This window comes from Leucopleurus acutus, assembly GCF_964270905.1.
Source record: "Leucopleurus acutus genome assembly, chromosome: 2".
Classification (NCBI taxonomy): Eukaryota; Metazoa; Chordata; class Mammalia; order Artiodactyla; family Delphinidae; genus Leucopleurus; species Leucopleurus acutus.
Genome location: NC_139143.1, coordinates 167808823 through 167953001, shown reverse-complemented (window position 1 = coordinate 167953001; position 144179 = coordinate 167808823). Strand labels below are relative to the sequence as shown.

Below are 144179 nucleotides of genomic sequence, written 5' to 3'. Positions count from 1 at the left end.
CCATTTCCACAATTTGAACTTGGTTTCCCTGGCTTAACCTTGGGTTTCCTCCAAGGATTTGGTTCGGAAGTTATCTTTGACTCTCTGCAGCTCCCTTGGCTGGAATGAGCTATCACAGCTCTGGGTCCTGGAGCCCAACCACAGGCATCACCATTCCCGGCTGGTGGTCTGGCTAGCCCTCCACTGAGATTTCCATACAACTTGTTATACTGGGTAACGTGGTCATATAAGATGCCTGCCATGTCAGTGATGACATTGTAGCAATAGGACCTGGTGAAGAGAACAAGTATCTAGATGCATTGGTTGGACACATACAGGCCAGAGATGCAAGGGAAGCGCCATGATAATTCAAGGGGCTCCCACCTCGGTGAACTTTCTAGGTTCCAGTGGCCTAAGGCATGTAAGGATAGTTCCTTTAAGTAAAAAGCAAGTTGCTGCGCTTTCCAATACCTACCATTATGAAGCACACTTGTCATATTGTATGTCATGTCTACTTCAATGAAGAAGAAGGAGAAGAAGTAAAAGAAGGAGAAGGTGAAGGAGAAGGAGAAGCGGCGCACTTGTATGAATATGAATTTTGGAGGCCACATATAGCACATCTGGGTGTTGCTCTGATCCATTTGCCAAGTAACCCAAAGGACTACCAATTTTGAGTGGGGCCCAGAGAAATAACGATATTTTCAACAGGTTCAGGTTGCAGTGCAAAGAGCAAAACCCCAGGCTACCAGTACGGACAGACTAATATCGACTCAGTGCCAAGTCCTGCTGGGGGATTAGAGATGGGAGTGGGCTGACTACAGCATGTGGGCATTCTCTCTGCCAGCCTCTCTTCCAAATACACAAAGCTAAGGAATTATACGCTAAGAGACCACCTCATCCCAATGCTACTTCTCTGGAAGAGCTTCAAGGTAAGAGTTCAGAAGGGCTGCGTGTCCACAGTGAGAGCAAATGGGAATGATCCAGAATAGTTCTGTGGTGCCTGGCACTCCCTTCTCTGGGGCTACTCCCCTAACTCTCCTTAAACTCATCTTGACTATATTAGTCATTTTTGCTGAAGTACCAACCAACCTCATAATCTCTGTAGCTTACAACAGAGGCTGGCAACCTTCTGTGAAGGGCTGGATAGTAAATATTTTGGGCTTTGTGGGATATAGGGTCCCTGCTGCTGCCCTTCAGCTCTGCCCTTGTTGTATGAAAGCAGCCAGAGACATACATAAAGGAATGAGTATGACTGTGTTCTGACAAAATTTTATGAACACTAAAGTTTGAACTTCATGTAGCTTTCACAAAATATTCTTCCTCTTTTGATTACCTTTTTTTGAGATATAATTGACATATAACATTATATTAGTTGCAGGTGTACATCATAATGATTCAGTATTTGTATATATTGTGAAATGATCACCACAAAAAGTCTAGTTAATAGCCGGCACCACACATAGTTACAAATTTTTTTCCTGCTGATGAGAATGTTTGAGATCTACTCTCTTAGCAACTTTCAAATGTACAATATTGTTAACTATAGTCACCATGCTGTACATTACGTCCTCATGACTTATTTATTTTACAACTGGAAGTTTGTACCTTTGGGGGTCACCTATTTTGCCCATCCCCCACCTCCCTGCCTCTGGCAACCACCAATCTCTTCTCTGTATCTATGAGCTCATTTGTTTTGTTTTGTTTAGATTTCACATATAAGTGAGATCATATGGTATTCATCTTTCCCTGACTTATTTCACTTAGCATGATGCCCTCAGGGTCACCCATATTGTCACAAATGGCAAGATTTCATTCTTTTTTTGAGCCAAATAATATTCCATTGTATATATACGTTACATTTTCTTTATACATTCATCCATTGATGGACATTTAGGCTGCTTCCATGTCTTGACTATTGTAAATAATGCAGCAAATGAACATGGGGGGTGCATGTGTCTTTTTGAGTTAGTGTTTTTGTTTCCTTCAGGTAAATACCCAGAGGTAGAATTACTGGATCATATGGTAGTTCTATTTTTAATTTTTTGAGGAACTGCCATACTGTTTTCCATAGTGGCTGCACCAATTTACATTCCCACCAACAGTGCACTATGGCTCCCTTTTCTCTACATCCTCACCAATACTTATAGCTTGCCTTTTTGATAACGGCTATTCTAACAGGTGTGAGGCTTTTTTTTTTTTAATAAATGTATTTAGTTATTTTTGGCCTCATTGGGTCTTCTTTGCTGTGCGTGGGCTTTCTCTAGTGGTGAGCAGGGGCTACTCTTTGTTGTGGTGCGCGGGCTTCTCATCGTGGTGGCTTCTCTTGCTGCAGAGCATGGCTCTAGGCACGCAGGCTTCAGTAGTTGTGGTGTGTGGGCTCAGTAGTTGTGGCTTGCAGGCTCTAGAACGCAGGCTCAGTAGTTGTGGCGCATGGGCTTAGCTGCTCCATGGCATGTGGGATCTTCCCGGACAAGGGCTTGAACCTGTGTCCCCTGCATTGGCAGGCGGATTCTTAACCACTATACCACCAGGGAAGTCCCCAGGTGTGAGTTCTGATTTGCATTTCCCTGATGATAGTGATGCTGAGCCCCTTTTCATGTACCTGTTGGCCATTTGTATGTCTTCTTTTTAAAAATGTATATTCAGATCCTCTGCTCATTTTAAAATCAGATTGTTTGGTTTTTTGCTGTTGAGTTGTATGAGTTCTTTATGTATTTTGGATATTAACCTCTTAGCAGATAAATAATATGCAAATATTTTCTCCCATTCAATATGTTGCCTTTTTATTTTGTTGATTGTTTCCTTTGCTATGCAAAAACTTTTTAGTTTGATGTAGTCCCACTTCTTTTTTGTTATATTTATTTATTTATTTTTGGCTGAGTTGGGTCTTTGTCGCTGTGCGTGGGCTTTCTCTAGCTGTGGTGAGCGGGGGCTACTCTTTGTTGTGGTGCATGGGCTTCTCATTGTGGTGGCTTCTCTTGTTGTAGAGTATAGGCTCTAGGTGTGTGGGCTTCAGTAGTTGAGCCTCACAGGTTCTAGAGCGCAGGCTCAGTAGTTGTGGCGCACGGGCTTAGTTGCTCCATGGCATGTGAGATCTTCCTGGACCAGGGCTCAAACTCGTGTCCCCTGCATTGGCAGGTGGAGTCTTAACCACTGCGCCACCAGGGAAGCCCGTCCCACTTGTTTATTTTTGCTTTTGTTCCCTTTGCTTTTGATGTCAAATTCAAAAAGTCATCACCAAGATCTATGTCAAGGAGCTTACTGCCTGTGAGTTTTCTTCTAGGAATTTTAAGATTTTGGGCCTTACATTCAAGGCTTTAATCCATTTTGAGTTGATTTTTGTGTATGGTATAAGATAGTGGTCCAGTTTCATTCTTTTGCATGTGGCTGTCCAATTTCCCAACACCATTTACTAAAGAGACAGTCCTTTCCCCAGTACATATTCTTGGCTCCTTTGTCATAAATTAATTTACATATATGCATGTTTTGATTACTTTTCAACCTTTCAAAAATGAAAAAAAAATCTTAGCCTTACAAAGATAATAGATTGGATTTGGCCCATGGACTGTAGTTTGCCAACCCTTGGTTTACAACAACCAACAAATATTTCTTGCTTATTACATGTTGGCGATTGCAGGTCAGCTTCTGTGGCTCCATGTGCTTCACTCTAGGGCATAGGCTGGGCTGTAAGAGCAGCCCCTATTTGGGTCACACTATTCTTGCAGCAGAACGGAAGAACAAGAAAGCTGGTGGAAACACAGGATGCCTCTTAAAGCTCCTGCTTAGACCAGGCATGCTGTCACTGCTCATATTCCACTGGTCCAAGCCAGTCACAAAACCAAACCAGATGATGAAGCAGGGAAAAACACTCTGTCTCCAGAGAGGCATTGAAAGTCACATAGCAATGGGTGATGATATATAATCCTCTCAGAGTAAAAGAAGGGAATAGTTGGAAAGTTTAATACAATATACTACCCTGAACCAATACCATTTCCCAATATGCATTACGACAATACTAGTCAAAGTATAGTTCAAGGACTGATGTCCCTGGCTTATAATAAGTACAGAAAATGAAAGTAGGCATGTAAAAAGTTTTATATAATAAATAGGCCTGCAACAGATTGGGAAAAAAGCAATCTGGTTCTTCACCACAGTTTGAGAAGCACAGTGTGAGAAGCATTAGCAGACAGACTAGCTAATACTCCCAGGGTAACATGAGTTCACAGGCCAAAATACAACCATCATAAAAAAACAACAAAGTAAATCACACACACACACACACACAATTACATACATATAATCTAAGAAATATTGGAATAAAAGGATCAAAGTTTTAAGATAGGAATGATAAATATACTTAGATAACAGATTACATTAACAATATGAGGCAATAATGAGAAATCATAAAAAAGAGCCACAAAGAAATATCAGCATTTTAATGTAATACTTGAGGGCTTCCCTGGTGGTGCAGTGGTTGAGAGTCCGCCTGCTGATGCAGGGGACACGGGTTCGTGCCCCGGTCTGGGAAGATCCCACATGCCGCGGAGCAGCTGGGCCCGTGAGCCATGGCCGCTGAGCCTGCGCGTCCGGAGCCTGTGCTCCGCAATGGGAGAGGCCACAACAGTGAGAGGCCCGCATACCGCAAAAAAAAAAAAAAAAAAGTAATACTTGAAAGAAAGAACACAAGAGGTAGAATAAATGGAAGGATAGATATGGGTGAAGAAAAAATAGTAAATTTCAAGACCATACTGAAGAAATTTCTCATAAAATAGCAAGAAAGGACAAAGAGAATATAAAAAGAAAAGTCAAGAGACATGGAGGATAGGAGTAGAAATGTCAACATCTAGAAAATTAGGGGTCCCAGCAGGAAGGGGGAAAATGGAGAGGAGTAAATAAAATTTTAAATAATGAAGGTAAACTTCACAGAATTAAAGAAGGATCAAAGGTGTTAGACTAACAGAGCCCATGGAGTGCCAAACAGGAGCATTAAGGGAAAATCTAGACACATTATAACAAAATCTAAGAATATCAAATGTAAAATGTAAGAACATCAAAGACAAAGAGAAAATTGTAAAGGTCCCCATAGAAAGAGCAAATTGATATCATACTACTCAGCAGCAACACTGGATGCAAGATAAGAATAGAGCAGTATGCTTTAAAGTATCAAAGGAAGAGAACTCTGATTCTAGAATTTTATATCCAGTCAAATTGTCATTCAAATATTAGAGCATAATAAACATATTCTCCATCACACGGAGCTTTAGATGCTTTGCTGCACAAAGACAAACATCTAAAAACAATCTTGGGACTTTCCTGGTGGTCCAGTGGCTAAGACTCTGTGCTCCCAATGCAGGGGCCCTGTGTTCAATCCCTGGTCAGGGAACTACATCCCACATGCCACAATAAAGATCCTGTGCAGCCAAATAAATAAATAAGTAAATAAATATCTTTTAAAAAAAGGATCTTGAAGAAAGAAGGATGAGAAACAAATCTGGGGGATGCTCCAAGAGATGGAAGAAATAAGAGTGTTCAAATACTTTGGTAAAGTTTATCTTTGTCTTTTAAGAGAAAAGGTTTATGTCAAATAAGATAAAAAGAGAAAAAAAATCCATTATATCAAAAAAATCCAAAATATCAATATTGGAGGAGGGTGGAGAAAAAGAGACATGAGGGTGTGCTTAAATATTTGCTTGTTAAGGGGAAGAAATATATATTTATACATTTAATTATCCAAAAGGGTAAAACAAACAAACAAACATGAATATAGGTAATAAATTAAGGGCAACCACAATTCAAACAAAATATAAATATATAACTTTTAAATCAGCAGAAGAAAACTCAATATAGCCAATGGACTATATGGAAGAACAACAACAATAGCATAAAATAAATAAAACATGAAGCAAATGTAAAATATAAAATAATATGACAGTAAACAAGGTCCTATTTTATAGCACAGGGAACAATATTCAATATCATGTAATGAACTCTAATGGAAAAGAATAAAAAAAATGACGGAAGTAAATCCGAATTTAACTGTAAATACAATAAATGTAATTGCATTAAATTCAAAACTAAAAGGCCAAGACTCTCAGACCAGCTTTAAAAATCCAACAATATGATTTACCAAAGCATATATTTCTTTTGAAAAAGGAAAGGTTAAAAATAGGATAGAAAAAGCTATGACAGGCATGTATGAATTAAAAGAATCCAGAAGAGAGTAATCCACAATCTAATAAAATAGATTTGAGGTAAAAAAGACCATAGAAGACAAAAGATATTACAGAATATGGAACATAGACTAGGGAGTAGAGGAAGGAAATTATAAATGCCAACTATTGTCTTGTGACCAGTTTCAGAAATAGGACTGTAGTAGCTACACCCATTTTCTTTCTTGATTACAGAGTATCATATTGTAGGACTTCCCTGGTGGCACAGTGGTTAAGAACCCACCTGCCAATGCAGGGGACATGGGTTCAATCCTTGGCCCAGGAAGATCCCACATGCCACAGAGCAACTGAGCCTCTGCACCACAACTACTGAGCCTGTGCTCTAGAGCCCGTGAGCCACAACTACTGAGCCCATATGCCACAAATACTGAAGCCCATGTGCCTAGAGCCCATGCTCTGCAACAAGAGAAGCCACCACAATGAGAGGCCCGTGCACCTCAACAAAGAGTAGCCCCTGCTCGCCACAGCTAGAGAAAACCTGCGCGCGGCAACGAAGACCCAATGCAGACAAAGAAAAAGAAAAAAAGGAATATTATATTATGACTGAACAGATAAGATATGAACATTTCCCAGAAATTGATTCAGTTCCTGATGAGACGTTGGGTATTCCCTTTCACAGACAGGGCGAGAATTTTTTTTTCTAAAATGACGGTTGAATTATATTAAGTGGGACTATTTTATTGCTACTGCTGTTTTTTGAAATTTAATTATGAGAAGGTTGTATGAATAACTAGTATACAAAATGATGGACTGTTGCATATACTGTGTATTGGCTCACTAAACATACTTTCCAATCCCCTTATAGTGTGCCTTTTTTTTTAAATTGAAGTATAGTTGCTTTACAATGTTGTGTTAGTTTCTGCTGTACAATGAAGTGAATCAGCTATATGTATACATATATCCCCTCACTCTTGGACCTCCCTCCCACCCTCCACCCCCAATCCCACTCATCTAGGTCATCACAGAGCACCGAGCTGAGCTCTCTGTGCTATACAGCAGGTTGCCAGTAGTTACCTATTTTACACATGGTAGTGTATATATGTCAATCCTAATCTCCCAATTCGTCCCACCCTCCCCTTCTCACCGTGAGACCATGTTCTCTACATCTGCGTCTCTATTCCTGCCCTACAAATAGGTTCATCTGTACCATTTTTTCTAGATTCCACATATATGCATTAATATACAATATTTTTCTCTTTCTGACTTACTTCACTCTGTATGACAGATTCTAGATCCATCCACATCTCTACAAATGACCCAATTTCTAGTGTACATTCTTATACTGCATAGGCTGGAAAGCTAGAAACTGTATTTCTTAGACTCCCCTGAAGCTATATAGTTCATCACTAAATAGATAAATCAACTTGAGACTGGAAAGGACGAAATGAGAAATGTGAGGCAGAAGCCACACTCACGGGTAGATCAGCTCTTCTTGCAAGCAGAGTCTGAAGGCACTTGGTTCTTCTGGGGTAGCTCTGGCAGGGACTGCCCTGTCTATTCCTAATGTCATAGTATCAAGAAGAGGCAGCATTGGGAGTTCTATAACTATAGCCATGTGGTACAGTTGGCAGTTTCTCTTGGTTGCTAATGTCCTGAACTTTCGGCAATTAAACATGATTCCCTGGACCACCTAGAGATTCATAAGCCATCTAATATTGCCTAATAAATCCCCTTTTGTTTAAACTACCTAGAGTGGATTCTATTATCTACAATTAACAATATTGACTATAGAAGGCTATTAGCTGTCCCTCGGTATCTTTTCTCTCTTTCTTCTTTGGTAATAGAACATGTAGCTATACACATTACTACCTTGTTTAAAGGTTATATTTCCTAGATTCTCTTGCAGCTAGATGTGACCATGAGACTAAGTTTTAGCCAATGGGATGTAAATAAAAGTGTGATATGGCAGTTCCATAATCTTCCTTAAGAGACAACAAGTACATGCCCTTTATTCCTCTTCTCCCCTTCCTCTATCCTTCTGCTTGGAATGTGGAGTTGGAGGTCCATTTTAGAATAGGAGCATGAGGGCCACACTTTAGAAATGGTAGAACAGAGAGTTGGTAACAGCCTGGTTCCCTTAGGGCTTCACAGAATGGAGCTTCTATACTAGCCTTGCATAATCTACCTCCAGATTCTTTTGTGAGAGAAAAATAAACTTCCATCTTGTTTAAGCCATTGTTACTTTGGGTTTTCTGTCATCCTCAGCCAAACAGAATTCAAATGAAGCAGTGATCAATAAACCATTGCCCCAATTCAGAAAATATACTCCCTTCCTTTCTGTCCATTAATTTCCAGTTCGTATTTCAGGGACTGGTTAAAAATTCCATTTCATTGAGTCTCTGACCACTCTAATCCACATCTGCCTAAGGGTGTAATTCCTTAGGTACAGCTCCTCAAGTACAGCTTCTTTTGATCTGAAGACCCGTGAACTAAAAAGACAAGTTATCTACCTCATACACACCAAACAGGCAATGGGGGTACATATAAGATAACCACTATAGACATTCCTATTCAAAACAGGCAGAAATGCAGGAACAAATGAATCATTGGTCCATAGCAATTCTGAAATCCAGCTGAGCAAATGTTGGAAATTCCTTGATTAGGACTCAAGGCCTAGTGATAATCCTCCATGGCATTTGGTTCTACCTTCTGGGCTCTTGGTTCTTCCCTCTGAGTCACTCTTCCTTTTGTATGAAAGACAGCCCATGTTTGCAACTGCATAGTCTGCACAGATTGCATCCTACTAGTTGAATTTTGGGGGTCAGAAGATATTTTTTCATTTTGTATTGCCTTTGATTCTTTCAGTCTAAGCAGTGTTCCTTGGAACAGTCTTTTAAAAACGTGTATCTCCTGTGAATCTTCTTAGGGTTCACTCTGTTAAACAAAAGCCACCCTCACAAAGCTCTTCAAGATAAGTTCTTCTCTATCCTGGCCCTCTGCTGAGGAACAATGCCCTTAAACTTCTTAGAATTCTATTGTTTGATTGAGAGGATCCATGAGTCACATTCTTAAATCTTTAGAGGACTTTTAAAATCAACTGAAGAGTGCTCTGAGGTACCACCTTAGATCTTTCTTCATCTTAACAAAGGCTTTTACAGCTACTCCCTTGACTTCATCTTTAGACTGTGTTTTCTGGCATTTAATCTGTTCTCAGAAGCCATTTCTTAATTTTAGCATCATTTACCACTTGGAGAGGCTAGGACTTTTCAAAACCAGCAAGCTCTGGGTTCCTTTTGTTTAACAGTCCTTACTTTGGTTTATCTCTCTCTTTCATATTTTACAAGTGGCAAGAAGATACCAGGTGACCTCTTCAACACTCTGCTTGGAAATCTCCTTAGCTAGAGTACCCAATTCACTAGGTACATTTTCTACTTTTTGCCTTACAGTAGGCAACAGTGTTGCTAAATTTCTGCCAGTACCTAACAAGGACACCATCTCCTTCAATGTCCAGTAAGATTTTTATGATTTTCCTTTAAGTCCTCATTTACAGCTTCCTCAAAGGCAATCAGGATTCTACTATTTTTTTAATTAATTAATTTATTTATTTATTTTTGGCTGTGTTGGGTCTTCGTTTCTATACAAGGGCTTTCTCCAGTTGCGGCAAGAGGGGGCCACTCTTCAGCACGGTGCACAGGCCTCTCACTATCGCGGCCTCTCTTGTTGTGGAGCACAGGCTCCAGACGTGCAGGCTCAGTAATTGTGGCTCACGGGCCCAGTTGCTCCGTGGCATGTGGTATCTTCCCAGACCAGGGCTCGAGCCCATGTCCCCCGCATTGGCAGGCAGATTCTCAACCACTGTGCCAACAGGGAAGCCCAGGACTCTACTATTTTTTGAAAGGCTCAAGATTTCACTAACACTTACATGCAAGTCTTTCCAGCTTCGACCCACTGTTCAGTTCCAAAGTCACATTTTTAGGTTTTTGTTATGGTAGCACTTTAAAAAAAAAATTTATTTTTGGCTGCGCTAAGTCTTTCCTGCTGCGCAGGGGCTTTCTCTAGCTGTGGTAAGTAGGGGGCTACTCTTCGTTGTGGTGCGCAGGCTTCTCATTGCGGTGGCTTCTCTTGTTGCAGAGCATGGGCTCTAGGTACACGGGCTTCAGTAGTCGTGGCTCACAGGCACGGGCTCAGTAGTTGTGGCGTAGGGGCTTAGTTGCTCTGTGACATGCAGGGTCTTCCTGGACCAGGGCTCAAACCCGTGTCCCCTGCATTGGCAGGCAGATTCTTAACCACTGCACCACCAGGGAAGCCCAATGGTAGTACTTTTAAAAAATATATTTATTTTATTTACTTTTATTTTTGGCTGTGTCAGGTCTTCATTGTGGCATGCAGGATCTTCATTGTGGCATGCGGGATCTTTTTGTTGCGGCACGCGGGCTCTTCATTGCAGCATGTGGGCTTCTCTCTAGTTGTGGTGTGTGGGTTTTCTCTCTCTAGTTGAGGTGTGCTGGCTCAGTAGGTGTGGCGCGCGGGCTTAGTTGCCCCGTGGCATGTGGGATCTTAGTTCCCGACCAGGGATCAAACCTGTGTCCCTTGCATTGGAAGGTGGATTCTTTACCACTGGACCACCACGGAAGTCCCTGTTATGGTAGCACTTTTAATCACCACAATCTGTATAAGTTGTCTGTTGTTTCATAAAAAATTACCCCCACAACTAAATGGCTTAAAACAACAAACATTGAGTACTTTACAAGGTTTATCAGGGTCAGGAATTCAGGAGCAGCTTAGCTGGTTGGTTCTGGCTCAGGGTCTCTCCTGAGGGAGAGTCAAGCTGTTAGCTGGGGCTGCAGTCAGCTGAAGGCTTGTCTAGGGTGGGAGGATGCACTCCAAGATGGATCACTCACATGGCTGTTGGCAGGAAGCCTCTGTTCATCTCCACATGGCTGCCTGAGAATCCTCAGGCAGTTGGCTTCTCCCAGAGCAACTGATCCGAGACAGAAAGAAAAAGCAGGACGCTGCTTTCACCTGTATCACCAAGACTCTGAAACCCAACACTATCACTTCTGCTTTATTGTATTATTTAGAAGCTAGTCACTAAGTCCAGCTCACACTCATGCAGAGGGGAATTAGGATCTACCTCTTGAAGGGAGCAGTGTCGAAGAATATGTGGGCATTTTTAAACCAACACACCTATCCATACTCTTCTCTTTGCCCCACCAATTTCAATGGGGATAGCAGTGTTATCACTTTTCTGATCGAGGGGCTCTTCCTCTATTTAAGATTTTGATCTTCTTCTCCCTGAATTTGTAGAGATTCAGCCACTATTAATTGTTCCTCCTGAATATTCAGTATCTCCCTCTCATCTTCATGCTTTCCATCATCATTAAACATTTTAAGGTCATTTATGTATATCCCCTTCTAGCTAATATCCTGTCTCTTTGCCTGGAATAGTTTTAAAACATAGCCCCAAATTTTCTGACATTCTTCCCCTTAAGAGATCGCAGCTATATCCCCTTCTTCTTGAATCTTGGTAGGCTTGTGACTACTTTAACCAATGGAATATGGCAAGTGAGGCAATGCAACTTCTGTAGCTGGGTATAAAAGATTGTGCAGTTCCTTCCTAGTTTTCTTGAAATACCCCCTCTTGGTATGCTCTCTCTTGGAGACACTCCATTTCGGAACCCAGCCAGCATGCTGCAAGCTCAAGTCACATGAAGAGGCCATGTTTAGGACTCCAGATGACAGTCACAGCTGCGCCTAGTTTTCAAGTAGTCCCAGTGAAACAGAGCAGACCCTGTGGGGCTCTTGGACACAAAAGTCTTTCTGTGTCCCCCATTTCTTGATTACAGGAAATAGGCTTCATTCAGCCTCCATGATCTTCCCTGAGTTCCAATGGGCAGGTTCAAACAGTTGCTAATCAGGAAAGGGAGGGGATGTGGAGACAAGGGAGGAGCATCAAGAAACAATAGTACAGCCTTGGGGCAGGGTCCTGGTTCCTCCTCAAGGGCTATTCATAACAATGTCTTTTGAGTTGTTTTGAAGATACTAAAACCCCAGGAGGTGAAAAAAGTTAACTGTATGCTGTCCATAAGCACACAGACCCCTTCTGGTTGGAACCAGAAGGTTGATGGTGCTGACTCCCAGTTGCCTCACCACCAACCAATCAGAAGAATGTCCACAAGCTGATCATACCCTCCTCTTTGAACCATTACTGTGAAACTCCTCACTATCCCCTCCAGTTCGGGACACACAGTTTTGAGGGCATTATCCCTCTGAGGCCCCCTTTGCTTGGCAAAGCAATAAACCTATTCTTTTCTACTTCACCCAAAATTCTGTCTCCAAGATTCAATTTGGTACCAGGGTACAGAGGCTGAATTTTGGCTACACCAGCCTTGGTACTAGATCTGTCAGTGAAGAAACCTCCAGGTGATTCCAGTTCCCAGCAGTTCAAGTCACCCTCAGCCATTTGAGTCTTCCCAGCTGAGACTCCAGACATTGTGGAACAGAGACAAGCCATCTCTGCTGTGACTTGCCAAATTCTTGACCCATGTGTTAGGGGAACCACTGACTGAAACCGCCCTCTGGCCAGACAAGGTAGTAACCACTTGCTTGAGTTATCTTACAACAGGAGGTCCTGGTAAGGAATGTGGAACTAACAAGCTACCACCAACCAGAAGAATTCGGGAAAGGTCAAAAGGAGAGAGGAGATGCCAGTCCATATCTCCTATCAACCTCCCAGAATCCTTCTCGTTGGAATCCATCTTGGCTGAGTGATGCGTGCCACCAGGAAGGACCCTGAGTCAGAATGACTGGCCAGACACAACCCGGAAACTAACCCCATTACCATAAAACCTGAGACCGGGAGCCACGTGGTAGGGCTGTTCTCCTGGGTTCCCTTACCCTGCTGCTCTCCACCTGGACGCCCCTTCCCAGTAAAGTCTCTTGCTTTGTCAGCACTTGTGTCTCCTCAGACAATTGATTTCCAAGTGTTAGACAAGAGCCCACTCTTGGGCCCTAAAAGGGGTCCACCTTCCTGCAACACATGGAATCCATGAGCATAATAAAATAATCTTTGATTTATGCCACTATGTTTGGGTTGGCTTTTTACACAGCAATAGTAATTGGAATATCACCTTTATAACCAAATCTCTCAAGAGTTGTCTATTCTCACCATCTCTATTTCTCCATCCCCACGTAGTCCGATAATCTGGATTTTGCTCCCTTCTTTCAAGCTTAATAATGTTCTCTGACGTCAATGATTTCCAAGTTGTTAGATCTAATAGACTTTTTCTCTTAGACTGCTAAGAGAAGTATTTAACACTATTGTCCAATTCTCCCTTCTTGAATTACTCTCTTCTAGTTTCTGTAACACCACACTATCCCACATCTCTTCCTTCTACTCTAGTCACTTTTTAGACTCATTTGCAATTTCACCTTCCTCTAGCCAGCCACTAGATGATGAAGCTGGTGATGCTTGGTTCTTAGTTTCTTCTCTTACTTCATATTCTCTTTTCTATCTATATTCATGGTTTTAATTCCCATCTATACAACATTGATGATAACATTTTACCTCCAACAATTTTATCTATTAAGCTTCAGGCCATATGTCCAAATGCCTTTTAACATTTTGTACTAGTTAGAGTTCTTAGTTGCACAGAGACTGGCCTTGGCTGATCTAAACAGAAATGAATGTATTAAAAGTTCACAGAATCACAGGAAGAGCAAAGCACAGGGATTGGAGCCTATGCTAACCAGGCAGAAACAATAGCCAAGTCATACCACAGAACTGGTCTGGTGAGGATACCAACACTGCTCTCAGCAGAGCCATGGTAGCTGGTACCACTGATAGCACTGGAACTGGACAGTGGATACTGCCACTAGCGGCACTGCCACTGTGGCACCTGGAGATACTATCTTGCTGCAACTATCACCACTGTCAGAAAAGATTCTTTGAGTTTCCTGTTTCTTACAGCTCCCTCTTCAAAGTCCCTGGTGGGTGCATCCGATTATCAAAGTATAGATCCTGGCCATTGTCTTAGCCACAAGGGATTCTGGGAAAGCAAGTCACTGGCATTTCCAGATTCTGTTGCAGAAGGCAGATTCCACCTCCTACCAATTACTCATAACGTAAGGAATTCTCCAAATATATAAATGAGTTTCAGAAGCTAGAGGGGGAAGTTGAGGGGAAAAAATTCCCATTACTTCTTCCTTGAAACAAAGAGTTTATCACCCATCTGATGTGCTCTCTTGAGGAACAAGTTTGTAGAATTCTTTTGCATGTTTTAATTAATTAAGGCTAAAAAAACAAAACAAAACAAAAAAACCCTTTGGCTATAACAATGCCCAGGTCTTTCTGGGAGAATTCTCAATGCGGATGCTAGCAAAAGAGTTTGAGTACATCCAACACTCCTGATACCAAGTGGCTTTCAAACACGTTTTCAATTACCTGTTCAGAATGTGAGGACATGAAACTAAATAGGAAAACAATTCAAGAGTAATACAGAAGTGACATTAAGAGATAGTTGTGAATATTTTGTATCCTTCTAGTAGAGAGTATGATCCTCAAAACGCATAGCTAATTATGATCAAACCAAAGTAATAAACTTTGTCCAGTATAACTGAGTATGACGTAAGAGAGAAATCCATCAAAAACTAAATGTTTTGAAAATCTGAGTCTTTTTTTCAGTTTTACTATATCACAGTACGTTTCAGTACCTGACCCCAACATAAGGAACTAGAAAACTAATTTAGTTTATAGAATTGTTTCCATAGTAACAATGAAAATTCAGTGACTTAAGATTTTAGCAAATATATAACCTGACGTCAGAACTCTAAATATTAGGGACATAAATATATCAGAAGAAAGGCTTGATATACAATGAACTTTTGTATTTGAAAACACAAAACCTGCTATTCTTACTAGTTTTATATTTTCTCTGAACTTAACCAAGAGTTATTTTCTCTTATCTCAGCTCCTTGGGTTATCCTCGTCAAAGAAAATGCTTGTGACCTGTAGAGATTTAGAAAAGGTTATCCCCGACTAAAACGAGTGCTTCAATAAAGAGAAAAATTCTGTGCAGATCTCTTCCATTTGACGTTGCTAAACTTAAGTACAATAATGTCACATGTACTTACACAGTAATTGTGGGCACGCCTAAGTCCCTCCCTCTTTCCTAAACCAAATTCCCCAGATCCTAGAAATCCAGCCCTTCTGCCCTCCGGAGGCGCCTTTCCCAACGTAAAGTACAATTTAAAATTTAAGCTCCTGACTAAATAATGACTCTGTAGTCAACTGCTAGGGGATCCGGGCACCCCAGTGCCTCTGGAGGGTGCAGCGGGGTGTAGGCAAGGGCAGGGGAGTGGGCGAAGCTGCTGGTTGGTGCCTGAAATCTGTGCGTTGCCCCTTTAATTGTGTCCCCAGCCCTCGGGCGTTTCTGTCCAACGCCCACGTCAGCAAATACCTTTTGTTTCTCTCACGTTGGGGCTACTTGTTTTAGGGCGCAAAGGAACGGCTTCGAAAGGGGGTATTTCCCCTGCCGAGAACCGGGAATCTTACCCCGGCCCGCGCACGCGACCCGCCGGTGCGCCTCGGCCCGCGGTAAGTGGCTGCGCGCGGCGCGAGCGGAGGGCGGGCGGGGCGTCGGGGCAGCCCGGGACGGGCCCGCGAGCTTCGCTGCGGGCGGGGGCGCGGGCTAAGGCGCCGCGGGCTCTGGCACCGGGCGGCGGCAGCGGCGGGATGCGGCCCGGGTGCGGCGCCCCCCAGACGTCCCCGGGCCGGGAGAGCGGCGGGAGGCGCAGAGGCGAGCGGGCGCCATTTGCAGCCCCGGGCGCAGTGGCGGCGGTGCGCCGGCTCCGAGGGTCTGGAGACGGTCACAAAGGAGGCGCGGCCGGCCGGCGCAAAGGACCCGGCCTCGGGACGGCGGCCGGCGAGGAAAGGCGGCCGGCGGCGGGGCGCACCGGTTCCCGGACTGCGCGGTCGCCCCGCCTGCCCAGCCGCCCGGCCCTGCCCGCCTGCGCTCCCGGGAGGGGCAGCGGGACAATGGCCGCGCCGTCGCCGCCCGCGCCCGCCCGGCCGCCCCCGCCGAGCGCCGCGCCCGCCTGGCCGCCCGGCTCGGCTCGGCCGCGGCGCGGGGAAAGGCGGGAAGGCGCGCGGAGCCTCCTGGCGGCAGCGGCTGGAAGGCGGCGCGGGGCCGGTGCCGGGCGTGTCTGGAGCCGTCGGGCGCCGCGGACTCCCAGAGGGTCGGCGGCCGGCCGGGCTCGGGCTGCGCGGCGAGTGATGGATGGCCCGCGGGATGGGGCGGTCGAGTCTGGGGCTTCACCCCTTCGGTCCCGGGCGCTTCCTCGGGAAGGTGGCTGCCTGGGCAGTGGTCCGAGTTTCTCCGTACATCCTTCATCCTTTGGTTTTATATCGTGATGCGACAGATCCGAGCTTAGAATCCAAGGCAGACTTACTATACCTAACAAATATTGTGCTATAATTATTGTTTTATGACGGACCCACACAGACGCACCTCCTACCTATGCAGACGGCATCTTTTTTAAGTTAATAGCGGTTTGGCCCCTTCCCCTTCAGATGCGCTTATTTATTATTGATTGTGTCAGTAGCCAGGCTCTGTATCGTTCAAAGGCGTGTTTTTTTTCCCCTCCCCTTTTTCTTTTTTCCCTTTTAAATTGAGATATCGTAGACATATAACATCGTGTTAGGTTTAGTCCAAGACGTGTTTGGAAGCGGTAGATTCTCACCTATTGGGCTTTTGAACTACACACGTCAGTATTATTTGTGTTCTTAATAAACGTTTATATTTGCAGAACTTTAGTCAATGGAGTGCTTTCGCCTATATGAATTATTTCACATAAAACAACCACCCAGTCAGGCTGATGCTTTTTCCACTTTCTAGGTGAGGAAACGCATTAAGCATTTAAGCCTTAAGCCAGGTGACCGGTGGCAGCCTTCCAGCGCCCTTGCCTCCTGTTCTTGCTCTTTATTTCCTCCTAAAGTCACCTCCAGAGTCTTCCAGTAAGCAAGTCATGTCGCTACCGTGCTCTAAAGACCTTAACTGATCTTTATCAGAAACGAGTCTAAAATCCTCAGCAGAAGAACCAAGGCTCAAACTTCTGTAATCTTCCCCAAGCCTCAGGTATGGTTGGGTTTGTGACACCCCTGGAACAAGAAGAGCCCTTCACTGATAACCGGGGATCAGATATCTTTATTCCTGGGAGGCCCTCTGGCCACACAAGCAGTAAATGGGAAGTGAGAATCTAACCTGCCACCCTTGGCCAAATGGGCATGTTTGGGTTTGGCTGTAAAAGGTCAGAAGGAGGCATCATGAGGACCTAGGCTTCTTCCAAGTCATGTAAATTTCCAACCCCATGAAAGACGGCCCTCTGCCAGACTTTATCTCATGGCCTTGAAATCACCAGCTCTGCTGTTAATGGTTTGAGCCCAAAGTTTGTAAGATAGGGTAATACTTGATTCATCCTATATCATTTAAATCTTATTTTCTAGATAAAATGGAATTTACATCTAAGAGGCTCAACCTCTTCAGTGACTAAACTATATGTTTATAATATTTAAAGGATTTGGTGCAAGCTTTTTGATCCCCTTGAGGGAAGTTTTTGTCACTTCTTTGCTCAGAATTGGCCAGTGGCTCCCCATATTCAGTGGCTCCCCATTTTACTCAGACCAAAAGCCAAAGACCCCTAGGTAGTCTACAAAGTCCTACAGGAACTGGTCCCATAATGTCCTACCTGCCTCACAATCTGTCCTTCCTTTCTGACTCCATCTCTCATTGCTCTCCCCAGCCCTCCTTGATGTTCCTACAATCCTCCTTGCCTGCTTCACCTCAGAGCCTTTGCTCTTGCCGTCCCATCTGCCTGGAACACCTTTCCTCCAGGTGCCCAAATGACTCTCTCACCTCCTTTGGTCTTTACTTTAAGTACCATCTTCTCATTGAGACTTTCCCAAATATGGTTTTGATTTTCTTAAATACTTTTATACTTAATTCTGAATCTCTCCAGTGTTAAAAGATATTTATCCATATAGTTACCATGCCAGTTTGCTGAAGTTCCTTATGGCCCAGAGATTTATGCTAAGAAGGCTACTGAGATTTGTGTTGGTGACCCTGATGGGACACACTAAATTCTTAGTTAAAAACTATGTGCCTTGGGCTTCCCTGGTGGCGCAGTGGTTGAGAATCTGCTTGCCAATGCAGGGGACATGGGTTCAAACCCTGGTCTGGGAAGATCCCACATGCCGTGGAGCAACTAGCCCCGTGAGCCACAATTACTGAGCCTGCGCGGCGTCTGGAGCCTGTGCTCTGCAGCAAGAGAGGCTGCAATAGTGAGAGGCCCGCGCACCACGATGAGGAGTGGCCCCCACTTGCCACAACTAGAGAAAGCCCTCGCACAGAAACGAAGACCCAACACAGCCATAAATAAATAAATAAATATATATATTTTTTAAAGGCAAAATTCCTTTAAAAAAAAAACAAAAAAACTATGTGCCTTTATAAAGATGGTCTTCTATCCCACAACCTTAATTGGAGTTACACGCATTACTTAAATCTTTCGTCTGCTTGTGGAAATTCATGTCTTTTCTTTCTGTTCCAAGGACCTTTGCACTTAATGGTTTCTAAAATATGTATTGTCTTTTTCACCCACCTTTAAAGATCTTTGAACTTGATGGGAATCATTAATTCTTTAATATTCTTAGAACTATTATAGATATAAACTCTTATAGATATTTTAAATGTTTCAAATTGAATTTGGACTGTCTACATGAACTAGTACAACTAGCTGTTTCAACTTATAAGGTCAATCTACTGAAAAGAAAATTTGAAACATATTACCCATTTCCATGACTTAATCACTTTTTTTGTGTGTGTGTGGTACGTGGGCCTGTCACTGTTGTGGCCTCTCCCGTTGCGGAGCACAGGCTCCGGACGCGCAGGCTCAGCGGCCATGGCTCACGGGCCTAGCCGCTCCGCGGCATGTGGGATCTTCCCAGACCGGGGCACGAACCTGCGTACCCTGCATCGGCAGGTGGACTCTCAACCACTGCGCCATTAGGGAAGCCCCTTAACCACATATTTTGAGAATAACTTAAACCTTTCCTGGTGACTCAAGAGTACAATTACGAATGCAGGTTATGTTAATGCTTTGTAGTATTATGAAGTTGTAACTGATCCCAATTTATAGGACAATTCCTATTTTCTTGCAAAGGTTCCTGTTATCACTTCTGTTATTCACTGTCCTCTGCCTTAATTTAGTTCCTCTCCATTTCTTGCTTTGACAACTGCATCAAGCCTTTAAAATGATCTCGCTGGCCCTGCCTCTCCCACTGTTTCTCTTTCTCCATGCTGTCTCAGGTTTTCTTCTGGGTATACAAATTGGATCATCATAACAATAATACCTTATATTTACTGAGCCCTAACTGCATGCTAGGTATTGTGCTAGGCATTTTGCATGCATTATGGTCAGAAGAAAAGTGCGAGACTTATGAGTGCTTTGGTTTGGGGTCAGTCAGCCTGAATTCCAATCTCTGTTCAGCTGCTCATTGCGCAGTCTTGGAGAAGATTTTCTTTTCATTTCTCTGTGCCTCCAATTCTTGACCTATGCAATGTGAATCACAGCAGCAGTTACCTCATGAAGCTATTGTGAGGACTGAAATAAGATAATGAGTGTAAAATGCTTAGTACTGTGCCTAGTAAACATTCAAATATTAGCTATTTAGTTTTATTAAGATATAACATATACCATAAAATTCATCCTTTGAAAGTGTACAATTCAGTGCTTTTTAGTGTATTCACAAAGTTGTGCAACCATCACTACCCTCTAATTATAGAACACTTTCACCACTGCATAAAGAAACTCCATATCCATTAATAGTCATTCCCCATTCCTGCATCTCCCTAACCCCCGGCAACCACTAACCTACTGTCTGTCTGTTTCATCTCCCGATTCTGGATATTTCATATAAATGAAATCATAAAATATATGGTCTTTAGTGACTTGCTTCTTTCACTTAGCTTGAGGTTTTTAAGGTTCATCCATGTTGTAGCAGGTAATCAGTTCTTCTTTCCTTTTTATGGCTGAATAACATTCCATTGTATAGATCTACCACATTTTGTTTATCCATTTTCCCAAATGTTGATGGACATTTGGGTTGTTTCCACTCTTTCACTATTATGAATAATGCTGCTATAAACATTTGTATACAAGTTTCTATGGAGACCTATTTTCATTTCTCTTGGACATATACCTAGGAGTGGAATTGCAGAGTCCTTTGGTAACTCTGTGTTTAATCATTTAGGAACCGCCAGACTGTTTTCCAAAATGGGTGTACCATTTTACATTCCACCCAGCAGTACATGAAGGTTCTGATTTCTCGACATCGTGGCCAACACTTGTTATTTTCGTGTGTGTGTGTGTGTGTGTGTGTGTGTGTGTGTGTGTGTGTGTGTTGTAGTCATCCTAGCGGGTGTGAAGTCGTATCTCATTATGATTTTTACTTGCATTTCCCTAATGACTACTGAGGCTAAACATATTTTCATGTGCTTATTGCTGTTTGTCTTAATTTATTTCTTATTGCTGTTAATCTTATTTATCTTAGCTATTATCTTATGTAATCCTCTTAACAGACTTCCTTAGAGCCTCTTAACAGTCAATATCCCCACTTTACAAAAAGGAAACTGATGCTTAGAATTAAGCAACTTGACTAAGTCACATAGCTAGTCATTGGTGGACCTATAACCATGTCACTCTTCTTAAAATCCTTCAAAAGTGCCCCAAACCTACAAAAGTGGAGGGGCTTCAGGATCTGGCACCTACATACTGTTCTCCGTTCATCTTCCACTGCCCCTCCACAGACCCTGAGTCTCTAGTCATAGCACACTTTTTTTGAAGAGGTCATGCTGTTTAATACCCGTCTGTGCCTTTGCCCTTGGTGTTTCTGTTGAGAATGCCCTTTGTCCTCTTTTTCATGTATGAACTTTTACTCATCCTTCAAGACTCGACGGTTCTGCCTTTTGGGAACTTTTGTGGACACTCCCAGGCAAAGTCATTTGCTTCCTTGGTTTTATAGTTTACTTCTACTAGGAGTATTTTCTTTCTCTCTCTTTCTCTGACTCTCTCTCTCTGCTGATAGACATTGAGTTGTTCTAGAGCACTGATCTTTGACATGTCATCATCTTTGTGTTCCCAGGGCCAGGGATAGCCTGGCATAGAGCAGATGCTCAATAAATAGGTATTGAATGAATACATTTCACATTTCAGTTTGAATATCTGACCTCATGAAAATAGAATTAAAAGATTTTTTCTTAAAAAAAAGGAAGAGAGGGGCTTCCCTGGTGGCGCAGTGGTTGGGAGTCCGCCTGCCGATGCAGGGGACACGGGTTCGTGCCCTGGTCTGGGAAGATCCCACATGCCGCGGAGCGGCTGGGCCCGTGAGCCATGGCCGCTGAGCCTGCGCGTCCGGAGCCTGTGCTCCTTAATGGGAGAGACCACAGCAGTGAGAGGCCCTCGTACCGCAAAAAAAACAAAACAAAACAAAAACGGAAGAGAAAATATGTATAGCTCTATGAAGTTCAGAACAGTGTAAACCTAACTACCGAATCAAGGATGAAGTTGCTTTCTTTCAGTTGTTTTTCTATCCCTTCAGGAAATCTGCACTGCTTTGAGTCCTGGACTCTCAGCAGCATCTGAACCGTCAAGGGTATAACAAACACCTTTGTTTAGGCTTCAGGTCCCTCTATCTCACTGGCATTGTTGGATAAGGCGCAACACAAGGTTCTTACAATTTCAGAATATTTGGGGGAAGCTTTATTCCAAAATCTACAATATATTTTTTATCATCAGAGGACACTTCTGCAAACCAAACCAGGCCATCATTTTATCTAAGACCTTCTTAATATGTAAATTAGAATAGTATTCTAAGCCTAAACATTAAATTTTAAACTTTGAGATTGCAAATCTTATACACATCTCATTCTTATGAAACCTCCTCTGTGATAACATTTTAAAAACAACCTAAGTTTTGAATAACACAACAACCTAATTGTCTGTTAATGGATGAATGGATGAATAAGATGTGATATATATATTATTATATATATAAAATATGATTGTATATATACTGGAATAATATTCAGCCATGACAGAAAAGAAATCCTGTCATTTGTGACAACATGGATGGACCTGGAGGGTTTATTATGCTAAGTGAATTAAGCCAGACAGGGAAACACAGATATTGCATGTTATCACTTATATGTGAAATCTGAAAAATGAAAGTCCAATTCATAGAAGCAGAGAGTAGGAAAGTAGTTGTCAGGGACTGGAGGGTACGGGGGGTAGGGTGAGGTTGGTAAAAAGGCACAAACTTTCAGCTATAAGATGAACAAGGTCTGAGAATCTAATGTATAACATGGTGACTATAGTTGATAACACTGTATTGTATAACTGAAATTTGCTGAGGGAGTAGAACTTAAATGTTCTCACCAAACAACAACAACAAAAAAAGATAAATATCTAAGGTGGTGGATGTATTAATTAACTAGATGGGAGGAATCCTTTCACAATATATATGTATACCACAATGTACACTTTAAATATCTTACAATTTTATTTGTCAGTTATATCTAAATGAAGCTGAAAAAAACCCTAAGTAACAAACACCCTGGTTCATAGAGCATAATTAATGAGGTAACATTTGAAATGGGAAAATGACAAAAATTGTTTCTAAAGAGTAACTCTTCCACACTGTTGGTGAGAATGTAAATTGGTACAACTACTATGAAGAATAGTATGGAGGTTCCTTAAAAAACTAAAAATAGAACTACCATATGATCCAGCAGTCCCACTCCCAGAGAAAAACATGATCCGAAAGGATACATGCACCCCAATGTTCATTGCAGCACTAATTACAGTAGCCAAGACATGGAAGCAACCTAAATGTCCATCGACAGAGGAATGGATAAAGAAGATGTGGTACATATATACAATGGAATATTACTGAGCCATAAAAAAGAATGAAATAATGCCATTTGCAGCTACATGGATGGACATAGAGATTATCATAGTAAGTGAAGTAAGTCAGACAGACAGAGAAAGACAAATATCATATGATATCACTCATATGTGGAATCTAATTTTTTTAAAAAAGAAACAAATGAATTTATTTACAAAACAGAAACAGACTTAAAGATATCCAAAACAAACTTATGGTTACCAAAGGGGCAATGTGGAGGGGGGGAGGGATAAATCAGAAGCTTGGGATAAACACACACACACTACTATATATAAGAGATAACCAACAAGGACCTAGTGTATAGCACAGGGAACTCTACTCAATATTCTGTGATAGCCTATATGAGAAAAGAATCTAAAAAAGAATGAATATATGTGTATGTATAACTGAATCACTTTGCTGTACAGCAGAAACTAACACAACATTGTAAATCAACTATACTTCAGTTGAAAAAAAAAATAACCCTTAGGGTGAGGTCTCCAATAACTAGTTAGAGTAACTAATTAATTGACTAGTTAGAGTAGAGGTTTGCTATCCTCAGGTACACTGTGGTTTTGAAATGATCACTCTCTCTGAGTATACAAATATGGGAACCAGTCAAATTTTTTCTGTGTCCACTTTTGTATAAGTAAGCATTCTTTATGCTACAAGAAAATGTGTGGTAATAAAATTCTAAAATGTTTACATTTCCTGCTCAGTTAAAGTAGTGTTTTAAAGTGGCCTGCATAATTAATAATAGTGATTACTATTATTACTCTAATAATAGCTAACATCTCTCAGGGGCTTGTTATAAGACAGCCACTTGTTGTAAGCACTTTACTTAGATTATCTTTTCATTTACTGTGTCGCATAACTCTAGAAGGTATAGGTATTATTACTAGTCCCATTTTACAGATGAAGAAACTAAGGCACAGGGAGGTTAACTTCCCAGGGAGGTTAATGTGTGGCAGAGCCAGAATTTGCACCTAGGCAGTCTGATTCCAGAGCCTGTACCGGTAAGCACACTGCCCAGTACTGCTGCCCACAGACTAATCACCCTTCTGCTTACATTTTGAGGCAACTGATGTGCTAATATGTCATCTGGGCCTAGTTGCAGGAAAGAGCAACCGCTCTAGCATTTTAATTCGTTTGCAGAATCATTGGAAAGGCTGAGAGGAGTGGGCTCTGGGCTGGGCCTTCAGAAATTATTCCCAGGACCAGACTGCCAAACAGGGCCTCCAAGGGAGGGAATCGGGAGGCCACCACTGGCACTTCTGAGTTCCAGATGACACTGCTCACTGCAATTCAAGGATCAAGAAATTGCTATTCTGAAACTGCCCCTTAACACCCACCAGCTAGTCACGGCTGTCTCCACCAAACTTGTCTCTTGACAACCATGAGGCTCTGGACACTGGAATGCTGCAGAAAAACCCAATGTTTCCATAAATGTGCTTGCCAGCATTAACAGCCAGAGCAGCAGAAAGGTGGCTCCCACCTCATTTCTGCCTCCAAATCTCACGGAAGAACATTGATAGATGGGCCCCATTTCACGTGGGGAAACGTAACTATAAAGGAATCTGGGAAATGGGCTTTTTAATTTTCCACAAGGAAGTTAGAAAGGATGCTGGGGGTTAATACACAAATCTACTCTTAACTAATTTCTGCCAGGGTAGGACTTGGTTATTGCTAAAACTGACATTTCATCAAGTATGTATAAACTGTTTTGGGTACAGACAATGTTCAGAAGTCAGTTCTCTTAAAAAGCCTCAGAATTAATTTTGCTTGCCACTGTACAGACCCAGTACACTGCACAGTGCTAGTTAGTGCTCTTAAGTAGCATTGTTGAAATAGTGACATTAAAGCTATCAAAGTGAATACCCTTTACTAAGTGCCCTCCTCGCTCACTGGGGTAGATGAGCTTTTAGGGTCGGGAGGAGTTGTTCTCAAAAGTTATTTGTTTTTTATAAAGCAGAAACTAACACACCATTGTAAAGCAATTATACTCCAATAAAGTTGTTAAAAAAAAAAGTTAATGGTTTTGTTCCTCCGAGTACAGAATCCTAGTTTACCCCTAAATTAGATCCTGCTGTTTTAATTATGGGTATTTCTTAAAATCCTTTTCATAGCCAATTCTGTTCTTTGCTGTATTTTAAATGTAAACACATAAAAAGTGTTGATACACCACTGTAAGAGGTTTGCTGCTTCCCAACTCCATCACCTTTTGCTCTTAGTTTGTTTTTTGTCCCTTTGTTTAAAAAACAAAATTTAGGGGCTTCCCTGGTGGCGCAGTGGTTGAGAATCTGCCTGCTAATGCAGGGGACACGGGTTCAAGCCCCGGTCTGGGGAGGATCCCACATGCCGCGGAGCGGCTGGGCCCATGAGCCACAACTATGAGCCTGCGCGTCTGGAGCCTGTGCTCCGCAACAAGAGAGGCCGCCATAGTGAGAGGCCCGCGCACTGCGATGAAGACTGGCCCCCGCTTGCCACAACTAGAGAAAGCCCTCTCATAGAAACGAAGACCCAACACAGCAAAAATTAATTAATAAACTCCTACCTCCAACATCAAAAAAAAAAAAAATTAAAAGCAAAAATTTTTTAAAATCTCCCATTCTTCCCACATATAAAGACTGTGGGACCTGTTTCTTCTTAAATAAACTTTGCCAATCATAAGAGGAAATCACATGACACTTTATGGAATACTCAGATCATCTTGGCTATTTTCTCTTTTGGTTGCTGTTCAAAAAAATTTTTTTGTAAACTTCTAGGTCAGTGTTTTAAATAGCAGTGTTTTGAATGGTTTAAGTTGCCAGAATTTCGACCTCCTCATGGGTGGATAGCTGATGCATTTGTTTTACTAACTAAAGTATATTTGAGCAGTTCTCTTTTCTCTGGTGGTGTTTTCAGGATGCTCATTTAAAAGTTATTTCATTTTGTTTTCTTCTTTATATCTCCCTGTATTTTTAAAATTTTCTGTAAGTATATAATACTTTTATAATCAGAAAAAACATATTATTTTAAAAAGTGATTTCATTAATTTAGTCAGAATTATTTTGGTGGGAATTCTTAGCTTAATTCATTGATTTAAAAAGCATTAAATTCATTTTTCCACTACCTATGGACATAAAGCTTTAACAGTCACTACATTAACAAAACTTCATGGTCAATGAACAAAATAGTTGAACAGACTTTTTTTTTTTGGTAATGAAAAAGGTTTGGAATATAGTAGAAACTGAAACATTTTTAATACACGTTGTTGCAGCTCCTCTCGCAAATTGTGGTACACTGTAGTACAATCTGGCAAATTGAATGATAGATCTGGGTGACTGCAGTGCGGCTTTCTGAACATATGTAGTAGGACTTTTTTCCCCCACTTCCGTCTTAACCATAGAGTTTTAAAGAAATGTTTAACTTTTCAAGTTGAATCTTTAAAGCTATTCTGTTTGGTTTTCTTGCAAATCATATTGATGCCACTTGCAGGAAAAGAGTAATAGAACATATGTTGCTGTCTTGGTATTTCATCTATTGGCCTGCCTTTGAATAGCTGTTGTCTTAAGAAGTTTATTTTATTCTCAAAGTTAAAAAGTATGTTTGCTTTCAGTTTGCCATAATTTAATTTTGGAAATCTTTTCTTGCAGATTTTAATTTTAAGTTTTGGGTTATAAATAGGTAGATAGATAGGTGGATAAGATTCCCGTCAGTTAATATTCTGTGCCAGATGATCTATTTTTGTATGCTAAAAAATGATACCTGATAAATGCTCCCTTATAATTTATTTGAATAAATATTTATCATGTACCTTAGCAGATGTTTCTGTCTCTTATTACAAAAGTTCATTGTAAATAGCTCTTTTCTGTCTCTACAGGACAAACCTTCATACACAGACTTGGAATCTTCCCTTTTTTTACTCCATTCAATCAACTTAGCAGGGTTTCAAGAGCAGCATTTATAAATTTCCAGGTATGAAAAATTTTAATTCTTGATGTTATACCTGACTTAAATATATAGATAAAAAGTAGAGTTTTGCAATTATAGATTTTATGTATCAGAGTATGGGTTTATTGCTTGAAAAGTCACTGTATAAAACATTCAACATTCTGATTTTCTTGGCCAGGTCTCCCTGTTCAATTATGGCTAAGTTTTTAATTCATTGCTTATCTTGTGTATGTATTTCTTCCATTCTGCTTGAATCAAAGACTCAAATTTACATAAGAGCTGGAGTTTATCTAGACCAATACCCTCAATTTGCAGAGAAGGAAATGAAACTTAGAAAGGGAAAGTTACTTGTCCATGGACATATAGCTAATTTAGTGGTAGAACTAGTGTTAGAACTCTGATCTCCCAGCTCTCCCCGAGACATTGTTCAAGGAGTATAGCTCATCAGTTACATCCTGCAGCTTTGGAGTCACTGTCTGGGTTAATATCTGCCCACCCCCCCCTTTTTTTTTTGGCCTTGCTGCGGCTTATGGGATTTTAGTTCCCCAGCCAGGGATTGAACCTTGGCTCTCAGCAGTGAGAGCACAGAGTCCTAGGAAGTCCTAACCATTGGACCACCAGGGGATTTCGCGGGTTAATACCCTTTTCTGTATGATGCGGCTAGCAATACCATCTACCTGATAGGTTGTTGTGTGTCAGGATTCAGGAGACAGTGCACATTGCTACTATTATTATTGCTGTGGCCCTTTCATTTCTCACCGTGTTGACCCCTTCACTGCTTCTTAAAGCTCCCCACCCTCCGTGTACATGTCACATGCTCTCCTGATTCTCCCTGTAATTCTCTGACTGTAACTCTGGCTTCTCTTCCCCATTCTGCTCCACGGTCGGCACAGTCCTCCTGGTTCTTTCCTCAGCCCGGATTTCCTCTGAGCCCCTTCATCTCTATTTGCAAATATCTCCCACGTCTCCACCTTCAAGTCTGACTTCCCCTCTTAAACTTCAGACTAGCATTTCCAGTGGCCCTCTGGCCACGGCTACCTGATTTCCCACTCACATCAAACACCGTGTACTTAAAACTTAAGTCATTGCTTTTTCTCTAACCTGGCTTTCTTCCTCCTGGCTTCCTAATTTCTGTTAGTGATACTACTAAACACCTATGTTTTTAAAATCGCTGTGTTCTCTTTATGTCTCTCTAGCCTTCCACAGCCAATTACAAATCGTGGTACACTTTGGTACAATTAGGCAAATCGAATAAGAATTGTAAGAGCTCTGGGGACTACTGTGGGGCTTTCTGAAAATATGTAGTAAGATTTTTCAATCAGCCATCAAGACCCATGGATTTATTTCCCATTCAAGACATTTGTATCTTTTCCTTCCTTCCCATTCCTGTCATCATCACTGTGTTCAGACCAGTAAGCAGATTGACAATTGCAATAGTGTAGCTGTTTGTTCATCTGGCAGTAGCTTGGTTGTTCTCTCTGTCTCTCTCTCTTTTTCTCCCAAGAAATACAACCTCTTAACATTTCATAATGGAATGTCATCTTGTCACTTGTTCATGTAGCACATGAATCTTGACTTAAGTAGACACAGAATATCATTACTCTGAGAGCTCCCAAGATATCTTAATCTTGAATTACAACCTAGATCTGGCTAAATATGAGACTGATAGTTAATATTTCACCCACTTGTTTGACATACTTTAAAATTTTTATTTTTGAGTATATATTCATATGATTCAAACTCAAAATATTGGGACTTCCCTGGTGGCACAGTGGTTAAGAATCTGCCTGCCAATGCAGGGGACACGGGTTCGAGCCCTGGTCCGGGAAGATTCCCACATGCCGCAGAGCAGCTAAGCCCATGTGCCACAACTACTGAGCCTGCACTCTAGAGCCTGTGAGCCACAACTACTGAGCCCACGTGCCACAACTACTGAGCCCGCGTGCCACAACTACTGAAGCCCACGCGCCTAGAGTCTGTGCTCTGAAACAAGAGAAGCCACCACAATGAGAAGCCTGTTCACCGAAACAAAGAGTAGCCCCCACTTGCTGCAACTAAAGAAAGCCTACGTGCGGCAACAAAGATCCAACGTAGCCAAAAATAAATAAATAAATAATTTTTAAAAATTACAAAAAAACTCAAAATATTAAAAAAGTATACCATATAAAATCTCCCTTCCATCTTTGCCTCTGTCTCCCACGTCCCACCTTGCCTCCAACTGGCAACCATCATCCTGGTTTCTTGTTAATCCTTCCAGAGTTTCTGCTTTTTTCCCTTGTATTTTGTGTGTGTATACACACACACACACATATACTCTGTTCCTTGCTTTTTAAAAATTTTTTATTATTTTTAAAATTTATTTTTTTGGCTGCGTTGGGTCTTAGTTGTGGCACGTGGGGTCTTCGTTGAGGTGTGCGGGATCTTTCGTTACGGTGTGGGCTCTTCGATGTGGCATGCGGGTTTTCTCTCTCTAGTTGTGGCGCATGGGCTCCGGGGTGCGTGGGCTCTGTAGTTTGCAGCAGGCCGGCTCTCCCGTTGAGGTGTGCGAGCTCAGTTGTTGCAGCACACGGGCTTAGTTGCCCCTCGGCATGTGGGATTTTAGTTCCCCGACCAGGGATCGAACCCGCATCCCCTGCATTGGAAGGCGGATTCTTTACCACTGGACCACCAGGGAAGTCCCTGTTCCTTCCCTTTTTTAAAAAAACTTAACTATGTGTATCATGTATCATATGTGTCATGCATGTATCATAGCCATCTTTCCATCTGACTGTCCTCCCCTACTGACGGACATTTTTCTAGTCTTTTGCTATTCCAAACAGTGCTGCAGTGAATAACTATGTACATGTGTCACTTTGATCATGTACCAGTATACCTGTAGGATAAATTCCCAGAAGTGAACTTGCTTGGTCAGAGAATATATGCATTCATAATTTTGAGAACTGTGGCCAAATCGCCTGCCATGGGGTCATACCAATTTATATTCTTGCCAGTAAAGATTGAAAGTGCCTGCTTTCCCACAGTCTTCTCAATATTATCAAATGTTTGGATTTTTTTGCTCATTTGAGAGAGGAAAAATGAAACATCAGTGTAGTTTTATTTTTTTTTCCACATCTTTACTGGAGTATAATTGCTTTACAATGTTGTGTTAGAGTACAGTTTTAATTTGCATTTATATTTTTATGGCTGAGGTTGAACATCCTTTCATATGATAAGGGACATTTGTATTTCTCTTTCTGTGAACTATCCTTTGTCTTATTTTATCTTAGGTTACTGTGCCAATTTCTTAGAAGCTTGGTGTATATTATGGAGATTGCCCTTTCTCTAATAGACATTTTTGCCATGTTGTTATTTGTCTTTTGCCTTTTTGTGATTTTTTTCTGCCATACAGAATTTTGTTTTATCTTTATGTAATTAAATGTATCAATCTTTTCTTTTATGGCTTTTGTATTTTGAGTCATGGTTATAAAGGCCTTTCCCACTTTGAGTTTATAAATCTTCCAGATGTTCTCTTAGCACTTTTATGGCCTTATTTTCACACTTAAGTCTTTGATCCATATGTAATTTATCCTGATATGCGATGGGAGGTGAAAATCCAGCTTAATTTCTTTTTCCAGAAGGCTAAAAATTGTCCCAGTGCCACATAGTAAGTTGCTCATCTTTTTATTGTTCATCATATATTAAATTCCCGCATATACTGGGGTACATTTCTGGATTTCCTAGTATACTCCACTGGTCTGTCCTTCTCTCTCTTTCTTTTTAAATAAATTTATTTATTTATTTATTTTTGGCTGTGTTGGGTCTTCATTGTGGTGCGCAGGCTTCTCATTGTTGTGGCTTCTCTTGTTGTGGAGCACGGGCTCTAGGCATGCAGCCTTCAGTAGTTGTGGCATGTGGGCTCAGTAGTTGTGGCTTGCAGGCTCTAGAGCTCAGGCTCAGTAGTTGCGGCACACGGACGGACCTAGTTGCTCCACGGCATGTGGGATCTTCCCGGACCAGGGCTCGAACCCATGTCCCCTGCATTGGCAGGCGGATTCTCAACCACCGCGCCACCAGGGAAGCCCTGAATGAATACTCTTTTTGTTTGTGGTAATTTTACGGTTGATTCTGTTGCATTTTCCAGGTATACAATCATCTTATCTGAAAACAATGGTAATTTTACCTCCTACACTCCAGTGTTCCTTTCTGTAGTTTCTTTCTCTAGTCTAATTGCATTGGCTAATGTCTCCAGAACAGTGTTAAATAATATGTAGTGGTAATAGAGGGCATCCTTGTTCTGTTGCTGACTTTACTGGGATGCTTCTATTAAGATGCTGGGTTTGGGGCTAAAATAGATATATTTTATCACCAACAAACTTTTAATAGATTGTAGACCAGACTCTGTGCCATAAAATGGGGATTAAAAAAAGATGAGTATGACTCCACCTGCCTTCAAAGAGTTTACAGGAAAAGACAGACACAAAAATTAGTGTGATATGTGTCACAGTAAAGTTATGTATAGTACACAGTGGGGACACAAAAAAAGGTGATAGCTAATCAGCTTGAACCCCATGTCAAGATAAAATTCCAAAGGACAGTGTACTCAAAGCATATTAGCTTAGCTTGCCTTTGAAATGTTTTTGTTGAATTAATTATAGTATGTCCTTGACTTTATTTTATTTTTAGTTTTTAAATATTTATTTATTTATTTAAGCCGCACTGGGTCTTAGTTGCAGCACACGGGATCTTCACTGGGGCATGCAGAATCTTCAGTTGCGGCACATGAGCTCTTAGTTGCGGCATGCAGACTTCTTAGTTGTGGCATACATGCGGGATCTAGCTCCCGACCAGGGCTCGAACCCAGGCCCCCTGCATCGGGAACGCGAGTCTTACTCACTGGACCACCAGGGAAGTCCCAGGACGTCCTTGACTTTAGAGGCAACAAAGAACCTTTGTTAGTTCAGGACTTTCCTGGTGGCGCAGTGGTTAAGAACCCGCATGCCACTGCAGGGGACACGGCTTCGAGCCCTGGTACGGGAAGATCCCACATGCTGCGGAGCAGCTAAGCCCGTGTGCCACAACTACTGAGCCTGCGCTCTAGAGCCTGCGAGCCACAGCTACTAAGCCCTCCTGCCACAACTACTGAAGCCCATGTGCCTAGAGCCTGTGCCCCACAACAAGAGAAGCCACCGCAATGAGAAGCCCACGCACTGCAACGAAGAGTTGCCCCCGCTCATCGCAGGTAGAGGAAGCCCACACACAGCAACGAAGACCCAATGCAACCAAAAATAAATAAATAAATTTATTTTTTTTAAAAAAAAGAACCTTTGTTAGTTCAGTAAGGACACTGGTGAAGATATTTATTGAATGTCTACCACATCCCAAACATTAAACTAAGGTTGGGCATACACATAGACATGGTCTCTCCTCATACGGATATTATTCAGTACAATGTAGCAGGGAAACATACATCAGAATAGGCAAATAAAATGCATTCTAGCACTTGCCATGGCATACATGTATACAGTACAATGGGGCATGGAGGGAATAGCAATTAACATGAGCCCAGAGGGGACTTCCCTGGTGGTCCAATGGTTAAGACTCCACGGTTCCAATGCAGGAGTCACGGGTTTGATCCCTGGTCAGGGAACTAAGATCCCATATGCCACGTGGCATGGCCAGAAAACAAACAAACAAAAACATGAGCCCAGGGAAGTCAAGGAAAGCTTCCCAAAGGATCCTCTGTTTGAGCTGACTCTGAACGAAGAGTGAGAGTTTCTCAGACTGAGAAGAGTGGTTTTATTGTAGCACAGGAACAATATGTACAAAAGCTTGGCGGCATGAAAGGTATAGCGTGCCTGGGAATGGCATATAGCTTAAGAGTGGGAGGTGAGGTAGCTGGTAGGAGATGAGAGTGCAGAGATTGGCAGAAGCTGGGTCGTAAAGGGTACTAAATCCATTCATAGAAATATGGACTTTATCTAGTAGGCAGGAAGGGGCCACTAAAGAATTCTAAACAGGAGAATCTGGAAAGAAAACATACTTCAGGGTGGATTGAAGAGAGAAAGATAAAAGGCAAGGAGACCAATTAGGAAGTTTATTGTATTAGTCCAAATATTCTCTATAATGAAATTTTATGTCCTCATAATAATTCACATACAAATTCCTCCTAAAAGTTAGTGCCAGAACAATGCTCATTTCTACTGGGCAAATGATGTGAGCACTATATAAATTGTTTGTGTTTCTCTGTTTTTTGCTTTTGCCTTGGATTCCAGGACAAATGGTGCTAAATGTCAACCTACAGAAACCATCTCATCTCCATTTAAAATGTCTAATTTCTATTGTAAAATGTGTTTCATATATATGTATTTAAAACTACTTTAAATCACTTTAAAAAGGATGTATGATCCTTTTGGAAAATATAGACAAATATAAAGAAAAAATATAAATTCCTGAAGTCATCTAGCCCCACCTCTCCCCAAGTGTATTCACCCTAAGTCAATGACATTCTGCCTCTACCTCAACTGCAAATAAAACTCGTTACTTTGCAAGGGGGCAAATTCTGTTGTTGAACAGCTTAACCCAGTATTTCTCAAAAAAAAATTTTTTTTACCAAAACCCGCAGTAAGAAATACTACATTTTACATCTTGACCCAATACACACATACCTGGGATTCTGCTTATTAATCTCTCTCTCTATCTGAAACAAAAAATTCATATAAGAATTCTTACTATTTGCAATAAGCTCTGCTATTTTAAATTCTATTTTGTGTTCTTTAAAATCCTAACTAAATTGATTTCAAAACCCACTAATGGACTGAGACAAGCAGTATAATAACCATCGACTTAAAACTTTCCAAACCTTAGTTTGCTTGCATGTAAATATGAAGGCACTAGATCAAGACACCTGAGTTCAAAAAAATCCCATCAAGTTCTCATTTTTAAGAAACTGTCCTTTATACTGAGTTAACATCTGTCCCCCTTTAGTCCTATCCATCCGTCCTTCTTGCTTTTCAGAACTACACTGAACATTTATTCAACAAATATGACTGAGCATCTGTGTGCCAGACACGCTCTGTGCGAGGGATGCTGAGGTGAACAAAACAGTCAGCTCTTTTGGAACTTACGTTCTAGTGATCAGTCCAGAGGACTAGTCTACTGCTGAAGAATAATTCTACTTCCTCTTCCACATAATTGTCCTTCAATATTGGAAGACAGCTATCATGTTTCCTTTTAATCCTTTCCCTGGTTTCTAAACTGTGCCACATATGACATAGTTTCTATGACAACAGCTATTGAGCCCTAGTGATCAACTGAAACTTCCCACACTAAAGATGGATTTGTCAAGATAACCTCTGATAGTGATACTGAAGCAAAGATTTGTATAAAGTTGGGGAACAAGTTATGTGAAGATCTGGGTGAGTGTTCCCGACACAAGGTCCATCAGGAGTGCATTGGCACATTGGGAAATATCAAAACCAATGAGGTTAGAGCTAGGGGCAGGTAGAGGGAGGAAGGGAAATCTTGCACCCCTTTTAGACTAGGGTAAAGATTTTGGCATTCTTTCTGAGAGGGAAACCATTGGAAGTTTTGAGTAGAGGAATGATATGACCTGACTTACATTTTAGCAGATCCCTGTGGTAAAAGCAGAGAACAGAAAGGAAGCTAAGGCAGGAGTCTGTTTATTCAAGTGTTCTTTTATGATCCTCATTACAGAGCTTTATCATATTCTTCATAAAGTTTCTGCATATTTCTTGTTAAAATATTTAATTTTCACTATTTTGCAAGAAGAACCTTCCATTGCATCTGATAACTAGCTACTCATTTTTTGTGTATTCACTTTGTGTATTTTATAACTGGGATATCTTCCCAAATTCTCTTGTTTCTAAGGAGTTTTTAAAAATTGACTTTATTAAGGGTATAATTTACATACAATAAGATGTACCGGTTTTAAGTGTACAAGTTCAGTGGGTTTTGATATGTATTCATGTATAACAATCAGCATAAATAAGATATAGAATGTTTCTATCACCCAGAACTTCCGTCCTATCTTTTTTTTCCTCATGCCTTTTTTTTTTTTAATAGTTTTTAATTAATTAATTAATTTATTTTTGGCTGTGTTGGGTCTTCGTTTCTGTGTGAGGGCTTTCTCTAGTTGTGGCAAGCGGGGGCCACTCTTCATCGCGGTGCGCGGGCCTCTCACTGTTGCGGCCTCTCTTGTTGCAGAGCACAGGCTCCAGACGCGCAGGCTCAGTAGTTGTGGCTCACGGGCCTAGTTGCTCCGTGGCATGTGGGATCTTCCCAGACCAGGGCTCGAACCCGTGTCCCCTGCATTAGCAGGCAGATTCTCAACCACTGCACCACCAGGGAAGCCCTCCTCATGCCTTTTTGAAGTAAACGCCCCTATCTCACTCTCAGCCCCTGGCAATTGTCAACCTCCTTTCTGTCACTCTAGATTAATTTTGCCTGTTTCTAGAATTTCATGTGACTGGAATCACACAGTTTGTACTGTTTTGTGTCTGGCTTCTTTTGTTGAGGCTAATGCTTTTGAGATTCATTCACGTCATTGTGTGTATCAGAGGTTTGTTCCTTCCTGTTGGTCACTACTATTCCATGGTATGGATGTACCACAATTTATCTATTCACCAGTTGATGGACATTTCTTTCTAGATTAGGGCTAGTATGAATGAAGCTGCTATGAAGATTCTTGTATTGATACAAGTCTCTTTGTGGACATGTTTTCATTTCTCTTGGGTAAATACTTAGGAATGGAATTCTTGGGTCCTAGAGTAGGTTTAACTTTATTGGAACTGCTAAACAGTTTTCCAAAGTGATTGATTGTACCATTTTACATCCCCACCAGCAGTGTATGAGATCCACTTTCTCCACATCCTTGTCAGCAGTTGGTACTGTCAGTCTTTTTAGTTTTAGCCATTACATTTCAGTGTTCATTGTGTAAAACCACAATTTGTATTTCCCTAATGATTAATGATGTTGAAATTTTTTCATGTGCTAATTTGTATATCTTTAGTTAAATATCTGTTCAAATCATTTGCCAATGAGTTGTTTGTCCTATTTTTGAGTTTTTTGACGTCTTTATATATTCTAGATACAAGTCTTTTGTCAGATATATGTATTGCAAATATTTTATCCTAGTTCATGGCTGGGCTTTTCATTTCCTTAATGGTATCTTTCAAAGAGCAGGGTTTGTCAAATTTTTCTTTACGGTCCGTGCTTTTTGTGTCCTAAGAAATCTTTGCCTACCCCAAGGTCCTAAAGATTTTTCTCCTATGTTTTCTTCTAGAAATTTAACTTTCACATTGAGTTCTATGATCCATTTTGAGTGAAAATTTGTATCAATATGTGGTGTAAAGTAAGGGTCAAGGTTTATTTTTTTCCTGTAATGGATATACAGTTGTTCTGGCACCATTTGTTTGAAAATATTACTCCCCCCATTGAATTACTGTGTCACCTTTGTAAAAAACAATTGATGAAATGAGCCTTACTTAAAAAAATTGATTGATAAAATATTTGCATGTCTTTTTCTGACTCTTTTCTATTCCATTAATCTGTTGTATAGAGTGTTCTATAAATGTCAGTTTGGCCAAGTTGGTTGATAGTGTTGATCAGGTGTTTTATATCCATATTGATTTTTCTATCTATTCCTTCTACCAATTACTGAGGAGTGTTGAAATATACAATAATAATTATGAATTTCAGTATTTCTTTTTTCACTTCTGCCAGTTTTTGCTTTATGTATTTTTTAAGCTGTGTTATTAAGTATGTACACATTTATCGTTGTTATATTTTCTTAATGAATTAATCCTTTTATCATTATAAAATATCTTTTTAGCTCTGGTATTGTCTTGAACCTGATTTGTCTGATATTAATATAACCATTCCAGCTCTCTTACAATTAATCATATGCTTTTTTACCTTTATTTACTTTAACATTTGTATCTTTAGGTTTAAAGTGTGTTTCTTGTAGACAGCATATATTTGAGTCATCAATTTTATCCAGTCTGACAATCTCCTTTTTAAATGCAGTTCAGAATATTTTCATTGATATAATTATCAATATAGTTGGATTTAAGTGTACCGTCTTGCTATTTGTTTTCTATTTATGCCATCTCTGTTGTTCCTCTTCCCCTTTTTTCCTGCCTCAATAAAAGAATATTAAGTAATTTTCAGTATTCTATTTTATCCCCACTGTTGGCTTATTAGCTTAATTTCTTTGTTTTATATTTAACAGTTGCTCCAAGAGTTTTAATATGCATTTTCCCTTATAATTATCACATATTGTACCACTTCATATATAGCACAGGTTAGCAGACTACAGACTTCAGGCCAAATGGGGATTACTCCCTGCTTTTGTAAGTAAAGTTTTATTGGAACACAATCACAGCCATTCACTTACGTATTGTTTATGGCATATTTTTATGCTACAGTGGCAGAGTTGAGTAGTTGCAACAAAGACTACTAGCCTGCAAAGCCTAAAATATTTACTATCTGACCTTTTACAGAAAAGGTTTGTCAACTTCTGATGTATAGTGTAAGGACCTTATAACTGTATATTTATGTTTCTCCTCTTTGCTTCAAATATTTTTTCTGCCCCCACCTTTTCTGGAACGTCAATTACAAATATATTAGACCAATTTGATATTGTTTAACATGTCGCTAAGGCTCTGTTTATTTTTTGTCAGTTTTTTTTTTTTTTTTTGCGGTATGCGGGCCTCTCACTGTTGCGGCCTCTCCGTTGCAGAGCACAGGCTCCGGACGCGCAGGCTCAGCGGCCATGGCTCACGGGCCGAGCCGCTCCGCGGCATGTGGGATCTTTCTGGACTGGGGCACGAACCCGTGTCGCCTGCATCGGCAGGGGGACTCGCAACCACTGCGCCACCAGGGAAGCCCGAGTTCTTTTAAAAAACTTTAGTCTGGATAATTTCCATTGCTATGTCTTCACATTCATGGATTATTCTTGTGCAGTTTATAATATCTGCCACTAAGCCCATCTACCGAATTTTTAATTTCAGATATTGTATTTGTTTCTAGATTTTTTTGATTATTTTTATATCTTGTCTTTCTCTCAATATATTCATGTTTTTCTTCAAATTTTAAATTAAACTTAAATATAAAATTTTTAAATATAAAATTTTATTAAGTATATTAACTCTTTTTTACATCCTTGTTTACTAAGTCTAACATCTCTTTCATTCCTGGATCTGTTTCCATTGACCAGTTTTTCTTCTGATTTTAAGGTGACTTTTTTTGCTTTTTCACATGTCTAGTGATTTTTGATGGAATGGTGAACATTGTAGTTATATGTTTTTGAGTATCTGAATTTTGTTGTTTTCCTTCAAAGACTTTTGAATTTTGGTTTATGTGTTAGTTAAGTTGCAGATGAATCAGCTTGATGATTTTGAAGCTTGTTTTTGAACTTTGGGGCAGTTCTAGAGTCATCTTTACTGTTGAGTTAGGTTAGTCCTTCTACTAAGGTGTTTCTCTTCTGGGGTCTCTAGTAAATGCCCTAGGTGTTACTTTATCCTGACTGGTCAAAACTTAATTGTCTCTTAACCCTGTGTGAGCTCTGGGAATTTTTCTGCTCACAGTTCCCCAATTGTTTTTCAGCTGAACTCTTGTAGTTTAACCTTACACATTTGTAGATTAGTGTTCAGCACAGACTCTAGAATACTCCTGTGCAGATTTATTGAACTCTTTGCCTGTGTAGTTGCCTCTCTCTGGTACTTTGTCCCACAACTGCCAGGCGCCTCAGCCTTCTTGAACACCACCTCTGTCTGTTCAATCCAGTTTGATTTCCCCTCCCTGTATCAAAATCCAGAAAGCCAAAGTGATAATAGGCTGCCTCATTTGTTTCCTTTTCTTGGAGATCACAGTCTCACTTGCCCTGTTTTCCTTGTCTGAAGACAATTTTTTCATGTATTTTGTCCAGTTTTCTAACTGTTTATAGCAGAAGGCCAAGTCTAGTACCAGTTACTCCAACATGACAAAAGCCCAAGAATTTTACTTTATTTTATTTTATTTTTAAAATTTTTATTTATTTATTTATTTTTGGCTGCATTGGGTCTTCATTGCTGTGCATGGGCTTTCTCTAGTTGTGGAGAGCGGGGGCTACTCTTCATTGCGGTGCACGGGCTTCTCATCATGGGGGCTTCTCTTGTTGCAGAGCACAAGCTCTTGGCACGGGGGCTTCAGTAGTTGTGGCTCATGGGCTCAGTAGTTGTGGCTCACGGGCTCTAGAGCACAGGCTCAGTAGTTGTGGCGCAAGGGCTTAGTTGCTCCACAGCATGTGGGATCTTCCCGGACCAGGGCTTGAACCCATGTCCCCTGCATTGGCAGGCGATTCTTAACCACTGTGCCACCAGGGAAGCCCAGAATTTTACTTTAGAAAATAGTTTTCTAATTTTACTTTTGCATTTAAAGATATATAATATCTGCAATAACAATAACCATTTCATCTTTTCCAATATTCATATTTTAATTATATTGCCTAATTCATTGGCTCGTAATTCCAGGACAATGTTAAATAATAGTATTGATATTTCCCTGGTATTTTTCCTTAAGAGTAGAGGAGAAGCATTTTAAAGAGATAATATCCAGAGTTAATGAAAGTGTTGGGGGAAAAGGGCCCTGTCATTTCATGTTGGTAAAGATTTAAATTGATATAGTGTTTTGGGAAGGTAATCTGTCTGTACTCTTCTAGGAATCAAATTATTTCACAAGTGCTCAAGGATCTGTGTGCAAAGGTACTCATTGCAGCATTATTTATAATAGCAAAAAATTGTTAAGTCATGACCTACTGCTGTGCTTCAGATTAGAATAGAGGAATTATTAGATTTTAACTGATAGGATATGATAGTAAAAGACTGGGTATTGATTTCATGCTTCTTTAACAATATTCCCAGATGTCCTGTTTCGGCAATTGTATGATATAACCTTGAGTATATTCTACCTCTGTTAGCATAGTATCCCTGGTTTGTCTGTATTCCAGAGACTTGGGCATATAAGGATTCAGCAAAAGCTGGATCTTTGGGCCTATAATGAGAATGTGAAGGCCCCAATCTCTAGCCAACTGCTTTTTCAGTCTTTTTTATGAAATAATTTCTGGGAAGTTTGGGATTTCAAAGCCTACTATTAGCTAGAACCTAGATTATTTTAAACATGAAAGAAATTTCATTATAGACGTAACTTCTTGAGCACTAATTTATTATAGTGCTTTTCATCTCTGTATATGTTCATATTTATAAATTTGATACAGTACTGAATTGTGGTTAATGCATTTAAAAAATAACCACTCAGCCAGTGAATACAGTTAGCACTAAAGAGAGCTGATTTAGCAGATGGTATGTTCCTGAGTTTGAGAGCCCTCACTAATCTATTTGTGTTTCTATGCCACAGTCTCACTTTCTGTCATTATTTCATGTTCTGCCGAATGATTTTGACCCGTAATAACTTATCACAAGTGTTAAAGCTAAAGTTACCGTAAGAGTACTAAACAAAAATACTACTTTGGATGTTAAAATCGATACTTTACAGTGGTTCAAACCAGGGAAACACTTTTAAAAAACTGATCAGCTGTTAATTAGAGATTGGTGGAAGACTTCTGACATCATGAAAGCTATCATAGGAATTACTGTAGCCTGAGAAGAAATGACTCACAACTATCTGAATGAACAAAGTTGGAAGAAACTTTGCCTGGAGGCATACCAGGATTTCAGGGAATATGAAGGGAAAAAATAACTGCAAAATAGCAACACCAGAAACTATGCTTTAGTGATATGATGACCTTAATGGCACTGATTCTATTAACGTTCCCATTTATAGAAATATGCTCTCCCTGCTAAATAGAGTATTCTTGAATGGGCTATCGCTGCAGGCTTGGAGAGTGTTACAAATTAGTAATAAATGACTCTTGGTCACACATGATAGAAATCCAACTTAAATTTAAGCAGAAAAGGAAATTTATTGGCTCACATAACTAAAAATCCAGAAGGAGCAGTGGTTTTAGGCACAGCTGGATTCAGTATTAAAATAATATTATCAGGACTCTCTCTGAAACAGTTCTATCTAGTTTTCTTCTGTGTTAGCATAGTTCTTAGGTGGGCTTTCCCAGTTGTTGAAGGTAACTTTTTGCAGTTCTAGGTTCATGCGATCCTTAAGGCCCATGCCCTTGCGTAGTGAGACCTTTATTCTCTAGGTTCCATAACACACTCAGACTGACAAGTGTAGTTCATATGTCCATGGAGTCAGGGAGGCAAAGGGATGAACAGCATCACCAAATTTTGGAAGGCAGTTCCCAAAAGAAAAAGAAGAATCCTATGCTGAGGAAGAGAAAGGGGTCCTGTGCAGGCAAAGGATAACAGAGGTCCAACTGTAATTACAGAAGTGGAAGGAGGCTCATGTAAAAAGTACACAGGAAATATTATGGGTGAAATGATTTGATGCCTGTGATTTTATTTTAAAATATTCTGGGTGGAAGATGGAGGCAGATACAAGACACAAAATTAGCAAAATCGATCAGTGTTAAAGCTGGGTAATAAATACACAAGTATTCTCTATATTTTCTTCTTTACTTTGGTGAGTGCTTAAAATTTTGCTTAAATAAGTTAATGACAAAAAACAATGCACCAACAATAACAACAACAAAATAAATGCAGCTTCTATTGACTATGGTTGTTTGTAAGAAGTAAAAGTTAAGAGAGAAGCTGAGAGGGAAGATTATATCATTTGTCCAGAAGGGCAAGCCTCAGGATAGATCCTTTTTTTAGATTTATCTGTTTTAGGGACTAGAAATGTTATCAGTCAGGGTCTCCTCAGGGAAACAGAAACCACTCTGGGTATTTCAAAGAGAAGATATTTAATATATGAAATTGCTTCCAAAAGTTTAAGAAGGGCTGGAATAGCAAAAGGAAAAAAAAGGGGCCAGGGGAGCTAGAAGAACTTCAGTCATAGGGACTTCCCTGGTGGTCCAGTGGGTGAGGCTCTACGCTCCCAATGCAGGGGGCCCAGGTTCGATCGCTGGTCAGGGAACTAGATCCCGCATGCATGCTGCAACTAAGGGTCCACATGCCGCAACTAAGAAGTCTGCGTACCGCAACTAAGACCTGGAGCAGCCAAAATAAATTAAATAAATAAATATTTAAAAACAACAACAAAAAAGAATTCCAATCATAGATCAGAAGCTGCTGTGCCCCTGAGCTGGAGCTCTCAAGTCTGTGCTGGCTGCTGTGCAGTTGGAGTTGCTGTCACAGTCGTTCTGGATCTGCCGGAGAGGTACCACTTCTATCAGAGAGGGGAAGTCCAAAGGCTGGAAAGTCTACTGGAGTCCAGAATCACCTGCTACTGCTGCCGCTCCGCCAACAGCCAGCAGCCACCAGAAATTGCTGCATTTTCACTGCCCAAAGCAGGAAACATTTTTCCTTTTACTGATCTCCTGTTGGCGCCTCCTACTGATAGACTCTAACAGGAAGCCAGCTGCAAGGATGGAAGCCTGGGAAATGTCATTTGCAGAATTCCAATTACATCAGTAGAGAGTAGAGTAGAGCATGGCGGGTGTTGAACTGAGAGACAACAGGTAAATGACCAATATAGTCCACCCTCTTTGGCTACATGGCATCCACATATACCACTCTTCCCATATTTAAAATTCTAAACAAGTTCACGAGTCTGCTTTCCAGTATGCAACTATCCTTCATACAAACAATGACACCATCATCGTTTCCCCAAAATGGGTGACGTTCATTCTTCTTTTAGGTCAGTCATGATCAAATTTAGTGGAAGCATGCAATGTTTCCCTGGTGGCAACATTCCTGTTTTGAGAGATAAGATCTTTGTAGGGACAGAAAGCAAGAATTCTGTAAGTGGGCTGTTAGAGGTAAAAATGAAAGGAGGCACTGCCACTTTCATCCCTTGATTTCTAGAAGTGAGTATTCTAGTTACGGAAATAATAGCATCTATATTGGTCAGTGGCTAAAATTATATACCACATCCATTTGGATAGCACCCCGATCTCTCAGGGTATCATCTCTCTTATGGGGCCATAATGGAATATTCAGTTGGTTATTCCACCATTTTATCAGGTAAGATGCTTCTGGGTGATGGAGTATACAGCAAGCTTCATGGTGGCTAGGGAAGGAGGCTGCCTGACATCCACAGAACAGGTCATCTTGTCTACCTTCTGAGAGCCTCCTCTGCAATGGGTACCCTTTATTAAGCATTCACGTGAGACACTAACGTCTCTTACCCTGTGGCCATTCCAAGAGGTATTTCCACCTGCCTCTTTGCCCCATGCCTTTTGCTCACCAGTTCTTCTGTCTGGTTCTTTCTAAATCCTTAACTCTTTGGCCAACTTGTTAGCTACTGTCCATGAATCAGGGTAAAATCTATACCTGTGTCTATCTCTTTCTCTATGCAGAGTGGGCAACCAGATGCTCACTGGGGAGATTTTCCTTCCCAAAATCTTTCAGGGACACTTCTGATGGGATTTGTGATGTTTCAACTATCCACTTCCAGCTGATGCCGGCATATTGTGCAAAACCATCTCTAAATCGGCCTTAACTTTTTCTTCCTCAGTCAACTTGTTGTAGGGAGCTCACTTTGGAACCATATGTATGAGCTGAGGAAAGGCAGCAATTACACTTCATCTCCCAAAGCACTGCCTTCAATAGGACTTCATCCTAAGCAAACACAGGTGATAAGGTAGGTAGGTAATCATAGTGCTACTACATCTCCATTTTCCATTGGCAGTAAGGCCATCACTCTGTTCAAGCTTAGAGGGTCTATTTCCTGGAAACTTTTCTGTCACCAAGATTATATAGTCCTATCCAGAAAATGGGAGTCATTCTAGATATTCCAGACAGAGATAATATAATACACGAAATTATATTCCATAACATGTTATGGAAAAACCCAAATGAACTTTTTGGCCAACCCAATACAAGGGTGTGGGAAGGCCTAGAAGAGCACAAATGAGGATGGGGTCTAGAGGAACAAAAAGAAAGAAGGAAATGATACTCAGAGGCGACAAGCTGCTAATCACAAGGGCTTAGAGTTCACCAGCCCTTAAAGCTGAGCCCACAAGCATATACTGCTTGCTGGACCTTTGGAGACACAGTGTTAGATCTGCTGAAGAGTTGCCACCTCGATCAGAATTGGAACCACCAAAAAGATTCTGCATCTGCCTGAGGTGCTGTCCAGAATCCTCCCATCCTGCTACTATTACAACAAACACCAGCCACTGTGAGAGCTAGAAGCTGGAAATTTCTCTCTTCCCCTGGTCTTCTGATATCCATTATGACCCATTTAGCATATCCTACAGAAAGTTAACTGATGAAAGATCCTGGGTCATGAACTTGCAGACTCTCAGCCCCAGACGCTACCCATCAGAACAGAGCAGAATACAAAAGGACAGTTGTTTGGCTTAAATAGGTAAGGAAGAGGTAAAAATTATCAGTACGGAAACCAAAATCCGTTGCCTTAGTTATGAAAGCCCTGCTTCCTGACAAGAGCAAAAAACAAACTTATTCAGCCATAGGTGGGTAGGTTAAGGAAAAATGGCAACTTCTGCCTGTCACTTGCTATAGTCTAGCAATGAAACAGTTTCACCAGTACAAATCCACTGAATATTTATTGAGTATCTACTATGGTTTAAGCTCAGCTTATGTTATGATACTTTAATCTTGTGATTTGAGTGAAAAGTATAAATCAGAGTAGATTAAAAATCAGCTATACATTTTTACATTTAACTACTGTAATTCTACCACATTTCCCCCATCCTCATCATTTTCACAAATAGTGATATTTTAGAGATCAACGGCATCTGTAATGAGCTCCCATGTCACTCCTTCTCTTAGATATCTGTACATTTTTTCACTCTCTCTTCCTGTTGCAGAGAGGGTACCCTCTTCTCCTACCCCTCACTAATCCTTTCTAATAGTAACCATTTTAATGTGTTCTCAATCCCTTCCTGCTTCATCTGGAAGTTTATTTCTTCAGTTTTTTTTTTCTAAAATATTCAGATTCTTCTTCAGTCTTAACCCCAGTTTCCTCCCTTATTCTCTTTCCCTTTACAGCAAAACTCTTTGAAAAGAGTTGTGTGTGCTTGTTTCTCTCATTCCATTCTCCCTTAAACCCACCCTAACACACACACACACACACACACACACACACACACACACACACACACACACACACACACACACACACACACACACACACCCCACTGATAAATCCCAGTGGTCAACTCTCAGTCCTCATCTTACCAAAACTAACAGAGTTGATCGCCCCTTCTTCCCTGAAACACTTTCTTCACCTCCAGGATGTTTCTTCCTATCTTTCTGGCTTTCCTCTCAGGTATCTTTTCTTGCTCCTCTTCATCTCTCTGTTCTCTAAATGTTGGAGTGCCAAGGACTTGTCTCTGTTCTCTGTAGCCTCCTCCTTTGGTAATCACATCTAATCTCATGACTGTAAATACCGTCTATATGCTGACGATTCCGAATTTTATATCCCCAGCCTGGACCTATTTCCTTAATGCTACTCATATATCCAGCTGCCCACTCTTTATTTCTTCTTAGATAAATAACAGGAGATATTAAACTTAATATGTCCAAAATTGAGCTCCAGATACCAGCCCCTACAACCTGTTTCTCTCCCAGTCTTTCCCATTTCAAGAAATGGCAAGTCCCTTCTGCCAGTACCCAGGCCATAAAGCTTGGAGTCATCCTTGATTGTTCTTTCTCCTCCCTGCCATATGTGTGTTACCTAGGTGTGTGTGTGTGTGTGTGTATGTGTGTGTGTGTGTATGAACTGCCTTTTCCCTTTTATTTATTGGAGTCTTTTCATTAAGCCCCTGGAACTCACTCTCAATCCTATCTTGAAATTAGATTTTCAAGAGTATATAGCACTAGGAATTCAGCTGCCAACTTGGGGTACTTCACTTTAGGGATGAGTTGTGTGACTGCCCTTTGACACAGTCCATTGCTGAAGTCATTCCCCACAGCTCTCAGCCTTTTCAGAGGTCCTCTGTTGTTTCTTCTGCTTGTCAAAGGCAGTGCTCAAGTCTCTGGAGTCAGGAGAAGAAATTTTCCACTTTACTTTCACTGTTAACATCCCCCCACTCTCTATCAACTCTCAGCAAGGAGCCTGTTTCAATTTGTACAAAGTGACTGCAGTTTGCAACTCTTAACAATACTGATGCTCACTTCAAACGTCTACAAATTGCCTGGAAAGCAAATTCTTATTGAAACTTAAACTGAAAAAGAAAATCTGTTTCCCCCCCAAGGAATTAACTTTTTATTAAATCTTTTAAGAATAGAATTTGTGTTTATGTAACACTTTTATGTCTGAAAAAGAACTGGCAATGACTTGGACATCAATTAATCTTTCCTCTGTGAAGCCAACTTTGATTCCTTTCCGGATTAAGAATGGATTTTAAACAAAAGTTGCACTAATAGTTAGATGAAAGTTACCAAAGAATTCAGAATCTTCAGATATAACATAAACTGGGATTCTTTGGTTACAAGTTAAAAGGAAAGCCAACTCAAATTGGCTTAAGGAAAAGGACATTTATTGGCTCAAATAACTGAAAAGTCCAAGGATAGATACAGCCTAAGCCATGACTGGGTCTAGGGCTGGGGTTAGCAAAAGGAGCCTGTTTCTGTTTTTGTAAATAAAGTTTTACTGGAACACAGCCATGCCCATTCCTTCTCATATTGTCTAGATGCTTTTGTGCTCTGACTTGAGCAATATAGTGGTGAAGTTGAGTAGTTGTGAGAGAGATCTATGGCCCACTACAATGTGTGGTTTTTTTCCCCAAACCAAGCAATTCTCCCAACACTAACTCAACTCAATTCTGGTACTATCTACCTGGAGATAGCATCAGATTCCATAGGTTAAGAGCTCAGTCCCACAAGACTGCCTCCATTTCAGATGCCAATCACAAGTCAGGTTGTTACCTGTGCGTCTGACCAACTGGTTATAAAGGTTCCCAGGACCCCCTCCTTGATTAATTTGCTGGAGTGGCTTACAGAACTCAGGAAACCAGTTTACTTACTAGACTACTGGTTCATTACAAAGTGTATTAAAGGATATGAATCAACAGCTGGATGAAGAGATACATAGGGCAAGATGCTGAATCCAGGAGCTTCTGTCCCTGTGGAGTTTAGGGCTGGCAAGTGGATGAGTTCTCTTTCACCAACCTGGAAGCTCAGAACCCTGTCTTTTTTGCGTTTTTATGGAGGCTTCATTACATAGGCACAATTGATTAAATCATTGGCCATTGGTGATTGATTCAACCTCCAGCCTCTCTCTCCAGAGGTCATGAGGTGAGACTCTGAGTTCCAACCCTCTAATCTAATTAATCTAATCCACTGATTGGTTTCCCTGGCAACCTCCTCCAATCTTTAGGGGACTTCTGAAAGTCACCTTATTAACATAAACTCAGTTATGGTTGAAAGGGGCTTTCCATAATAACAAGATGTCCATTTCACCTTTATGGCTCTGATGCCATTTCAGGAACTGAGGACAAAAGACCAAATATTATAACAAAAGATGTTCCTATTGCTCTTACTGCTTAGGAAACTCCAAGGGTTTGGGGAGCTGTGAGCCAGGAACCATGGACAAACTCCAAAATATATATTTATTATAAATCACATTCTCACACCCACAAGCCCTAAAATATTTCCTATCTGACCCTTTATAGAAGTGAATGACCGGGACTTCCCTGGCGGTCCAGTGGTTAAGACTCCACACTTCCAATGCAGGGGATGCAGGTTCTTCCTGGTTGGGGAACTAAGATCCCACATGCCGTGCTGCACAGCCCAAACACCTCTGGTCTAGGGAAAAATGATGTTGATAGGATCTGGCCTTTGTTTCTTTGCTCTGCTTTCCTCAGTGTTGGTCCTTTCTCATGTAGGCTCTCTCCTCATGGTGGCAGAAAATCTACTATAGCTCCAGGCTCACATCCTCATAAGAGTGGTCTTCTTTTCTGGTCTCTCCAATAAAAAATGCTAAGATTTGCTTTGATTGAACCTCTTTTTCTGGCCTTGTTTGATGTGTCCATCCCCAGACCAGTAACTGGCTGTGGGAATGCAGTGCTCTGATTTGCCAGGTCTAGGTCACAAGTGGACCTCTGGAGTGATGAGTTGAGTCAATATCTCCCAAACCATAAGAACCAGAGAAGTGAAGGGGTGATCCTCTTAAGAAAAGTTGAGGAGTTATTACCAGAAAAAGGTACTGAATGAGTAGGGGGAGTAGTAGGAATACAATAATGAATAAACAGAAGGCAAATTACATAACAGACTGGTAAACAAAAGCATCCACTGAAACAATTAGAGTAACAGCTTTTAAATAGCTACAGCTTCAGGACTTCCCTGGTGGTCCAGTGGCAAAGAATCTGCCTTACAGTGCAGGGAACAGGGGTTCCATCCCTGGTCAGGGAACTAAGATCCCACATGCCACAAGGCAACTAAGCCCTCATGTCACAACTACTGAAGTCACGTGCCTCAACGAGAGAGCCCGCGTGCCGCAAACTACAGAGCCCACACGCCTTGGAGCCCGCGCAACACAACTAGAGAGAGAAAACCCGCACACAACAATTAGGGAGAAGCCTGTATGCGGCAACTAGAGAGAAGCCCACGCATCACGACGAAGAGCCCGCATGCCTCAACGAAGATCCCAAGTGCCACAATGAAGACCCGACGCGGCCAAAAATAAATAAATTTTTAAAAATTAATTAAATTTTATTTATTTATTTATTTTTGGCCACATTGGGTCTTCGTTGCTGCGCACGGGCTTTCTTTAGTTGCGGCGAGTGGGGGCTACTCTTCGTTGTGGTGCATAGGCTTCTCACTGTGGTAGCTTCTCTTGTTGTGGAGCACAGGCTCTAGGCGTGTGGGCTTCAGTAGTTGTGGCACACAGGCTCAGTAGTTGTGGCGCATGGGCTTAGTTGCTGTGCAGCATGTGGGATCTTCCTGGACCAGGGATTGAATCCATGTCCCCTCCATTGGCAGGCGGATTCTTAACACCTGTGCCACCAGGGAAGTCCCTACATATCATTCTTAATGGTAAAATTTTAGCAGCATTTCCATTCAGCTGACAAAGCCTGCTATCCCATTCACTATAGCAATAAAACCTATAAGCAACAGAAATAAATCTAACAAAAAACATGCAAGATCTTAAAGAAAATAAGGAAACATAACTGAAGAATATGAAAGAAGACCTGAGTGGCGAATTATACCATATTCATGGATGATAAGACTCAATATTATAAAGATGTGAGTTCTCCCATAATCTATAAATTCAATTCCAGAAAAAAAATCCCTATAGGATATTTTTTAAGGGAAACTTGATAAGCTTATCCTAATTTTTATATAGAAGAACAAAGAGACAATCAGAATTTTTAAAAAATATTTATTTATTTATTTTGGCTGCACCGGGTCTTAGCTGCGGCACACAGGATCTTCGTTGCGGTGTGCGGGATCTTTAGTTGCAGCATGTGAACTCTTAGTTGTGGCATCAGACAGCTCAGAAATAGATCCATGAATTTATGGAAACTAGATGAATAACAGAGGTAGCATTACAGATTAGTGGGGAAAGGATTTGCTGTTCAATAAACAGTGCCAGAAAGATTGATTATCTATATGAAAAAAAATTAGAATACCATATGCAAAATCACTAGTAGATTAAAGCCCTAAAAGTGAAAAACAGAACTCTAAAAAATATCTTTATGTCCTTGAGATAGTGATTTCTTAAACAAGATAGAGAAAACACTTTGATTGATAAGTTGACTGTATTAAAAGTGAAAGCTGCTTTTTAATGAAAACTACCTTTAATGGAGCTAAAAAGACAAACCACAGATGAGAGAAGATATCTGCAAGGCATGTAACTGATAAAGGATTAGTATGTTAGATATATAAAGGATACCTATAAATCAATAAGAAAAAGATAATCCAGTTTTACAAATAAGAAAGGATATGGTGTAGATAGCATTATTGGCCCCAGTTCATCACCCCCTACTAACATTCACACACTTTATTGTATGACTTTGCAGATCTTCTCACTAACAGACCAGAGGATATTTCTCCCTTTTGGCCATGTGATTTGCTTTGGTCTATTAGAATATGTGACAGTGTGGCAGTTACAAGCCTAAGCCTTAAGAGACCTCATGTATTTCCACTTGGTCTTTTAGACTTCAGCCACTGTTGTGAGAGGAAATTGTCCGGGCTGGCCTACTAGTCCCAGGAGGAAGATGTAAGACCATGTAATAACACAGCCACTTTAGACAAGCTGCCCCATCCAACCCAAAGGCACTAAGCTAAATAAATACTATTGTATAGCATTGTTTTTGTGGTTAGCTGTTATTCAGTGTTACTTGACAACATTGTAATGAGCAAGGAAATTCACTTAATCATGGTCAACAAACATTAAAAGTTGTTCAGTCCATACAAATAAAAGCAATAGCACACCATTGCATATCCATAAGATTGGCAAAATTTAAAAATCTGATAATATTAAGTGTTGACAAAAATTGAGAAGTAGAAATTGATATATACCATTAGTGGGAGTGCACACCTAAAAAGTAGGTGACATGATTCTGGCCATTGAGTTGCAAGTGTCAGTCCCCTGGCTATGGCATCTGGAAGAACTATTTTTTTTTCCTGATAAAAAAGAAGATAGACTGGGCTGGTAATTGCCTTTTGTCTTTTTGTCTTCTTCCTGCCAGGAATATGGACATGAGACTGCAGATGGGGCACTCATCTTGCAACATGAGGTGTTTTAATTTCATTACTTATATTTTTCATATATTAAATTCATTTGATTCCTCTTCAAACCTACCTCTTCTTTTTTTTTTCCTTTTCTTGTGGATAATAATAATAAAATAAAAGGAGAATAGCTAAAATTTGTGAAGTACTTACTACATGCCAAACACTGTTTTGAGTGGTATATGTACATCAACTCATTCAATCCTCACAATAATCCTATGAAATAAGTGCTATTTTTGGTTCCAGTTTACAGGTAAGGAAACAGCAATACAAAGGTTAAATACATTGCCCAGGTTCACACAGCTAGTTAAGTGATAGCGCTAGAATTCCAATCAGGCTACCTGGTTCTAGTGTCTCTGCTCATAACTATGTGCTAGTCTGCATCACCTTTTCTTTGATCATTTTAAACATACTTATTTAATAGCCTATTAGATTTTTGTACTATTTTTCTCAAATTCTTGTGGTACTAATTCCCTGCTTGTTATGCCTGCTGATTCTTCTTTATAAAGAACAATTGCCTTGTGTCTTTTAATATTTTTGACTCATTCATTCAACAGCATTGATTGAGCAGCTGTTGTTTGCTCAAGTGCTGTTCAAGGAGCTGGGAATATATAAGTAAACAAAACAGGCAAACTCTGCTCTCTTGGACCTTAAATTCTAGTAGGAGAAAACAAAGAGTAAACGAGAAAGGGGACGGAGAGTGGGAGGAGGTGCTTACATGGAATGGTAAAGGGGGCTTCCCTGGTGGTGCAGTGGTTAAGAATCCACCTGCCAATGCAGGGGACACGGGTTTGAGCCCTGGTCTGGGAAGATCCCACATGCCACGGAGCAACTAAGCGCGTGCACCGCAACTACTGAGCCTGCGCTCTAGAGCCCGTGCTCCACAACAAGAGAAGCCACCACAGTAAGCCTGCGCACTGCAACGAAGAGTAGCCCCTGCTTGCCTCAACTAGAGAAAGCCCGCGCACAGCAACAAAGACCCAACACAGCCAAAAATTAACTAATTAATTAAGTTTAAAAGAATGGTAAAGGAAAGCCTTTATTTAAATTAATTTATTTTAATTAATTAATTTTTTTAAAAAGAACGGTAATGGGAGAAGAAATCTTCTCCCTTCATTCTTCACCTGGCTAATGGTAAAGGAAATGGTAAAGGATAAGGTGACATTTGAGCAGAGTCCTAGAAAATGTGAGAATGTGAGCTATGTGTATATCTGGAGGAAGCATTTCCAAGCAGAAGGCATAGCAAGTACAAGGCTGCATGACAGGAACATGCCTTGAATGTTTGGGAACTAGCAGAGGTCTTTGGAGCTGGAATGCAGTGTGTGAGGGGTAGAGCAGAAGGGATGCGGGCAGAGAGGTTCCAGGAGGGGCAGGATGCAGATGGTGTAGGTCATGAGAAGAACTTTGGGGCTGGGTGGGGAACCTTTCTTTGGAGAGTTTTGTGCAGAGGGGTAACATGATTTCACTCGTGTTTCAGAAGCGTCACCATGGCTGCTGTATTCAGACTAGACTGAAGTTGCAAGGAGACTAATTAGGAGGCTGTTGATAGTAGGTGATGGAGTGAAGTGGTAACAGCAGTAGCACAGAAGTGGTAGGATTTTGGATTTGTTTTGAAGGTAAAGCTGACAACACACAGTCAAAGATGACTCTTCATGTTTTTGGTCTAAATAAGTGGAATGGAGTTACCATTTCCTGAGATGGATAGGACTATAGGAAAGGCAGGTTTAAGATGAGGATGAATGAAGAGTGGTTTGGGATCTGTTGAGCTCAGGATGCCTATTAAACATCTAAGTGGAGATGCAGATAAACAGATAATTTGAGTCTGAGGTTCAGGGAAGAGGTCAGGGGCTAGATATGTAAAATGGTATTTAAAGCTATGAGACTAGATGGGCTCACCTAGGGAATGATATAAGTAGAGGAGAGGTCTGAGCCCTGAGGCCTGCGACATTCCAGCTGTAGGGGAGAAAAAATTTTCCTTGACCTTCTTCCGGGCTGTGCCTGAAAATCAAACTAACAGATTAGCAGGAGAAATGCATACAAATTTACTCAATATAAATTTTACATGACACAGAAGGCTGCATAAGGAAATGAAGGCCCGAAGAGACAGACCTGAGTATTTTTATGCTAGGCTTGGTGAAGAGTCGTGGAAGAATGTGGTAGAATAAGGAGTAAGAGGTAAGGTTAGAAAACTGGGGCACACCCAGCAAAGCCTGTTTGTTCAGAGTCTTCTCAGCGTCCCTTTGTCTTCTGAGATAAGGAGGCTCCTTTCCTCTGGGTGTAGGGTGGACACCTCTCACCTGAGGGTTTTGTGATCTGTTGCAGTGGAAAAGGGAGGGGGTGTCAGAGTGACCTTCCTGCTTCTGCTGTTTACTCAGACTCCTTCAGTTCAAAATACTCAATATGCCAAGGTGCCATCTTGGGGGGTAGCATGTCCTGAATCCCAAAGCACTTAGAGATTAGACAAGGAAGAGCCAGGAGAGGAGACTGAGGAGTGAGCAGTAGAAGAACCATGAAGGAGTGGTGTCCTGGCAGCCAAGTAAGTGCAACAAGTGTTTGAAAGGATGAAAAGAGTGATCCACTGTGTCAGTAAAATGAGGACAAAGAAGTGACCATTGGATTTGACAACATGCAGGTTACTAATGATCTTTCAAAAAATGGGTTTTGATGGATGGGGATGGAAACCTGATTAGAATGGGAGAAGTGAAGATAGCAAATGAAAAAACCAAGACAAAAAACTCTTTCAATGAACTCTGTGTAAAGGGAGCAGAGAAATGGAGTAGTAGCCAGAAATTGATGTGAAATCAAGGGGAGTTTTAAAGATAGGCCATATTAGACATCATGGTGGTACAATATTGGAAATGATCCACTCTGTACAGAGACGGGAATGACTGAGTTCAGTTTAAGCAGAGCTTATTTCCCACCTGGCCTGGGTTCTGAGAGCTTCCCTCCTGACCAGTTTGGCATTTGCTTCTGCAAGGTGTCCCCACAGACACCACCAGCCCAGGACTAATTCTCATGGTAATTTTTCAGTTTGAGGTTTCCCACACCAAGCAGGTAAAATAAATTTGGACTCCGGAACCTCACAAAGCACAACCTTGGGTTTGATATCTCACCTAGGGATTTTTTTCTTCCCAACTAAGGCCCTGCAAAGACAAACTTTCTTTGCCTTTTCCCTGGACTTCGGGGCAAAGTTTACTAGACCTTTTTCATTACGGTTGAATCCTTAGAGAGTTCCAATTTCTGTTACTGATAAAAACCGGAGCCCATGTTGCTGCCCCAGCAGCTCAGCCATACAGTTTAAAGCCTTGGCAGTATTTAGCCAGCATCTCTAGAGATTTGTGACAGCAAAGTTTCAGCACTTTCTAGACCACCATTTTGCTGGAATCAGAAATCTTCTCCCTTCATTCTTCACCTGGCTAATTCCTAGTCACCTTTGAGGTCTCAGCTTAAATGTGACTTCTTGGAGAGGTATTCCCTAACCCTCTCCATCCCAATCTAAACTAGTTCACCTTTTTATACTAAGAGCACGCTCCTTCTGTCTTAGCACTTAACTTGTCATTTATAACTTCATATGAGTATTTGTTTCAAGCTGGTACCCGGCTAGATTAAAAACTACATGGAGACAAGAATCAAGCCTGTTTAGTTCACCATATATAGCAGAAGGCCTGATTTATAGAAGGTGCTCAATCAGGTTCAGTGACTGAACAAATAATTGTCTAAAAATGTAATAACTAAGAGTAGAGTCTTACATGATATCCTGAAACCCATTATCTTCTGTGTCTTGGAGACAATATTCTCTAAGGAGAAAGTGTTTTTAATGGAAAAAGGACAGAGGTTTCTGACTGTCATTTTACTTGACTCAGAGAAGCAGTGTTACTCCGATTTTGGTAACCACTGTTTCTTTTCCTCTTTAGAATGGAGATCTCCTCTCATCAGTCTCACCTCCTGCAACAACTGAATGAGCAGCGCAGGCAGGATGTATTTTGTGACTGCAGTATTCTGGTTGAAGGAAAGGTCTTTAAAGCCCATCGAAATGTATTATTTGCTAGTAGCGGCTACTTTAAAATGCTTCTTTCCCAGAACTCCAAGGAGACAAGTCAGCCAACCACAGCAACGTTTCAGGCTTTCTCCCCTGACACTTTTACAGTTATCCTGGACTTTGTCTATTCCGGCAAGCTCTCTCTCACAGGTCAGAATGTCATAGAAGTGATGTCCGCTGCTAGCTTCCTTCAGATGACTGATGTCATTAGTGTATGTAAGACCTTTATTAAATCTTCATTAGACATTAGTGAAAAAGAAAAGGATCGCTATTTCAGCCTTTCGGATAAAAATGCCAGTTCTGATGGTATAGAACGCTCCTCTTTTTATAGCGGTGGCTGGCAAGATGAAAGCAGTTCTCCACATTCTCACCTAAGCCCAGATCAAGGAACAGGTATAAGTGGGAAATCTTGGAGTAAGTATAATTACCATCCAGCCTCCCAAAGGAATACTCAACAGCCTCTGGCCAAGCATGAACAAAGGAAAGATTCCATTAAAAAATCCAAACACTTGAGGTTGTCACAGCCTTCTGAAATGGCTCATTATAAGTCAAGCAAACGAGAAGCACGAACATCTGATTCTTCCAGCCACATTTCGCAATCTGAAGAACAGGCACAAATGGATGCGGAAATGGACTCTACTCCTGTTGGCTATCAGTATGGTCAAGGATCTGATGTCACATCAAGAAGTTTTCCAGGTACCCAGAAAGAGAATCAGTCCCCTCAGTCAGGTTCCAAGACTCTGATGTAAATCAATCCTATCTCAACATGCCCTTACTTTTAGGTGTTATGGGAAGTTGAAACAAGTGATTTTTTTTAAAGTCATACTTCTCTAATGAAATCTATGCATAAAACACAAATTTTAAAAATTATAATACTGGATAAATTTAATGAAGTCAAAACAATAGAGTTCTGAGGGTCAGAAACCCATGAATTTCGAAACCTGCTTATCTGTGGGCAATTAGATTACTGTTAAATGTTTAAAGCTCTTTTATAAAATGGTTCAATCCTTATGACACATATTTTCACTTTATTTTTTAAAATTTTATATTGGAGTATAGTTGATTAACAATGTTGTGTTAGTTTCAGGTGTACAGCACACTTTGCTGTACAGTTATACATCATATTCAGTTATGTATCATATTTTCACTTTAAATAGTTTACTTTTTTTTTTTTTTGCGGTACACGGGCCTCTCACTGTTGTGGCCTCTCCCGTTGCAGAGCACAGGCTCCGGACGCACAGGCTCAGTGGCCATGGCTCACAGGCCCAGCCGCTCCGCAGCATGTGGGATCTTCCCGGACCGGGGCACGAACCTGTGTCCCCTGCATCGGCAGGTGGACTCTCAACCACTGCGCCACCAGCGAAGCCCTACTTTTTTTTCTGAGTATTCACTCAGGAGCAGTATTTTTATACAGAAAAGTTAAATAGAGCAACCATACATATTGGTAAAGGTTCACAGACCCACTATCGAAAGGAAATTAAACTAAATCTGATTTTATTAAGATATAAATACATAATTTTTAAAAACTTAACTAATACAACATATAATATTGATACTGTATCTCTGTACCACCATGAGGCATCTCATTTTTATGATAGTAGTAAAATGCAGAGATATTATTGGAGGCTGATAGTTTCAAAGTAGAGAACAGAGATTAGAAATGTATATCATCCAGTTCCCCCCACCAATTAATCAGTTAGCAAATTTGCTTAATAGTTTACATGTGAATTTAAAGAAAAATTATAAAATTAAACTCTTGCAGAGTATAAGATTTAGATGACAATTATACTCCAATAAGGATGTTAAAAAAAGAAAAAAAGATTTAGTTGATATATTTTTTTTAATTTTAGAAAATTTCCAAGTATATATAAAAGTAGAGTAGTCTAATTAACCGCCATGCACCCGTTACCCAGTCCCACTCATGACCAGTCTTGTTTCATCTGTACCTCTGCCCCCGACCACTTCCATTTTTAAGCAAATCTCAGACATCATGTTTTCATGTGTAAATATTTCAGAATGTGTCCCTAAAATATAGTCTTAGTAAAAAAACTACAATACCATTATTATCATACCTAAACAAAATTAACAAGTCCTTAACATCACTAAAAGCCAATCAATATATACATTTCCCTGGTTGTGTAAATTTGAAAATAATTTGGTTATAGATAACATATTTAAAAGTATTAGGCAACCTGATTGATTTTTACTAATCACATTTTCCTGTAGGATACTAACATGAAAATACATGAAACTGTATCATATTATAAAAGCTTTCTGAAAATGCTGAGGCACTCTACCATTGACCAAGGCAGACAGAAATAACAGCAAAAATGGGAAATCTCTGTTGCATTTTAAAACAGCAACAAAGTTATCCTTTCTTGGGCTTTGCACTTTTGTAACTCTAGGTTATTTAAATCTAACTTCAATAATGAACAGCTGAACTTAACTGCTGTTAAATTGAGAAGGTTTGCCTCCAACCACAACTAACATTTTGAATATGTGTGAGTTTTAAAGCAAACGATTAAAGATCCTTGACACTTTTTAACCTTTAAAAGAAAAGCAGTACAGCTGTATGAAAAGTAAGAGCAAGGGGGTTCAGACATCAGGTGTGTGTGCTTGGCTGCGGAGCCAATGGGGTGAAGCTACCATCTGTGGGATTATGACTGAATGCCTGCGAGTCAGATTCCTGCCCAGGTGGAACGATTAAAAAGATTTTTTTAAAGAAAAGTTAAGAGTGGGGGGCGGGGGTGATAAACCCATGTAAATAAAACAAGTTACTTAAAAGCGTAAAGACCCTGGATTGTGTCTGTAGTTTTAAAATCTAGTAGTACTACTTCTTTACTTAAATCTAGTGACTCTTTGCCATTAAATAAAAAGATGAGTGGGACAGTCTAAATGTACCCAGGCTTTGTAAATATATCAAATCCTGAAGGTACGGTTCTATACTTAGGATTACACTCACAATCTAGTCTTTATAAAATTTCTTCCTTCTCCTTGTTGCCTACCTTTCCGAGATTGGACTCTCCAGCCCCTTTTGGATTCTTGATGTTATCAGAACGGTGATTATGAACTTTCCGGTGACTTAATCAAACTGTCTCTTGACAGATGACCTGCCCAGGATGAGGTTCAAGTGCCCGTACTGCACACATGTGGTGAAGCGGAAGGCAGACCTCAAGCGCCACCTTCGTTGTCACACAGGAGAAAGGCCCTATCCCTGTCAAGCTTGTGGGAAAAGATTTAGCCGGCTAGACCATCTAAGTAGCCATTTTCGAACAGTATGTATATGATTTTTCATCATTTTACTTTTTAGGAAATACATGCATTTATCTGCTTTAGGATAATCTAGTTCACTGAGGAAAATCTTTTCACACAACTATGCAATATTAAACAATTTTTCCAATTTAATGTTTTACTTTGCACATAATGCATACTTTTATATATTTTAAATTTTTATTTATTTTTTTATTTTTGGCTGTGTTGGGTCTTTCGTTGCTGCACATGGGCTTTCTCTAGTTGCAGCGAGCGGGGGCTACTCTTCTTTGCAGTGCGCGCTTCTCATCGTCGTGGATTCTCTTGTTGTGGAGCACGGGCTCTAGAGCGCAGGCTCAGTAGTTGTGGTGCACGGGCTTAGCTGCTCCACAGCATGTGGGATCTTCCCAGGCCAGTGCTCAAACCCTTGTCCCTTGCATTGGCAGGCAGATTCTTAACCACTGCGCCACCAGGGAAGCCCCATATTTTTTAAAATAGGTTTTTTTTCCTCCTCTGAAACCTTGAAATAAGAGATATTCTTTTGAATATCCATTTCAATTCACTTAAAATCTATTATTTTTATATCCTGGTTTTTTCAGAGCCAAAGACAATGTAAACTTTTAAAATGTTTAAAACTTTTTAAATGTCTATGTCAGAATCACCACTTCAGATATTAAGCATCTGCTAGTGATTCTTGAATCCTTATCTGGTAGGTTGTCAGTCTAGTTTCTGCTGTCTGACCTCTCTCCACTACAGCCTCTTTCTAGTGTCTCTCCAGTTTCTCTGGTCTCCTGAAGGAATGGAATGAGATGGGCAATAGGGCGACTCTCAATCAAGGACTGGACTGTCAGCAGTCAGAAAAATCTCAGGGAATTTTCTGTTCAGTGCTCTGGTGGTTTAATAAGGTAGTGATGGGACTTCCCTGGTGACATTGGTAGTGACACTGGAATTATTCTGCTGTTCATCTTGCAGAAAAAAATTTTTCCAAAATTGATGTTCTATTACCCATACTTTTATTTCATTTATACGAGCTCCTTTTAATTTGGAAGGGTATTGGTCACTTGGTGCATTGCTTTCTAGGGAGTCATCCAACAAATATATATTGAGCACCTACTATGTGCCAGACCCTTTTCTAAGAGCTAGGTATACGGCAGTGAGCAAAACAAACTCTCTGCCTTCATTAATCTCTGAAGCTAATTTAAAAGTTAAAATAACCTTTTATTATTACAAAAGCAATAAGTATGCATTATAAAAACTACGAAAATAGACGTAAGAATAAGAAAATAAAAATATCATATTTTTACCACCCAGATATTACCATTCTTAACACTTTATCATGTGCATTTATTTTTTTTAACCAAAATGATATCATACTGTATATGCTATTTTGTAACCTGCTTTCTTTTTTTGTTTTTAGATTTATTTTATTCATTTATTTTTGGCTGCATTGGGTCGTCGTTGGTGCATGTGGGCTTTCTCTTGTTGCGGCGAGCGGGGGCTACTCTTCCTTGCGGTGCACAGGCTTCTCATTGCGGTGGCTTCTCTTGTTGTAGAGCATGGGCTCTAGGCGTGCGGGCTTCAGTAGTTGTGGCACATGGGCTCAGTAGTTGTGGCTCGTGGGCTCTAGAGTGCAGGATCAGTAGCTGTGGCGCACGAGCTCAGTTGCTCCGCGGTATGTGGGGTCTTCCCAGACCAGGGCTCAAACCCGTGTCCCCTCCATTAGCAGGCGGATTCTTAACCACTGCGCCACCAGGGAAGCCCCTGTAACCTGCTTTCTTTAGTGAATAATCTCTACCTTTCCATCTCAATAAAATTTTATGTGTTACACAGTTCAAATTTACCTATAGTTTCCTAAAATACCACTTATAGCTGGTGTGTCCAAGCCAGAATCCAATCCAGAACTCATCTCATTGTTAGATCCCTTAAATATGTTTTTGAGCTAGCATAGTTCCCTACCCGCCCCTGCCACCCCCCCCCCACCTTTTTAAAAATAACATTGACTTACTGAAGATATTGAGCCAATTGTTTTACAAAATATCCTACCTCTGGATTTCTCTGCTTGCTTCTACATGGTGTCATCTTTAGCTTGTTCTTTTATCACCCCCTGCATTTTCCGAAAACGAGAAGTTTTATCTAGAGGCTTAATGGATTCAAGTTAAATACTTTCATCAAAGACAAAATTGTATGTTTCATATTGTGTCACATTAGGAGACACATCATATCTGGTGGACCCATCATTCATGTTGTTACAATTGATCACTGGATTAGGGTGATGATACTATGATCCCACCATTGCATTGTAATTAGAAAGGAATCTCTGTGTAACTATTTTGGTATTGTATGACTATCCATTTTCCCATGAACTATTCATTTAATAGTATTAATACCAATTGGTAATCTCTGTCCAAATTATTAATTTTACTTGGAGTTGTGGAATGATTTACTAATATTATCCTTCCTTCTATATTATTAGCTGGAATTCTATAAAGTAAAGCTTTCCTTCATCACCTGGGGCTATTTGGTTACTTTGAAATAGGGTTCCTGCAGAAGCAAGATAAATGTTTAATTATTTCCCTTTAACCACCAATTTTCAAAGTAAAGAGTGATTTAATAGTAGTCTCAAATGGTATATGAGTTTTTTCTGGCTTTGTTTTTTTAAATAGCATATGTTCTCATGAATTTTCATTGGTTCATTATGTTTGGATCCATAACAATTATTATTTTTTTGATACTCAAAATTTCAAATTTGTGCAGTGGGGACCTTTGAAGCTGGCTCTTGTGTCCTTTTGTCACAACTCCATTAAATTTTCAGTGCTCTTGTTCTCTGGCTCCAAAAGAGCCCTAGGCTCATCTTGTACTTCCCCCGCCACAAAACTGGAATCAGCCATTTCTCAAAGGAGCTTTGGTACCTCTTAGCAGGGAATGAAATTAGAAACCAAAATTTGGACACCCAGGGTGCTCATTGTTATTAGGGTATCCTTTTTAGATTGTTTCTGAGCTAGAAGGTATATATTTTTAAAATAGTGAGTTCATGATGATATTTTCAGTTTTAACATTACAGTGTTTCACTTAATTTCTTTGTCTTCATAACTGTATTGGATTTGGAGGGGGATGAACATGAATCTGTGTCAGAACTTTGTAATAAAAACAGTGCCACATAAGATAACCATAATACTGATTCTATCTCAGGAGAAACAAAGGTACACTCAAATTATGTACTTTCAACATTTACTGATTAATATGTCAGTGGTTAAGCAGAAGATAGTAACTGTACTGAGTGGTAGTCCCATACATTTTCTTAGATATTTTACCAGACTGCTTTAGTTCTCTTGGGTTTTTTGACTATTTGTGTTTGGTGGCCCACTTTCATACCATTCTGACATTATCTAAATGAATATGCCATAAACATTAATTCAGCATATATAGTTAATTATATGTAATAATTTTTAGATTAGAATCTATAATCTATTGCTCTGACAGCTATTGAACAAAGTTACTAACTATAATATACAATTATTCATCAATTACAACTTCTTCCCAAAGCATTTCACACATATTAACTCATTTGGTCCACACAACCTGAGTTGTATCCCTATTAGTAATAACGGAGCAGTTAGGAATAATAATAGACTGATATGTAGCAGAACCACCATAGTGGTTGTTTATAACCAGTGTCCATTCTGATAGTCAGGCTTCTGTTCTGTTTGGGTGGTGCCCATACCTTACCAGTTGTTAAATATTTTGACAGTCACCCTGGAAGCAGGTTTATAATGTTTTAAGTTACTTGCTTCAAGATAACATGGTTATTAAATGACAAAAGCAGGACTAGAACCCAAGCTTTCCAATTCCTAGTCCAGTCTTCTTTCTATTAGATCTTTCATTAATAAAAGTGGCAATAATCCTTATATTGAAAAATATTTTTTGATAAATTTAAATTTGGGACAATATTTTTTCTTTCTCTAGCGAAATAACAAAATATTAGTATTCAAATGAAATGAGTTTTTTCCCCTGAATTAAGATATGTAAAGTCCTGGGCTTCCCTGGTGGCGCGGTGGTTGAGAGTCCGCCTGCCGATGCAGGGGACATGGGTTCGTGCCCCAGTCCGGGAAGATCCCACATGCCGCAGAGTGGCTAGGCTCGTGAGCCATGGCCGCTGAGCCTGCGTGTCCGGAGCCTGTGCTCCGCAATGGGAGAGGCCACAACAGTGAGAGGCCTGCGTACCGCCAAAAAAAATAAAAAAAAAAAGATATGTAAAGTCCTTAGAAAAGTATATGGCAGATATTAAGTGTTTGCAATAATTTTGTATTATTCTGGGAATGTGTCCCTTGTTACCTCAGATATAAAAATATTATTGGATTAAGGGATATGTGAAATTATTAAGTATGTAATATTAATCATAAAAACATAGTTGACATTATTTAGAGAAAGCTGGTATTTAATATTTCTGTGACATTAATTTATCACCAAAACCTGTGATTTTTTTCTAATAACTAGATGTTAATTTAATACTAATGCTTGGCTTTGAACATTTTAAATTTATGAATTGCTACTTAGAATATCAAACTGTTCTGCTTTTGAAAAATCTTTTTTTATCACTATTTAAATCTCTACACAGATTCACCAGGCATGCAAACTCATCTGCAGAAAATGCAAACGCCATGTGACTGATCTAACAGGTCAAGTGGTACAGGAAGGAACCAGGCGCTACAGACTCTGTAATGAGTGCCTTGCTGAAGTTGGCATAGACAGCCTCCCCATTGATTTGGAAGCTGAACAGCATCTTATGTCCCCATCAGATGGAGATAAGGATTCCAGATGGCACTTGGGTGAGGATGAGAATAGATCATACGTGGAGATTGTAGAGGATGGGTCTGCTGATCTGGTCATACAACAGGTTGATGATAGTGAGGAAGAAGAAGAAAAGGAAATAAAGCCCAACATCAGGTAGCTGGGGTGTGAACCAACAGATCTGGCATGTCTGCAACTTACATTGACTTCCCATAACTCTCTCTTTCCATGGTCAGAGTCTGGTTAACAAATTATCAGACTGACCTGAAAGTAATGACCTGATACCACTTGCATGCTTTCTGAACAGACCATTGTATCCATTCTGAACTTTGTTGCCCTAAAATCTGTTGCTGCACTGGAAAGAAAGAAAGACCTAACTTGAGTTGGCATGATGGATGAACAATTAATCCTCTTACTTTTATTACAGAGATACCTTTTTTTTTAATATTGGAAGATCTACTTAGTGAACTTTTTTCAAAGAAAATATTTTAAATAAATTCACCACAACCAAACTGTATATAAGATAATTTCAAGGTGTTTCAAAAACATATAAACTACCACTATTGAATTTTCACAGGGAACCATGTAAGAGCACATTTAAGGGTCTGGCACCCTACCTGACTAAACTAATTAGTCCATTACCTTCAGACTGAAAATGACCTATCATTATTCCAATAATTATGGCAGAAAACAAACCTAAACTGTTTGAAATCATTCATATTTGAAACTTTTGTCATTAAGTTAAAAATTACTCTTATGTAGTCAGTGTTTAAAAAGAACAAACTCTAAAATAGAAGCTGATCAGAGATTATATACAGACATCACTTTCTTAAAGCAGGAAACTAATACTGTCAAGGTAGTTTTTTGAGGATCTGTCTATATAGCTCTCTTCCTCTCCAGAGAAAGAAAGAAAACTGGAGGTTCTTACCGGTTCTTAAGATTAATTTCCTCCATTTATATACTACTATATTACTTATAAAGTGCTCTTTCACACATCTCCCCACCTAATCAGCAAGGTAAATAGTATTGTCTCTGATTTACAAATGAGGAAATTAAGGTCAGAAAGTTTAAGTGGTGGGACTGGTAACTGGACAGGTTTTGATTTTAAACAGTCCTCTTTCAACTGCCTCTCCCTGGATAGTCCCCTGAAATGGTGAAGAAGTGAAGTCAAACCTCACCAATCTGCAATAATTATAAAAAGAAGCCTATGAGAATTAGAAAGTATGAAAGAAGAGGAATTTAATCACCTTCAACAACATATAATATCTTGAACTAGAGTTATTCAAGTAGTGCTAAGTAATGTCCCTATAGTACCTATTGACATTTTATGTTATTTATATATAAATTTTATATATAAAACTATTTGAACACATTATTCTCCTAAGTTCTTTAAGCAGTTTATATAATTTATATATAATTCTTCAAAACAAACTTTTCTACTAGAATACAAAATTAAGTTTTAACTCCTCCCCTATATGAATTATGAAACATTCCAAAATTACAGTCAAATTGGAGATGCATTATTTTAGTTGTAAAGATAAAATCTAAATACTAGAAGTAAAGAACTGTTCATAAAGGTCTTGGCAAGTTATCCCAATTAAGCTTGTTTTAATTTTGATAGACGCTCCATGTATTATACTGTATTTTTAACTGCCATGACATACCTCAAGATACTTTTTGTTATTTTCTCTTATTCTTTAATTAATGATTGTCCTTAATACCAATTTGTGGGCCAAAATGGTTAATTTCTTTAAGTTTTTTTTGTAAATAGATGAATAACCACTTTGTTTTATGGTACCTAATTCTGAGATTTTTTTCAAGATTCCCCTGATGGTAAATTTCCAATTGCTTCAAGACCGGATAGTGTGCATTGAGTTCATTGTCTCCCAACATGACCATTCCTGAGTCAGGAGTCTTAACAATTACATTGTTCCAAATGAGGGAGGGAACACTTGTCATTCTTTAGTCTCACCAGAGGATGATAACATCTTTCAAAATTGTAATATGATTTTTAATCATTGGAACCAATAGGAAAAATGACTGACTTGAGCTTTATTTATAGAAATGAAGTTGTGCTTGCATGTGTATACTCTAACGCACTTTAGTCTATGATCTAAATGTTCTTTGATGCTACTATATTCTGCATGCAAACATCAGCATGATTGTCAGCAAGGTCCACTGAACACAGTGCCACCAGCACTTGTAGAGCCTTATCAGAAATAATGCTTTCTCATAATTGTTTATAACAAGCATCAAGCAATCCCCACAAAACAGCTATCAAATTCACCAAACTAGACAGTGCATCTGTTCTATCATTTTAGTATCATAAAAGAACATACGTGACATGTTTGTAAGTTGTAAATAATAACTCCAGTATCATCATATTTATCTAAGACTTTAGAGACCAATTCTTTTCTAGAGCGTAACTATTAATGGTTTCTAAGAAAACTGAATTCTTTGGCTCTTAAATGTGGGAAAATATTACATAGGGGTATAATCTGTTAATATAAGCTTTATTTATGCCAATTTTTTTTGTTCTTTGTTTTTTTTTTTTGCGGTACGCGGGCCTCTCACTGTTGCGGCCTCTCCCGTTGCGGAGCACAGGCTCCGGACGCACAGGCTCAGCGGCCACGGCTCACGGGCTCACGGGCCCAGCCGCTCCGCAGCATGTGGGATCTTCCCGGACGGGGGCACAAACCCGTGTCCCCTGCATCGGCAGGCGGACTCTCAACCACTGCGCCACCAGGGAAGCCCTTTTTCTTTTTAATGTTAGGAAAATAATGGAAGTTGGTTAGACCAAAGTTTGCTCTTACAAGAATGCTCTTTTATCAGCTTCTGAACACCCTTCTAAATCTATGGTCCTCAAGATCCGGTTGATAGGATGAAGTTTTGCAAAATAAAGCACCACTGAGTCATGCCTACTGTCTGGAGGAAGCAAAATTGACTAGGCCAGTGGGTTAAAAGATTTTTTTTCCCAAGAAACCCCTTCTTCAAATGAATTGTTTCATAGAGAAGTTCAACATTTAAGGAAACTCTAAAGGATAGAGCTGCTCTGGTTTAAGCTCCCTACAAACCTTTCCCCAGACACTGCAGAGCTCAGGAGTCCAGCACTGAAAACCTTGGGCTGTATCACTTTTTGAATTCCCTTTGAGCATTACAGTCTCACTTCATTACTCCTGTTACTCCTTGCACTTATAAGCTGGTAACCATAGAGCAGCAAATCACATCTTTACAAGGTTCCTTCTATAGTTATCATATATCTTAAGACCTTTTTAAGAACAAATTTTTCAATATTGTATGTCTGAGTGATGAAATCAAACACAGTTACTGCTTTTATGTGGCCAAGTTACTGCTTAATGGATAAAAAGTTTAGTGTTTCAGTTACTTATGAGCTCAGAACTCAATTCGTTAGTTATTTTGCTGAGTCATGCTAAGATATATTGAAATTTCCACTCATATTGGTTATATATGTTTGGAGTCCTAAAATTAATACTATGGAAAAATCACTAAAAACAGTACAGCATAAGATGTGTTTAACTGGGAAGGGTGATAACAGTAGGTACTGGAGGACCAAACTTTAGATTATAAATGGAAAGTTCTAAGTTATTTTATATTAGAGTGGATCAGTATTACTATTTATCATTTATATAGCATTTTATATTTGCAAAGTATTTAATAATTTTTATGTTATTCTTTACATATCTATGAAATAGGACATTTATCACATGAAAGGTAAAGAAATTGAGGCACAGAACAGTAAAGCAACCTGCCTAAGACAACCCAGTGAAACAGTGGCAAAAATAGGAATTAGAATGATCAGATTTTCTGAATCCTAGAATATCAGCTTAAATCACTGAGGTGTGTTGTGTATTACTCTATTTTATGAGTTTATACAAATTACAGTCAATTGTTTTAAAGCTGATGTCATTGTATGTGGATAAATCCTATACAGAATAAATATTATGTAAAGGATGTGACTTTGGTTACAAGAGTTTCAATGATAAAAATTCAGGTTGTCACACAAGTGGCATTACTTAGCCAATTTTATATATTGTGAAGTATAATTAATATTTTATTTTGATACAGGAGTTTCTCAACTATTCATGCCAATTGAGCCATGAATAGAACAGAAAAATGAAATCCACAGAGAATCTATAAACTTCATTTTCTAACTTACCAGCCTTCTCCCTAAAGTACATGTGTTAATGCCAATGAAAAGTGAAATATGTTAATAAGCCACACACAGGAGAAGCCAGGGGACTCTTAATTATTATTATTATTTTGTTTGGCTGCACTGGGTCTTCGTTGTGGCGTGTGGGCTTCTCTCTAGTTGCAGTGCGTGGGTTCTCTAGTTGTGGCACGCCAGCTCAGTAGTTGCTTAGTTGCCCCACGGCCTGTGGGATCTTAGTTCCCTGACCAGGCATCAACCCCCTGTACCCTGCATTGGAAGGCAGATTCTTAACCACTGGACCACCGGGGAAGTCCCGGGACTCTTAACTTTTAAATGCAAAATATTTTGAAATGTATTTACTTAAAAGCATGATAAACACTTTTCCCTGCCTCTTTTAATTTTCTTCACACCAGCAAAAGCCATTGGTACTTCATCATCTTTAGATAGGAAACCAGTGACCAGGGTAATGCCAGTCATCTCTTTACCTTTGGGCTTGATTAGATCATTTGCAAACATTATTAAAGACAACTTGTAAAGTATATCTAAGAACTGATTATACTTTACTTCACTCTTTTGGATTTCTAGATACACAGATCCATTATATAGTTTCTTGATTTTCCCACTGGGAAAATCTTTTAATTCCTTGTTGATATTATTTACAACTGCTTAATTCTTTTATTGAGTAAATTATTTTATTCAGCCTATAAGGGAAAAAAATGGAACATTTTTACCTAGATAGTAGTTCTCAACCTTGGCTGCACTTGAGAATCACTTGTGGAAATTTCAAAAATACAGATGCCTAAGTAAAGCAGAATCTCTGGCAGATGGGGCCTGGATACATTTTTTTTAATCTTTCCAGTGTCTTTTATGTGCAAAATAGGTCCCCTAGTCAAGGTTTCCCTTTTTCTCCCCAGATAGATAGATGCTAAAGTTGGGCAGTGGAACCATTTCACATTCCAGTCCACTGGTTCGCAACCCTATCATTAAGGGAAAAAAATTAAAATATGGTTGCCCAGTCCAGGAAAATATTAATTTTTGTGAAATCTTAAGATATTGTGTATGCCCCCTCATCTAAACTTTTTATTAGGGTCAAATAGTTGGACACTAAATTAAAATAGCCCATTTTTACTTTGAGGTGTATTTGCATTTTTATTTGATCATGGGTTGCAGTCTGGGAATTCACACAGTAATTCAGAGTAATTAAAGAACTATATTAGGAATATGTGACTGAAATACTATATCCTGAAATTTTGCAAGCTTTAATGTTTTCTTTGCTTTTGAAAAAGAAACCAGAACACTCTCCAAGCACTGTGAAACTTTATTGCTACACATTTGTATTCCATCAATGAATTGAATTAAATCAGTTTTTATTCAAGTTAAATGCCATACCAGAGAAACCAAGAAAGATGTCTTATTTAAAGAAGCCTTCAGATTAATTTGGAAAGAAAAATAAATGTCTTTGCTTTACTTCAAGTATTGCCATTAAATTTTTGTTTTGGAAAATAACTTGAAACGACTTTGGCATAAAGCACCGTCCTCATTCCCATAATTGAGGTTATGTATGCAATTCAAACATGACAAGTATATCCGTTCAGTAGTACTGTATATGCAGACACCATTGCTTAATCTCCTACGAAAAAAGAAAATTATCCAATAAGGAAGTGGCACTTTCTTGCATAATTCAAAAAGGTTAAACGCTGAAATACAAGAAGATTATGTGTCTTTTCTTGCATATTTGAGTTTATTTTAAACTTTTTTTCCCCTGGAGGAAAAAAATCCACAAGGAATACAGCAGTGGAAAATGGCACCTGCACCAGACGCTCCAGTATTTGGGGGCCGTGTTAAAAAATGAAAGCCCTGTTTTCCCCTAAGCAGCAGCAACATCTGTTCGCGCTCAGGCGGTTGACCACGTGGCTTCATCCTACTCTCCGGGAGGACTGCACCAGTGAGTGGGATTAAGGAGTAGGAACCTTTCTTTTCCTTTTCAGTCCCGTTTCCCGCACAACTACTTTTCCTGGAAAGTTATCACAGAGTCCAGCAGCGAGATCCCCGTAGAGAACCCCGAAGTTCCCCGTAGAGGGCCCCGACATACCAGACACCCCTAAAGCTAAATTCTGGGGGTGCAAGATGAATAGAAAACGCTGTGTTGTGTGCAGTGTGCACCCGATAAAGAGCCCCTATTTGCCGGGTCCCTACTCGATCCAAGGCCGCTGAGGTAGGCACACATGCCTCCCCATTTAAAACAGGAGGAAACTGAGGCTTGAGAACGGACCCGTCATTGAGTCCAGCCCACGCAGTGGGTTGGCTAGCGGTGTCCGAAACCGCCGCCCTACCGCCAGGGGGAGCTAGTGTCCTTTACCTCTACTCTGGGTTCCCACAGTGCAGTCTGTGCGTCACAGAGGGTCACTGCCTTGGGCGTCACCCCCATTCCTCCCCACCCCCGTCACACAAAGGGGGGACCGCGCCCTTGGCCTCGCTGCTGCTGGAAGAGATGTACCGGATGAGAGCCTAGCTCTCCAGATTCTGTGGTCACTTCACTGACGTTTTTTAGTTTACCTGTCTTGCCTCCCTCCCCTCCTTCCTTTTTCAGGGAGTCATAACTCTTTTAGAGAAAAATTGAGCAACAAATGTTTTAGCCTGACAGCCAGGTGAGGTAGGTACTACTGTATTATGGCAGATGAAGAAACTGAAGCTTAGAGTGGTGAAAAGACTTGGCCAAGTTCAGAAAATTTAGGAGGTTTCAAGAAGGAAACTGGAAGGAGAGGCCTTGACTCCTACCTTTAGGTAACATACATATAAACATCCACATATTGGAAGATGAGGCATTTGTAGTGACTTCGGGAACCCTTGTCACATGCAAGGGAGAGAAATGAAATAAAATCCTGGGGGAATTTTACATTCCAGCTGGAGAGACAGACATATATGGCCAATGACGATGTGTGGTAGATAGTACCAACAGCCAGAAGTACATCCATTTATTCACCCAACCAATGTCTCAATATCTACCAAGCACCCAGATTCCTAAATGGAATTCAGACAAAAAATTTGGGTGGGGAGAGTATCACATTTATTAATTTCGTTTTTACTCAAAAATAAATACAGATAACAAAAATGGTCCTTAATGCCAACATGTAAAATAGCAATGCTATATTTAAAATGAAAAAAAAAAAGATGATTTTAAGCTACACCTTGAATAATGGAAATAACATCCAATTAGGAGACACAATGAAAGGAAAAAATAAATGATCAGTATAACTAAGGAAAACTAGCAAATAGTTGAGTACAGGGGATGGAAGTGTAAGAGGAGTTCAAGAAAACTCCTATGTGGGCTGTGGAAGGATAAGAGCACTGTTGATAAAAACAAGGAACTCAGAATTTGGATATGAAAACACGACATTAAAGATCTCTCCCTAAGGAGCATGTCACCAGGGGGCTTTGGAATCAGGAAGAACTGGAAGCATCACTGAAACAGACCATTAAAAGATAGAAGGTACAAATAATAACCAGAAGCCAGTTCCCTTGCTCCTTAAGGTGCTTCCAACTTCAAAGCAGAGTTGACTACTACACACATTAGCTGACTTAAGGAACTTTATGCAATTGTTGTAAAACAAAGAGAAAAAGAATCTGCACAAGAATTCAAAGGTAGGAACTGGTGAGTTGTATGGTGTGAACTTTGATGGTGGGTGATGGTGGGCGGGCTACACTGGTACTGAGAGAAGACTTGGAGAGGCCATGGGAACATAAAGGCAGAAACAAAGTTACCCTATAATTGATTCATCTTTCTTCTAATTGTGACACACCCCTTGAATGGTTAATACTTCGAGCTGCAAGGGAATCAGGATGGGACAGTAAAATGGGGGTCCTGTAGAAAGGCACCCAGCTTGGCATAAAGGGACAAGCACAGCTTTTGAAAACAGCTCAACTCTGATAATGGAAGAAAGAAAACTAGACTAACATAGGAAAGATTTGGAGTAGAGAAGCAGGAAAGGAAAAAGTCTGAAGAGAAAGCAGGAGAAGCAGAAGGGAGTGGCTTTGTTTGCCCTTCTTAATAAACAAGAGACTCTGGCAGAATGGCACTGGCTCCAGGGTTATCCTCAGGCTGGTCACCCCCTAACCAAGCGCTGTGGCCTTTTTAAAAAATTAAAAGGTGGGGCTTCCCTGGTGGTGCAGTGGTTGAGAGTCCGCCTGCCGATGCAGGGGACACGGGTTCATGCCCCGGTCAGGGAGGATCCCACATGCCGCGGAGCGGCTGGGCCCGTGAGCCATGGCCGCTGAGCCTGCGCGTCCGGAGCCTGTGCTCCGCAACGGGAGAGGCCACAGCAGTGAGAGGCCCGCGTACCGCAAAAAAAAAAAAAGTAAAAAAATTAAAAGGTGAAAAAGTAAGGGGGCTGTTAGCTTTTAAGCTTGTCCCAATAATAGTACTAGCCCTCACTGAGCATTACTATGTGCCAGGCACTGTCTTGAGTTTTATGTGTATACATTTATTTAATTCTCTCAACAACTATTGTCACGAGTTAAAATTTGGAAATTGAGACACACGGAGATTCAGCAACATGCCCCAAAGTGGACAGTTAGTAAATGGTGGAACCAGGACTTGAACCCCCATGATCTGGCTCCAGTTTGTGCTGTTAACCACTGTACCCCCAAAATCCTCAAAATAAAACTCTTAGCACAGTAGTGTTTAAATTCCACAGTTCCAAGTATAATTCCAAAATTACTCCCTTTCTCTTCTTCTACAAAATAAGATTCTTAACTATGGTAGCAAAGCTGGGGACACCTGGTCGGTGAGTAGTCACTATCTCCATTTCAGTGTTGAAGAAACCCAGCCTCAGAGAGGTTCAAGAAATTTCCCAAAGTCATATAGCCAGTGAGTGACATGGTCAGGATGTGAATCCATGACTCTAATGTACTTAAAGTTTGTATTTGGAAGTAATTTAAAAAACACACACAGTTGTGTATTTATTTGGCAATGGGAAAAAATAGTATAAACCCACTATTTTCTACTGTCTTGTCCTGAGACAAGATATTTCTATAGTCAAAATGTTTTTGCTAAATAACATTATCTTTTGAACTTTTAGAGTATGTGTCAGAGAAAATGAGACAGCCATGGTCAATCATCTATTTTTGAGTTGCACCTTACAAATATCACCCAAATGTAAAGTGTTTCCTTATATATAAAACTTGAGGGCTTCCCTGGTGGCGCAACGGTTAAGAATCCGCCTGCCAATGCAGGGGACACAGGTTCGAGCCCTGGACCAGGAAGATCCCACATGCTGCAGAGCAACTAAGCCCGGGCGCTACAACTACTGAGCCTGTGCTCTAGGGCCCGCAAGCCACAGGTACTGAGCCTGTGCACCACAACTACTGAAGCCTGCGTGCCTAGAGCCCATGCTCCACAAGAGAAGCCACTGCAATGAGAAGCCCGTCGACACAACTAGAGAAAGCCCGCGCGCAGCAACGAAGACCCAACGCAGCCAAAAATAAAATAAAACTTGAGTAATGAGAGCTGTTGTGCTAACCTCACAGGGCTGTTACCTGGATCAAAAGAACAGAACATAAATGTGATCTGTTATATATTAAAAGATATCGTATAAATACAATGAACAGAGTCCTAAGTCCCAAATCTGCCTCTTCTAGCCAGTAGGTTTTAGGTGTCACTAATCCCCTTATTTGTAAAATGTAGGACAACTGTACTACATATAGAATTGCTGAAAGGACAAATGGGTAATATACAGAAAGCATCTGGGAAAATGTTTTGTACAGAGGAGACCTGGATATGTGTTTATGACAAAATAAATATGTTGGCCCTAAGACTACTTTCTTGCATGTCCAGAATTCAACATTAATTGTTCATTTTACAGGCAACAGAACAAAAAAGTACAGAGCATGTTATATGGGAAAAAACATTGATAAATTACTACAGTCACTAAATTCTGAGGAAGTTTGCTCTGGAAGGAGCTTTTGGAAGCTATCTTTTCCAATTTCCTGTCCCCCCCTCCCACCCCCTGGTTTTTGTAGATGAAGAAACTACATTCTCAGTCTCAATCTGGAATTCCCCAAACCTTCTGAAGCTCAGACTTCAGGAAGGGGCAGAACTGTAGTCCACTTGGTGCGCTTCCCCCGCTTTGAGGAGGGTATAAACTGTACTTTTTCCACCATTTCTTTTTGAACATTCTCTTCCAAAGCCCAAGTGGTAATAGCAAGGTGGAAAGAGAACTAACAAGGGTGGCTGTAAGGACACACATAACCACTTAGCCTTCTTGGAGAGGCACCAGTGAGAAAAAGTCATCACATCACTACTGTTACTTTCCTGAAAAGTCACTGCCATCATGTAACACAGCCCTGTACCCATGACAATGACTGTCTGATTAGTGAGCAGACCTGGATGGTGTGATCTGGACCTTTTAGGCTAAATTGTTCCAGTAAGATACCTTCTTTTTCTCAGCTCAGTTGTTTAAAATATTACTAGATCACAGAAACTTAGAACTGGAAAGGAATTGAGGAATCACTAATACACACCTATAATACATAGATGAGGAAGTAGGTCCAAGGTCAAACAGTAGTAGAGCAAAGGCTAGGAACTGAGGCTTGTGGCTTGGGATTCTTATGTTCTCATAGATATGCTCAAGGAGCTGACCTGTAGTCTCTGCCTAAGAGTTTGACGTCGCTCTAAGATGCTTAATCCACTGACCACTAAGTAGTAACTGACCATCTATTATGTGCCATCTAGGAGCTTTCCTTCTATTCAGAGGTATGAGACTAGTGAACATTAAACAATTATAAAATTGAATAAGCCTGCAAATCTTTAAAGCTAACTAGAGAAGCATAGTTCAGAGACCCCTGAAGGCTGAATGGTAAGGGAGGCATTGTGGAAATGTGATTTGAGTTGGGTTTTTAAAATTTATTTATTTTTGGCCACTCTGCGAGGCTTGTGGGATCTTAGTTTCCCTACCAGGGATTGAACCCAGGCTCACAGCAGTGAAAGCACCAAGTTGTAACCACTGGACTGCCAGGGAATTCCCTGAGCTCGGTTTTAAAACGGAGCTGCAGACTAGCAACCTGTGGACCAGATTCTGCCCACACACAACCTGTCTGTACTTCATTGTGATGACCCACAGTGGTTTGGGTTTCTTTCCAAAAACTTGGGAGGTTTTACATAAAAATCCCACTCGCTGGGGTTTTATGAAAAACTGCCACCCTAGGCTTGTATTCCCATTAGAAATGAGGGCTGGAGCTGAGAGGCAGCTGCCCGCTTGGCCCCTGCGTAAACCCTCAGTTCAACACCTGCAGCCCTCCCATTACCTGCCTGACTCCTTGGGCAGCGGATTTGCTACCCGACATCTTCAGAAATGAGAACGGCAGCCCAGAAGTAAGACAGAAGTGAAGATGGGTGGGTACGTTATGGGGAAGGAGAATTAGCTCTGCAATGGGGGAAATCTGTTCCTTAGGGAAAGACACATACTTGAAACTAGCAGAAGAATCTGGTGAGAGCACGGTGCAACCATCTCAATAAATAAACTAAAAATAAATAAAACATGTGCTGCTACTGATGGATCAAGAATGCCAACACTTCACGTATAAAGGGTAACATACTCATTTTCCTTCTATTCAGTATCTTTGTTTTGGCATATTTTAAAACTAACACAAACTAAATTTTAAAATTTACCTGAAATTGTAATGTTATAAATTTATTAAAAATAAGAAAATATAATTTGTCTTGCATAATTACATCTGCCTTGTTTTTATTGAGCCCCATTATACAGCTCTGGTGGTTAAGAGATATGGCTATGCTTTCCCCCCACCCCACCAAGTCAAATGTGTACCCTACTTGGCTTAATACATCCCAAGAGCTCTTCTTACTTTGGCTTCAGCTCTCCCATTCCCCTCACAGTATCCCATTGTTCACTTGCACAATCAACCCCCCCAAGTAGCCCATGATGTGTAAAGGAGTCGAAAGAAAGAGCCCCATCTCAGGCTGGAAATTCATCCTAACAAAAGGTAAAGAGATTCTTCTAGACATTGTTTTGCTTGGAGGTCCACAATTTACACATAAAATATGCCTGAGAATAAAGAAGGTAAAGGCGTGCTACCTCAGAGATCCTGCTGTGTATCCATTTGAAGAGCTACTATTAAAACCACAGGCTCGGAGCTTCCCCGGTGGCGCAGTGGTTGAGAGTCCGCCTGCCGATGCAGGGGACACGGGTTCGTGCCCCGGTCCGGAAAGATCCCACATGCTGCGGAGCAGCTGGGCCCGTGAGCCATGGCCGCTGAGCCTGCGCGTCCAGAGCCTGTGCTCCGCAGCGGGAGAAGCCACAACAGTGAGAGGCCCCCGTTCCGCAAAATAAATAAAAAATAATAATAACTTAAAAAAAAAAAACCACAGGCTCGGGCTTCCCTGGTGGCGCAGTGGTTGAGAGTCCGCCTGCTGATGCAGGGGACGCGGGTTCGTGCCCCTGTCCGGGAAGATCCCCACATGCCGAGGAGCGGCTAGGCCTGTGAGCCATGGCCGCTGAGACTGCGTGTCCAGAGCCCGTGCTCCGCAAAGGGAAACGCCACAACAGTGAGAGGCCCACGTACCGCAAAAACAAAAAACAAACAAAAAAAACCTCACAGGCTCTTGCCCTTGTCTTCATTACGCCCCGCTGCTTTCTGTTAAATTCCCAGAGAGGGACTTCCCTGGCGGTCCAGTGGATAGGACTCCGAGCTTCCAAGACAGGCGGCACGGGCTCGATCCTTGTTTAGGGAACTAAGATCACACATGTCGTGTGGTGCAGCCCAGGAGGAAAAAAAAAAAAAATCCCCAGAGTAAAAATAATGTGGTGCTCCGAGAGAAAAGTTAGAAAGCTCACAGACAATCTCTTCCTTTTAGGTCAAGTTCAGCACACTATAATGATATTTGGCAGCACCCAGTGGCAATCTTTTTTCACATATGTGTGAATAAATAGCAACTTTGCAAACTCTTGCATCACAAGGAAGAATACCTCAATCAATGAATAGAGAATGGAATAATGCTGCAAATCAAATGAAAGCAGCCTCATGTTTTCAAAGGTTATCTACTTTGAAAAGTTCAGATCATTTTAAAGTTGTTTTCCTGGCCTCCTGTCTCCTTAGGAATGAAAAGCTTAGGTAATTTTTAAAAACCAAAGACATTTTAAAAAATTCTCCTTTTCTTCTCTAAATATAATGGCTTTAATATAAAACTATATGTTAGAAAGAAGGGCCCATTTGTACATGCATCAAATTTTTCTTATGGGAAAACAGGAAAGTGTCAATACTTCAGTGCTTAGAAAAAAGTGAGAACAGTAAATCAGGGCTCTTTCTAGAGAAGCCTTCCAATTGTTCAACTATAATTGTTTCATCTGAGAAAACCAACTGGATTACAGGATGGCTCTTTCCCACAGCAATCTAAAACGACCTCTTTTCATGTACGTATAGAAAATATATGTGTTAACCAATTTGGAAGAAAAGCAAAATCCTGGTTGTAGGATTCCTCAAATTTCTTTTTTTTCAAGCTGCATTCAGTAAGAGCATGGGGGCTTCAGAGTCTCTCAGGCTGCTCTTAGATCAATGATCCTTTCTGGGACCAGGCTGGAGGGCTGGCATTCCATGGGAAGGGTGTAAGGCACCTGCTGCTACGGCAGGGAATTAACAAATGAGATACCATACTTGCCACCTAAAGGTTTCTTTAAACTTTGAATATTTGGATAACACAGACCAAGGCTGTACCTAGATTTTCCATTTCTGTAAGTCACATTTTAATTTAAAAATTTCTGTTCTGCAAATCTCCATATATTAAGATACTGCAGAATTTATACCATGGTATCATGGTATCTTCTCAAAAGGAAGAGAAAAAGCAGTTCTTCATAGGGAGGCTCTTTTTTGTGTGTGTCTTAAATGTCAATGATCACAAAAACTTCTGGCTTCTCTTCATTATAGACCTGCATTGCTGAATATGTTATTGCCTTGACTTCAGTTCCCTGAAATTGGGGTTAAAGAAAAAACAGGAAGGAAAAGGACATCAAAATCAGAATCATTAACTCTAGCAACGATTGGCAGAAAGTCAAAATTCTAATATTGCTCTGAAAAACTCAGACGAAACAATTAGTTATCAAATTAGTATAGTATTATCCACTGATCCAGTAAAAATGAGAGGCAAATATGTACAGCAGAAAAATCACTGAGTTAGGAGACGAAGCATATTATAGTCCTGGCTTTGTTTGCAACTGGATACAGAAGCGGTCTGACCTCTCTGGGCATCAGCTTTTTCATTTATCAGATGGGTTGAATCCAAGAACACAAAGCTTTCCTACTGTTTGGGTCAGGGCTCCTTCTTAAGGCTTCTTCCATACAGTCGAACCTGGGCCCTGGGAACCCGGCCTATTCTCTTCTCTGAATGGCAGTCAAATGCCTATTATCCACCATCTCCGTTTAGATGTCTAATAGGTATCTCAAATATAACAAACTCAAAAGAAAATGCCACTGTCATTTGTATTATAAAAATAATTTGTTTTCAGTCCACATGCTCCCTCTCTACTGGCTTCTGTTCTTTTTATGCTTCTCTTCCCCGAGGCTCCCTCCCAGGCTTCATTTTATTGCACTGTGGTTGAAGAAATTCTATTGCAGCTACCGGAAGCAAACAGGATTTTCCAGTCACCTCCAACTAACTTAGGTCTCTTTGGCCTAAACACAGGAGTCAGCGAACTACAAATTGAAGGCCAAATCCGGCCTGCCACCTATTGTTGTACAGCCCCACGAACTAAGAATGGTTTTTACATTTCTAAATAGTAGTGGAGGAAATGTTTAAAAAAAGTTTTACTGGAACACATCCACATTCATTCATTAATGTGTTGTCCTTGGCTGTTTAGTGCTATATATAAGAGAAGAGTTGAATAGTTGCTCTTCCATCATTCTCTGCCCACAAAGCACAAAACATTAGGAAAAAAATTGCCTACCCCTATTCCAACAGATTTAACTCGTATAGAGTGAAGCCATACATGCTGACAAATACTGAATCTGGAGAAGCACAAAAGGCAGAAGACACTTTAGAGAACATCTAGTCCAACACCTTCATTACGGGGGAGGACATCAAAACTCGATAAGGCAAAGGGATTTTTACACCCCACAACTCTGTAACAAACCTGACCTTATGACCCAAGTGCTGATTCCTAATCCTCCAAATCAGGTGTGTGAAATCAGTGTTTTAACATAATATGACTGAACAGGTCATATTAGTCTGAGAAAAATTTAGGACTTTACACCAACTTATTAGAACTAGTTCACTGTCACATTTACTGACTTTATGGTAAGGTAGTATAAAATGTTTCTAATGGCTGGATTTAAAAACATACCTGAGGGTGCTTGGACAATGAGAATTCTTCTCCCCACCTTGAGAAGGAAAAGTGAAACATGATTAAGATTTCCAGGATTTAACATTTATTCTCTCTTTCCACATTTTAAAATAAGCCTTATAAATGTGGTTTAGATACTAGAAAGCCAAAAGAGATGGAGGGGGAAGGGAGCTATAAATTTCAATTTGATTGTTAGCAGATACAGCTGTTGAGGGACTTATGTGTACAACAGCCATTTCAAGAAGGTTGATAGTTGCTCTTAAAAAAAAAGTGTCCTAGTATAATGTACATAGGTAGATTCTCAATAAACATTGTTTAATGAATATTGGTTCACAACAGAGTAGCATGTTCAAAATTTTCATTGTACTCAGGACTACAGAACTAATTAATATCTTCCACTGGAGAAAGCACGTCTGAACACCATAAAGGCAAAATACTAGATTCTGTAATACAGTCTGAACTTGGTTTGTATTTTATAACTTTTCAAAAAATGTCCATGGTGTGTACATGGAAGGCCCTAGAAGGGTACTGCCCTGGAACCTGGGATGAACATCCTCTCTCCCTTCAACACTAATGTGGCTGAAGATCACAGTAGCAGAAGCAGTAGTAGAAAGAGCAACATTTTAAAATTCTGTTCAACTATTTATTAGCTAAGTACCCTTGGACAACCCTGTTTTCTTACCCATAAAAAAAGGGAGGAGGAGATAATAAAAGCTCTCACTTTACAAAAAGAAACTAAAAAAATTCAACATAAAATAGAAAAGATAAGCTCTATATAAAAATAACCTAAAAGAGCTGCGTAAGGGTTGGAGTGAGCCCTCACGTGGCTGAATAAGACCAGAGGAGGCAGTGAGTGCTGGGAGGAAAGTGTAAAGCTCAAGATGGAAAATCGTGAACCAGATGATACTGTCAAGGAGAACTTGATATCACAACCAGAAAAATTAACCAAATTCCAAAACAGAAAGGAATCTGCTTGAAAATGGATCAACATATGTTGGACTTAATGCTGCCCTCTATGGCCTAATAGCAGATAGTCTTTTTCGACGAATCTTACATGTGACACAGGCTCATATACCTGCTGGCTTAGCAATGGCAGAGGTCCCATTTTTGACGGCACACGTATCTTATAAAGATTTTGTAAGTTTACCTTTGAATACAGGTGATTTGCATTGTGAAACCTGTACCTTCACATGAAGTGAATTGGTTGGTCTTGTTTTTGGTGGTCTGTACCCTGTTTTCTTGGCTATCCCTGTGAATGGTGGCCTAGCAGCAAGATATAACTCAGCCCTGCTACCCGAGAAAGGAAACATCTTAAATTACTAGATTAGGATTTCTAAGCCTATCTTTAGAAAGATGTTATTTCCCATTTTGCTCCAGATTGGGTTTGCAGCATACCTTGGGTCTAGAGAATATAAACTACTTATAAAGGCTTTTTAGTTACCTGAACCTGTCCTAGAAACCGTGACTGTTAAGTAAATCTGTACACAAAAATAAAAGAGTAAAAATAACCTATATCTAAGTATGAATAAACAGAGACTTGTTAAAAAAAAAAAAAACACCTAAAAGATATCATTAAATGACTGAAGAAACTCGGAAAACACCAAATCCAATCAAAGTGCCATAATCAAGTGTTTGCAAACTCTGGAAGGAAGTGTATAACTTGTTAATAGAAGGAAATGGAGTCCAGGTGTGAGGATCTATAAGAAAGGATGCATCAGCATTTCTCATCACCAAGCTAAGCTTTATGCAAATATCTGTGCCATCTACCAATGATATATTTTTTGTGCTAAAAATCAACAAATTGGGAATCCTGTTTAATAACACACATCAACTTTGTTCTGACAAGTTTCTGGTCCACCAAACCTGAGGTGAACCCTGGCTCCTAGGTATCTCAAGAAGCTTAACCTGCAAAGCCCTACTGGGATGCAACTGGTCTTCTGACTTAACATTGCTATTTGTCTTCCTGCCCACTGAGTTCACTGAAGAATAACTTAACATCTTTCATGACCCGCTACTTAAAAGGTTTTCAAAACTTACCCAATTGACCGTAATTTGAAATTTCTTTGATCAATATTAAGTACTTTTACTTCCTGAAGAAGAAAAAAAATTTCTTTTAACTTTAATATATGCTCATAACAGACTAGCTCCTAAAACATGTCTAGGTTATCATCTTTTCAAGATAATAGCATAAAACTTCTCTGAAGCAAAGAAAACTAAAATGTTAACTAAAACGGAATAACAAACTATATATTTCAAGGAAATAGTTTTTTCTTACATATTCAAGGGACATATTCTTAAAAATGTACAATCTAAAAATGAGTCAAAAGAATTTTTCTGTAAGATACATAGAGGAGCATGACCTAGGATTTCAATCACTCTGGATTTTTTTCAGCTTTATTTATTTAGAGTTGACAAAACTCTCAGCCTATTTTTATATAATATTATAGGACGAATGACCTAGTTCTGTAGGACGAATGATCCAGTTGGAAGAATATACGTAGTGGAGCTGGTAAGGGAGAGAATGGAGGAATTACGGAAGCAAGGAAGGCCATATGTGTTAGATGACAATGAGGTTGGAGAGGTGTTCCCTCTGGAGGTTGGTGGCAACAAGTAAACTCCATTTGGCTTTTCCTTTTTCACATTAAGGAAAACTAAAAGCATCAATTTTTAAACTTAGGCCAACATGGTAGAACTGCCAAATTACAAATGGGACAAAAGGAACATATGGATGGACATAAATACAGCTCAAACTTGGGAGACATAAAATGTGCAGAGACAGTGGCAACAATAGGTGCGTTCTTGTCACACAATCCTGATGAGTGACAAGTATATAATAAGAGATCTAAATACAAAATGCACATACATAAGCAAACTCGGGTTATCCAAGAAGAGCCTATGGTTATTATAATTTCTGCAAATCATCATCTGTATGGCTTGGTTTTGCATCACATGTTCTATTTTAAATCACTAGTCTTATTATAAAATATGGGTAAGAACGCATCTGCTCAGTAAAAAAGAAAAACTTTTGCTTACCCGGGCTATGAAGAATTCATCAGCACTGAATTTATAAAGCCATTCATTCAAAAAGTGAAACAGAAGAGATTGTAAGTCATCTCCTACACAGGATCAAAAAGAACCATGACAGTATCATGTTTAATAACTCTTGTCTCTAAAAAACTGGTTTAAATTTAACAGTGCAATGAATTTCTTAGGCTAGTTGAAAGAACAAGCTCATAATCAATTTTGTTGTTCTTACTGTGAGCATATACTGAATTTACATAGAATACTGAACATCTATAACAATTTCTTCCTTGTGAATAAATTGGTTACCTTGGGTTTCTACTTCTGTTGCTTGGAGGGGCTCCACTGTCCCAGTATCTGTCATATAACCAAACATGGCCATTGCACATTGCTCAAATGCTTCCTCCAGAGTATCTCCCCATGCGTGTAACCTAAAGAAATACATTCATGCCCTGTGTAATATAATCCACTGCAAAGCAGAAAACTTGTCAGGAAAGTCAAAATAAAATTAACATGATAAATACAAAACCAAAGGTCTCAATCAGTTTAATGACACTGAAACAAGGTGCTTTTAAACCATCATTTGCATGTCCTAAAGGAACCAAAAGAGGAGGAGAAAAATTAAAACTCGGGACATCAAGATTAAAACATCAGCCTTCCTATGTTAAGCACGTGGTTGCAAAGGCATAAACTCTAGCTATACTCACTGGACATCAGCTGTATGATCCAAATCTGAGGGAGAGAGGAAAAAACACTTATAAGTAACTAAACTTGACTTGCAAATCACAAGAAAATAACTCTAGATCATTACTAAGAACATAATCCTTGAACAGCAAGAAAATGTGGGCTGGCCACACACCTTTCACTAACGATTTACACAAAAGTTAATTGTTCTGTTAAGGGTTATTTTTTATTTTTAAAAATTTCTTCTAAGCATTCACAGTTATTATTCTGTTAATATTAAATAAAAGAATAGTTCCATAATATTAGCATATTGATGCTAAAGTGTTATTTTTTTAAAAGCCTAGATTTATATTTAAATGAATGACAATTTCTAGAAGGCATCACGGCCACGGTCTTCTAGGTGATCTAAAAAGTGTATAATACATCACAGGTTTTCAATAAACAAATGCCATTCTCTGCCATTAGTTACTTTTCCTCAACAAAACAAATCAGTATCTTTTCTAAATATCTACTTGTGTGAATGACCAAAATTCTAGAAACTACATCATCAAAGATATAAAATTCCAGATTTCATTTCACCTTTTCATGAACAGCTAGCCAAATCCCAAACAAAACAGTTTTTTATTTTTAACAAGAGCCAAGTTTTATATTTGTTGATTTCTTTCATTTGAAGGACTCCTCACTGATATCCTTGACCAATAAAACTGTTTTGGAAAGTAAACTCTACAATATGTTTTATGAGCTTTTTCCTGATATTCTCACAGCAACACTAGGAAATAACAACTGCTACTACAGCAAGTTCCCACTGGATCTGTTATCTCAAGATTTCAGAGTCAGGACTTCCCTGGTGGTCCACTAGTTAAGAATCTGCCTTCCAAGGCAAGACATGTGAGTTCGATCCCTGGTCAGGGAACAAAGATCCCACATGCCAAAGGGCAACTAAGCCCACGCACCACAACTAGAGAAGCCCAAGTGTCACAATGAAGATCCAGTGCAGCCAAAATTTAAAAAATTAACTAATTAAAAAAAAAAGATTTTAGAGTCTATCCTTCACTCTTACCTGACTTCCATCAATTCTTCCTGCTTAGAATCATAGAATATTCAGGCTATAACAAAGTCTTAGAGTTCATTTAACAGAATTCCTTCAATTACAAGAAGAAACCTGAAATCCAGAGAGATTGTGCGACTTGTTTAGGACTACACTGCTGATTAGAGTTGGGACTAGAATTGAGATTTTCTGACTCCCAGTTTAGTGCCGTTTACATAACACATCTTGTTCTGGTAACACTCAAGGTTTAAGCTCATCTCTAATTTACTCAGAATATTACTGAGAACTCAATACATTTTAGGCATTAAGAGGCTCAATGATCAGCAGAGATGACAAACAAGTTAAAAGAAAATAACAGGTTTATTAACCCTAGAGAAATGAAAGTATGTGGCCACAAAAGGACATAGAAAGTTCACAGAAATTTTATTCCCCCAAATTAAAAACCCCATATCCATCAAGAGAAAGGATAAACAAACTGAGGAATACAATGCCACACTACTCAGCAATAAAAAAGCATGAACTACTGATACAATGCATTAACAAGAGTCAGGGAGCTCACCTCTTTCCCCTGCTGTCAGTAGTTACTGAATAAAATCCATTCACCACTTTAACATCTAGCTGTGTTTGATACTGAGTGAAGAAGCCAGACAGAAAAGAATCTATACTGTGTGATTCCACTTATACAAAACTCCCACATGCCGTGGAGCAACTAAGCCCGTGTGCCACAACTACTGAGCCTGCTCTCTAGAGTCTACGAGCCACAACTACTGAAGCCCGTGTGCCTAGAGCCCGTGCTCCACGGCAAGAGAAGCCACCACAATGAGAAATCCACGCATCGCAACAAGGAAGAGCCTCCACTCGCCGCAACTAGAGAAAGCCTGCCCGCAGCAATGAAGACCCAATGCAGCCAAAAATAAATACATAAATAAATAAATTTATTTTAAAAATGCATATGGGCAGCACAGCCGGAGTAAGGAAAAAAATTGTATATAGTCTTCCTTCACCAAAACTAGAAACTGGTGGTTTTTTAAAGGTTAGTTGCAATGCAGAATCTGAGGCTTTAACAATGAATTTTTCGAACTCTGTAACATTAAAATCCATTGCTCTATCTTGTGCTTAGAACAGATCTTATCTATGCCTGATTGTGTAATATCAAGCATTGGTTTTTGGGATAATATCAGTTCATCGATGTTGACACATTCTATAGAATTTTAAAAAATCTATTTGTTAATATCACCTCCAATCTCATCAGAAAAGTCTTTAAGCACTGGGAAACCGTGAAGCTCATGATGGCAGATACAAGTTTTCCAAAATTCTGACTTCACTTGAAAGCTTGAATTTTATCATTATATAATATACATTATCAATATACCAACAAATATTGTTATTTTCCTTGATGTGACAGATTACTTTATTTTCAAGAAGATATTGGAAATACCCAAGTCTGAATAACAATAGTATGTCTTTCAGTCATTCTTTTGAGAAAAAATAGTGTTCCGAGAAAAAAAGCATCTCACAACTCAAACAATCACAGAAGTTCTTTTCCTCAAGGTAAGCATCAATACTTTGAGAAGCAGAAACACTATGCATACTTCCCATTTTGTTACACAGAATATTAAAAAGGTGTGTACTCAATGGTTAATATTTAATAAAATTAATAGTTCTTGCCAAGTCATCAAGGATATTTTTAAGTAAAAACGACTTTTTCTTTTTTTAATTATAAGTACATAGTGGTAAATAATACAATGGCTACCAATACAGTTTGGTGCCACTGCCTCAATTTGTGCCAAGGGGCCAGGACTTTTACCTATTACTGCCTCTGCACCACGAGTGCAAATATCAACACAGTGAAAAGAGCAAGTAACATCTAGTATTATTAAGAAAGTAGTTTTAACTTCACAGATCCTTTGAAAAAGTCTGGGGAAACCTAGGGTTCTAGAGACCACCCACTTTGAAAATTCTATTATAGGAGAGAATAAGAGATAAACTAAGCTAGACTAAGAGGTTCAGGTAAGAATTCCCAAAGGAAACAAGACTTAACACTTTATGTGCCAACAGACTAAGGATGATCTTTATCTATCTGCTCACTCATTTATTGCCAGTTTCCGCTCAGTGTCTGATACACAACAGGTGCTCAATAATATTGCTGAATGAATATATGAGATGACAATTGAGCTGAGTCTTAAAGGAAAAACAGGGCTACAGGGAGAGCTTGGGGTAGATCTGGAGGTAGTCAGTGGCAAGAAATGAAGCTGGAAGAAACAGACTAATCTCACATTACATCAATGCCAAGATTGTGTACAAAATGTCGGCAAGTGGAATCCAGAATGACCAAGTGCAATTTATCCCTGGAATGCAAAAATTCAATTCTTAGGAAACAGATTACATCATCTCCATAGATGTAATCATAAGGCATAACATAAAAATTTTTTTTTTTTTTTCGGTTTTTTGCCTCACTGCAAGGCTTGTGGGATCTTAGTTCCCTGGAAAGGGATTGAACCCCAGCCCGGCAGTGAAAGTACCGAGTCCTAACCACTGGATGGCCAGGGAATTCCCAAACAAAATGTTAACAGGATTTTTGAGCAAACGGTCTTTTCTCAACTATTTCTCAAAAATACACTATTGTTTATTTTTTCTCTCATTCTTTTTTTTTTATAATTTTATTTATTTATTTTTTTGGCTGCATTGGGTGTTTGTTGCTGCATGTGGGCTTTCTCTGGTTTCGGCGAGTGGGGGCTACTCTTCGTTGCAGTGCATGGGCTTCTCATTGCGGTGGCTTCTCTTGTTGCAGAGCATGGGCTCTAGGCATGCGGGCTTCAGTAGTTGAGGCACATGCGCTCAGTAGCTGTGGCTCGCAGGCTCAGTAGTTGCAGTGCATGGGCTCAGTAGTTGCGGTGCATGGGCTTACTTGCTCCGCGGCATGTGGAATCTTCCTGGACCAGGGCTCAAACCCATGTCCCCTGCATTGGCAGGCAGATTCTTAATCACTGTGCCACCAGGGAGGCCCTTTTCTCTCATTCCTAATTGCTGCTTTTCACTGAATGTTTTTGTGGTATAATGAAAATATATACTTGGTCTTTGTCCCTGGTTCCTGGAACAGAGCTCTTAAAATCCTGGGCATTTTCTGAGTGACAGGAGTGTCACTCAGTGTTATTCATAAAGAGCCCCTTCTGACCACACTTGAGTCTATGCTAATAAGGTGATTCAGGGTTGGGCCCCTAAGTAGCCTCAGGATGGAGAGAAGATGAAACAAATGATTAAAAGGGGGGAGGGGATACCAACAGTAATTCTTATGGATCTTCACAAGCTGATTTTTATCTACATATAGAGAAAAAAATAAAAACAATAAGAATGGCAGGAAAGGAGCAAGTACTGAGAGGGAGATTGTCCTAGAAGATATTAAAAGATACAATAAAGCCTCAATAATTTAAAATGTGGCACTGGCACATAAAAAGAGAGCTACAACAAAGGAATAGAATAGTAAGTCCAGCTACAGACCTAAATATAGTTAGAGGAATTCTGTATACGATAAAGATGGAATATTTCAATCACAGGGGAAAAGACAGACTGTTGATAAATGATTTTATAGCATCTGGAAAATAATTATCAGGTATTGATACTTAATTTCCACCTTACCCTAATCCTAAGGTATTCAAATTTTAAATATATATTTTTTAAAAACCATAAATACTAGAAACATGAACAATCTATAACTATTAGCAAAAATACGGTTCCCATAAATATGAGACAAAAAAAGCCAAACACAAAAGGAATACATACTACATGATTCCATTTAGATTATGTACAAAAACATGCAAAGCTCATGTATGGTGTTAGTAGTCAGGCTAATGGGAAAAATACGGAGAGAGGAGAAAGGAGCATGAGACGGTCTTCAGGGATGCTGTAACATTCTGTTTTTTGATCTGGTTACTAGTTATACAGGTGTATCCAGTTTGCAAAAATTCATTTGTAACATGTGTACTCTTCTATATGTATCTTATACTAAAATATAAGTTTTATTTTGGGGAATTCCCTGGCAGTCCAGTAGTTAGGACTCTGTGCTCTCACTGCCGAGGGCCCAGGTTCAATCCCTGGGCGGGGAACTAAAATCCCACATCCCACAAGCCATGTGGTATGGCCTAAGAAAAAAAAAAAGTTTTATTTTCAAATGTACTAGAAGAAAACATGGGAGAATTAATTTACAGTCCCAGAGCGAGCAATGCCTTCTTAAGTATGATATCCCAGTAGCCATAAAAAGGGTTAACAAATTTCACTACATAAAAATAAACTTCTGCACAGTAAAAAAGACCAACAATCCAATACAAAAAGTGGGTTAAAAATATGAGTATACACATTCCAGAAGGTAAATACAAATAACTCCAAACATACTAAAGTATGTTCAGCCTCACTTATAAGTAAAATGCAATTAGTATAAGATACTTCAGAGTCTGCACTATACTTTCACATTTATTATTATCTCATTTATCCCTCACATGAAGGAACTGAGTGCAAAGAGGTTATGTGATTTTTTTTGCCTAAAGTCACTAAGCTAAAAATGACAAAAACAGGTCTTTTTGCTAACAACACGATACAGGTAAGACACCAATTTAGAAGTCCCCTACTCAAAGCTCTCCGAGTCCTCTACCCTAGGCACACTCTAACTATCCCACAGTTGGAGGGAGATACTTGGGGGCGACAACCCCTCAAACACTTGAAAATACGTTACCTTCAGAATTAATACGGAAGTAAAATTCCCACAAGATAAACGTAATTAGGCATATGCAGAAAAAGTTCAAAAGGCTGTAAATTTGGGAGCCCGGGTTTCCCGACTCTCAGACCAGGAGGCTTTAGCCTTCAGCCTTCCCCAGAGAAGTACATAAAAGCCTACAATAAATGGCAAAAAGGGAATGCCTGAGCCACCCTATGGGGCAAAATGGAAGAGGAAGCCGGAAGCCCCCGGCAAGGAGAGAAGTGAGCCACCTACTCACACTCGTACTTCCGATTGACTGGAGGATACTTGGCCTTGATCGCCTTCTGCTTCTCAGTCAAATTGTAATCTCTAACATTTTCCCCTTCCAGCGCCATGATTGCGGCTTGGGCCCCAAACTCAACTTCCGCCCTTCGTCAGCCGGACTTCGGCCCGGACTTACAACTTCCGCCCTAGACTCCGCCCCTTGACACACACCCTTAAAGGGCCAGGACTCCATTCTCGAGGACTTACTTAATCCCCTAAGACTTCCGTCCTAGGTCCCGTCGCTTGGAGATCTTTAAAAGTCCAAGGCCTCATTTTCTGGGTTTGCTTCATCAATAGTTCTAAGAACTAAGGGAACAAATAAATTGGAGGACCTAGGAGCAAGGGACACTTGAATTAGACATCTCGAGGTCTGATAGAAGCCTTTTCTTGCAGCCTCACCCCCAGAGCTGACAACTAGACCCTAAAACATTTTAGATTCCTCATCTAAAGTCCTACTTTGAAGGGATCGCTAGCTTCAAGAAAATGGCTGCACCCAGGAGCGTGCGGACTAAACCTCTCACGTGACCTCGAGAGGCGCACGCTCACCAACCCCGCGCGCGCGCAATCGAAGGAAGTCGGCTCCCGGCCGTGTGGGGGCAGGGGAGGAGCGCGCGCTTCGACCCCGCGGCAAGCGACTCCGCGCGTCTGGATAGGCTACGAACGCGGCTTCCCCGCCCACCTCGCCGCTCGGCGCGCTCCGATTGGCCGGTGTTGGCGCGAAGGTGCGCGAGTCGGCCCTCACTCAGGGGCAGCAGGAAACAATAGAGGCCGCGCGCGCAGAGCGAGCGCCCGCAGCCTCCCCGCCCCTCTCGCAAAGCTCAACCCGATCCCCCCCGGCTTGCCTGCCCGCCATGGCCGACAAGGAAGGTGAGGGTGCCGGGGCGGCCACAGGAGAGCGGGGGTGTCGGGCTTGCGTAGCGGCCTTGACACGGCCTAACAGTGAGGACAGGCCGGACTCTGCTGAGTGCCGTACCCGCCATCGCAGGCGTGAGGAGAAATCGCCCCGCGGGGAGGGCTAACGGCGCGCCAGCTCCTCGGGAGCGGAGGCCCGGCGCAGCGGCGGGAGGGTGGCGGTGGGGGCCCCGGCGGGTGTTTGGTCCCTCCCCGCGCTCCCTGTCGGTCTACCTGTCTCTCTCCGGGTCCTCTCTGCAGCGCTCGCTACCCGCAGGGGTCGGTGTTCGGCCCTCCTCGCGGGTTCTGTTCTCCTGCCGACGCCGTCGCCCGAACGGCTAACGGCGTCTGGCCGGGATGACCCCAGCAGTTAGGCCCCGTGAAGCTGGAGAGCGGTGTTGGTGCCTGCGCCTCGGGGAGATTTAGACAAACCTCCGTTTCAGAATCGGGATTCTGGAGCCGTGCCGGTAGCTTTGAAAGTGTCTACTCGGTTTCCATTTGTGGTCGCTAACTTAAATTTGTTTTTAATGTTTTAGCAGCCTTTGATGACGCAGTAGAAGAACGTGTGATCAATGAAGAATACAAAATATGGAAAAAGAACACTCCTTTTCTTTACGATTTGGTGATGACCCATGCTCTGGAGTGGCCCAGCCTAACTGCACAGTGGCTTCCTGATGTAACCAGGTGATAGGAATCTTTTGAACGTTATTTTGTTGTGTTCTCGGTGTAGATTTCTTGCATCGATTTTCCCTGTTTTTCTTTTCTCCAGTCACCCGTAGCGGGCACGTGATCAGAACCTAGTGGTGACATTTTTTTTCTAGGCCAAAAAAGGCAAAATGTAAAACAACTTTGCAGTTTACCTGATAAGAGAAAACATGTTGTCTTCTTTATCTGATTCTGAATTGAATAGCTGTATTATAACTATAGTTGACCAAACAGTTATGTAAAATTTGTCAGCTTTCAAAAAGTATTAAGATGAGTCCAGTTCTTTCAACAAAAGAAATTTGAATCTCACAGTCATTGGTAGTAGCTGGTTAATGCAAAGATGAATGTGACATGGTACCTGCCATTCAGAACAACATTTAGAAATTCTATAAGTGTACTAAGTAAGTAAATTCCTTCAAAACTTAGGTCTTTAGAAGTCAAGATATTTGCGAGTTGTGGTTATTTGGCTACGTTTCAGCTCAACAAGTTTTATATAAATGTTATTAATAACTTAAGAATGAGCCTGCTGCCTTCACATTGGCATTTTTTTAAAACATGGCGACATCTGTCCTAAGTATGTTAATAAGTACTTAGAAATTTAGAGCTGGAAGCTGGTTTATCATGACCAGGAGTTCCCATATTCAGCTGATCATCAGAATTACTTGAGTTCAGGATAAGTGGAGTCATTTCTGTCAGGAGTTCTCAGTTCAAACCACTTAGGAACTTGCGGCAGGATACTTGAGAATAGTTGAATGGTGATTCCAGATTTACTGTAGACATGTGCTAAATGATATTGGACCAGAGGATCCCAAATATTGGCCACCCCATACCTACTAAGTCATTCTAGAAAAGCTTTCCATATAATGTGATTAGCTATGTTTGGAAAGCAGTGAATTAAGACTAAATAAATAACCCAAGGCTGAAATCTGTGCTGTAGTCTTAGTAGCTTTCTACTTTATGAATTGAGGTAAATAAATCTTTCTGCAGTATTAGACATTGGTCCAAATATCCTTCCCCTTTTTTTTTTTTTGTATTCTGCTCGAATAACAATGTCATTTACTTATTTATTTTTTTAGAATGAGGGGTCCTTTAAGCAACTATCTCTAATGTCTACTGTTTACTGTGTGTGTGTGTGTTCTTTTTTATTCATATTTTGTTTCTAAACACAAAAACAAAAAACCATACAATCATAGTTTTGTAATATTCTTCTTCCCTCCCTCACTTGCTCTGAGTCTTTAACTTTCTAAATGCAGGTATCCCCAACTTTATGTTGACAGCCCTCTTATCTTTCCTCTGTTTTTTCCCATGTGAGATGTAGACACCTATTAACTCTGTGCAGAGGAATTTCTGTTGATTTATCTCCAGATCCAACTTCTGAGCGCTACCTGAATTTTCAGCTGTCTTATCTGGAGTATTTTATTGGCTTCCCCAACATGACATATTTCAAACTGAGTATATTTTTTCCATGGAGGTCCCAACCCAACTTTTTCTATTGTTCCCATTTCTCCTTTTCATAGTTGACTTTGGTTTGACATTTTTTAGGTTTTTCCCCCTTTATCCACTTGACAGTCCATTTATAAGCCCGGATCAATTCTTGTGTAGCATCTTTCCCATCTAGACCATGGGTTCTAGAACTTTAACAGGCATCATAATCAGCTGGAGGGATTGTAAAACAGATTTTTTTTTTCTTTCAATTGACCACGCCTTGCAGCTTGTGGGATCTTAGTTCCCTGACCAGGGATTGAACCTGGGCCATGTCAGTGAAAGCGCTGAGTCCTAACCACTGGACAACCAAGGAATTCCCTGCAGAACAGATTGTTGAGCACCACAAACCATCCCTCCCCCCCAAGTTTCAGATTGAGTAGGTCTATAGTGGATCTCAGAATTTGCATGCTGAAGTTCCCAGATGATGTTGATGCTACTGTTCCTGATACCACGCTTGAAGAACCTCTGCTTTACACTGTTAAATTAATCCTTCTGAGGTAATTCAGATGATGCTATGTCCCTTATAAATTTTCCATGGTTCTTTGTTCCTTACAGTAAAGAGTCCAGAATGCCTTAAGCTGGCATTCAGTACCCTAGAGTCTGATTTTTATCTGCTTTCTAGCCTTCTCTCTCACTTTGTTTTCCCACATTCAAAGTCAGATTTGGACTTCAGTTCTAGTTCTGTTAGTTGGTAGTTGTGATCTTAGGCAAGTTGCTTAATTTTCCCAAACCATCTTTAAATTAGAATAGTACTTCAGAGTGTTGTTATGGTGTTTAAGTGATATGAGGTATGTGAAATGCTTAACGTGGTGTCTGGCACTTTGTAATCTCCCCTTTGCTTACTTCCCTTAGAATACTGTCTTCCAAAGCCCTTGTCCCCCTCTTCTAGATTATCTCTCATTTTGAGACCTGCTCAGGTAACACTTCTTCTAAGAACGTGTCCTTTATTCCAGAACTAATCTTTCGTATCTAAATTTCCATGCTCTTGGGTACTTTTCATGAATTATATGTTGACTTGTGTTTAAAATGTTTGTGTATATGACTGTTTAATTGTCCCTGGTTTTTTGAGGATATGGATCACATTTTAATTATCTTTGTGCTTCAGTAGTATTTGAACAGTTAGTTTACCTGATGTTACTTCCTTTCCCTTTTAATGACGTTAACCTAATGAAGTAACCTAAAGTGGTAGTATACCCACCAATTGGTTTCTTTCCCTCCAACTCCTTGTAAAGGGTGAGTAGCTAATTCGTATTTTATTCCATCAGACTTTTTCCTCAAAGTAATTGTAAATATTTGGCTAAGTTAATAATTATGAAATTAAGTGTTCTGCGGTCCTTATACTCAGCTCTATGGAAGATATGTGAAAAGTAGGAACTATGGCTCTTAATGACTTCTTCCTCTGAAAACTGGTTGTAATAGTGCCTTGTGCATACATGTATGTCACTGACTTTGTAGTCTCTCTTAGTGTACTGATTTGAATACTGACCATATATTCCTATTACAGACCAGAAGGGAAAGATTTCAGTATTCATCGACTTGTCCTGGGGACACACACATCAGATGAACAAAACCACCTTGTGATAGCCAGTGTGCAGCTCCCTAACGATGATGCTCAGTTTGATGCTTCACACTACGACAGTGAAAAAGGAGGTAGGAATCTTAAAGGTGAAGGAAGGAATGATATATGGGTTATATTTTTCGTATCTCTAAATTATAATAAAGAGTGTGTACAGTTTGATAAAGTAGTCCCTCAAGTTAGGAACAAGATAACTAAGCTTTGGAAAGCCTGATTTTGCAGTATAGATATTAGATGTCAGAAGACATATTTAACACATACTTGGTTCTGTACCTTTTCTGTAAACTTGCTTCAACTAAATTTGGTGGTGGGGAAATTTCTAGAATTGAAAGAAGCAGAAATCCACCATATATTACTGCTACGCATGCTTGCATTCTCAACATGGGAGATACTGCCCCTGCGGGAGTGAAAATTGGTTCTCAGAGGGGTGTGTGTGTGTGAAAACAATCTTATTCTTTGAACTGTTTAAAGCACAGAAATACATAGCAGGCATAAACAAATACACAGGAATTTCATCAAGGTATCAGAAAAAATGTCCTACAAGGTTCCTTACAGGGGCAATAATGAAAAAAAAGGTTGAAAAACACTTGCTTAAATTACACTTTCCGGGTTTAAGTGGTATAAATGACTTAACCATGGCATTTGCTATATAGTACATAAAAATTGAGTGTTTAATTATATCCTATTTTTAGGAGATATCCTAAGGGCTTAACTGTTCATGAAATACTTTTTCCCTTTCAGAAGAGATAGAAATGAGTGGGTTTCCTTTATTGTTGTCCTTGAACTCAAATTATTACTGGGAGGTAGAAGATAGGCTCTCAGTATTGAGATTTGTGCCAAAAATGAATGTTTAATGTTTTTTATCTTAGATTTCTCCTGATTAGCAGGATCCATTCTTTTATCTAAGATATTTTGGGTTCCAGTTACTTGCCAGGATTGTAATGTACAGTTACTCTTTTGATCATTCCATATTTAGCTTAGGGTAATATAGAATGCAAAATAAGTCCTTAGGATAAAGGTCAGCAAACATGATTTTGTGTCGCTGATCCAAGTGTGTGAACTATAGGATATGGTTACTACAGAGTTATTCTCTAGGTAGGCATCAGTGATTGAGGGGATAAAACACTGAACTTAAGAATCAAAACTGGGACTTCCCTGGCAATCCAGTGGTTAAGGCTTCGCCTTCCAATGCACGGGGTGCGAGTTTGATCCCTGGTCGGGGAGCTAAGATCCCACATGCCTTGCGGCCAAAAAACCAAAACATAAAACAGAAACAATATTGTAACAAGTTCAATAAAGACTTTAAAAGTGGTCCACATCAAAAAAAAAGAATCAGAAGATGGGCTTGAGACCCTGTTGAGCTGCTCACTAGCTGTGTGGTTTGAGGATAAATCATTTAGCCTCTCTGAGCCTGTTTCCTTTTTATTAAATAAATTGTCTTTAAATAGGACTTTTGGTTATTTAGACATAAAACAAATATTCTGATTGGTAATATAATAAATCATCTTTAATAAAGCAGGGAATTCCCTGGTGGTCCAGTGGTTAGGACTCCATGCTCTCACTGTGGGGGCCCTGGTTGGATCCCTGGTCAGGGAACTAAGATTCGGCAAGCCTGTACAGTGCAGCCAAAAAAAAAAAAAAAAAAAAAAAAATTGAAGCAAATATAAAATACTGTGAACCCTCCTCCCCCTGTAAATCTATCCCTTATGGATCGCTGTTAAATTGATAGTTTTCTGAATGGTTTATCTATCCCATTTATTGGATCACTCATTCAACAAATATATTAAGTACTTACTGTATGCCAGGCAATTTTTCTTGGTACTGGGAATACAGCATAAAATATAGTTTCCTGGCCTGGTGTATCTTGGACATCTTTCTGTGTGAGCATAAGGAGATGCTCCTTTTTGATGGCTGTATACTATACTATAATTAACCATCCCTCAATTAACATTTAAGTGGTTTCCAATCTTTTGGCTTCAAAAACATGTTTTTGAAGAACAAATACATGTTCTTGTACATGTATCTTGCATAGTTTTGCTGTAGAATGATTAAGTGGAATGTTAATCAAGTGGCAAGAACATTTTCAATTATAATTGGTACTGCTAAGTTGCCCTCCAAAGAAAGATTCACAATTTCACCAATAGCAGATGTATTGATGTCTGTTTCTGCATGCCTTTGCCAACATTGAATGTAATACTACACTCTTTGCTTTTTTTTTTTTTTTTTTTTTTTTTTTTCCTTTAATGGCTGCACCACGCTGCTTGCAGGATCTTAGTTCCCTGACCAGGGATCATACCCGTGCCCTCAGCAGTGAAAGCACGGAATCCTAACCACTGAACTGCCAGGGAATTCCCTACTTGGCTTTTTAAGTTATTCGTAATGTTGGACCTATTTTAAAATATTTGTCTGTCTCTCTCTTGAGCTGCCTATTTATGTTTTTTGCTCATTTTTTCTTTTGAGTTATCTCTCTATGTAAGGTAAGTTATCCCTAACTAATAGGTTATAGGTAATTTTTTCCCTCTTTATTTTATAATTTTGAGTCCTGTTTTGTTTAGAAGCTGTGAATTTTAAATTATCCAGCTTTCCTCTGGTGTCCTTCCGATTTTGTCATTCACTGAAAGGCCTTCATTCCAGGATTTTAAAATAGTTAGCTGTTGTTTTCTGGTACTTTTGTGTTTTGACTATTAAAACTTTAATCTTTCTTGTATTTGTTTTGGTTTTAGGGATGAAATAGGAATCTGAGCTTTTTTCTAAGTGGTTAGCAATTTTTTTTTACTGCCATTTGCTGACTAATCCATTTTCTTCACTGTTTTTGTTGTAAGTAGAGTTGATTTACAGTATTGTGTTTCAGGTGTTCGGCATAGTGTTTCATTAGCTCTGGGGGGTTTTTTTGGATTTTTTTATATTCCGTTATAGGTTACTACAAGATATTGAGTATACAGTAAATCCTTGTTGCTTATCTATTTTATGTATAGTAGTTTGTATCTATTAATCCCATACTCCTAGTTTATCCCCCCAACCCCTCCCCTTTGGTAACCATCAGTTTGTTTTCTATGTCTGTGAGTCTGTTTCTGTTTTGTATATAGATTCATTTGTATTCTTTTTTAGATTCCTCATATAAGTCTTCCCTGGCTTTTGAAATGGCATCTTTTAACATACACTCCAGTCTTTCTGGTAACTGAATTTTTTGAGTGGCATCAAACCAATTTACTTTTATGTTCTGATGATACCTTTATCCCCCTTACTAATACTTAATAATAGAGGAACTATGAAAAATACCAGTAATATGTATGATACATTTGTATGACTGTATTTCGCCCTATTTAATCCTCACAAGGAAACCGATGCTTACAGTTGTTTTGTAACTTGCCCTAAGGTTACATAGCGTATCAGCTTCCATTCCTTCCTTTTCTCTTACTTTTACCTCTCCTTCGTCCTTCACATCACCCTCGGATGACTGAACAAGCTTGGTGCTTGCAGCGGGGCAGGTGCTCTCCATGTGGTCTCAACAGTGCTGGAAGTAGATATATACTAATATCTCTTAAAGCTTCTTGGGTTGTTGTTAGATAGATAGCTTCCTAGTCCCTCCTTGCTCTCAGATGAAATGTCCTGGACTCTCAGATTGAACTATTGTAATTGATTACCTTCTACTTGACCCCATTTGGTTTGAGGTACTTGGTGGCAGACAGCTTCAAAAGATCATTAAACTTTCAAAGAGAAAGAACTAAAAACTGGCTTAGGCTTGTTTTGACATTAAAAAGAATGTGTGTGTTTATATTAGATTCAGCCAGGCTATGGTCACATTTTAAGCCTGAAAATAGATTCGGTTTAAAAGTTTACTTCAGACTCTGTTACCAGGATCTTCAAATATCAACAGATTTATTTTTAGCAACTTATTTGGGGAATGGGTTGGGGGGGGGGGGCGTTTGTTTTTGTTTTTAAGTAATCTTTAGTCTTTTGCCTCAATATATAATAAACTATTACTAAATCATGATGAAATAATGGAGTATTTGACTCAAGATGTTACAACTTATTCTTCTTAGTTTCAAAATGTTTATGGACTCAAAAAAAACGGTACGTTGGTAGAAATTAGAATGCCGGTTATCTAGTTTGTCAGGCAGCATTGGTTGGGAGGGACACAGTGGTACCTTGTGGGAGGATAAGAGAGGGCTGGAGATGTTCCGTATTTTTATCTGTGTGGTAGTTCCCCGGATATATGCATATGTAAAAATTCATCAGGCTAGACACTTTTACTATATTGTTGTGTCTCAGTCTTTTTTTTCCAAAAGCATTGACTAATTTAATCCTCACATCCACGGTGACATTGGTACTTTTCTTTTTAATTAATTTATTTATTTTTGCTGTGTTGGGTCTTCGTTTCTGTGCGAGGGCTTTCTCTAGTTGTGGCAAGCGGGGTCCACTCTTCATCGCGGTGCGCGGGCCTCTCACTATCGCGGCCTCTCTTGTTGCGGAGCACAGGCTCCAGACGCACAGGCTCAGTAGTTGTGGCTCATGGGCCTAGTTGCCCCGCGGCATGTGGGATCCTCCCAGACCAGGGCTCGAACCTGTGTCCCCTGCATTAGCAGGCAAATTCTCAACCACTGTGCCACCAGGGAAGCCCCAGTCTCAGTCTTTTTAAATGGTATTTTATATGGAGAGAAGCAAACAAAATAGCAACATAGTTAGACCTTTATAGTCATTCAATTTATTGTACATTTCTACCTCAGTCTTTCTTTCCTACATCAGATTTGGCCTTTTGCGTATCACCTTCAACTTGGGGAATCTATTTGTTAAATAGATAAATCCTCATCTTCATAAATCTCAATTGTGAATCCTCTAAGCTGATTTCTTATTACTGTACTTCAACTACATTTGTGGGGGGGGGGCTCTGATTAGTAGTATATAGCTGATACTGAAATAACCCACATTATATAACAATTACCCCTTGCTCTGTGGGCTCCATGCCAGCTATTGCTCTTTCCTTGTTGATATCTCTTTTCTGGCAATTATTCTTTTCTGTCATAGTCATCTATAATTGTGTGCTTATCTTATCTCCCTGTGTTTGGACTAAAAGTTCTTTGAGATCACATATCCTAATCATGCCTTCTTTTTTTACAATGTAGATGCTTGTGGTCTAGAATTCTGGGGGGGAAATTGTTTAATGTGTTTGGGGTTTTTTCTCTTTTAGGGTCTATTTTGAACTGTTTCTAGGTTTTTAGCTTGTTTAAACCACTGCTTTTCAACTTATAAAGTTATTTTGAGGTTGAAAGTTATCGCTAATTATATTACCCAACTATGTCTCTGCTTTTTGAAAAGATTTTTGTCCTTCAGAGTGTCATTTTCATCTACAAGTTACTCTCATAACTTGGTTTTATGGGTAAGGTGTTTGAGGTTCACAGAAATTGAAGGCCTTCACCAAAACCACCAAGATAGTAAGTGGCAGAGTCAGTTATGCCATGGCCTGACTGTTACTCAGGTACCTTATCATGCTGCCTTCTGTAATTCTTTGGCTACTTATTAACTAGCTTTGTTTAAATATTGTTTTGCCAAGATTTACATAATCACAAATTATATTGTTATACATTTTATAATGGTACTTGGGAGAATTCTGTAAGTGCATACAGGAGTCAAATATGAATAAAAAATGTTTTTGTCTAGTCCTTGCCTACCTGGTTTATTTCAACCAAGGACTCTGGTTGGCAAGTGTAAGTGGGAGGTCAGGAAAGTGGAACCAGCTGTTGTGGCTCTGTTTTTCTTCACTGGTGTGAGGAAAGATGTGACGGTATTTCAGAAAGGTCATCCCAAACTAGAGTTTCAAATAAATAGTAAAAGGGACTCTTCAGTACCTAGCACACTGTGTACTTAATATTCATTAAAACAGTAACTTTGATTTTATTTATTGAGCACATTTTTTTTGATAGTTTAAGTGAGGCTTGAAAGCCACTTAGTGAGAATTTTTGAAGTGGAGTCAATAGTGTTCCTTACTTTTAGATAGTAATGTAATACTTATTAGGTATATTATTACCTAAATCATTGCAGGTATAGCTGAAAGAGTACCAGGCTAGGGATCAGAAAAATAGGGATTCAGTTTAGGTTCTGCCATAGTCAAGTCACCATAAACAAATCAATGTAGGTCCTCTGAGCTTCTCTTTTCTTGTGTAAAATTTTTATTTACTTATTTTTTATTTTTGGCTGCGTTGGGTCTTTGTTGCTGCGCGCGGGCTTTCTCTAGTTGCGGCGAGCAGGGACTACTCTTCGTTGCAGTGCGCAGGCTTTTCACTGCTGTGGCTTCTCTTGTTGCGGAGCGCGGGCTCTAGGCTCACGGGCTCTAGAGCGCAGGCTCAGTAGTTGTGGCGCACAGGCTTAGTTGCTCCGCGGCATGTGGGATCTTCCTGGCCCAGGGCTCGAACCCGTGTCCCCTGCATTGGCAGGCGGATTCTTAACCACTGCGCCACCAGGGAAGCCCTCGTGTAAAATTTTTGGAGATAATAACTCTTCCCTACGCTGTAGGGTTATGCTAAGAATCAAATGAAATAAGGAATGTGAACGCACTTTATACTGCTAACAAATTTTTAGATCGCTTCTAGTATTACACCAGTTCGTTGATTAAAAGCCTTGCCTGTGTCATACTTTGAGTGACATAGAGTAGCTCTTGCTTTGTCCTCATTTGCAGTTAATTTATTGTATTTACAGAATTTGGAGGTTTTGGCTCGGTTAGTGGAAAAATTGAAATAGAAATCAAGATCAACCATGAAGGAGAAGTGAACAGGGCACGGTATATGCCCCAGAACCCTTGCATCATTGCCACAAAGACTCCATCCAGTGATGTTCTTGTTTTTGACTATACGAAACATCCTTCTAAACCAGGTACTTGCCCTCTTCGATTCAAATACAAATGATGAGTCACTGTGGGGATACATTGCTTCTCTCAGTTTTAATTGCTTGTTATTCTTTGTATAACTTAACATCTTATATTTATATTGATATGTGTGGGTACTCTTCCTTCATCCTTCTTCCCTACATGGGGAAAAAAATGCTTTTTTACATAGGATAGAATGTGCAGCTCTTAAGCATTATCTGTTTGGTCATAATGGGTCTGTATGTCTCATAAAAAGTAAGAGCTTTAGACCTCTTGATAAAAATTCCATTATACTTAGTAGATCCAAAGAGGAAGTGGACTGGATAGTCTTGATGTGTCTGTTACTTTATAGACCCTTCTGGAGAGTGCAACCCAGACTTGCGTCTCCGTGGACATCAGAAGGAAGGCTACGGGCTTTCTTGGAACCCAAATCTCAGTGGGCACTTACTTAGTGCTTCAGATGACCATGTGCGTATCCTTTACATTTTGAAGCAAATCTGGGCTAGTTATATCAGTTTTTTTCCTCTGGGGTATGTCAGGAAGTGAGACCCTTTTATATAATAGTTAATTTTTCATTTAAGACTATCTGCCTATGGGACATCAGTGCTGTTCCAAAGGAAGGAAAAGTTGTGGATGCGAAGACCATCTTTACAGGGCATACAGCAGTAGTAGAAGACGTCTCCTGGCATCTGCTCCATGAGTCTCTGTTTGGGTCAGTTGCTGATGATCAGAAACTTATGATGTGAGTAGAATCCATTTTTTTCTCAATATATTATCTAAGTTTTATATTTAGTTACCCATTTCAAGCATTTTTCCTGTTTTTTCTCTTTTACTAAAGCTGGGATACTCGTTCAAACAATACTTCCAAACCGAGCCACTCAGTTGATGCTCACACTGCTGAAGTGAACTGCCTTTCTTTCAATCCTTATAGTGAGTTCATTCTTGCCACAGGATCAGCTGACAAGGTCAGTGTGATTTATTCTACAAGAAAACAGGGTGGATTTCTCTGGCTTCTTTTGTTGTTAATATTTATTTATTTGGCTGTGTCGGGTCTTAGTTGTGGCATGCAGAATCTTTCGTTGTGGCGCGCGGGTTTTCTCTTCTCCAGTTGTGGTGCATGGCTCTCTAGTTGAGGTGTGTGAGCTCAGTAGTTGCGCTGCACGGGCCTACTTACCCTGCGGTGTGTGGGATCTTAGTTCCCCGACCGGGGAATCGAACCCGTGTCCCCTGCATTGGAAGGCGGATTCTTTACCACTGGACCACCAGGGAAGTCCCTCTCTGGCTTCTTTTGAATGCACAGAGATCTTTTAGTTATGGATTTTCTTTTTCTCGAAAAAAAAATTTTATTGATTGTACTTGCTTTCATTTTTGTATGTAGACTGTTGCCTTGTGGGATCTGAGAAATCTGAAACTTAAGTTGCATTCCTTTGAATCACATAAGGATGAAATATTCCAGGTGAGAGAAACTAATGCTCCTCCCCCCGCCCCAAGGGAAACCTGAATGTGGGAGTGGGCACACTTGTGCCTTATCCCATTGCTATAAGAATAAAAATCATCTTTATGCCTATGCTGATCTCTGTATGAATTGGTATTGTTTTCCCTCCATTGTTTCTATATTAAACTTAGTGCCTGATTATTTTATCTGCCTTGTTCCTGACGCTTGTCTCTTCCCTTATTTCCACTCCTTTATCCTTTATAACTTGCTGTATCTGTTAATTTCACAGTTCATTCGTAAAGTACTGACTCCATGTTTTCTGCCTCATCCGTTTAATTAAGCTCCATATGCAAAGCCCTCTGACTCAGTTCAAGAAATAATTGTTACATTATGTTGGAAGCTTAATGCAAGGGCACTGTGAGGAGTACATTATAGTCTTTGCAGTCCTATGTGTAATACTGAATTCATTATAAGTACTTGGGTAAATAATTACTTTGTGTGTGATCTGTACTTTAGTTCTTAGGTCAGCACTGGATGACATTTGGCTAGAAGCTGGAATTAGACAATAAGAATAAATGAGATCTTCAAAAATATGAAATAGAACAAGAGCTGATATCCTGGGTCTAGTAATGGGTTAAATTGTTAAATATAATGTTAGATTTTTTCCCCTCAATTTTCTAATTGATGGCTTTTTTCTTATGTATAGGTTCAGTGGTCACCTCACAATGAGACTATTTTGGCTTCCAGTGGTACTGATCGCAGACTGAATGTCTGGGATTTAAGGTAAGTCTTGTTAATTATTACTCTTTGTGGAGTTATTTTCTTACACTTTCCAGAATTACTCAAGGTAAATCTGTTTTAACTTTTTTTTAATTTATTTATTTTTGGCTGCGTTGGGTCTTCGTTGCTGCGCATGGGCTTTCTCTAGTTGCGGCTGATGAGGGCTACTCTTCGTTGTGGTGCGCAGGCTTCTCATTGCGGTGGCTTCTCTTGTTGTGGTGAGGGCTTCAGTAGTTGCAGCACGTGGGCTCAGTAGTTGTGGCTTGTGGGCTTAGTTGCTCCGCGGCATGTGGGATCTTCCTGGACCAGGGATTGAACCCGTGTCCCCTGCATTGGCAGGCGGATTCTTAACCACTGCGCCACCAGGGAAGTCCCTGTTTTAACTTCTAAAAATCTTTTTGTGCTAGTAAAATTGGAGAGGAACAATCCCCAGAAGATGCAGAAGATGGGCCACCAGAATTGTTGGTATGTTACAGATGTTGAGCAGAACTGAAATAGTTTGTGATTTATTGTCCTCTGTCTGCTTTTCATCTGTTTTCCTTCCTCTTTCAGTTTATTCATGGTGGTCACACTGCCAAGATATCTGATTTCTCCTGGAATCCCAATGAACCTTGGGTGATTTGTTCTGTATCAGAAGACAATATCATGCAAGTTTGGCAAATGGTAAGTGTTTCTTTATTTGGGCGAGTTTAGATAAATGAGACCTAGTATCACTGCATATTTATATACTCCATCAGTACAACTGGCAACTCTGTTCAGTTTACTCCCGAGTGTGACTTGCCTGCACATTATCATTTTCAGCTGCCTACCCTTTAACTTTATCAAGTTGTCTCACTGGTATCTCGAACTCAACTAAACAAAACTAATCTTTTCTTTTCTCCTTCTTTTCCTTACTCCCCTTACCTCCTGACTTTTTGTTTTCTATATGGCTTCAATGTCTCCCCAGCTCACTAGATTTGAAAACTCAGGTCTTCCTCTATTGTCTGTTCACCTCTAGGTGCGGTTCACTTATCAGATTTTATATTGTTGATCTCTGCAGTGCTTCTCCTGTCTTTACTCATCTTACAAACAGATATAACCAACTTTCCTGTTTGTATTCCACACCTAGTTTTTTGGTCAGGTTCTCATTACTACTTGCTGGGCTATTGCAGTAACCTCCTAATTGTTGGCTTGCCTCCTGTTTTTCCCTCTTTGCTAGCAGTCGAATCTTTAGGAATGATCATTCCCTTGAAATTACTTATGAACATGCCTAGCACAGTTCCTACTGCAATGTCACAGCATCAAAGAGTACCATTTCTTCATGAAACTTACCTAGATGTCAAAAACATTCCCTGCCTTTATACCCCAATTGAAGGTGATCACCCTTCTTTGAATTTTCAGAGCACTTGAAATTTAATAAAAGCAACTGTAATGTCTGATATATAGCAATACAAGAAACAGTTGCCTTCTGGAGATGGATGGTGGTGATAGCTGCACACAGTGTGAATGGACTTAATGCCCCTGAACTGTACAGTTAAAAATGGTTATGATGGTAAATTTTGTTATGTGTCTTTTACCACAATTTACAAAACAAGTGCATGACTTTTAAGTGACAGTAGCCTAATAAATGAAAATAATTCAAAAGAAACTTTTGGTGTCTCAGAGTAGATCTAGAGCCGGGAAGAAGCTCCAGAGGTGAGTGTTTGGCTCAACATGAGGAAAAAAGTTTTTGATATTCATAACTTTCTTATGGAATAACCCTATTAATCAAAAATAAAGAAATAAAATGGGAGTATTTGTGGCCTATGAGATTAACACATTATATACTGGATCAATACTTCAGAATATTATGTATCAGAATGAAGTATACTTAGTTTTATAAGCTATTCATGATATGCTAATAGTAGGAAAAAAGCAAATTATAGAACAGCATGATAGAATCCCTCTTATTAAAATTTGGGTATCTAGTCTTATGTTTAATTATATGTAACTATTTAATAGAAGGCTATTTGCCAAAATGTGGTTGGTATGTTTAGAGAATTCTTGTTTTCTTCTTTATACCTTTCTGTATTATAATTTTTTATAATAAGGATTTGTTTCATGTATTAACAGAAAATCCACTTTATCCTTTTCCTTGTAACACACCCACACAAAATTAATATAAAAAATTAGAGTTCTAACAAGAAAGTGAAATGGGCTGCCTTAGATAGTCTGTCAGTGAAAGGTATTTTAGTGGTTGTCATGGGAATGTTGTAGGAGATTAAGCTACATCACCTTCAAGGCCATCACCTCCAGTCCAGGTTGTTACTTTACTCCGTTTGGGGGAGGGTGTTTGTTTTGTTTTGTTTTTAAGAATTATTGTGATATAATGAGTAGTAAGCATTTGGTCTTTGTCCAGGTTCCTGGCACAGAGTTCCTAAAACCCTTGGGATTTCCTGAGTGGTAGGAGTCTCTATTGCTATTTATAAGTAGCTGCTTTTGGCCTCACCTGAGTTTAGGCTAAGGAGGTAACTTAAAGGGGCCCCTATAAACACTCTTGGGAAAGCTCCATAAAAACTTTTGATTTCATGAGCTTCTGGGTTGGTGAATATATCAATGCCACCAGAAAGGGTGTGGAAGCTCTGTGCTCCATCCCCACCTTGCCCTGTGCATCTCTTCCATTTGGCCATTCCTGAGTTATACTCTTTATAATAAACCAGTAGAGCGCTTTCCTGAGTTCTGTGAATCATTCCAGCAAATATCAAACCTGGGGGGCGGGGGTGGCTGTGAGAAAATTTATAGCCAAGTTGGGCAGGAGTACTTAGGTAGCCTGGGCACTGAGGGCTTGACACTGGCCTCTGCTGAAGTGAGGGTAGTCTTGTGGGGTTGAGCCCTTGGTCACAGTGCTACCTCCAGGTGGTCAACATCAGGATTGAACTGAGTTGTTGGACACCCCATTGGTGTCAAGGGAGAAGATACCACACTTTTGTTGTCAGACCACTCACATAATTGTATACATTGTTTGTCCCTGTAGTCAGATTGAAAGCTAAGACTATCCCATCCTCTGTAGCACCTACCCTAGTGATACTAAGTGCATAGTAGATACTAAGAACAGTAAGTTTTGCCCAAGTGAAAGTGGTATCTGTTTTTAAGATGCTCTTGGATATGGGTATTTCATCAAGTCGTACAAGTAGAGTTTATTTTATGCAAGAACAGTTTCTCTTTTTAAAATATTTATAAATTGAGATTTAGAACATGGGTTTTGCAGTACAGTCACAGAATTGTGCAACCATCACTACAGTCAGTTACCCCAGAAAGAAACCCCACAGCCAGTAGCCATCCCTCCCATTTGCCTCCAGTCCACCCAGTACTAGGCAACCATTAATCTACTTTCTGTATGGATTTGCCTATTCTGCACATTTAATATAAATGAAATCATACAATATGTGACTGACTTTTTTTATTGCCAAATAATACTTCATTGTATGGGCATATCATTTTATTTGTCCATTTATCAGTTGATGGACATTTGTGTTGTTTTTACTTTTTGACTGTTACGAATAATTGTCTGATTAAAAGACTCAAGGTTGATTATCAAGACAAATGGTAACCATAATTCAGTTTTTAGGGACTAGCCTAATCCGGGGGGTTGGCCTGTGGCCAGCTGCCTGTTTTATTTGGCATGCAACTATACTTACCCATTTGCAGGTTGTCTGTGGCTACTTTCATCCAATAACTGCAGAGTTGAATAGTTAAAACAGAGTATATGCCCCACAGTCTGTCTCCCTGGCCTCGTCTATTTGAAACTTTAACTTCAAGAAGTAACTTTCATGTTTACTCAATATCCTTTTCTCTTTTTCTTGTTTTTGGCAGGCAGAGAACATTTATAATGACGAAGACCCTGAAGGAAGCGTGGATCCAGAAGGACAAGGATCCTAGAGAATGTCTGCACTTCTTGTGATTTTAGACTCCCCTTTTCTTCTCAACCCTGAGATTGATTTAACACTGGTTTTGAGACACAGACTTTGGTTATCCCTCTATAATCAACAATGTTATTAGTCCAAACAGAAGGTGTTTTCTAAATATTAACTGGGGGCTTCTTGATTCAGGAAAGCCACAGACTTATATTTAAATTTTCTTCAGGAATTTTCTAGTAACAGAGGTCTAAAGTAGCCACAAAAAGGGGAATATTGTGAGTGGTTATTTTTCTTCTTATGCTATATCCCCAAGTTTTTCTGACTCATTTAAGTAAATGCTAGAGTGAGTAAGAAATAGAGCCAAGTGAGGTAGGTGTCTGAGCCATGAAGTATAAATACTACAAGATGTCATTTTTATTCAGGAAATAGGGGAGATTCAAGTCATATAAATTCCTGCTCTAAAATCTTCACACGGAACTTGCCAGGATACACATTTTCTTACACAGACCAGTCTCCTCTCAGTTTCTTCAGTTAAGTCAAAACAATGTGTTCCTCTTTCCCCATATATTTTTGCTTGTTAGTGTATTTCTTGAGCTGTTTTCATATTATTTCTTTCCTTTCTGTGAAATGGTTTAAAAAAAAAAAAAAAAAAAAACTTGGGACCACCAAGTTGTAAAGATGTATGTTTTTACCTGACAGTTATACCACAGGTAGACTGTCCAGTTAAATTGAGAAGAGCGAATCAATAGCTTGTATTTGTTTTTAAAATTAAATTAATCCTGGATAAGAGTTGCTTTTTTTTTTTTTTTTAAGGAGTTAGTCCTTGACCACTAGTTTGATACCATCTCTATTTTGGGTGACCTGTTTCACCAGCAGGCCTGTTACTCTCCATGACTAACTGTGTAAGTGCTTATAATGGAATAAATTGCTTTTCTACATAATCCCACGCTGATGGGTTTTATTTAATATATAATATCCGTCAAACACCAGTCTCTGGCATCTAGAAGAGTTGTTCAGGTGACAGTTATTTTCTATGGTCTTTGACTACCAAGAGCAGAATTAAATATAATAGACCCAGAGGTATAGCAAAGAGCTTTACTCCTTCCCGGGGGAAGTGAAAGACATAAAATGCTGAATCAGAGGTACACAGATTAGTCTTTGATAAAATAACATCTTTTTGAAGTCTATCTCTGGAGAACTACATGCACTTTCAAGAATGTCAGAGGCAGTGTGGCAGAGAGAATTTAAGGCAAAATTTAAATTTGGAAAAGGTGTTTGACCTTTTCTCATAGAGAGGTTGAATCTCCCCAGTATTTTTTTCACTGGGGCCTGTACTTAGAGGTTAGAAAAATAGGCTCTTGAAAGCCAAGTGCCATAACCAGGTAAAATGCCGGGTTCTTCAACCACCCAATTTAACGGAGTAGATCACTCTGACCCAGAATCATTTTCATGAGGTGAAAAATCAAACTCATCTTTGGGGAAATCTGGATTGGTTCTTTATTCTAAGTCAGTAGTTCTTTTTTTTTTTTTTTTTTTTTTTTTTGCGGTACGCGGGCCTCTCACTGTTGTGGCCTCTCCCGTTGCGGAGCACAGGCTCCGGACGCGCAGGCTCAGCGGCCATGGCTCACAGGCCCGGAGCGGCACGTGGGATCTTCCCAGACCAGGGCACGAACCTGTGTCCCCTGCATCGCAGGCGGACTCTCAACCACTGCGCCACCAGGGAAGCCCAGTAGTTCTTTTAGAGTATAGTGAAAATTACCATGACACAAGAGTAAATCTACATGAATCAGCACAGACTTAAAGAAAAGTAAACTTTGTAAAGGAATTCAGTTAAAGTCTAACATTCATGGCACAAAAGAATTCAAATTGTAAACCCATGTACAGTTGACCCTTGAACAACGTGGGTTTGAACTGCATAGGTCCACTTACAACATACTTTTCAATAGTAAATACCACAGTACTATACCTGCAGTGGTTGGTTGAGTCCGTGGATGTGGAGGAACCTCGGATACCGAGGGCCAACTAAGTTATGTGCAGATTAACCGCCACATTGTTCAGGGGTCAACTTGAATATAAGGAAAATTGTCTGCCTTTTTGACTCCACCTGTGTTCCTGAAAAACTTTTGGGTCAACAGAAGGTAAGATACATTCTTCACAATACAGCAAGGTGTGTCCATACATTCTTCCTTTACTTTGTGCGTGTGGAGGGTTGCTGATGGGTGACAGGAGACTTATTTCTCTATTTCTCAGTGCATTGAAATCAGTACCAGCAGCCTATGAAATAGAATCCAGCTAAGAGTTGACTGATAGTATTCTGCCTCCAGCCAGCCCTAGAATCTTTTTAAACAGGTCAGCCAGTATTTGTAACTTTCCCAGAGTGAACTGCTTGCCAAATCCCTGGCACTCCCTTCTCTGTTTAGAAAAAAGTATGTCCAAAGGGTACTCAGTGATCCTTTGCTAAGAAGTTTTTTTTGTTGTTTCTTGGTTACAGATTCGGCCATATGTTTCTAAACAGCCCCTGTAAGGTTGAGAGAAAAAAGGATAAGGTTAAACTTTCTGCAACTTGAAATAATACAGTATAAACTTTTTGTGGGGGTTTTTTGTTTGGGTGCGCTGCATGGCTTGTGGGATCTTAGTTCCCTGACCAGGGATTGAACCTGTGCCCACAGCAGTGAAAGCGCTGAGTCCTAACTGGACCACCAGGGAATTCCCAGTATAAAGTTTTTAATAATGAATTTCTGAAGCTTAGTGCAGGCCATATTGAGGAGAGATTGCTAGAGTGTGTTTTGCATCTAATCAAGGATGACTTTGGGAGGGGCTAGCTAAAAAGTTTTTCTGCCCACGTTAACTTTACACACAGGTATTACAAGGCCTGAAATTCTGTAATTTTGATTCTTTGGATTAATCATTGTCTTTTCCATGTACTTTTCATCTTATCCACACAAAGGTGTTTAGCAGATCATTTTCTTCGGTTACAAGGTTCTAGTAATCTCCCAAACAATGGGCATAGTCAGTTATTCCTGGATGAAACATGGTAAAAGAAAATCCTAGTATGGGAGTTCCCTGATGGTCTAGTGGTTAGGATTCAGCGCTTTTGCTGCTGTGGCCCGAGGTTCAATCCCTGATGGGGGAACTGCAAGCCATGCAGGCTGGCCAAAGAAAAAAAAATCCTAGTAATTTAGGAAAAGCATCAGTAATAATAGTTATTTGTGAATTTGTATACAAAATGTAGGATTAACTAGGAAATTAATAAAAAATTATGGATATTTATCTAGTATCCAACTTGATCTTTTTTAATCCTTAGTTTCTTTATCCAAGAGAATCTAGCACTTTATAAAGAATGTGAGGACATATTGGTATGTAAAGAACTTAATGGATAGGTGTGTTGCTTGTTTCACAAATTAAGCAATAATCATGTCCTTTAGTCTACAAACAACACCCTCTTCAGCTTTGTAAATGACTGTTAACAGATTAATTTAGCCTTCTTGGCCTCCTTAGTCATAGTTTGAATTAGGTACCCTAACTGCCTTCTCTACTATTCTAAGGAAACTTTATGAATAGCAGATGGGGTCACGTAGGGTGAGGAAAGTAAGAATGCACAGAGCCTAGATGTTTTATCCTGTTCTGGATTTCCTGATGATAATCAGGACATATTTTAAGTCCTACTAGAAATTGAAACATTCCAAATGAAGCCTGAATGCTTGAACCAGGCAACCTGGAAGTATGTGTTATCCCTAAATGACTGACTTGTCATTAGACACACAGTCTTTTTTTAAGGCACTAGTCTTGTTAGGTTAGGAAAGCAGCAACAATGCAGACACTGCTCTTATAACCTACAAGGATCACCTTGCGGCTGTGTCTGGATTCCACCTGCCTCAGAAGTGGGAGCATTAGCCTGTTCCAGGCTCTTGGGTAGCATAGGCGTTTAAAAAAAAAGAGCCATTTTCCATCTGTTCACGGATGAGCATAATTTGAAAATTTTCCCCCAGTTTTCTTTTTTTTTTTTGCTTTTCACTGTCAAGAGAAATTTCTCCTGAGCAACATCTGCCCTCCCCACCATTCCCTCAGCCTTTGTTAGTTGAGATTTGGGTAGCAGCAAAAACTGACTTGTATGTTGCGAGCTCTTCAGCAAGGCTGATCTTTAGCTGCTCCATCTCTTTGTTCTTCTGTTGCTGGAGTTGCACCCCGCTTCTTAGCTGCCTCTGTTGTTCTTCCATTTCCTCCAGCTGTTCCTGCGTGAGGGCCAAGAACATTTCTAATGCACCAAACAACAAAAATCTGACATTGTCCATAATAGTATATTTCCTTACACATTGTTTAATCTCCATAGCAGTATTGAGGTTGAGAAATAGATTCAGAGAATTTGTGTTTTGACAGTGATACTGTTTTTGACAGTGATACTGTTCTGAAAGGAGTCTTGTCTGTTAACCACAGCTTACATCTTAAAATCCTGCAAAGGGTGGACAGATTTTCAGAGGGACTTTTTTGTTTCCCAATTTTAAGAAGTGTCAGGGGCTTCCCTGGTGGCGCAGTGGTTGAGAATATGCCTGCCCTGGTCCGGGAAGATCCCACTTGCCACGGAGCAACTAAGCCTGTGCGCCACAACTACTGAGCCTGCACTCTAGAGCCCGCGAGCCACAACTACTGAGCCCGTGTGCCACAACTACTGAGCCTGTGCGCCTAGAGCCCGTGCTCCGCAACAAGAGAAGCCACCACAATAAGCCTGCACACCGCAATGAAGAGTAGCGCCCACTCTCTGCAACTAGAGAAAGCCAGCAACGAAGTCAGCAACGAAGACCCAACGCAGCCAAAAATAAGTTAAAAAAGTGTCGGGGAGGATTTTGATTATCTAGTGGTGAACTAAGAATTTTATAGACCCCTTGCTCTATGTACAAGTTTGTTTCCGTTAATAATCAGTAGTCTTTATAATGCCCAACAACTTCAGCAATTTAAGTTGAAAGAAACCAAGTCTTTGTGTAAGCAATTATTCTTTTTTTTTTTTTAAATCACTACATTTATTTATTTTTTATTTTTTTTGCGGTACGCGGGCTTCTCACTGTTGCGGCCTCTCCCACTGCAGAGCACAGGCTCCAGATGCACAGGCTCAGCGGCCATGGCTCACGGGCCCAGCCGCTCCGTGGCCTGTGGGATCTTCCCGGACCGGGGCACGAACCAGCGTCCCCTGCATCGGCAGACGGACTCTCAACCACTGCGCCACCAGGGAAGCCCTAAGCAATTATTCTTGAATATTATATTTGAATCTCCTTGAAGTCAGAGATATCTTTACTTAGTACTTACCACAACATGGCATGCAGATAGATGCTTTATTAGTGAGGGTATCAGAGTTGTTAATTTCCTATATCCTTTGCTTATTACATCAGGACAATTCGTTCTAAAGTTGGAAGATGAAGGCGCTATGCCCTGGAGGCCCTCGGGGGTCTTCAGATAACTATTTCCCATTCTGCCAAAACCAGGCAGGATGCATTCTGTAAATTGTGTCTGCCTAGGATTAATGCCTGAGGAATGAAGATGTCAGCAAATCAGTCTGTGCCTTGGTTGCTAGCTGACATGGATCCTCAGGATCCATGGGGTAGCTGGGAAGGGAAGGGAGCATTGAAATTGGAAGGCACATCTTTAAGGAGCAATGACTTTACCTCAGATTTTGAAGAATAATACAATAGGAATCCAGTTTAGGTGCATACTGTCATTAGAAGGATCTAAATAATTTGTTCACTGAGTCACCCTTGATATACTTGTGGCCTGTCAATCTGCAGTGTTTTGATACTCTGGCTGAATCTCAACTTTCATCAACATTGTCAAAGGTCTTTTTTTTAGTGCCTAGCCATGCTTTGATACCACACAGAGATGTAGCCTTACGATCTAAGAGCATGTTATCTAAAGAAAAGCATCTGCATACCACTGTGCCCCAGTTTCCCAAGCCTCACCATCTAGCAAACCTGTTGTTTGCTGGATATACAAAAGACCTGCTTGTGAAGGCTGTCAGCACCATCACTGATAAGCTCTTGACAGGGAGAAACTGTCACAGAATGAAGTATTGTACAGTGACAGAAATTAAGGACAATCTCCATTCTTAATCCTGTGTAGCACCACTGGGTTAACTTTTTAAAAACTGCTTTATTGGGACTTCCCTGGCGGTCCAGGGGTTAAGACTCCATGCTTCCACTGCAGGGGGCACGGGTTCGATCCCTGGTTGGGGAACTAAGGTCCCACATGCCGCATGGCGTGACCAAAAAAAAAACTAGAACAACAAAACAAAACAAACCTGCTTTATCATCTCAATCTTTCATAGGCTTTCCATTTTCTTTAGTCTGGCATTCAGACTCCTGCTAGTTGGACCCTTACCTCTAACTAGAACCTCCATTATTCCTGTAGTCTGCACTGTCCAGTATGGAAGTCACTAGCCACATGTGGCTATTGAGTACTTGAAATATGGCTAGTCTGAACTGCGATGTGCTGTGAGTGTAAGATACATAGCAGATTTCTAAGACTTGACACCAAATATATATATATATGTGTGTATATATATATATATATATATATATATATCAAATTTTAATGTTGATTACATATTATAGTGGTAATATTTTTGCTATGCTGGGTTAAATGTATTATTTTCACCTGTTTCTTAATTTTTTTTTAATGTGGCTACTAGAATTTTTTTTCTTTTTTTGGCCACGCTGTGTGGCGTGTGGGATCTTGGTTCCTCAGCCAGAGATTGAACCCACGCCCCCTGCATTGGAAACGCAGAGGCTTAACCACCGGACCACTAGGGAAGTTCCCCTAGAAATTTTTAAATGACATCTGTGGCTTGCATGATACTTCTGTTGGAGAGTGCTGCTCTAGTCTGACCAAGTCAGATTTCTGTGCCTTTACTCCTGCCATTTCTGTCACCTAGATAGCATCTGTTCCCTTATATTGAATTTTTTTTTTATTCATGTCTAACTCCCAACCAGATTGTAGGTTCCTGGTTCTTAGTATGTCCGGCACCCTACACATAATGCTTATTGAGGTGAAGCATGCAGATAGTAAGCATATTCCATCTTTTGGCATTAGAAGTCTACCAATTTCAAGCTGAAAACTTTGAGATCATTCTCAGCAAATTCCTCACCCTGCCCACTGCAACCAGTCACCAAATGCTACCCATTTAACTTCACATCTCTCATCTCTCCTCTAAGTGGTGTTTCCAGGCTCTTTCAATCTACCCTCCACACTGCCACTTAGAGTACGTAACTACGTGGCAGGCACCATTAGCAGCACTTTACAGATATTAACTAGTTCATTCCTTGCAACAGCCCTATTAATCCCATTTTACATGTGAGGAAGCTGAACCACAGAGGTTAAGTCATTTGTCCAAAGTTTCCCAGTTAGTAAGTGGTAGAGCCAGGATTTGCCACTGACTTACAGCTCATACTCTTAATTGCTTTATTGCCTTCATATAGATAGATATAAAAGTAGACATAGATGATAGATGATTGATAGATGATAGATAATAGATAGATGATAGATGAAAGATAGATGATAGATGATAGATAATAGATAGATGATAGGTAGATGATAGATGAAAGATAGATGATAGATGATAGATGATAGATAGATTGATAGATGGTAGGTAGACAAATGATAGATGATAGGTAGATAGATGATAGATAAATAGATGAAAGATAGATGATAGGTGGATAATAGATAGATAATAGATAGGCTCTTAAATGGTCTTCAAACTGTATTCCAGGAAACCACAGGAGGAGGCCATGCTGGAGTGACCTTGTCACTCTTTAGTTAGAAAGTAGCTCTACTTTTACTTGTTTTACATGTTGGCATTCCATATAAAATTGTTTTGGGGAAAGGGTCTGTGGCTTTGAAGAAAACCTTTTTAGGAAAACCACTGACCTAAAGAATACATAAAGCCGGGCTTCCCTGGTGGCGCAGTGGTTGAGAGTCGGCCTGCCAATGCAAGGGACACGGGTTCGTGCCCCGGTCCAGGAAAATCCCACATGCCGTGGAGCGGCTGGGCCCGTGAGCCATGGCCACTGAGCCTGCGCATCCAGAGCCTGTGCTCCGCAACGGGAGAGGCCACAACAGTGAGAGGCCCGCGTACCGCAAAAAAAAGAATACATAAAGCCCTTTGCAATCTGGTCCCAATCTACCTCTCCAGCCTCATCTCTCTATTTCTCACATTCCTTATGTTCCAGCCACACTGAGCTTCTCACTTCCCATAACAACGTCTGTGTTTTCATGCTTTTGTATAAGCTGTTCCCTCTGCCTAGAATACCCTTCCCTTGTCTACACAGTGAATTCATTCTTTAAGGCTCAGCTCAAACACCCTGTAGTAGTTGAGTGTGGACTTGAACTAGATGGCACAGGGTTACATCCTTCCTTCATCACTTCCTAGCTGTGTAACCCTGGACAGATGACTTCTCTGACTCACCTGTTTTCTTGTTTTTCAAATGGTGACAGCAGTTATACCTATCTCAGATGTAAGAATTAAATGAATTATTACATGTAAAGAACTTCACGTACATGCTAGCTATTGTTAATCCTCTAATGAAATTTCCCCCTTATCTCCCCAGGTGTAATTACACCTGCTTCAGTACAATGCTTTATTCCTACAACTATTACATTGTCTATCACACTGAAGCATATTAATTATTTCATTGATTCTAAAACTCACACTTTAACATCTTACTTGGATCAGGATGCATCTTACGATCAAGTGTATTAGATGTTATGAAATTTTATCTTGCATCCTTCCTGGACTATAAACTTTTATTTCTTCTTTTCTTTTTCTGTTTAATTTTTATTTTTTGTATTTTTTGTTCATTTATTTATTATTATTATTATATTTTAATTGGACTATCAACTTTTTGAGGACAGGGGCTGCCCCCCACCTCCACCCTACACCACAGCGTCTCATCCCTTGTCAGCACATAGCTCATTGCCTGGCCCATAGAAAATAGGCACTTAGAAGATATTTGTCAAATGAATGGATGATGGTGATGAAAGAGGCAAAGTTTACAGTCATAAGAGTGAAGCGTACCCTTGAAAAGTAATCAGATGCCATACATGGCCTTTGGCAAACAGTTTAGGAAGAAGCCATTTCAGAAAGAAGAATTGGGACTTCCCTGGTGGCGCAGTGGTTAAGAATCCGCCTGCCAATGCAGGAGATACGGATTCGAGCCCTGGTCCGGGAAGGTCTCACATGCCGCAGAGCAACTAAGGCTGTGCGCCACAACTACTGAGCCTGCGCTCTAGAGCCCGCGAGCCACAACTACTGAAGCCCACGTGTGTGTGCTCCACAACAAGAGAAGCCACTGCAGTGAGAAGTCCGCGCACTGCTACGAAGAGTAGCCTGTGCTTGCCGCAACTAGAGGAAGCCCACGCACAGCAATGAAGACCCAACGTGGCCTAAAATAAATAAATTTTTAAAAAAGAAAAGAAAGAGAAGAATTAGCTCTTTCATACCTTTATTCCTACTTTAATTATGGTATGGCGATAGGAGACACCCATCAAGATTGTTTTCTATAGAATGATCTTTGGAAAGGTGCACAGATCATCAAATCTGAAACAAATCCAGTACAGTGACAAAAATCACTGGGGAAAAAGTTCTACAACTCTAGTACTATGTCAGAAAATTCTAATCCTGAGGATTCCTTACTTAGAGCACCACCATCCTCGTTAGTCTTGCCTGAAATCTAAGCATCCTCTTTGACTTCTCACCTCTCTGCCCCACTCATTCTGTAGCCAAGTTTATTCTACATTTGTTCTTGTATCCTTCCCCTTCCTTTCATTCCTGCTACCATTATTTCCTTTTACCAATAGTAGCTTCCTAATTAGTCTCCTTGCCTTTGTGTCTCTAGCCCATTTTACACACTGCCACCAATACTGTTTCTAAAAGGAGAGCAACGATCATGTTAATCCCTTGATTAAATACCTTTATGGGGACTTCCCTGGTGGCGCAGTGGTTAAGAATCCGCCTGCCAATGCAGGGGACACGGGTTCAAGCCCTGGTCCGGGAAGATCCCACATGCGGCGGATCAACTAAGCCCTTGTGCCACAACTACTGAGCCTGTGTGCCACAACTACTGAAGCTTGCGCGCCTAGAGCCCACGCTCTGCAACAAGAGAAGCCACCACAATGAAAAGCCTGTGCACCGCAACAAAGAGTAGCCCCTGCTCAACACAACTAGAGAAAGCCCACGCACAGCAACGAAGACCCAACAGAGCCAAAAATAAATTTTAATGAATAAATAATAAAATAAAAAGAAGCTCTTAAAAATAAAAAAACCTTTATGGATGCAACTGACCACTGAATAAAGTCCAAACTCCCTAGTTTGGATTTCAAAATCCAATGTGATCTGCCCCGATTTACCTTTACAGGTTCAACTCACCTCTCAGTTTTTCACCTTTCACATGCAGCGAAGTTACAAATTATATTTTAGATCTATTAGATTAAATAAAATATATTAAAATTACCTTCACCTATTTCTTTTTTTATGTGGTTATTAGAAAATTTCAAATTATATATGTGGCTTGCGTTATATTTCTGTTGGACAGCACTGCTCTAGATCTTACCTATACTTCAACACTTAGCTCAAATAACATTGTCTTCCGTTATGGGTTCTCTGATTTAATCCACGACTATTATCCCATAGCATTCTTATTTGTACCTCTCTTAAATCACGTTACTTCCTACCCTGGGTTACAATTGTTAATGTAACATTTGATTGAGTGTAAGCTGTTAAGGTTAGTATTTGTTTATGCAAAGATAATTCGTGCCCTTTCACTAGATTGTGACCCAGTAAAAAAGCAGTGCAGTGAAGGCGGCGGGCAGTGTTGGGTGAGTGAGGGGAGTGCATATATGTATAGTTTGAAAACGTTCAATATTATGACCAAAAAACCCCACCGTTTTCATAATACAACTACAGAAAGCTTGACAAAATCTTCAGTGAAGTAAATGCAGCCATTTTCAACAGAGGACATGTTCCCTTAAGGATACGTCAAAATCTCTGGCCGGGCATAAGATTAAGTTCATCCAGAAAAGGGGGGTTCCAAAAGACAAAAGTACTGCTCTGAAAAGCACCACACTGTCTTCTCATGGTACCCAGCAGCTCTTAAGTCAGCGCTTAACTGATGCATACTCTGAGCCTGGTGGCAGAGATAAGTAAAACATACTCCCTACCTTCCGAAAGCTCACAGTCTGTGGGGGAGAGAGACTTGTTTATGCACTTAGTGTTCATCTCCCACTCTGTTCTAAAAGGGATTAGAACTGGCTCACGATCAGAAATAGCTTGAATACAAGTGAAATGGTGACAAATGCACAAAAAAGGAAAACGAGGAATTGAGATTTATAGATTTCATCCCAGTTTTTTAAGACTGGAAAAACTTCAAGGCAGAGATCAGATAGGTGGGGCTTGAGGGTGAATATGGGAGAGGGGAGAGAATGAATACTACCTAGCCTCATTCCCTCCTGCTCTATATAAACCCAAGTGTGATTCACTTAGAATTGGAAACTTGTGCCGTGGAAAGAGCACTGAAATATTTGGGGGTGGTCAGACTAGAGTTCAAATTACTCCAACTCACTGGGCCTCAGTTTCCTCATCTATGAAAAATGATAATAGTTGACTTGGAGGATTAATGAAGATCAAGTGAAATAATTGGTGTAAAAGTGCTGTGTAAATTAAGAGTGCAAGATAACTTTCAGCCCTAGCACAGGCCTGAATGAATGAAATGGAAAATGGCATAAAGAAGTGAGTGAATGGCCCAAGGAACAAATTGTTCTTCCTACATATGCTAGTATCCTTCAGCCCAAAGACATTTGGCCCCGATCCCCTTTTCCTCCCCAGGCTAAAAGACTGTACTTCCTTTCATGCCAAGTGGGCCTACCCTGTACTGCTGCACATCCTCGTCTCGTTTTTGCCTCACAAGGGTGGTCTGGTCCTCCAGATTCCTGTTTTGCAGCTGGAGCTGAAGGGCCTCTGCTTGCAGGGGTCGCAGAGCCTCCTTCATCTCCTGGATCTCGGCCTGGGTTTTCTGCAGAGCTCTGGCCGCAGCTTCTTTCTTCTCTAGGAGCCGCAGTAGCTGAGGCTCATACTCCTGCTCCAGGCCCTGGCGGCTCTCTGCCATGAGGTTCTCGAACTGGGCAGAGAGCTGCCGGCTCTCCTGGAGAAAGTGCCCATCCCTCTGGCTTGGAGGTGCTTCTAGTTGTTGCCACAACTGCTCCTTTTGCTTCTGATAGGCATCCCGAAGCTGGGCTAATTCCTCCGAGAGCTGGGCTGCCCGGGCGGTCAGCACTTCCCGGAACTCGGCAAACTGGGCCACGTCCTGCCGGCGGCACTCCAGCTGATATTGGTAGGACACACATTCCTTCGTCACCTTGAACAGCTTCTGCTTGACCAGTCGGATCTCCTCCCTCAGCCCATCCCTCTCCAGCTCTGCCTGGGCGTGCAGTTTGTAGGCAGCCAGGATGTCGTGGTGGACCCGTTGCACCTCCTGCAGGGCTGGTTCCCGGAGCAACACAAGCTCATGGATGAGCTGATCCCTCTCCTCTTCCAGCTGGCCCACGGCTTGGACACACTGCTGGAAACGCCCCTCCAGCAATTCCAGGTCCTCCGTGCTCAGGCTCCCCTCTGTGCTGGGACTCGGCCCAGCTCTGAGGCTCTCCTCGGGGTTAGGTTTCTCCTCACTCGGGACTGTCTCTCCCCCATAAACCATCTGCTCTGGGCTTGTAGTCTTCCCCGGCTTCACGGGCTCTTCCACATATAGCATCTCCTCTGGCTTTCCTGGCTCCTCCACATACAGGGCCTCATCAGGCGTCCTGGTCTCCTCAATATGCAGCATCTCCTCAGGCTTCTCGGTCTCTTCCACATGCATAGCCACATCAAAGTCACCTGTGTCCCCCGGGTAAAGAATATCCTCTAAGTTCAAGGTCCCTTCCAAAGACAGAGTAACTTCTGGGTTCCAGGTCCCCACCTCATACGGGGATTCAGAGTTCTCCTCTTGCAGAGAAGTGGCCTCTGCTCTTGTGTTCCTGCAAGAGAAATGACAAGGTGAGAGGGCAGCCACAGTCCTGGGATGGTTTGTGACTGGAGCCAGTAGGACACAGGCCTAATTTATATCAAATTCTCACATCTCAGAGAGCACATGTCTGCCCCTTCCCTCCATTGATCCACCCCGACACAGCCCATTGCTTAGATCTGACACCATCCCCATGATGTCAGTGTCGAGTCTCTGCTTACATACCGTCAAGGACTGGAAACTCACACCTGAGCTACTATATGTTCCACCGTCATAAGAAAATTCTAGTGTTGAGGTAAAACCTTCCCTGCAATTTTTCCCTGGGTTTGATTCTTCTTTCTAGAATCAGACAAATCTAATTTCTCTTCTATGTAAGTTCTTTGAACACTTAAAGAGAACTGATTTATCCTTCAATTATTCCATGCATGCCAAGGTTTCCAGTACCCACCTCATTTGGGTCACTTCTTTCTGACAGGCTCCAAGTTGACAGGCTCGCTATCCCTTGGGGATGGGTATAGGAGGCAATACCCAGGTGTACTCTGAGCAGTGATTCTCTGGACACTATACTCCTATTGTTGCAGTCAAGACACCCTTAGCATATAGGGCAGTTCCATCATATTCTGGATAAATGCTGAGTTTGACTAAAATCCTGAAGACTTTTTCACACCAAGTGCTTTTAAACCACATCTCTTGTTCCTATAAAACTTCATCTTGTTGGAGTTGGCCCATCCTTCTAGCCTGTCAATGCTCTTGAATTCAGATTCTGTGATTCTAACAGATGAGCCCCTTAACCCAGCTGCCCATTGCCTGCTAGCTTACTCAGTTCCTGTGGAGGAATGCTCTCCTGCTGCTTTGGCCCTCAAGTGGCTTTGGTCTTTCCTGTTTCAAATGCATCTTACCTGCCTTGGATCTCTGAGCAATTCTTTGAAAATATAAAATACCATGGAAATAATAATAAATTATACTTTTAAAGGTCTTATATACACCAGGCCCTGTTCTAAATGTTTTACATATATCGATTCATTTAATCCTCATAACAATTCTATGAGGTGGTTACATTTATTATTCCCATTTTACAGATCAGGAAATGGAGGTCAAAGAGATTAAGTAATTTGCTCAAGGAAACTCAGATACTCAAGAGTGCACTTACAAAACAGACTAAATTTGAGTGTAGCTTTCAATAAACTTTTCTTTTTTAAGATATAAAGTATAAATGAAAAGCCTCACATATCAAACAAAGAATTTGATTTGTCTTGAAAAGGCTTACTTGTGTCCAGGTTTTCAGCTCTATTTCTCAGCTCCAAGTTCTTAATAAAGATTACTTTTATTCTAAATCGTCTTCTCAGTCCTCCTCTCTACACCCCAGGAATCCCTGGCTTCCCTTTTGTATCTCCTGATGGCCCTCTGGAAACCACAAAAGTGTGTCTTCACCAGGCCCCAAACATCACTGGCCTCATTCAAGCCCAGCACCTGCACCAAAACCTAAAACTTAATGACAACTCAACAATCACCTAGTCCATTCACTTCACTTTACCAGAGATGGAGTGCTTTTTTTGTTTTTTATAAATGCATGTATTTATTTATTTTTGGCTGAGTTGGGTCTTTGTTGCTGAGCGCGGGCTTTCTCTAGTTGCGCTGAGTGTGGGCTACTCTTCGCTGCGGTACATGGGCTTCTCATTGCGGTGGCTTCTCTTGTTGCGGAGCACGGGCTCTAGGTGTGCAGGCTTCAGTAGTTGTGGCTCGCAGGCTCTAGAGCACAGGCTCAGTAGTTGTGGCGCACAGGCTTAGTTGCTCCGCGGCATGTGGGATCTTCCCGGACCAGGGCTCAAACCCGTGTCCCCTGCATTGGCAGGCAGATTCTTAACCACTGTGCCACCAGGGAAGCCCTGGAGTGCTTTTTTAGATATCTTCATCTGATGTTACTTGGCACCTCAAACTCAACTGCCACCAAATTATCCTTCTCCCTGAGCTTGTTACACCTGTATTTTCCAGCTCAGGGAAATATATCACCATACACCAGGCTGATGAGACAAGCAGTCTTTTTTTTGTTTTTTAATTGGAGTACAGTTGATTTACAATGTTGTGTTAGTTTCTGCTGTACAGCAAAGTGAATCAGTTATACATATACATGTATCCACTCTAATCTTCTAGATTCTTTTCCCGTATAGGTCATTACAGAGTATTGAGTAGAGTTCCCTGTGCTGTGCAGTAAGTCCTTATTAGTTATCTATTGTATATATAGTACTGTGTATACATCAATCCCAATCTCCCAATTTATCTCTTCCTCCCCTTTCCCCCCCTGGTAGCCATAAGTTTGTGTTTTACATCTGTGACTCTATTTGTGTTTTGTAAATAAGTTCATTTGTACCATTTTTTAAAATATTTCTTTCTTTCTTCTTCTTATTTATTTTGGCTGTGCTGGGTCTTAGCTGCAGCAATGTGGGATCTTTAGTTGCGGCATGCAGATTTCTTAGTTGCAGCAGGCATGTGGGATCTAGTTCCCTGACCAGGGATCAAACCCAGGTCCCCTGTATTGGGAGCGTGGAGTCTTAACCACTGGACCACCAGGGAAGTCCCTGTACCTTTTTTTTTTTTTTTTTAGATTCCACATATAAGTGATATTATATGATATTTGTCTTTCTCTGTCTGGCTTAACTTCACTCAGTATGACAGTCTCTAGGTCCATCCATATTGCTGCAAATGGCATTATTTCATTCTTTTTTATGGCTGAGTAATATTCCATTATATATATGTACCACATCTTCTTTATCCATCCCTCTGTTGATAGACAAGTGGTCTTTAAACAGCCAACTCACTAAGAACTGATGTTTCTATCTCAGAAAGTCTCCAGTCTCTATCTCCCTCTTCACCCCATTGCCAGGACCCTCATCCAAGTCATCATCCCTCACCCGCACTTTCGTACCAGCCTTCCCATAAGCCTTCTTCCTTCTCATCCCAGTCTGTTCTTGACAGTGCTGCAGCTTGCTATAATATAAAGCAAACTATCTTGCTCCACTTCACCATATATAGCCAACTGCTTAGCATAGATTTAAGGCCCTTAAAGATGTGACCTCAACATACCTCTTCAGCCTCTTCTCACATTACTACCCATAGCCCACCCAATGCTTGACAACCCGTAACATGCGTTAACTTTTCTACCTCCTACTCCTACCCCACAATGTCTAAAGGGTCCAGCTGAGAAAATACAGTTCATTGTATACCACCTGACTAGAGAACAGTCCTACACTACCTGGAAAAGTAGAGTTCCTAATGCCAGGAAGGATGCACCTGCTCAGCTAGCCAGGCCCACCCGGATCCTCAACAGAGTCCCTGCTTTGCCAGCAGACGGCCCTCACATCATGCTCCAGCTGAGTACTCCACCCTGGAATAACGTAATTGTGTTCAAGGAAGTATTCTAAGCGTTTCCCATAAATACTCATTTATCTGATGCTCATCCATTATCCCCACTTTATAGATTAGGAAACCAAAGCACAGAGTAAAGAGCTCACTCAAAGTTCTACAACTCGTACGTGGTGGAGCCTGGCGAACGCCGGCAGTCTGGCTCCAGAGCCGGAGCTCCTTTTTACCACTCTCGTCTTAGAACAGGCATAAGATCTGAAAGAGGTGAAACAACTACGGCAGGTATAGAGCTCGGCCCTAGTATTCAAAATATATTTATATCTATTTACCTAACAAATTTCTACTCATCCTTCAAACCTGCTCAAACTCCACCTCCTCTGTTAAGCATTTCCCAGACAACTCCCATTCTTGTGTTCTCAAGGCACTTTGTAGGCAGCTCATCTTTGAACTAAGTGCTTTGTGTTACAGAAGAGCATGTATCTGTCTCCCCTGATAGTCCATTTCCTAACAACAAGTACAGTTATTCTCTCTATATCCCAGGGTGGGGCTCTGTAGAAGGTAGGCAGGCAGCAACCAACTGAGCTCCAGGGAAGAAACTTGCCCAAGGTCGAGTGGCAAAGCTGGAAGTAGATTCCAGGTCTCCTGACTTGCAGGCAGTGCTGTTACCACACACCACTCAGTCACCCTATCCACAGTGCCAGGCCTCTGCTAGGTGCTGCCCTCACACTGCTGTCTCTCTCTAAGGAGCTGGGGAAAAGTAGATTATGGGAGGCCTAGGGGCAAGGGGGCCAGCTTAACTGGGGCCCCTGACCTCAGGTTTCCTTGGGCTCCAAGCAGCCTCCCTCTCTGCCACTTTGTCCCTGTCCCTAGAGGATTCCATCAGCTCCCAACCCATCAGGGATGTGACTGGGAGTGTTTGTGATACTGTGCAGGCATGAGTTGGTGTGTGACTCTGTGTGTACCCCTACGTGTGTACAGGTGAGTGCACATGTAAAACAAGGCTCAGCTTTGTGCCCTTGGTCACAGGGGAGGGGTGTCAGGTGTGTGTGTGTTTGCACCTCTACCTCTTGGTACAAGAGGAAGTCCAGGGCTACAGGCTGACCTGGGGCAGAAATGCTCCCTACGCGCCCCAAATTCTTCAGCCACAGGTCCCTTCCCCGCTAACCAGTGGTGGAGCTGACCGTTGAATGTTGGAGAGGGCCTCCCCTCCAGGGCCCCTGCCAACCAAGGCCCTCTTGCTGGTCTGGGACAGTAGACTCTCCCCCCAACCCCGCCCCGTCCAACACCACCCCAAGCCCCAGACCAGAGAGAACCAGCTGCTTGAACACTCTCAACTCCAAGCTGGCAGCCGCCCAACCTTGCACGAAGTCTCTTCCACACGGCAAATTCAGCAACTGGAGGCCTCCATCTCCAGCTGCATTTGGGGTGAGCAACGAAAGAAAACGGGTAGCGTCTTTGGCCACTGGGGGCCGAATGGCATCTCACGGTTGGTGCCCGCTAGTGTGAAGCGGTTAATCCTCGCACCGCCCGTGGGAGGGGGAGGGGTAATTATAAAAAGTCCCAGACAACCGGAGATGCCAGGCCGGGACGAGACGCCCCGATCTCCCTTCGCGGGTGGCTCCGCCCCGTGCCCCACCCAGGCTGGACCCCCGCCCCCGCCCGGCGAAAGGCGCTCGCGGGGGGTGGGGATCCGTCCAGCACCCCTTCCCCAGGGGGCGGCAACGCGGCCCCGGGACGGTCCTTTCCTACCTCGCGGCCTCGGCGGCGCCGTCCCCGCCGCGCCGGGGCTCCGGGCTGGCCATGGCTGCGCGACCCGGGCTGGGCGGCCGCGGTATTAATAGCTGGCCCCCCGGGCAGCCCGCGCCCGTCCGCCGCACTGCCAGCTGCAGCCGACACCGGATCCCGCCGGCCCCGGGCCGGGCGCGCCCACTTGGCCCAGGCTCCGGCCGCGGGAGGAGGGAGCGGGCCGCTAGGCCCGGGGGCGGGGAGATGCCGCCCCTCCCGCCACCAGCGGAGGGTGTGGAGGGAGGTATGGGGGGGGGTCGACGTCTCCAAAACCAATCCCCCTGAGGTCTTCCCGAACCTTCTTTCTCTCCACCCTTCCCTTCCGAGGGTCCCGGTTTGGGCGGGGCGGGGGGGCAGTGGAGGAAGGTGGCTCCGCAGCCTCAGGAGAGCGCTTGCCCTGCCAGACCGGCCCGGGAGGGGGGCAGGGTGTGGGGTTGGGGACCTCGAGGGACCCCGCACCCTGCCCGCCGCCCGCAGGAGTTCGGGGGTGTCAGCCGCCGCCCGGCGCCCTGCGATGCCCCCTCGCCTGAGCGCTGTGCCCCGCAGCTGTCGCCGAGGGCTGGCGGAGGAGGGGGTAACACTACACCCCGTACGTTTGCGGACAGTCCGGAGCCTGGGGAAGGGCGGTGGGAGGACTGCGTGGGAGGGTTTAAGCCTCTAAGTTTCAGTCCATATTTAACACCGCTTTCCGCCCTCACGCTGCGAGGTTTCCAGGGGTCTCTCCGCTTGCTCCACCTGTCACCCCCCACCCGCCCTGCTTCTGCCCACTCCAAGGTGTGCCCCCTCCCCCAAGTCCTTAGGCCACCAGTGTCAGGATCAAACTCAACACTGAAGGCTGTCTTCCTAAGCGAGGAGCTGCCAGGCCCCTTCCCAGACCTGGGCCTCGGGCATTCTCCCTTCTGATGCCTTTTTTCCACTTAGCCCCTGTCTGGGGGAGGTCTTTGACTCAATCGCAGAAGAATGCTGTTCACTGTAACCAGCAGAGGGGCTGGATGTGTTTAATCAGAGAGACCTTGAGTAAAGGGGTGGTCGGGGTGGGGGGGGGGCGGCCGTGCGGAACGCTTGTGGGCTGTGCGTTGTGATCTGTGTGCCCACTGCCAGCTGTGTGAACACCACGTGGTTGTGTGTGTGCTCTGTGGAGGGGGAGGCTGTGTGATGGTGTGTGCACGTGTGACTCTGTGATGACTGTGGAGTACCTGTCCGTGTGGATGTACCCCACGCGGATATGTGACTGTATAATCATGGGGGAGTGATTGTGTGTGTGGTGATTGTGCTGGTGGTGGAGTGTCTGTGTGGCCGGCTGTTGTGACTGTGTTGTGGGGCGTGTGTATAGTTGTGTGTGTGATTGTGTAGTTACAGGAGACTGGGGACTGAAGTGTGTGGGAGGGAGGGCTCATAAGCAGCTGTGTGGAGTGTCTTCTGTGTGTCACTGGGGCCTGAGTATGTGGTCCTTAATCCAAGTTTCTGAGTGTGCTGCCTTTGGCGTATATTTATATCTCTCTGTGTAGTGCAAGGGGGTGGGAGATTAACACCCAGGGCAGCCAAATATACCCTTGTAAGGTATGCACGAGAAAAAGTCGAGTTTTGGAGGCTGCTGGTCATTTTCTGACTTACCTCTAAAATATCCCAGGGGAGGAGGTTGGCAAAGCCTCCGGGGCTGGTCCTTTGACAGCCACTGCCAGTCAGAGGGGAGCCAAGGGAGCAAGGGCAGGGCCTGCCAGCAGCACTATTTGCTGTGGTGCTAGGCAACAGGCAGCAAGGGTAGCATTAAGAAGGGCTGTCCCTTCCCCTCCAACCCTCAGCCCAGGACCTGGCCCCGGGCCGCCCCCAAGACTGATTCCTTAACCGCTCTTAAACTCCCCCTAAACCCTTCTTTAGGCTGAAACACTGAATCCCCCAGGGTCCCAGAAGCACCTCCGGTCCTTTGTTTTTGCTGTTCCCTCTCCCTAGAACACCCTTCCAGCTCTTCATGTCCTCTCTTCTTCAGGTCTCAGCTTACATGTGATCTCCTCAGAAAGACCTTCCCTGACGTGCTCCTCTCCCACATAAATATCCATCCTTTTACTGTTTGTCTCATCATCTTGTTTATTTTCTGTACAGCACTTACTGCAATCTTTAATAATGTTGTACATTTTCCATTCCTTCCTTTTCTCCTTCCCCCACTAGAATGGAAACCCCATGAAGGCAGGGACTTTGTGTGTCTTGTTCACTTCTGTGTTCCCAGGGCCCAGCACAGGGCCTGGCATATAGTAGGATCTCAAAAAGTTGTTGAATGAATGAGGAAAAGGAGGATGGTCCTCCCTAGGCCAATTCAGGCAACATTTGATGCCTGCTGTGTGCCTGGCCTGGGCCACTCGTCACGAAGGCGTCCCTTTGTACTCAGGGAAACAGACATACACATGTGCCCAGGCTGTGTACGCCAAGGCAGAGGGAGGTGGGTGAGGCCACAGGACTCCGTTCACTTGGCAAACATGGGCACTTGGCCTGCGCTGGGTCCTGTGTCAGAACAAATGGCCTTCTTTGGCCCAGGGCCCTGCCTGCAAAGAGCTCACAGTGTAGAGGATGCTAGAACTGTCTCCTGGGGCGACAAACCCCTGCAGAGAATAATGCTAAATCACTGAGCTGAGTGATGGGCTAGGCACTGAGAACCAAGGAAGCCAAGAATGGGAGAGATTAACTCCAGGACTGGGGACAACCTCACGGACGAAGTAACGTGGGCCTGGAAGAGGAGAAAGGGCGTTCCGGCGTCAGGCACAGACTGCTTGGAGAGACAAGCACAGCCACTCTGTCTCTCAGCCCCTCCACAAAGCCGAGTCCATGAAGAGAGGAGAAGCCCCTGGGCTGGCTACTCTTTGCCTACCCTTCATTCTCTGTGCTTCTCTGCCCTGCCCTGTGTCCTGGGGCTGACTACCACTGACAGTCTCACCTGGGCCCCCTTGCCTTACGGTTTCAGGTAAAGTTTGGCCAGTAGGAGACATTGCCAGGAGATCAGAGGGAAGGAGGAGAGTGAGATCAGGATATTTATAATACTGTGATTTTGACAGTTACTATGTTCCCCCACTGAAAGGCACAGCTCCCGTTGGGTGGCCTGCAACCCCAGGGCACGACTCCTGCCAGGTTCCTTAACAAGGCTCCCTCCCTTGCCCCTTCAGGCCCTGGGGCTAGTGACTCTATCCCACTGTTGTGAGCCCCAGGGTGCTTCACCATTCCTGCCAACGCCTCTGTAAATAGTTCCTTCATTAAACCCTCTTCTGGCAAATGCTTTGAGTTTTCTCCCCTGCTTCCTGCTAAGACCAATAAGGTAAGAACTAAACTTAGGGAAGATGAGTCTTTGGCAGAGAATTTGGGGAGACCCTCTTTCTAAATCACCACCCAAAACCAGAATCAGAAAATGTTGTGAACTACTACAAAGCTACAATAATCAAAACAGCATGGTATTGGCATAAAAACAGACACATAAAAAAAAAAAAAAAAAAAAAACAGACACATAGATCAATAGAACAGAATAGAGAGCCCAGAAATAAACCCACATGCTTATGGTCAATTAATTTATGACAAAGAAGGCAAGAATATACAATGGAGAAAGGACAATCTCTTCAATAAGTACTGCTGGGAAAACTGGACAGCTACATGTAAAAGAATGAAATTAGGGCTTCGCTTGTGGCACAGTGGTTGAGAATATGTCTGCCAATGCAGGGGACATGGGTTCGAGCCCTGGTCCAGGAAGATCCCACATGCTACAGAGCAGCTAAGCCTGTGTGCCACAACTACTGAGCCCATGCACCTAGAGCCTGTGCTCCGCAACAAGAGAAGCCACCGCAATGAGAAGCCCGCACACCACAACAAAGAGTGGCTCCTGCTCGCCGCAACTAGAGAAAAGCCTGCACGCAGCAATGAAGACCCAATGCAGCCAAAAATAAATAAATAAATCTATTTAAAAAAATAAAAATTAAAAAAGAATGAAATTAGAACATTTTCTCATACCATATACAAAAATAAACCCAAAATTGGGACTTCCCTGGTGGTCCAGTGGTAAAGAATCTGCCCTCTAATGCAGGGGACACGGGTTCAATCCCTGGTCAGGGAACTAAGATCCCACATGCTGAGGGGCAACTAAGCCCACGTGCTGCAAACTACAGAGCTCACGCGCTCTGGAGCCCCCACAACACAGCTAGAGAGAAGCCCACGCACCGCAATGAAAGATCCCGCGTGCCTCAACAAAGATCCCTCGTGCTGCAACTAAGACCCGATGCAGCCAAAAAAAAAAAAAGCTCAAAATGGATTAAAGACCTAAATGTAAGACTGGAGGGGCTTCCCTGGTGGCACAGTGCTTAAGAATCTGCCTGCCAATGCAGGGGACAGGGGTTCGAGCCCTGGTCTGGGAAGATCCTACATGCCGCAGAGCAGCTAAGCCCATGCGCCACAACTACTGAAGCCCGTGCGCCTGGAGCCTGTGTTCCGCAACAAGAGAAGCCACAGCAGTGAGAAGCCCTCAGCAACTAGAGAAAGCCCGTGCACAGCCACGGAAGATCCAACACAGCCAAAAAATAAATAAATAAATAAAACAAAGCTATTAAACAATTTTTTTAAAATACAAGACTGGAGGTCATGAAACTCCTAGAGGAAAACATAGACAGAACACGATTTTACATAAATCATAGCAATATTTTCTTGGATCTGTCTTCTAAAGCAAAAGAAATAAAAGCAAAAATAAACAAATGGGACCTAGTTAGACTTCAAAGCTTTTGCACAGCAGAGGAAACTATCAATAAAACAGAAAGACAACCAGCTGAATTGGAGAAACTATTTGCTAATGATATGACCAATAAGGAGTCAATATCCAAAATATGTAAACAGCTCATACAACTCAACATCAAAAAAACAAACAACCTGATTTTAAAAATGGGCAGAAGACCTAAATAGACACTTTTCCAGGGAAGACATACAGATGGCCAACAGGCACATGGAAAGATACTAAACATCATTAATCATCAGAGAAGTGCAAATTAAAACCACAATGAGGGCTTCCCTGGTGGCGCAGTGGTTGAGAGTCTGCCTGCCGATGCAGGGGACATGGGCTCGTGCCCTGGTCCAGGAAGATCCCACATGCCGCGGAGCGGCTGGGCCCGTGAGCCATGGCCGCTGAGCCTGCGCGTCCAGAGCCTGTGCTCCACAACCGGAGAGGCCACAACAGTGAGAGGACCGCATACCGTCAAAAAAAAAAAAAAAAAAAAGAACCTAATTAAGTAACTGGTCCATTAAAAAGAAAAGACCACAAGTAACAAATGTTGGTGGATGTAGAAAGAAGGGAACCCTCAGGGAATTCCCTGGCAGTCCAGTGGTTAGGACTCCGCACTTTCACTGTTGAGGGCCTGGGGAACTAGGATCCCACAAGCCACTTGGCGTGGCAAAAAAATAAATAAATAAATAATTAAATAATTAAAATAAAAAAGAAGGGGACTTCCCTGGTGGTCCAGTGGTTAAGAATCCGCCTTCCAAAGCAGGGGACACGGGTTCAATCCCTGGTTGGGGAACTAAGATCCCATGTGCCGCAGAGCAACTAAGCCCGTGCACCACAACTACAGAAAAGCACGCGTGCTGCAACGAAGAGCCCATGCGCCGCAACTAAGACCCAATGCAGCCAAAAAAATTAATAAATAAAATAAAATAAAATGTAACATGTATTAAGAAAAAAAAAGGGAACCCTCGTACCCTGTGGGTGGGAATGTAAATTGGTGCAGCCACTGTGCAAAATGGTAAGGAAGTGTCTCAAAAAACTAAAAATACAACTACCATATGACCCAGCAATTCCACTCCTGGTTATATATCAAAAAAAAAAAAAAATACATGCACCCTAATGTTCATAGCAGCATTATTTACGATTGCCAAGATATGGAATCACCAGATGAATGGGTAAAGAAGATGTGGTATATATATATGATGGAATATTACTCAGCCATAAAAAAAATTAAATTCTGCCCTTTGCAACAACATGGATGGACTTGGAGGGTATTATGCTAAGTGAAATAAGTCAGACAGATAAGGACAAATACTATATGATATCACTTATATGTGTAATCTAACAATTAAAACAAACTAGTGAATATAACAAAAAGGAAACAGACTCAGAGATATAGAGAACAAACTAGTAGTTACCAGTGGGAAGAGAGAATGGGGAAGGGGCAAGATAGGGGTAAGGGATTAAGAGGTACAAACTACTGTGTATAAAATAAATAAGCTACAAGGATATATTGTACAACACAGGGAATATAGCCAATATTTTAAAACAACTATAAAAGGAGTATAAGCTTTAAAAACTGTGAATCACTATGTTGGACACCTGTAACTTAATATTGTACATCAACTATATCTCAATTTTTTAAAAAAATTATTTATTTATATTTTTTTGGCTGTGTTGGGTCTTCGTTTCTGTGCGAGGGCTTTCTCTAGTTGCGGCAAGCCAGGGCCACTCTTCATCGCGGTGCACGGGCCTCTCACTATCGCAGCCTCTCGTTGCGGAGCACAGGCTCCAGACGCGCAGGCTCAGCGGCCATGGCTCACGGGCTTAGTTGCTCCGCGGCATGTGGGATCTTCCTGGACCAGGGCTCCAACCCGTGTCCCCTGCATTGGCAGGCGGACTCTCAACCACTGCGCCACCACGGAAGCCCAAATGTATCTCAATTTTAAAAAGATTTTTTAAAAAACCATTTTCTACTAAAAAAAAAAGTTGCAAACAGATTAAAACCCCATTTTAGGTGAACAGTGACCTCTGGCCACCACTCCAAGCAGGGTCCCAACCCAAGAGGTCCCTCTTAGCTCACCTTACTCGGGCTTAGGCCTCTAGTTACCCTGACCAAGAGAACGGGTCAGGGAGGGGCTAAGAGTGTGGGGAGGATTGGGGGGATAACTGGCAGAGGGATGAGCTGGGAAGTAGAGAGGCTCCAGAGGGCAGCAGGGAGGGGAGCCTTGGCAACTGTCTCCACCAGACCCCAGAGCACACCCTACATAAAAGCTTGGGAAGGCAACCCTGAACCTCGGTTCCCTGCCTGTGAAATAGGCGACTAATACCGTCTTCACAGGACTGTCCTGAAAAGTAATTAAACATGAGGCTCAGCACAGGAGTAATTGGAAGTGAACTTGCTTCTTGGAAGCTCAGAGTAGCACATTCCCCATTATTACTGGTGCAGGTGGAGGCCATTCTGCTGAGTTTCTTTTGCATGCCAAGAGCTCCAGCAGACCAACTAGACATGGGGAGGTGGATGGTGAAAGATGCCCTAGCCGGGCCCTCCAGCCCACTGCTTCAAGGGAGCCTGGTACAAATCCAAGCTTTGGAGGCAGCAGACCCGAGCCTAACACCTGCCTCTGCACTTACTGTGTAACCTTAGGAAAAATCACTCTTATCTCACAGAGATTGTTTTCTTGTCTATAATCAGATAACACTTTTGACCTCATGGGTTTGCTGTGAGGACAAACTGAGAACACAAAAAGCATTTACTCGAGTACCCGATGCAATGTAAGTGCCCAAATAATAGTAGCTATTATTTAAAAAACTCTCTTTTCTCTCTCTTACTCTCCCTGAAACTGCAACCAGGGACTGACTTACTGCAATATGTCCATTCATTCATTCACCCCTTTATTAGTTCATTTATTCATTTCAACATTTATTAAGCTGGACAATGTAGATCCTAGGAACACAAGACTAGGAAATCATTAAAGCAAGAAAAAATCTGTATTTTTTCATTGCTGTATCCCTAGCCCCTAGGCTTTAAATAAATAATGGCCATATGAGCAAATGGTTTTAGCTATTTTCTTGAGCACCTATTACATGCCAGGTGCTAAGTTAAACCTTTTTCTTTTGGGGGGAGGGGGCGCCATGCAGCTTGCGGTATCTTAGTTCCCCAACCAGGGATTGAACCCGCACCCTCGGCAGTCAAAATGAGGAGTCCTAACCACTGGACTGCCAGGGAATTCCTAAGCTAAGCATTTTGTCTGCATTATTGCCGTGTATCCTCAGAACAGTCCTAGAGCATAATGCCTGTAATAAAGCTCATTTACAGATGTTTATGTAAAACTGAGGCTCAGAGGGGTTAAGCAGGTTAGATGACCAAAGTCACAGGTAGGAAATGCTGGCACTCAAATTCAACGTACTGCCTCCACTAATGACTGAATTTATTTTTTATAATCGTTATCATCATGCCTGACCTCCAGAGGCTTATAGTTCAGTGAGGGTCCAATGGCCATTTCCTCCTCGGACTTACCCCAGAGGGACCCTTGGCATGGCCACACACTTGGGCAGAGTTGGGTTCAAACCCAGTTTTTCATCTCTGGCGAGTTACTTAACCTCCCAGAACCTCAGCTTCCACTTCTGGGAAATGAGGTTGGGTGGGCATTAAATGAGAAAATGTGTTGGAAATGCCCAGCACTTTGCCCAGTGTACAAGAGTCACTTAAGTGTTATTCTCATTATTTCCTCCTTCCTCCCTGCCCCCTCGGATCGCTGTGTGGGAGCCTCCTGTCTGCAGCCAACCAAGGGTGCAGAGGACGCCGCACTGGCGGTCGTCCCTGGAGGCAACGCCGAGCATTGCCTCCAGGGGGCGCCACCACACCGACCACCCCATCCCCCCGCCCCCCGGGTCCCGGGGGTTGCTGTTCCCACCGCGGCCGCGCGGGGTCGTCTGGGCCCGTGGTTTTCAGGGGCCGAGGGCGCGCAGGCGGCGGGGAGGTCCGAGCCCGAGTTGAATCAAGGATGTTCTTCGGGAATCAGAGGGATAATAATAGGAAAAAATAATAGTAACGGCACCGGATCCAGCAGTCATCAGCTGTTACCGATTTAAGAAGCGCATTCGAGTGCTGGGAGGGAGGTTGCGAGACTCAAGGGAAGGAGCCAGGCTTGGTCTCGGGCTGCGTTCTAATCCAGACAGCCCACTTTCGCGTTCCGCTCTCTAGCCTTGGGCCTCTCTGGGCCTGCTTCGTCAGCATTTAAATGGGACCATAATAATATAGTTCTTGAGAGGAATAAATGAGCTCCTGGAGAGCTCATCCGAGAGCGACTTGGGAACGTGCGTTTATTGTCATTCTCACCTCTACCCTGTGAGGGAGCTATTATTAAATACCCTTTACAGCTGAGGATCCTTTGGGGGGCCTTTCCCAGGCTCCCTGCGCTGGGTCTCTCTCCTAGCACAGCCCACAGGCCAGTCCAGGAGCTCACCGCCTAAACCCACCACTCAGGAGTGTCTCCTCTCCTCTCTGGAGGTGCGGGTTCTACTTCAGACCCTCAAGCTCCTCTGGACACTGCCTTTTCATGCCTAGGTAACGGCTCAGGCAAGTAGACTTCCTCTGGCTGGTCCCGCTACAAGCCCCCTTTCCATACCTACCTACCTCTTCCAAAACGCCATCCAGTCACCTCCTCCAGAAAACCTTTCCTGGGCTCTCCCCCACCAGGTCCACAGCCTTTGCACGTGCTGTAGCCTCTAGCTGGAACATCCTTTCCCTCAGCCCTAAAACCTGTTAGGGCACAGCTTAAATATCACCTCTTCCAGGAAGTCCACTTCCCCTGTGCTACTGCAGCCCCCTGTGCTTCTAAACAGGTTGCAGCATAGGGGACTGCTTATTCTGTGTTTCCTCTACCACCCTTACATAGTGATGCCTCTGAAGGCAGAAACCACACCTATTGAAGGCTCCATAGCATCCCAGAGTGGGGCCCAGCAAATGGAACAAAATCAATGTGCAGTGAATGCGTGTCCATTGAATGAGTGACTAGACCCAACTGGGTCCACTCGCTGAGTGGAGTCTCAGCTCAGAGGCACATGCCTGGTCACAGAAACAGAGGCGACAGTCATGCAGAGTCACATGCGAGCATAGAGTCACAGTCAGACACAAGAGGCACGTGCACAAAGCCGCGTTCATCTCTGCTCATTTCTGCTTCTCTGTGTCTGGGTACCTTTGTGTCCTAGGTATGTATTCAGTCTCTTCTATTGTGACTTGGGGTCCCTGAGAACAAGAATTGTGTCTCCTTTCCTAGCCTGGTAGCCCCTAGGGAGAGTGAATTGCCTCCCTCGGACTGGGAATCCCAGGGGAAGTGTATGTCTCCCCAGGTAGTTTGAGGAGCTGGGCCAGGGAGTGTCTTCCCTACCAGCCTGGGTGCTCTTGGATTAGGCTGTCTCCCACATCAGATTTGGAGCCCTTGCGACAGGGCCATAGCCGCCCCCCCCCCCCCCGCACTAGCTATTCTTGGGCCCTCAGGACAGACTGGGTCTGATTAAGCTGGGTACTCCAGGAGCAGAGCTGGATCTTCCGCATCAGATTGGTGGCTCCTACGGGTATGGCTGTGTCCTCCCAACCCCTCTCCACCCCTGCCACCTGCCCACCCACCAGGCCCTCCTCCCACCATGGTACAGTGATTGGGGCTGGATTGGGCTGCTGGGGCTTTGGAAGCAGCAGCAAAACTAACAGAAAACCTGGGACAGGCTGGTCGTACAGGATCCCCCAGGAGGTGACGGGATCAGGGAGGCTTCAGCAGTGGGGGACCTGGCCCAGTGCAGGGTATCTGGGCAAGTCCTTCACGTGTCTTCCATTCATTCACCAAGCTGTCCCGAGTCCCTGGGCCTGGCCCTGCAGCCACCACGTCTATTATCTTGTTTAATTCTCTCACTGGTCCAATCCTGGGAGGTAGGTGTGATCATCACCACGTTTCTAGGTGAGGAAACTGAGGCTCAGAGAAAAGCAGTGACTTGCCCTAAGTCACATAGCTGGGAAGTAGCAGAGGTGGGCTTCCCACCGCACAGGCTGCTTCTTTCCAGCCCAGGTTTGAGGAACACTGGGAAGGTAGAGTCAGCAGGGTGCAGTGACTGTGTGTGTGTTTCTGGCTTGGGCTGTGGAGCTGGCTACGGAGATGGGACTGCCAGAAGTGGGAGTGCCTGGTAGGGAGACCGGGGAACAGTGAGGAGAGGCAGGTTCCACAGGCAGCCAGCCAGGGCAGGCAGGAGACAGGCCAGGCCTGGAACCCAGTCTTCCCAGTTCCCAGCACCAGCATCCCCTCCCCAGTCAGCTCCTGGCACTGGAGTCCTGGTTTCAAGTCCCATTCATCATCTGACCCCTCTCTGGGCCTCACTTTTCCCATCAGAGGAACCAGGGCAGAGACCTGGTGGGGACCGTGGCCGGCACTCCTGCTTCTTTAAGCCTTTATCGGAGGAGGGTGCGGCCGGCTGCAGGTGAGCAGAGTTGCCACATCAGCAGGGTGAGCCCCGCCCCATTCCCTCCCCCAGCTCCAGAGGGAGCCCCAGAGGACGGTGGGAAGTGGGTGGAGAGAGAGCGCTGAGCCTAGCTGGCTGGAAGGGGGTGAGGTTGGCCGCACGGGTGAGTAGGGGAGACGGCGTGTGCATGTACCTGACTGTGCTGTACCTGACGGAATGTCTGTGAATGCTTCAGATCATACAGGAGTGTGTACACAACGTGTGTGGCTTTGACTGTGAGCATGTATTCACGTGTGCAGGATTGTGTGCAAGAATGTATGAGTGTCTCTGAGCGCGTCTTTGTGTGCCCGTGTCTGCGCGAATAGCTCTGGGTTTGCCCTCTTGTCTGTGTGGATGTTGTGGACAGGAGCTCGTGTGAATATGTCTGAAGGTGTGGATATACTTGAAGGTAAAAACGTGTGTGGATGAGTTTGTGAGTATCTCTGAGTGTGTCTTTGTGTCTGGGGGTGACTCTGTGAATGTTCTGAGTGTACAGGAGTATGTGAATGTTTCCAGGGTGCCTTCGTGTGACCACGTGGACAAGGGTGTGTGTGACTCTGTGTGTCGCTAGCAGAGTCCTCTCAGATTAGGTCTGAACCTTTGTGAGTCCACATTGAGCAGTCTCCTCCCACTGACCCCTGACCCTTCAGAAAAGCCCAGCCTCTGTGCCTCACTCCTTCGTGGTGACTCACCTCCCTGCCACCCCTGCTCCCCACCCATCAACCTCCTGCCTTGAACGGCAGTCCCTCTCTTGTCCAGTTTCCCTTCTTCCCACCCAAAGCCTTCTGTGACCAGAAAAGGAGCCCTAATGTTAGCTAAGCAGTTGTACCTCCACTTGACAAATGAAAATGTGGGCTCAAAGCACTGCAGTGACCTGCTGCAGGTCCCATAGAGGGCACATGAATTTGACCCCATGACTCCTACAACTCAGGGTAGGACCCCTGGCCTCCTCCAGACCCATCAATGGTCCCAGTCCAGGGCTCTGAGAAGGAGAAAGGGAACTGACATTCAGGGACCCCTAGCCACTTGCTTGGCTGTTCTCGTGTTGTCATTTCATTCACTCCAGTCTTTTGTTGTTGTTTGTTTTGTTTTTGTTTTTTTTCTGTGGTACGCGGGCCTCTCACTGTTGTGCCCTATCCCATTGCGGAGCACAGTCTCCGGACGCGCAGGCTCAGCGGACATGGCTTACGGGCCCAGCCGCTCCGCGGCATGTGGGATCCTCCCTGACCGGGGCATGAACCCGTGTCCCCTGCATCGGCAGGCGGACTCTCAACCACTGTGCCACCAGGGAAGCCCCTCATTCACTCCAGTCTTGCTCAGAGAGGTGAGGCAGCTTGCCCAGGTCACAGTCAGGGAGTAGCTGAGCCAGGATTTGCACCCAGGTCTCTCAAGCTCCGGAGCTCATACCTTTAGGGACAGTGTTGACGGATGGGGGTCAGTCTGGGGCTGACTGGCCATTAGTCCCCGAGAGAAAAGCACAAAGGTGATGAGACATGAGTAGAAATGATGAAGGTGGCTTGAGATGGTTCCCATGTGGCATCACGCCCAGAGCCGAGATGACACAGTCTCACATGAGCCCTGGGGGCTGAGCCGGACTTCCTGTTCTAACCCGAGTCTGGCTCCCTGTCTCGGGGCCCCCTCCCCTGGACGGAGCCCCTGGGTTGAGGGAAAACGTGACTAAGTGGGCCCGCTTGAGCAACCTCCCTGCTGGCTGGTCACAAGTGTTTGAAATTCCACTGCTCCTCTGACCTCTGTCCCCTGGAGGCTCCCCTTTTAGACCAGAAGCCCCGGCTCCAGCGGAGGCATCTGCAGCCACCTCGCAGACTGAGGGAGTCTGACTGCAGTGAGGGTCTCAGATTGATGGTAGTCCTGGATGCCCATCTGGAACAGGGATGGGAGCAGTGAGACAGGACAAGGGCCCAGAGGGAGTGTGGAGGGTGGACCCCTAGGGAGGCTGAAACGGGCTCTTCACCACAGCCTCATTTCACTCTCCCCAGCAGCTCCTAGGGTAGGCTTTACTCCCATATTTCTAAGGAGAAAACTGAGACTCTGAGAGGCAGATACCTGGTAAAACTGGACTCAAATCTCATCTTTGGAATTCAAGTCCGGGGCTCTTGTAACCATTTGTGGCTCCCTCTGGATCAGCTGGGAGGAGGCCAGAGAGGCAGGGATGGAGAGGCGGTGCCCCTTTGGTTCCTTTGGATGAGAAGGACCAGGGAAATGCTCACCCTGTGCTTCAGGAGACAGGGCTGAAGGAAGACAGGGGGAGGTGCCCCTCACCTGGGGCCTTACATGTCTCCACAGGTCTTCAGGAAGCAAACAGCTCCCCTGACCTGGAGTCTTGTCTTGGCCACAGCTGCAGGCTCCCAAGTCTGGCCCTGAGAGTCACAGAGGCTCGGTCCTCCTGGGCCTTCACTGCTGTCTTTCCTGCACGTCTTGCCTGCGAGACTCCTTGCTGGGCTTGGCTCCTGCGGCCTCATGATACTGCACCTGGTTCTCTCTGGGTCGCCCGCTTACTCCCTGAGAGAGGATCTGCTTCGTTCAGTGAATCTGACTCCTGGAGGGCAGTTTCCAGCCAGACCACTTCATGGGCCCCTGGCCAGCTGAGTGAGGGCCAGGCCCGCCTCTGGTCCAGTTAGGGGCAGGGCAGTTGGGCCACTCGGTTCAGAGTATAGTGACCGAAGAAATCCTTAGAAAGGACTGTGGGTGAGCCAGGCATCTAGAGCATAAACTAATCCCTTGAGTCCAGACCCTGATTTCAACCGCTTCTATGAAGTTGGGGACAGTGCCTTGTCATCTCTTTGCTCCTAGTGCCCCACCCAGGGCTGGCAGGGCTGGGTTGTGGCGACTGTGCTGAGGCACAAGTGAGTGAAGTCAACCGAGGAGCCTTGGGGCTCTGGCCAAGGCTGTGGCTGTGCAGTGGGGCCTGAGATTCCTGTGCCCTTGTCCAGGGCACTCAGGATCACCATCACCTCCAACCTCCCTGGACTTGGGTCTCCCTCCCATGGGTCTGCTTCTCTGTGTCCTGGAGATGCCTGGAACACCCGGTGGCCACCCCTGCCACTCCAGACTCAGGACTGTAAGCCACAGCCTCTCTGCCTGTAGGTCTGACTCTGTGTCCCTGACCCTGGAGCTCACAGCCTTTCTCCCTTGCCCCCTCGCTGCCTGGGTGTCCTTCTGTTTCCGGCCTCCATGTGTGGCCCTGCCCGACCCTGGCCTGGCCTGAGGGGAGGGGTGGAGGGGATGGGAGGGTGTGCACAGTGCAGCTTTGTTCAGGGGATCGGGCTGGGACCGATGCCTGCTCTTCTGTTCCAGCGCCTGGCCTGAGTCTTGGCAAGCCAGAGGGGGAGCTGCCTCTCTGCAGCAGCAGCATCTCAACATCCGTGCCACTGGCAGAACGGGCCCAGAGCCACCATGGAAGCTGACCAAGAAGGCCCTTAGCTGGGCTCTCCTTCCAGGCTATTATTGATCCCTTTGCCTCTGGCTCCTCCATCTCACGACCTGGGCCCTGGGCCAGGACAAAGCCAAGGATGTGGCTGAAATGGGTATACCAGAGACTGGGTAGACACAACACTGGTCTGAGGGCTGCAGTTTGCAGTGGCTCATCCAGGAAACGAAGGTTTACCAACAAGCCTCCATTAGGGAGATAAGGAATCAGTGAGCGGTTGGGGCTCAGTTGGGGGGATGGGGGTCTCAGTGAAGGGATGAGGGTCTCAGTGAGGGGGATGGGGCTCAGTGAGGGGGATGAGGCTCAGTGAGGGGATGGGGGCTCAGTGGGGAGGACGGGGCTCAGTGAGGGGCCTGGGGGCTCAGTGGGGAGGACGGGGCTCAGTGAGGGGCCTGGGGGCTCAGTGAGGGGGATGGGGGGTCTCAGTGAAGGGATGGGGCTCAGTGAGGGGAATGGGGGCTCAGTGAGGGGAATTGGGGCTCAGTGAGGGGGATGGGGCTCAGTGGGGAGGACGGGGCTCAGTGAGTGAGATGGGGCCTCAGGCAGGCAACACCAAACAGTCCTCAGCAACAAACTGTGAGGCCTTAGGGGCTAGGGAGCCAGGGCTGAGAGCAAGGCCCCAGAAGCCAGTGAGAGGGAGGTCTGGCCTGGGGCCATGGGGGACAAGAGAGCCTTCCCAGGTTTTCTCATTTCCTGGGAGCTTCCTCCCACCTCTGGGGTCCTTAGGCTGGAGGCAGCTTCCAGAAAGACATTTGGAACCCTGGGATGGCCCTATTCAGGGATCTCAGGGACCACCCCACTGGCCCCTCAGGTTATAGCCCTTGGCAAGCCTGCAGGACTGGGAGGGGGAGAAGGGGATGGGCAGTGGGACCACACCTCAGATTCTTCAGATTTACCCACCTCAGTGAACTCCCACCGTCCGTCCCCCTCCTCAGCACCCTCCTCATCACTGAGTCCTTTCTCTTTTTTTTTTTTTTTTTTTTTGCGGTACGCAGGCCTCTCACTGTTGTGGCCTCTCCTGTTGTGGAGCACAGGCTCCGGATGCGCAGGCTCAGTGGCCATGGCTCATGGGCCCAGCCACTCCGCGGCATGTGGGATCTTCCTGGACCGGGGCACAAACCCGTGTCCCCTGCATCGGCAGGCGGACTCTCAACCACTGTGCCACCAGGGAAGCCCCTGAGTCCTTTCTCTTTTACAGAGGACCTCCCCCTTGATGGAGCCCATCCCCATCCCTAGAGAGTCCCTAGCTTTCTCTGAGTCTCTGTCCCCTTACTGAGCTCAGGTCCGCCTCACAGAGCCCTCACGCCGGAATGGGAGCTGGTAAATCTTTCAGTTGAGTCCTTCAGGCACTGTCCTTTCTCACCTGCAGAGAGGGCTATCTGGACCCTTAACCCATCCACTCAGGTTGGGTTGAAGCCCTATTGCCCAAAGAACTGCGGGGCTGCTAAGGAGAGAGGATGTGCTCATTTGCATGGGATCATTTAATATTCAAATGCCCAAGCTTGGACTGGTGAGGAATGACTGCTAGAAGGCATGCTATTTGCATATTTCCTTTTTAGTGAGGAAAACACCCAAACCCTCCTCCCTCCCCAGCTCCCCTGTTTGGAGCCTAACTGGGGGAGAGCCTTAGTTGGGCTCTGCAGAGAAGGTACAACTATGGAGAATGTTAAGTAGGAGCTAGTTTAGGTACTAGACCCCAGAAGTATGCTGAGGACAGGTCTTGGGTGGGAGAAGAAGCAAGGATTCCCTCCCCATTCCCCAGAGGAAGCCAGGATCTGGAACAGAAAGTAGAATGAAAAGGGGGAAAGGTTCTTAGAATGTTAAAAACTGAAGTGGTTCTTAGGGATTTCTTAGACTCTACACAGTGGCTACACAGGGTACATATACTACCACTGCTCCATTCTGCATCCCCTGCGTCCATGGCAGACATGATTAATTGATCATGGCACTGTGAACCCAGAGCCATTTGAGGCAGCAGTTAGCATATGAAATTAAATCTATTTGTCTTCCCTGATTACTTCAACCCTTTTCTTTCCAGACAGGGAACCCGAGGCCCAGAGAGGATGCAGAAAATGCAGATTTATCCACCCATCCTCCCTGGAAGCACATGGGTCATTCTCTTGGAGGGTGAGGGAGGGCAACTCCACTCTGTGTAAGAAAATCATCACAAAAAGGTGCTTCTGGGTAGAATTACAGGTGATTTTGATTTACAACTTTGTACTTTTCTGCATTTCCCAGATTCTCTTTGAGCATGAATTCAGTTTGTAATCAGATATCTCCCAATAATACTAAGTATCTCTCTTTTTTTTCTTTTAAACACTGTGTGGTACCTGCTTTAGGCATTATCTAAATCAACCCCGACAACCACTCTCGTAGGGAGGTGTTATTATTGCTATTCCTGTTTTAAAGAGGAAGAAACCGAGACTCAGGGAAGTCTAGAAATTTGCCCAAGGTCACAAAGCAAGTGGCACATCTGTGACTCTAGCCACATTAAATGCAATTGAATCAATCAAAAGTTAATATCAGAGATGGTCCAGGTCTATGGGAGAATGCTGATTGGCTTGCTTTTCTGTATAATCTACATAGGCTGCCCCCATTCAGGAGGAGGGAAGTGACTTGCCCAATGTCACTCTCAAACTCAGTGTTTGTCCACTGTTGTGTGGACAAACAGCCTGGGCCCAGAGAAGGCTGCTGAGCAGCCTGAGGAGAGAGTAGAGGCCTGGCATGATCCCCCGCTCCTCCCCAGGACCTGGACACCTCTCACTGCTCAAGACAATGGGAACACTGTGCCCTGGCAGAGTGCAGAATGGTAGGACACCGCCTGCCAAGGTCCTTGCTATTCCTCTCAGCATGGCACGGTGAGGAGAGGATGGAAGATGCTGAGGAATGAGATAGGGGTGCCTCAGAGCTGAGCCAACAACAGCAAGGGCAGAGCAGGGAGTGGGGAGGAAGGAGGGTCTGCCTTCCACTGGGGCTTGGGAAAGGGGCCGTTTTGGCAGGACCATGGGCCTAGTGCCTCCCTCCACCCAGCTTTTGCAGGCGTCACCCACTGGTATGCCTGAGCCCCTCAGCCCCCTTGTCCACTGTCTCCAAACACCATCCCTTCCTGTGTGCCCAGAGCACGGGATGAGGACACCAATGGACCAGCCCTCCAATCTGTGTGACCCTGCCCAAGTCACTTTGTCTCTCTGAGTTTCCTCACCTGTGAAAGGGAGGTGACAGGTCCTACTTTTCAGGCAAGACCCTACTTTTTTTTTTTTTTTTAAAGAAGATGTTGGGGGTAGGAGTTTATTAATTTATTTAAATTCTTGCTGTGTTGGGTCTTCGTTTCTGTGCGAGGGCTTTCTCTAGTTGTGGCAAGCGGGGGCCACTCTTCATCGTGCTGCGCGGGCCTCTCACTATCGCAGCCTCTCGTTGCAGAGCACAGGCTCCAGACGCGCAGGCTCAGTAGTTGTGGCTCACAGGCCTGGTTGCTCCGCGGCACGTGGGATCCTCCCAGACCAGGGCTCGAACCCATGTGTCCCGTACTAGCAGGCAGACTCTCAACCACTGCGCCACCAGGGAAGCCCAAGACCCTACTTTTTAAAGGCAAGCATAGAAGCAAAGGACCCCAGCTGGAGTGGGTGAAGCAGCTCAGCAAATGCTGGCTGTTAATGTGACAAGGGCTCTCCTCTCCCAGCCTGCCCCACTCAGCTGGCAAAGTGAGGACTGGCCAGGAGAGCTTGCTGGGGAGGAGCCGTCTTCCTTCCTGCCCCTTTCAGCTGGGTATCAAGATCTGAGACCAGATGTGTGGCCGAGTGACTCAGCCCTTTCCTGCCTGGAAGCTCCTCCCTGCCTGCCTCACCAGGCTGGGCCAGGGAGGGTGAGACAGCAGATTGGAAGTGGGGATGGCTGGTCCTGAACAACCTCAGGGGAGCGGTGAGGACAGGGTCGGGGAGGGAGAGGAAAGGATGAATGAGGCTAGTGTAGCTTGGCCTGCAAGATGGGGATGGGATGGAGGAGAGGGTTTGATCGTGGGGCTGTCAAGGAAGAGACTGAGGGTGTCCTTGAGGCTAGTTGCTGACTCAACCCACAGTGCTCATATGCTCACCCCCCCACCACCTGCTTGCATCCCTTCCCCAGTATTTCCAGGCCAGCCCCAACCTGTTTGCCCCGCCCTCCTAGGCCTGCATACCGATGGGATGCTCCCTTTCTTCCCTGTTCTCTCCTTCTCTTTCTAGCCAACCGCCTCCACTTTCTCACCTCCCACTCAGGCAGGTCCTATTATGGACTCCCTGAAACACGTGGAAGCAGCTCTCTGGAAGGTTGCCTCTCAGTTGCTAAATCCCTTGCCCAACCTTGATCTCTCAGGGACAGTAGGCACTGTTGACCTGACCCTTCTTGGAGCTCTTTTCTTGGCCTCAAACACCACCCTGCTGGTTTCCCTTCTATCTCTTGAATGGTTCCCTCTCTGATCTCAGCTTCCTACTCTCTCCCTTAAAGGTATGTGTTCTATAAACTCAGTCCTCCATAGTCTCCATATGGAGGCAGGATTAAGTGCGTGGACTTTGGCATCTTGTGGATCTGGGTTCAAATCCTGCCTCTGCCTTTTATTAGCAATGCAACTTTGGAAAACTACTTCTCTGAGCCTCAACTTCCTCTTCCATCAAATGAGTTGATATTACTTATCTCTTGGGGATCAAATGGGATAAGGCACATAAAGCTTTCAGCACTGAGGGACTTCCCTGGTGATCCAGTGGTTAGGACTCCAAGCTTCCACTGCAGGGGGCATGGGCTCCTCCCTGGTCTGGGAGCTAAGATCCCAATGCTGCAGGGCGTGGCCAAAAAAGAAAGTTTTCAGCACTGGGTCTGGCACTAGTCAGTATTCAGTTACTGGCAGTTGCTGTTAATATCTTTTCTTCCTGGTCAATTTTCCTCCCCACCCCACCCCAACTCCTACCTAGTAGGTATATCCAGCTGAATGTCCTAGTAGCACTTCAGACTCCAAATGGTCAAAAGCAAAATCCCATCCCTTCTTTTTCCTCCCTAAATACTAGCTTCTCTTCTTTTTTTTTTTTTTTTGGATAAAAATAATAACAAATGTTTATTAATAGCTTCTCTTCTTGATGCCCCTATTTCTTTTTTTTTCTTTTTAATTAATTTATTTGGTTGCGCCGGGTCTTATTTGCGGCACGCAGGATCTTCTTCTTTACTGTGTGTGGGATCTTCCATTGCGGCATGTGGGCTCTTAGTTGCGGCATGTGGGATCTAGTTCCCTGACCATGTGTCAAACTGGGTCCCCTGCATTGGGAGTGTGGAGTCTTAACCACTGGACCACCAGGGAAGTCCCAATGTCCCTATTTCTGTTAGAGCCCTTGGGATGTCATTCATTCATTCAATGAAAAGCTATGTGCAGGGAAGACAGACTTGAAAAATCATTGTCTTTGCCCTTAAGGAGCTCATAGTCTGAGGAGGGAGACAAGCAATTTAATACAATAAGATCTATTAGAGGTTTGTATGGAGAAATCCATACAAACAAATCCT

At 42.3% G+C, this 144179-nt stretch overlaps 4 protein-coding genes, 1 long non-coding RNA gene and 1 pseudogene across 9 annotated transcripts; 4 read left to right on the top strand and 2 right to left on the bottom strand.

Moving 5' to 3' along the window:
• The first annotated feature begins 27009 nt into the window (after positions 1-27009).
• Positions 27010-63954, top strand: ZBTB8A (zinc finger and BTB domain containing 8A). Its single transcript, XM_082833693.1, has 4 exons — positions 27010-27105; positions 54749-55569; positions 57979-58148; positions 62738-63954. Exons 2-4 carry the CDS (start codon positions 54750-54752, stop codon positions 63068-63070), a joined length of 1323 nt encoding a protein of 440 aa, XP_082689819.1. The 5' UTR covers positions 27010-27105; position 54749; the 3' UTR covers positions 63071-63954.
• A 9155-nt stretch (positions 63955-73109) lies between these two features.
• LOC309958068 lies at positions 73110-75860 on the top strand. The gene is made up of 2 exons (XR_014326001.1): positions 73110-75222; positions 75465-75860. It is a non-coding gene; the product is annotated as an uncharacterized lncRNA (long non-coding RNA).
• Positions 75861-75986: 126 nt separating this feature from the next.
• On the bottom strand, positions 75987-88677 carry ZBTB8OS (zinc finger and BTB domain containing 8 opposite strand). Of its 3 annotated transcripts, none has more exons than XM_082833696.1 (7): positions 88404-88677; positions 82158-82182; positions 81760-81881; positions 81463-81545; positions 80467-80519; positions 78430-78466; positions 75987-77058 (listed from the first exon to the last, which is right to left on the bottom strand). In XM_082833696.1, exons 3-7 carry the CDS (start codon positions 81830-81832, stop codon positions 76972-76974), a joined length of 333 nt encoding a protein of 110 aa, XP_082689822.1. In that variant the 5' UTR covers positions 81833-81881; positions 82158-82182; positions 88404-88677; the 3' UTR covers positions 75987-76971. The 3 variants fall into 3 exon arrangements, with proteins under 3 accessions (XP_082689822.1, XP_082689821.1, XP_082689823.1); XM_082833695.1 differs by lacking the exon at positions 88404-88677 and adding an exon at positions 88171-88316; XM_082833697.1 differs by lacking the exon at positions 88404-88677 and adding an exon at positions 88167-88199.
• LOC309958066 (transmembrane protein 126A-like) lies at positions 78484-80456 on the top strand (annotated as a pseudogene). Its single transcript has one exon. The product of its transcript is annotated as a transmembrane protein 126A-like (transcript).
• A 277-nt stretch (positions 88678-88954) lies between the features above and the next one.
• On the top strand, positions 88955-106743 carry RBBP4 (RB binding protein 4, chromatin remodeling factor). The gene is made up of 12 exons (XM_082833692.1): positions 88955-89063; positions 89624-89771; positions 92782-92927; positions 99547-99720; positions 100065-100180; positions 100294-100454; positions 100551-100677; positions 101091-101168; positions 101854-101930; positions 102335-102392; positions 102480-102590; positions 105759-106743. Exons 1-12 carry the CDS (start codon positions 89048-89050, stop codon positions 105822-105824), a joined length of 1278 nt encoding a protein of 425 aa, XP_082689818.1. The 5' UTR covers positions 88955-89047; the 3' UTR covers positions 105825-106743.
• A 1516-nt stretch (positions 106744-108259) lies between these two features.
• Positions 108260-124010, bottom strand: SYNC (syncoilin, intermediate filament protein; the record flags this gene model as incomplete). Of its 2 annotated transcripts, none has more annotated exons than XM_082863630.1 (4): positions 108260-108320; positions 109910-110034; positions 117703-118846; positions 123943-123995. In XM_082863630.1, 4 exons carry the CDS (start codon positions 123993-123995, stop codon positions 108260-108262), a joined length of 1383 nt encoding a protein of 460 aa, XP_082719756.1. The 2 variants fall into 2 exon arrangements, with proteins under 2 accessions (XP_082719756.1, XP_082719757.1); XM_082863631.1 differs by lacking the exon at positions 108260-108320 and adding an exon at positions 109629-109725 and having other exon boundaries at positions 123943-124010.
• Between the last annotated feature and the right edge of the window lie 20169 nt (positions 124011-144179).

What these genes read in the sequence shown, in the direction of transcription:
- RBBP4 (XM_082833692.1), top strand. An exon ending in TGGCTTCCTGATGTAACCAG is followed by an intron (nt 89,772 to 92,781) that starts GTGATAGGAATC and finishes TTCCTATTACAG; the next exon opens with ACCAGAAGGGAAAGATTTCA. An exon ending in TCATGCAAGTTTGGCAAATG is followed by an intron (nt 102,591 to 105,758) that starts GTAAGTGTTTCT and finishes TGTTTTTGGCAG; the next exon opens with GCAGAGAACATTTATAATGA.
- ZBTB8OS (XM_082833695.1), bottom strand. Translation starts at nt 88,267, where the DNA reads ATGGCGCTGGAAGGGGAAAATGTTAGAGATTACAATTTGACTGAGAAG. An exon ending in GATCATACAGCTGATGTCCA is followed by an intron (nt 81,882 to 82,157) that starts GTGAGTATAGCT and finishes GTATTTCTTTAG; the next exon opens with GTTACACGCATGGGGAGATA. An exon ending in TTCAAATTACGGTCAATTGG is followed by an intron (nt 78,467 to 80,466) that starts GTAAGTTTTGAA and finishes TTCCTTCTCAAG; the next exon opens with GTGGGGAGAAGAATTCTCAT.
- ZBTB8A (XM_082833693.1), top strand. Translation starts at nt 54,750, where the DNA reads ATGGAGATCTCCTCTCATCAGTCTCACCTCCTGCAACAACTGAATGAG. An exon ending in CACATCAAGAAGTTTTCCAG is followed by an intron (nt 55,570 to 57,978) that starts GTACCCAGAAAG and finishes GTCTCTTGACAG; the next exon opens with ATGACCTGCCCAGGATGAGG. An exon ending in TAAGTAGCCATTTTCGAACA is followed by an intron (nt 58,149 to 62,737) that starts GTATGTATATGA and finishes ATCTCTACACAG; the next exon opens with ATTCACCAGGCATGCAAACT.